Here is a 137,583-nt window from a genome sequence, read left to right as displayed (position 1 = left end):
GGTGATACAAGAGTCCTCTGCCTTCTTTGATGCTTCCAGGGCAAATTCCTCCAGAGTCTGAAAAGTTTGGTTCTCTATTTCACATTAGCACTAGTTTGCAGCTGCCCTCTGGCCCCTGGGGTTGAAGGTCAATCCTTTATTTACTTAGTCTCTCACTTAGTTCATCTGCAGCCCTTTCAGTGCTTTGGATAACAGACACAAAGTGGGCTGCTAACCTGCTCCCTGGACAGTAGCCTGCACTCCCCGACTCCTATGCCATGGAGAAGTGTGTTGCCTTCTCTGGGCAATACCAGTACTGCAAAGCAGGCTGGGCAGGCAGCAGCTCTCTCCTACACAGGGGCAAGATCCAATTCAGCATGGAATGAAATGAGGGACATGCACGCTTCCAAATACTGGCACACCCAGGTTAAAAATCATGAATGGCATGGGAAAATTATACCCCTGACATTATTTCTGGCCTGGCAGTTCCTGCTTGCTGGTGCCCCTAGAGCTGGTCACACAAGTCCTTTGCTGCCCTGTAGAACAGCGTTGTCCCTGGACATTTCAGTATACTGGTGCCATTGCCCTCTCAGAGCGACTCAGGTCCTGTCCTGAGCCCATCCGATGCTGCTGCACCTGCGAGAGCTTCGACAGTCAAAGCCAGAGCCCCGTGCTGAGCTGGGGAATGTGCCAGCTCCAGGCTCCATGCCCAGCGCAAACAGGCAGCTTCCCCATGCAAGTGCCCTCTCTGCTATTAGAACATGCCCGGGATAAGAGAGCCTGGTAGATCCCAGCCGAGCCCTGGACCCCCTCGAGTGGCTAATGAGTGGACTCAGAGACAGAAAATTTCCCCAAAGCAGAGAGGTACAACTCTGTAGGTCAGCCACAGCTCCCTAGATGCAGCTGGCCACAAAACTAGCAAGTTTCAAACCTTGTCCATTGGTATGAGTCCAGAGAGTGGCATTTTCCCCATCCTGTCCCACCTGGGGACAGCCATCACCAAGTATCTCTCTCCTCATTCAGAGTGCTGCAGCTCACTGTCGGGCAGCTGAGCCTTCCCTCAGCTCCCTGTTGTCTGCAAGTAACATCAAACCAAACCAATCAATAGTAGCAAACAAGCTGTATGAATAACTAAATAGTTATCAATTCATTTCTATTGAATATTATTTGTATTAAAAGGGTAAATTAAAGTGCTTCTCAAGCACACATGTGTTGAGTTTAGGCTCTGAAGAAGCAGATGAAGGATCTTGACTCAGAGGAGACCATGCACCAGATGTCTGCACAGGAGCTGGAGTACAGTCCTGTCCCATCCTCTCCAAGAGCAAGGGACTGGTGGTGGGGCTGCAGGCACTGCTGACTGCAAGGAGTGGAGTTAGTTTCCAAGGGTCAGCCAAAAGCAGACACAAAAGGGATTTCCTTGAAGGCTCCAGGCACTGGGAGGGAAATGTGCCCTTTGCCTGGGTGCCCCAGGCTGGGTGTTTATTCAGGTTCTGCAGAACAATGCTGCAGCCGGAAAAACAAGTCTCCCACCCCAGGCCCAGCGGGAAGGGCTGTGTATGTCCCCCCAAGTTTGTCCCCAGGGTAGATGGGTGGTGCTTTGGCTCACAGCCATGCTGCTCCTGTTTGTCACCACAGGGGCTTTTTTCTTTTTTTAAATCTTTAGGTTTCCGTGCTCTTCCAGTCCTTTAGAGGACGGGAAGTAGCAGCTTCTTTGAGAGGAGGTTGGGGATTTGGGGAGTTTCAGGCTGGGAGGGAGCACAAGCTCATCTGTCCTGACCTCCCACTGCAGCCCTGTCCCACAGCGTCCTCCAGCTGCAGCAGTGCTGGCTGTAACCTGTCACACGCTCCTGGGAGCCCAGCTGCACACAGTGTACCTCTGGACCAGGGAGATCACCCCTGCAGAACACCTAAAACCCCACTCTAGGGACCCCAGCAAGCCCCAAAGTTTGCTGCGGCGAGATGAGGAGAAGGAAATGTGACCGCAGCCTGTGCTGTGGTCTGTGCTTCAGCCCATCTAGACTTCCAGAGGACAGAGGCTTCCCAGGACACCTGCAACCTAGGGATGGTGGGGTTTCAAGGGAGCACTAAGCTAAGCTCTAACATCCCCTGCACAGCCAGCTTTTGCTGGGCAGCTGCAAGGAATCAGCCAAATGGGAGCAGTGCCCCTTCTGAGGGTTATAGAGCCAAGGCTGAGCCATGCCCAGCATTTAGCAGGACTAAACTCTCACAGTGCAGCTGGGGATGTTGCAAGGAAGCGCTCTGAGTGCTCCTTGTGTTCCCTGAGTGAGATGTGTACCCACTTCAATTGCATTACAGGACGTGACAAGCCAATCCCTGCCAGGAAATTAATGAGCCCCAAACACCTTGCCCATCCATCACCATCCCAATCAGCTGCTTAATGCACTACCCACTCTGGCCACACACTCAGCACTGCTGGTCACTGAGATCCTGGAAACTTCACTTTCCAGGGACCTAATGCTGCTGCCAGGCTGGCAAGGGCCCCAGACCACCATTGGGCCAGCATATCCACACTGCAGCAATGGCTGTGAGCTGATACCTCTCTCCAGGCTGCTGTGTCTGACTGGTGCCTGCCTGTTGCCCATAGGAACCCCTGAGGCCATCATGGTCCTGAGACCTGGGCCCTGGGGAAATGCCCTGACTACCAGCAAACCCAAACCTCGTATTCAGTGATGATTGGGACAGGTTAACACAGAGCTAAAAGTGAGCACTGAGAACCTGGAAGGCTAGAGGAGTGTCTCCTCACTGAATCAGATCAGGGATTTCGTGAAAAAATTTGAAGGAAAATGAATGAAAGTGGTTCATCATATGTCCCAGGGCCGCATTTCCAAGACCAAAGGCACAAAAGGGCACTTGCAAAATGCTGGTGAGTGATAAGTTTTCAAATTCCATGATAAAAGGAGCTGGAAAGTCAAATGGATGAAGGCACTTCCAGCTCCTGAGGGCTGGATGTGTTCCCCAGGGTCTGGTTCGGGTGTGCTGCTGTACGAAAACTGGTATTTAACGTGCTCACAGCCTTGCAGAAGATTTATTAGACACCAGTGCACCACAATGCATTTGCTCATGCTTGAAGCTTGTAGGATGGATCCTCTGAAGCTGCTGATGGGTTTTGGGGCAGTGATGCTGAATGCCTGATGCTTAGCAGCACAGCAGTGGTGAGGCGACAGCTCCCTGGGCTTGTGCCAGGTGAGCAGCCATCCTGCTTGGCACTGCAGAATCCCGCTCACATACCCTGCTACCTGCACCTCTGGTGCTGGAGAGGGGCAGAGGGGTGCTGGAAGTGGGGGGAGATGAGGGTATCCACCTCCCCAGGAGGAGATGCCCTGGAGGAGAAGTCTCCACAAAGTGCCTGGATGGGGCCCTGGGGAAGAGGATCAGGCTGGTAGCCATTTCTCTCCTCCAGCAATGGAACTGGGGGAGCAGCACAGCTCTGAGACCCCAAAACCTCCCCAGCAAGGTCTGGTGACAGCAAACACAGGGAATGAAGCAGTTTGCATGGCAGGCAAGACCAAGCAAAGGCGCTGCATGTCTTCAAAGGATAAGGGCATCAACAATGTCCTTTTATACTTCCCCAGCATGTGGAGAGTCCAAGCAGGAGGCAGGGGGTTGGGTCCTGAGGATAGGGATGTCTGCAGATACTTTCTAACGAGCTGCTTCTGTCCCTGAAAAATAGAATTTCATTAAATTAGCTTTCAAGTAGTGCGCAAAATTCCCACGTTGTGCTTGTGCTTCACTTTGTCTCCATTGGATAATTATGAAAAATACAGCTTTCCAAGAGTGTCACTTGCTTTTCTTCAGCTTAAAAATTTCTTTTCTGCCTTGCTCTCCAGGCAGTATTTTTTACTTCATCTCAATTGTGGAAAAAAAAATTAAAATTTCTGGTAAGAAAAGAAAACAGAGATAGGAACTTTCCAACTTCAGACTTCCTCACCAACAAAATAAGGACCAAGTGCAACATTTTTTTCCTGGCTATCTTTGTCCCTCTTGAAAAATTTCAAATGTAAAAAAGCCATCAAAACACAAAAATTCAGTAGTTTCCTCTCTGAGCTGATGGAGATCTCTCTAGAGGAAATGTGTCTGATAAGGCAAAGTGAACCCGCCTCCCCTGCTTTATCTCAAGCAGTGAGTGTCAGATGGGTATTTCTAGCAGGATCTCCTCTGGACACTCAGAGCATCAAATTACTCTCTCATCCTGTACTCCTCCACTGAACTGAACTGAACTCCACTCCTCTGAACTGTTTCAGAGCTCCCAGACTGGCTCTCACTGGAGACACCAGGCAGCGATAATGCAGCAGAATGTAGTCAGTGGCCAAAGGGATGGGCTCTTGCCACTGGCAGACAAATGTGCATCTCCATCCTTCAACCCTCTTCACTGGAGAGAGCTGGGGGTGTCCCAGGAGCTGTTGCCTGTGCCACATGAGGTGGCTACAACTGTGTTGTTTTATCAGAGGGGTTTCAGTCTTAGGAAAGCTGCTTTTGTGCCTCAGTTTCCCTGCTAAGTATTGCAAGCAGCCACCTCACTGCAGCCTTTCCTAAAGCAAGTGTGGACCAGAAGCATCTGTATTTCCTGGGATTAGAGGCATCTCCATTCACCCTTAAATCTAAAGCCAGGAGCCCTTACTTCTGACCCCATACAGGGCCACACAGAGAACTGAATCTCTGAAAATATCCAGGTCCCAAAACACCCCATGGCTCAGACCGGACATGTGCTGCCAGTCTGGCTGGGGCACAGATGGCAGTGGTGAGAGAAGGGCCAGTCACATCCTCACCCCAGCTGGGTCTGTATTCTGCATGCCAGGGTTTGCTGTTAATGTTCCCACTTGCTCCTTGGCTGCCACCACTGGTGGATCAACCCACACCTCCGTCCACCTTGTCTCTCGAGGCTTTGCATCCAGGTGCCGCAATGGGGATGCCCATCCTTGTTGTGGAGAGAGGGTCAAAAGGAGTTCAGCCTGGAAACCCTGACCTAAAATCAGGCCAATTACCCATTAATTGATGCCGCTCACTCCCCAGTGATTAATTGTCAAGAAAAAACACGTCACGTTTTTCAAGCCCAGACTCCAGTGCAGTGACACCACGGGTCCTTTATCAGCCCTGAGGCAGCCGCGGCACCAGCCTGTCTGAGCCAGCCAGGTAACTCCACATCCCAGGGCTTGTTTGTTTTGGTGTAAGCCTGAGTGTAATTGGGGCTGAAGAAAAATACCCACAGCAAAACAAATGCGGCGCCAATGATGGACACAGCCCTGCAGCCAGCACAAAGACAGATGGGAGGAGAGCCTGTCCTGAGAAGCCCAGGTGGAGAAGCCCAAAGAGTTCAGCACACAGCTGTCAACTGTGCAATTAATTTCCAGTGGCCCCTGTGAGAGTGAAGACCCCAACCAAGCACCTCCCCAGCCTGGATGTGCCCAGGACCAGAGGGAGAACCCCACTGAATCCCGCTCTACCCTCCCAGCTGGGCGAGTGGGGCCACCCACACCAGCCATGGGACTTTCTCGTGGCTTTCCTTGCCCCAGTTTCCCCCAGCATCATCCTGAATAATTCGTGTAAGAGACAGAGAAAAGGATAAATCACAAGCAGTGATTAACACGAGTAATTTTACATGCTGGGAAGATCTATCGGCCTGGCTCCATCAGGTTGCAGTGATTAACGCAGCACTGCTCCTGTGGACAGAAGCCCTCACATTCGATTACAGATGTTGGGGGGCTCCTGGGCAGCAAGAAATCAGAGACAAGACTGACTGGGGAGACCCCAAGCCACTGTAAGACATTTTAAGTGGATCCAACCCATATTAGCCTTTATCAGGTTTAATGGGGTTCAGACAGGTTAAGAAACCAAACACGCACAAAAATCAGGCATCATCTGACACCCTCATGCATTTATGTTTTAGTGCAAAGCCATCAAAGCTGGTTCTTAGGTCATGTCCATCACACAAGTCTGCAGGTTTGTCAGACCAGCCCTCTGATGCCCTGGGAGCAGACTAGCTTGGGCTGCAGAAGCCATTTTAAAAATAAATTAAAAAAAGGTGCAACATCTGTCTTGATTACCATTAGATAACTAACAATTCATTAACATTAGTTAACAAGTTGAATGTTATTTTACTTCCTTGATAACACCTGACTCTGAATGCCCTTTCTTCACCCTGTCCAGGATCGCTGCTTGTGACACATTTACTTCCAGGCTGGCCTGGGAGCTTTGCCCTTTTGGGGCAGGCTTCCCCCTGTGCTCTGTGAGTACCGCCTGGTTTTTTTCCAACAACCAATAGCCTAACATTTTCTGGAGGGTCCAAAGAGCAGGGGTTTGTAGCCAAGCCCTTACCAAGCTCACAGGTGTCAGATGTGATGTGGTTTGAATCCAGCTCCTGGGCTGACTCTGCACAGAGGCTATTTTTCGCTGTTTGATCTTCCTGCTGTAGTCATACTGGACTCCTTCCTCTTGTGTTCTCTTGTGTTATGGACCTCAATAACAAAATGCCTGTTTTTTCAGTTCTAGATCTTACTAATCAATGCAACAACAAAGTTAGGACCAGGAAAACCACCACTAAGCCGTATCCACATGGCTGTAACTACATATTTTAGAGCCTTGATCACATCAGACTCGCAGCACCCATTGAAAAGAAGGGGACAGTCCGTGGTCACAGACTGCTTAGCAGCAAAAACCCTGCCCTGCTCACTGATGTCCAACTCCAGTTCTCTCTGCAGCCTGGCCAGGCCCTTGTTTCCTACAACACAGCACACTGATCTTCCAGGGAGGAGTTATGTTAGCCCAAGCCATTAACACAGAAAGTTATTAGTAGGCTCTTGGGCAGAGTCTATTTCCATATTCATTTGGCTAATTAAATGTAAATCACTGCTCGAGATTACCCTCACAAAGGATCCCAAGCCCCATTAGTTAGCCTGTATTCACAAGGGAGAAAAGGTGTCACCCCTGTGCAGAGGTGATTCGCAGTTGCACAGGACATGCCCAGTCTGCCATGGCAAGGGGTGGCTCTGTCACCCATGGTGACACAGGGGGCTGATTTGAGTTATTTAGGCTCCAAGGAACAGGTACCACTTCTCCCTACACACGGGGGTGTTTAAAACAGTGACATCTGGCCATGGCTCTCCCCAATGGCAGGACTTGAAAGATGTTCTGTGAATATCCTGGCCATGATCAATATTTGGAGCCTGCTGGCCCTGGCTGCCCTCCCCAGGGCTTGGTAGAGCATATGGGTGTTTCAAAGCCACCGGCTAGTGTTGCAGCAGCTTTTAAGATGTCATTGATCTCCTCATGGGGACTCTCTGCCAGTCACGTAGGCTGAAGTGGCAGGGGCATCCAGGAACCTCTGCAGGGTCACATGACCAGCCTGGACCTCATGCCTGTGTTGGTATCCAGCACATCACATGGCAGTGCTACGAAATTGCAAAAAAAAGGATTTTCTGCTCCAGACTGAAGGGCTGCAGGTGGGGGTAGGAGGGACAGAGATGGACACCCTGAGAAGTGGCTTGGAGATGTTTCCCTGTGGCCAAGGCACTCACAGAAGGGACATGGTCTCTCCATGAGCACTGGAATCCCGCCTCTGTTTACCATGTCCTCTGTGTTTGGGTCATGGCATCACCACAAACAGCAGCATGGCTGGATCTGGTTTCACTCCTTTTCTCAAAGCAAACAAACACAGAGTCACCTGCTATGTCAGCCTGGGGAGCACCAGGGCAGGCAGGCAGGCTTCATCCTCCCATGGACGCTGCATGCAGCCAGTCCCGAGCTGGGTTGGGTGCACCCGCCATGTCCCCATACTTAGCCTGGGCACCAGCTCCTCCTTGCACCTCACTGGCAGGAGAACCCAGCCCATTTCTTCCTGTGACCAGGGGTCTCAGGGCTGCCATGCTGCTCACATGAGGATGAAGCCACCCTTTATGTAGTACAGGCAGGACAGAAGTCAGTGTCATGCATGGGTTTGGCAGGGCTGCCCAGAGACCCACATGTACGGCACTGCATCCACAGAGTGATCAAGGGATGGGCAGAGAGGGACAGAGCCGAGATGAAAAGCCAAGAGCAGGGGCATGTGTAGGCATCTGGGCTGGGGGTCAGTGCTGGGGAGAGCTGCCATGCAGTGGTGGGAGGGGAGCCAGTCCAGCCCCACAACCTGGTATCTGCTTTTCAGCACCTGCAGCAAAATCCACCTGCCACTCAAAATAACTGCACACCCGCCTGCCCTGCAGGCCTACTCCGGCTGCATGTTCCAGCTGGTTGCAGATGGATGGACTGGGAGCAGGCCAGGAGCGGACTGAGTTGCTGGGTGCTGGGGGGACTTTGTCCTTCTTTGGGGCAGCTCGCAGGCAGAGCAAACCTGGGGTACTGATGTACTGCTGCGGGACAGGGCCACGAAGAAAGGCAGGTCCTTACTTGCTGCCTCCAGCCCCATCTCACATCTGGCAGCAGCTGGGGCCAGCACGGCCGAGGGTCCCTGGATATTCTCACTGCCCAGCACCTGGCGATAGCTGTTTGCTGTAGACAGAGCTGCAGCATCACATTCATCCTCTGAATTCCTTGTTTATTTGGCACATGCTGCCCAGCTCCCTGGAATCCAGCTAAGTGCTGGTAGCTGGCAGCATCAACCAAGCCAAGCACACACTTAAAGGGAGCCCTGCAAGGTGGGGAAAGCAGGGGATAGTGTCTCCAGGAGTTCAGGGAGGGCATGCCATGGGCAGCCTGTGCCACACTGCCCGCAGTCGCATGAGCAGGGAAGGAACAGGAGGTTTACTCTCCGTTGCCTCCAGGTACCCTACAGCCCCCTACCCCACAGCCAGACTGATCCTGCCTCTGCCAACTCACAGCCCCACCTGTCCCTGCTGCCTCCTCTTATCAGCCACTGAAATCCCACCTGTTTTCCCTGCCATTTGTAGCAGCAGCCCTGTCTGTATTAACCCCTGACCCCACTGAGCTGCTCTTTTCTTCTTTCAGCAATTGTGTTTACGAAGGGCTTGGAGGTTGTCTTTTTTTCTCTATACCAGAGCTCAGCCATCCTGTCTCCAGCCCAGGATGCCTCATAGCCTTTCCCAGCTTGGAGAGTCCGTAGTGGCCATAGCCTGGCACAGGGATGCTGTTCCTGCCAAACCAGCCTCTGAGCCAGGGCAGTCCTGGCATCCCTGAAAAGTATGGCAAAAACTGGTGCTCACATTCTTCTGGGAGATCTTTGGAAGAAGCTTCCCCTCTTTCTGTGGTCACCGTCCCCACCAAGTTCGTATTGGACCACCACCTTATTTGGTACTGACAGGGAAGGTCCCAACCTCACACCTCCCAGGCCTGAGTGACTTGTGCTCTCAGCCGTCCTATTTCCAGCTAGAGAAGTCAGACCTGCCTGGGACCTTGGGAGCAGGGACAGAAGAGTGGTTGGGGGTGAAGGCCAAGGGCAAAAAGGTGTGGAGTGGAGGAGCTTCAGTAAATCCTCACCAAGCGAGCCCACCCCAGACTTGGTGGATTTCCCTTCACCCTCCTCCCCTCACTCACCCTTCCTTAATTATTCTTAATGGGCAAGCTCATAAGAGCTTCTATTAACTTTATTACCAGATCAATTAGTGCTTTGTTTCCCCCCCCTCCTCCTTTCCCTGTGTTAATAATACCATCAAATATGAAGACAGCATCCGCACTGGTACCCACCAACCTGGAGAAGGTGCTGAGAAACACAGTCTAATCTGAGCTCCAGATGCTTTGTTGGGCACTTCTTAGATCGATGGATCCTCCCCAAGATGTGGCCCAGTGAGGAGAGGAGGGAGCCAGGGAGGAAGAAGATTAATTGGAGAAGACGTTGGCACTGAACAGCTCCAAAATCTGCTGGCATGAGCTGAGCAGGAGCGGTTTGGCACCAGGACGAAGCCCTCTTGCCTGCAGCCCTGTGAGCTGGCAGGGTCGGCACAGCCGGCAGAGGATACAGGTGTTTGCTGGTGGATCTGGTGGAGGGAGCCATGACATCAATCAGGGTGCCACAGGATGGCAGGAATGGGGCCATGGGGACAAGAAATGGGGGAATGGCTGCAACTACTTACTCTGAGCAGGGGGAAGAGGACACCTGCCCAGCACAGAGAGAGGAGCAGTACCAGCACCTCTGTTCTGCTTTATGGGGGACATGAAGGAGGATGTGGACACCCCTGGGGCACACAGCATCCATCCCCACATCTCCTTCAGAGAGGGAGAGACACAGAGGAAAGAGTGCTGGTGCTGAGCACATCACCCAGCAATCCTTCCCCAAACTCTGTCCCCTTTTCGGGACTTACCCCAAGCACCTTGGAGCTGAGTGCCCCCATCAGCCCTTGACACAGCCCTTGCACAAACACATGTGCTGGATGCAGAGATGAAGGAGCTGGCTGCAAGCTGCAGCCATGCTGGGTGCCCTGTCTCCCAGCGGGGCTGTCGCAGCCTGACTGACAGCCCCTGAAGGGAATATGCAGGAAAACTGTGGGAGTGAAAGGATTTTGAAATGTTTGACCGGGGGACCTTGCATGGAAAGCAACTCCTCTTGCAGAGACACCAGCTCCCACCACAGAGCATTTCTCAGAGACCCCTCAGCTGCCCACGCAATTTGTTCCAGCCTGAAAGGACCCACTTGAACATCTCGGAAAGGCCACAGCGTTCCCAGCAGCCCGGGCCATGTGTCCTGCTTGTGTCACGCTGACAGCTTGCAGCTTTGGCCCTTGGAAAGTACTGTAGGACCACTGCAAAATTCCAACCTGCCTGGACATGGGGCAGTATGGCTCTGAGCCAAAGGGCTACCAACTTGGGGGCTCAGCAAGGGCTCTCTCATCCCTCAGCCAGATGGGACGACCAGAAGGGCTGCAGTATAGGGATGGCTCCTACCTGAGCCCTTTCAGTAAACAAGCACTCACACTCGGCTGGGGTCCGCACAGCCACCAGCCACGAGGAGTAGGGCTCTGCAGAGCCAGCTCCCAGTCCCCATGCATTTGGGTTATGCTCAGCATTCAGCACCAATGCAAACTAGTTCACCTGTCCGGGTCCCCTTCCAGCTCCTGGAGGATGCCACATGGGGCACTGTGTGCTTGGCCTGGCAAAAAAATACCAACAGCTTTTGGTAGCTGCCAGCAATGACTTCTGTGTGGAGACATTGCTCATTGACTACATCCCCTGAGAAGATGTCCCCAGCCTGAGAGGAGTTAGCAGGGGATGGCATCCTGCTCTCCTCATATAAGGAGCTCCGTCCCACTGCCTCCTAATGTCGTGGTGGTTTGCTATGAACTGCCAGCAACTGGGTGCCTATAATGATCCCCATGGGGCGGGCACTGGTAGTCTCCCAGACACACTGCAGTGCTGTCTGCTGGCTGAGTGCCCCAAATTCTTGCTTCTTCTGTCATCCTTCCAATTGTCCCAAGTTTAGCTCCCTCTGGGAACAACCCATTCCTGCTTCCCTGGCTATTCTTGTCCCTGCTCTCACCTGCAAGGCTCCTTCTCTCTGTGAAGCTGATTTAATGCTCTTTAGACTCCCACCTCTGAGCCTGTAGGATCTGCCCAGTCCACCTGTGAGTCTGGACCAGATGAGGTCTCTCCCAGCACCTGGCCAGCACAGGGGTCTCCAACTCATACAGGTAGAACTCTCCTCCATTGCCAGTGGGGTTGTCGCTCCCAAGACTCAGAGCAAGCAGGGAGCTGCCCAGCTTCCACCTCTGCTAATCTGCTTGCAACCCATTCCCAAGGAAGACCTCCAAAGAGAGCTCTTGGCATTCATCTGCTATGGGCTCTGTAGACTCAGCTCCAAAAAGCTCCAGTCTGCAGCTGATCCAGGGTGGAACAGTGGCTCTATGAAACTACAGGGACACATGGGGGCTGTGCATGCCTGGGGCTGAGAATCACAAGCCTAGGGGCCATCCCAGCCAGGCAGCTGGTGGGGAAGAATAACACCACCACCACTGGAAAGTGGAGGAAACCCAGCCTGAGTCTTCTCAGTATCCAGGAGGAAACCCAGTTGAAAAACTGGCGCTAAAGCCTTCTAACTTCATGTCCAAGGGCTTCCCCTTTGCATGTCAAGGTGGCCGGTGCACGAGGGGGAAAACGATGCTCCACTTGAATGGGGCTATTGCTGCAGGTGATGGAGGAGGAGAGAGCAAAGAGCCGCTACCCCCCACTGCCCCCCCTCAGCCCTTCCAAAATAAACAGGCCTGGGAAATAACAGTCAATGTGATAGGAATTAAGAAGGCTTCTGCGTGTGTGTGTGTGTGTATGTGTGTGCGAGTCCTGCCAGGTTAATACTGCTGCCTATTCGCCTGACAGCTCCAAGATTGATTACCCGCCTCAGCACTCTTTATAACTTGATCAGTCGAATTAATCTCTGGCTGCGGGCCCATCTGATGCCAGGCATCACAAATTTAATTTGGAGGTGTACGGGATCTTTTATTCCTCCCTCCCTCCCTCCTTCCCCCACCCTAATCCCTGTCCCTGTCCCTTTTTTCTCGGCTCATCAACACACATGATACTTCTGCTGCTGTGAGGATGACCTGGGCAGTCAAAGCTTCCTCGGGGCTGCAGGGAATAACATCAGCAGGTAAACCCATGTTACCCACAGGAAAAAAAATTTTAAAAAACCCTAAAAACAAAACCTAAAAACCCAAATCCAACCATCAGACCAGAGGCCAAAGCCGACACTAAGTAAGACATATTAATGTACTAAAGACTTAATGAAGTTGAGGGGGGGGTGTGGAGGGGAAAGTGCTTACTTTATTAGTTTATGGCCGATTAATGGGAACGGTCATTACAATGATGGAGATGGATTGCTCCCATCAAACACAACCACCAGCCCCTTTCAGAAGGTAGAGGGGTGCTGGTGTTAGTGCCTTGCTGCTCATCTGGGGTTTGGGAAGTGGGGTGCTGCAGAAGGAGGGGAGATGGGCTTAGGTAGGGCAGGGGCCTGCAGGGATGACGGGGAGGTTTTGGAAGAAGCCATGAGCTGGAAACTAAATGAATGAGGTGTTCAGGTTTCCTCCTCTTTGGAGGAAAAATCCTTCAGAGGAAAGGAAAGGGCTGAGTGAAGAGGCAAGGAGATCTCGTGCCACCAAGCAGCCTGTAGGTAATTTCAGGGCCCCAGACATATGTTGCCTTCTATGCTGAGGGGGACACAGCATCTCAGATGCATTAATACCCAGCACCCAGCAAAGGAGGGCACAGGACAGACAGACGGGCCAGAAGCTTGGGAGCTCAGCTCCGTGTGTGGTAAGCAGCTCTCACCTCCTGCCCCTCCTGGGCTCTGTGCAGAGACCCCCATGTGGGCTCTGCAGGACCAGAATCTGTCCAGGATGTAAGAACCAGTTTGGTTCACTCCAGAACACAGTTAAATAGTTGCTCAGAGCCCAGGTGCCCTGTGGCGATGACCTGGAGGTCCCCAGACACTTCATGATAATCAGAATTATCCAATATCTCTGCAGCCGCTAATTGGTAGTTACCCTTTAGCTCCGTGGGGCAGGGCAGTAATTCTCATCCCTGTGAGCCGTGCTACAAGGGCCATTTACTAGCACCAGGGAATAAATGCAGCAGGAAAACACTCACAACTTGCATCCATTTGACAGCCTTTGATTCTTCCTGTACAGTGTTTACAGACCCTTTCATTCACATCACACCAACCATGGAGGGTAATTTACTTTTTTACCTTTAGTGGCCAGAATATTCAGAGGGATTACAGGAACTGGGAATCAGGAGAGAACATCTTAGACATTTGTGCAGACTTTGCTATTTGTCTGGAAAGCAAAGGTCTGTTGAGCTTCACATATTGGGGGAAAGGAACAGAGAGAAGCATCTCTTGTCTTTTCCTTGGATGCCAGGGTCCCAGAGCACAGCCATGACATGATCTGGCAGCCTCCTGACCTGTCTGCCCAGACACCATGTGACAGAGGTTGAAATGCATCTGCCAAAACCTTGGAAGAAGCAAACACGCACGCAAGGCAACTGCCTTCCCCGTGCAGCCTCAGCAGTGGCTGTTCTAGCTGATGTTATACCTGAGCTCTGACCAGCCTGGAGGGATGTCTATTCCTTCATCCACTCCCCATAGCTCTGCTCTCACAGGATGAGGCTTTTCTCTGTAGGGTTGGGACCAGCTTGATGAACACACTGTTTTGTGGGCTCACCAAGATCTCAGAGATGGGCTTTGCCCTGCAAGCTTACTGTTCAATCAACCACCAGGAGCAATGCAAGCGTCTGGTGGAGCACAGCAGGACTACAGGTTTCCATTGCTTCAGATCCTCTTCTAACCCAGCAGCTCCTTGTCTGCATGGGTTACCTGGTGCTTCAGCCAGTTTCCCATATGATTGCTGGACAAAATCTAAGATGGCTTGATCCCCAGAGCTTGGTGCAGCAAGTCTGGCCTGCAATTTGATGTTGTGAAGGGACTGGGCTCATCCAGCAGCTCACTTGCCATCCCCACTGGCAGTCGGGCATAGCAGCAAGGGAAGAGTCGCACGCCGGCATTGAGCAGTGCTGCAACTCTCCAGCATCCACGTGGACTCTCAGCCTTTCATCATTCCCAAGTGATGAATAACCACTCTAATGAATGGAGGGAAATTGGATTAGTGCTGAACACCCATGTGCTTAAACTGTGCCTGATTAAACCCCCATCTGTGCAGGCAAAGGCCGAGTCTTCCTGCTTCTCAAAAGGCAGGGAGCTGGCAGCACTTGTGCGTGGCCTCATCTGCAGTCTGTTTGGACATTTCAGGTGCTCAGGAGCATTTTCCCCCTTTACCCCTGGCAAACTACCCCCTGAAGGCTGAGATGGAAAGTTTGGGGCTGGTTTTCTTCAATGTGTTGACCTGTTCCCAATGGATGCTTTTACAGCTAGAAAGGGGAATATTTATGAGACTTCTGAGTTATCTCTGGGCTTGCTAGCAGGTTCCTGCCTCAGCTGGGAAAAATCAGTCTCATCCTCCTTGCCTCAGTTTCCACATTTCCAACTGATATGAACAACATTTTCTTACATCCAAAGACTGTGTTTTCTTTTAAGCAGAGACTGTCTTCCACTAGGAATGCATCCCAAATGGCAGAAGCTACCTCTGTCTTTCTTGATGGCTTTTCATAGACCTCTTAGAAACAGCCTGGGGACACCTATGGGGCTGACAGTTCTTAAAGCATGTGTGCCAGTACTTGGAGTAAGAAATCTGCCAGGACCAAGGCTGCAAATAGAGAACTCTGGGCTAGGAGAGATGCCAGGATCCTCTGCAGTTGCCTCAGAAATTTCTCAGACCAGATCATAGCAACCTGCCTACAAACACTGACAGTTCTAACTTGTCTTCGTTTAAAGAATCCCTGTGACAAAAGCACATGGAAAAGGATGCCAGTTTGCTCTGCAGACCCCAAGAGCAGGCTAAACCACCTCTGATCTTGGTGGATGGGCTTATTTAAGCCCCTCTCACTGCTAAAAAACCTGAAAAACAGAATGGATCTTAATTTTACATGTTTTTATCTTAGTTTGAACTTGGATACAGATTTATGTTTTCCCTTACTCAGTTTCATGATCCAGTCCTTCAGCACTTGGTGATTCCCCCTCACAAAGGGACCGGGGCTCTCACGTTCATTTTGATAAATTCAATCCACCAGACCCTACAAGGCTCAGAATCCTGTGGTAGCTCTTCCCTGTTCCAGCTCCAGTGGCACCTCCATCCTCCCATCTAGGAGATGGCACTGACTCATTGACCCTCCAGTCCAGGAGGCTCACAGCCCTTGGATGGCTGCCCCTTGCTGCAAACCAGGGGGGCATCAGTGGGACCTGATGCCATGTTCCCACCTGCTCACAGTCCTGGTTGCTTAAGACTGTTTTTGGGGAGGAACAGCTGCTGCAATTCATCTCATGGGCAAACAGGACATGCCAATGCTATCCCAAAGACACATCCCAAGGAGTCCTTTCTGCTCATCTCCCATCACAGAGGACCTTTCATGTCCAGAACACTGCAAGACACTGTACAACAGCACATCCCATACCAGGATCTGGACCTACACCTGGTCTCCAGCTCTGACTAGTGCTGCCCCATCCTTTCCCAGCCTCTGCACGCCCACATGGAGGACCAGGAGTTTGATACATCACCAGCCTGACCATGTGCCACTTTGGATCAGGGTTTGACTGCCAAGTGCTTTTGGTACTGATTTTCTCTAGCTCTCCTATGAGGTGAGGTTGCAACATCTGCTGAACAGGAATCAGCATGTAATGAAACGTGGTCACTGCTCTGATTGACAGCCCAGCAATCCTGCAGAAGAACCAAGACAGACACCAACTCCTAGCTGGCTTTTCCTGATTTCCATGCAGGGTCAGACTGTGTTTGTCCCTGGGCTCCACTGGGTTTACAAGAATAACTGTTGTCTTTGCATCTCATGCTTCTTGGCCACTGATGCTGCTTTAATTGCTGGGCTCCTTTGCTACCAGGCCCTAATCAGGCAGGTGCATAGCTGACATTTGTCAGCTGTGCAGTGTCACTGCTGTCCCAGCATTGCTGAGAGGTGGCTGTGGAGCCACCCAACCCCAAGAGTGCCAGCACAGGGACCCACAGGTACCCAGGGCAGGAAGCTGCAGGGATCCAGGGGGATGTTCAGTATTGTCCCTTGCCAAGATGGCATTAAAGCCCAGTACAGCACCACAAGGGAGCCCAAAAGACCCCAGCCCTTATCCTCACTTCATATCCCCATCAAGGAAACTTTCCAGTCCAGGACAAGGTTGCCATCAAGGATCTGTCACAGGTAGTGGAAGCTCAGGCTCTGTAACACCTGGGATCCTGCCCTAGATCTCAGGTACATCATGGCAGCTCCTCCTGGGACTGGGACTACCTATCCTGGATGACACACTAGCTCTTCTTCTGCACCCACATGAAAAACTTGTGTATTCCACCCACACGAAAAACAACTTCAACCCCTAAATCCAACTCACACCTTGCACCCACCACCCACCCCAAGGACTGCATCATGAAAACCCCAGCTCAGTCTGCCTGCCAACACCCCAAAATGAGTTTTCCCCTCAGCTTCACCAGCGAGGGTGGTGGGGAGACCCCACTAATGCACCCAGTGGAGAAAGGCTGCGGGTGCCAGCAGCTCTTCAACTGTAATGAAAGTCTCTGGTATCCCAGCCCGGCCAAATCACCTCCTACAGACACAGCACGGCGCTGGAGTAGCAATAAAAGTGTCAGGGATGTCTCCTAGTGCATCAGCAGACCGCAGCATTTCGGGAGCGGCCTGCACAGAGGTTAATTATTGCTTCCCTCTCTTCCCCTCTCGCTCCCAGTTTAAGATAGATCTGACTGTCAGGAGGGGTGACAGATGAAGACAAAGCACAGGTACGGCTCCCATGAACTCTGCGCCTGCCTGTATCATCCTAGAGCAGCTGGGAGCACGTGGAGTGGAGCTAGGGGGAGGCAGAGGAGGGAGCGAGGAGGAGGGAGAGTTAAGAAAGCAGCAACCATACCAGTGCTGGAATGGATCTGCTGCAGGGGACGTGGGGTTGCTGGACTGGGAGAAGAGAAATTACAGCTTCTTTCACCCCAGTCTTATGGAAGAAGGATTTTATTTTTCCTTCCTTGCCTCTTCATACAGCTTCAAAACTCCATTTGAGATTGGCAGAGACCTTTCCCTAAATGTCATGGGAAGCATGAGAAAGAGCACATGGTCAGCTCCCATCACTGCAAGCACAAACACGTATTTGAGCATCTCCCCCTTGAGATTTAATGTAAGAAAGTCTGGGATCAGGGTCCCAGCTCTGCCACCATCACAGATCTCTGAAGTCCCATTCCTTAAAGCAGCCTCTGGCTGGAACAACACTCAGGTCTTTTGAGTGGAAGAAGATTTGCAGACAGGGTTATGAGCAGTCCCCAGCAGACAGACATCTCTGAGAATCCCTTTTCCACATGCAGCAAGTGGTGACTTGTCCTTCACTTTCCTTCCAGGCCAGTGGCTTTAGTGCTAACAGTGACTTTAGTGCTAACAGTCATTGCCATTAAAATCTTGTTTAGGCCACTGGAGGTTAAAGAGATGACCATGACCTTTCTGTTTCCCAGGACATGTCCTTCTCCCTCTCTCCAGAGCAGCTGGCCTACTTTGACCACCTTTGTCCTCCCAGTGACCAGAGCCACTGCCCAGGAAGTACCCAGCCTTGCTGCCCCCAGCAGGGACAGGACACAGCTGCCTTCAAAGTATCTCTCTCCATTTTCAAGCCAGATGGGGAAAATCAGTTTCTATGCAGCAGATAGGAGAACATCAGACTCTCCCAGGAAAAGCCAGCTGCTTTGCCTCCCAGGCAGTTTTTTCAATAGTTCAGGGATGCTGTAACAGGGCAGCACATGCCCCACTGTTGCTGGTTTTCCCCACTGCCCCCCAATACAAATTCCCTAGGCACTGGGAGCAGTGGCCATCCTCTTCTGCTCCAAGAAGATTTGAAGGGATTCATCAGGATGACGGATTCATGACCCTTCCCCTGATGCCCCCTGCAATCTGGTTTAGCTCTCACCCATGTGCTGGGGTGAGATGCCAAGACATCTTCAGGGAGGCTGCAGGCTGGAAACCACAAGCCTGGGAGATGCACAGAGCACCACTGAGGTCTCCATCTCCTGCCTTCCCCTTGCTCCTGAGTGCAGACCCTGCAGCCAGTTCAGAGAGGTAGAGCAATCCCCAGCACCCAGGGGTGAGAAAAGGCACCCAGGATGAGAAATTACCCTGTTCCCATTCACAAAAAGGGTTTGGATTTTATCCATGCCATTAGCTGATGGATGAGAAACACAAGCACTGGAAATTTTCATTGCTATGGAAAGGTCTTCAAGCCTGACCCTAAGGGGAAGGTCTGCCTTGAGCCATTCCCGAACAGTGCCTTTCCTTTCCAGGCTTTCCGGCTGTTTTAGCCTTGCTTGATACCATTTAGCTGCAGTTACTGAAGGAAACATCACTTCAAATTAAACCAACGGGGAGCACTTCAGCTGGACAGCTTTGAAGTAGGAGGTTTTGATAAAAATCTGTATTTCCTCCCCGTCTTGATCTTTTTTTCTTCCTCCTCTCCTCTCCGAATGGTGAGCTTTGGTGTGGCTGCTCCCGCACAGCCACTGGAAAGGCTGCAACTTCCCTTCCAGGGACTCGTCCCCTCACTCGACCAAACAGCCTCTCCCACAGGATGATGGGCTCGGGTACCAGCAGCTGAACCCAAGTTCAGTCTCTCCATGCCACCCAGTGGATTTAAAGCAAAACCACCCAGAGGTCCTTTCTCCCTCCAAGTGCACTCTGAACAGGCCAGCTCCCTGCTGCTGGGATAGTGCAGAGCCCAGAAGATATTTTCAAACACTTCAGTTCCTAGAGGAAAGAAGCAGCACAACTATACCAACCCACTGCCAGCCCGACCTGTGGTTTATACACTAAGGTTGTCACATTGAAACCAGAGTAGGACAGCCTCTTCAGAGACAGAAGTCTTCTGCCTCATTTATACCATGGGAATAAATGAGAAGATACTTTTAAGGTGCCATTTAACTACCCTGTGCCTTCCAGACAGCTCCCATCTCCCTAGGATGCTCCCATCTCCCCGGTTGCTTTCCCAAGCCCTTTTGAGCCCCGGTGCTCAGCTCTGAGCAGGTTGGACCATCAGTGCACCAAGCAAGCCCACAGTGCTGACCTTGGATGAAGTCTCATCTCCCACCTACTCCTTGGCAGCCCTCCTGCAGGGCAGCAGGAGCACCCAGGATGCAGGCAGCATGTGTGCCTGCTGGGGAGGATGTACAGTGAAGGCTGAAGAGCTCAGAGCATATCCCTCCCCATGTGACAGCTAAACGAGCCGAGACAATTAAATGTGCCATTTGATGGCTGCCTGGCGGAGCCAGAGTCTCTCTCTCTTTTAATAAAAGGTCTCTTTTCCAAGTCGCTCAGGCTGCAGCGAGGACTGCAGCTTGTGAAGTGTGAGAGCCCTTCACATTTAATTAAACAGCCCATCCACGCCTGCCTCTTGTTGGCAGAGCTCACGCGCTGCCAGAGATGCCCTGGCACCTTGCTCCCACTGCAGCCCTCACTGGGTGAAGCACCTCTGCCCCCTTCCATCTTCACTCCCAGCATGGACAGAGCTGTGTCCCGGCTTGCCTGGCCTGCATGATTCCACCCTAAACTGGGCTAAAATATCAGTGCCCAGAAGTACTTAGCCCTTGTAGAGCTGATAACCTCCTTGATGTGAGCCGGGCTCTCCAGAGGGGCTGAGACTCAGCATCTCACTGCATGCTTACTACAGAAATGAGGTGCCACTGGAGTACTCGGGTGTGAGACAACCAGGGATAGGGAAGCCCTCGGTGGATCCAGCCCCATGGTGGACCATACCACTGCTCCACATCTCTGACCTGCAGCTACAGAGGCCACCCCGCAGCTGGGATGCCACGGCCACGGCCTCCCTGAGCCCCGCGCGCAGTTAGCGCAGGCTTCCGCCTGTCACCAGCTCTGGTCCTCATCAGCAGAGGAGGGGAAATGCCCTGCCCTTGCCCAGGGCAGATAAGAGAGATGGATAACGGTGGGGGTAGAGGGGAGGCCAGCATTTGGGTAGCTTGGCTGACTTTTCAGTCTCAGTCTTGCTGAGACCTGTAGTTTAACCCTTCCTTCCCCAAGGCCAGAGCATGCTGGCAGTGAGAGAGAGCTGGAGCCTGGGACAACTCCTGAGGACACCATCCTAATGTGCTCAGTGCTTTTGGATCTCTCCTCATGTTTAAAGTGAACCCTGTTGAGCTGGAATCACTCGTCTCTAGCTCCTCCATCCTTGGGCAGGGAAGGCAGCATCCTCCCTCCCAAAATGCTTGCAGAGGAATTGCCACTCCCATCCTAGAACCACAGCATCCTGGTGGCTGATGGTTTGTTATCTGCAGACATGAAGGACTTCAGTCCACTGGCTGCAGCTGTACTTGCAGGACATGCCAGACCAGGGTTCCCTGGGCCTTCCTGATCCCACTGACACCACCCAGGGTGCAAAACCAGACTTTTTTTCTGTTTTATCCTCCCTACCTGAGCTCTTCTCCAGCAAATGTCCTGGAGAGATGCAGAACAGCCACTCCAGCCCTTCACCACATACAGCAACATATGGCTGCAAAGTGGGAAAGGTGGATGGGAATAGATGTGAGTTGCTGCTTCTCCCTCTCCTCCCAGCCATAGCTGGGAGAGGGAGGTAATTAAAGAGGAGGGTTCAGGCTATGCTTTTGGACGTTCAACCAGGTGAGTATTTGGGGTTCTCACTAGTAGCCCAAAGTTGTTCTCCCATGCTCCCCTCCCACATTCTCAAGCTGGCTGAGCTCAGGCAGCTGGGGAAGCTGCAGATGGGTATGAGCACTCCCCAACCCTCCAGGGCTCAGGGGCTGCTCTGCAGAGACCCCATCACTCACACATTCAGGCCTGCCAAGCCAAAGGCACAGTAATTACAAGCCAGATACCCCCACACTTCCGAAGCAGTGCGCTCCGGCAGGGACCAGGCACAGGGGCTCCCATTTCCGCCTGCCTCTGGCTGTTACAGAGCAGAGAAGTGACAGAGAGCAGCCCCGGGGCAGAAAGGGCTGCGAGGAGAGACAGCAACCAGCGCTCTGATAAGGCAAGTCCCTGCTGAGCACCTCCTTGCCTCTGAGATAACGTGCCCCAGGCGCTCTCTGAAGGATACCTGTGCTCTCTGCAGGTTGTGCCCTCACACAGTCTATTGCCTGCTCCAGCTCATCCCACTGTCCCTCCAGTGGGGAGCAGTGGGGAACTCCAGCCTCATGCAGAGGGGAAAGCCCAGCCCAAGGGGAGCAGGCTCAGGACATTAGATGAGCATACAAGGAGAGAGATAACTAGGACCATCTCCACACCATCCCCACACACCACCAAGGGTGGGTCTTTCCCCCAGCTGACCATAGGCGAAGGTCAAAAAGTAACCTGCAACACAAGGAGACTCCATTGTGAGGGCCCTCCAGCCCTCCTTGAGCTGGTGCTGCTCCTGGTGGATCTGCACAGGGATCATCACCTCAAGGGGACAGGAAAGACACCGTGTCCCTCCACTGGATCCAGGTTCCCACTCACAGTCTCAGACCTTCATCTCTTACAAGGGACAACCAAAAAAAAAAAATCATGATTTCTGATGCTTTTAATGGAAACAAAGTTATGCAAGACTGATACTGTTCACACTGATAGCAGTGGTCATGGATAGAGTCATGTCAGCAACTCTTGGGCTTTTAAAGCCAGAAGCAATGGAGCTTTCAGCAAACATAGCTGAGAAAAACAAAACAGTCTCAAGTTAAAGTCTTTTACAGGCTCCAGCAGGCACCAGGGCTGGCAGAACTGGAGGGTGTTACCCTGCATCAATCCCACCGTAAACCCTCTGCTGTCAACACCAGCTAAAGAGCCCACAAAAGCTGCCCCACGCATAGCCCTGCCAGCACTTCAGCCAAACTGGAGGACACAGGCTGCCTGCATGGCCTTATCTGGCTGGAAAGCCCTCCTTAAGATAGGAGACTGCTTGCTCTGCTGCAAGAAGCTGCAGGTGCCCTGGAGCCCCTGGCTGTCATTTAATTGGAATGGGATAAAGGTCCCCATCTCCCACAGCCTTGGCAGAGAAGGGACTGTCGTCTAATATAACACAAGCAGAGCTTTCATCCAGGAAACTGCTCCTCCTTGAGGCCATTCCTCCAAACCAGAGCATGGGGCAATCATACAAACCCCATTTTCATGCAGAAACAGTACGGGCAGTCCCTGCACCACTTCTCACATCTCTTCCAGCTGCTGTGCTGATCTCTGCAGGAATGGGTACTGGAGTTTGCCAGGATCCTTCCCAAACAGACAGGGCACTGCCAGGATGCAAGACTAAGGAGAGGAGGCAAAAAACCCCACATCCCTAGGGGAAGTGTCAACATTCAAGTGTCCAGGGAAGCCTACAGCAGGCACAGTGAGAAAGCAGCATCCTGCTCCTGCTAGGTGATGAATATGGATGCTGCAACCTCCTTCACCCCTCACCCGTACACAGAGGTGCCTCCAGATGTAGCTGGACCACTTTCATCCCTCAGCAAAGCCACCTCCCTCATGAGTTCCCGCTTTCCACCAGCCCCTTGAGCAAATCCATGGCTTGAAAGGCCAGCCATGCAGCCCAGTAGGCAGCACACACGCTGCAGGGCCAGCTACCATCTGCTCCCCATGCCTTGCAGCACCTCACCTTACACAGCCTCACTATCCCCAGGAGTCAGCTGTCCCCTCTACCTGCCTTTAAAGGCAGCCCAGGGGTGGTAAGGGCAGAGCAGGATGGGGCTGCCCAGGTGGAGCTGAGTTAGGAAGGGTTGTGGGCGAGAAAGTTTTGAGGAGAGGGACTAAACCTGAGGCTTTAATCTGCCATTGCAAACACGCTGCGATGCCAGGGCAGAGCTCTTCCCTGGATGGCTGGGAAGCTGTATGGGATGCAGCATTTCACACCTTACCCTTGTCCATGTAATGATCCCCATTTCCCCCCAGTCTGGCTCACATCTCCATGCGCTGCCTGGGGTTCCTGCAGTCCCAGTTTGAGGGGCGTGTGGAAAAGCAAACACGGCTCTGCATGCCCCTGCAGCAAGCTTGGCCAACCTCCCCCCACACTAGCACCCCGCCACTTACTGTGACTGATACAGGGAACCTGGTGCTTTTATTAAACTCTTTCCTTCCCGTTTTAAGCTTAATAATAAATTGCATGTCACATTATGGCTGTGTTTATTAAAACCCATTGGCGTGGGCTCTGCTCTGCTCTGCAACAGCATTTGAATTATTGAAAGCAACCCCCCATGGAGACCTATTTGCTGCAAATGCAGGAGGATTTATTTCCATTTTGTTTATCAGGTGGCATAAGTGCTGGGTGGAGGCAGGGAAGCTGTCTTGCTGTTTTTGTTTTCTCCCTGAGCCACTATAGCAGGGTGAAGAGGTGCTGTGCAGAGAGCACAAGGGAAAATACCGCCCTCCCACAGGGATGGGGACAGGCTGGGGACAGGTTGGGGACAGAAGTCCTGTGGGTAGCTGCTGCTCTGCCCTGAAGGTCTCTGGCTCTGGTTGAGCTCCTCGCACTTGGTTGCTCCTTTGCAAAGCAAGATTGCAGTCTACCCCTTTGCAGAGCAAGATTGCAGTGCTGCCAGCTTCCATCCAGGCATGACCAGCGATCAGCTCAGGCTGGACAAGCCTCTGCCAGAAGCCACTGATCTCCCATGGGAGATGCCCATGGCACAGAGGGACTGTCAGGGTGGCCACAAGGGGTATTGACCCTTTTGCAAGCCTAGTTCAAAGCAGACACCCAAGGACTGCAGCTGAACATCTCCAGGCTCTGCCCCATCCCAGCTGTGCCTGCTGAAGCTACCCAAAGCCGGTGTCAAGAGGATGCTCTGGCTCTGGTGATCATCCCAAGAGAAAGTTTCATACTGCAGTGGCATCACCCCTCCCAGCAATGCAGAGATGCTGCTGGGGCAGGGCAGGGCATGGATCAGGCAGGGCTGGATTTGGGTGGTTGGGGTGCTCCAGGGATGCCCAAGGCCCCACATACCTTTGCTGGCTGCCCAGCACGGTGACAGGGCTCGGCATGGCCGGTGGCTTTGCCAGGAGATGGCACTGTTTAACGGCTAATCACAGTGGTGGCCCAAATCTGGACTCTGGGATGGAGGCTTGGATGCACCACAGGAAGTGTGACCAGCAGGTTCAGGGAGGTGATTCTACCCCTCTATTCTGCTCTTACGAGATCCCAGTTGGAGTCCTGTGTCCAGCTCTGCAGCTCTCAACATAAGAAGGACGTGGACCTTTTGGAGTGAGTCCAGAGGAGGGCCATGAAGATCCTCAGAGAACTGGAAACATGCTGAGAGAGTTGGGCCTGTCCAGCCTGGAGAAGTCTCCAGGGAGACCTTGGAGCACTTTCCAGTACCTAAAGGGGCTACAAGAAATCTGGAGAGGGACTTTTTGACACAGGCATGTAGTGACAGGACAAGGGGGAATGGTTTTAGCTGAAAGAGAGTAGGTTTAGATTAGGTATTGAGAAGAATCATAGAATCACACAATATTCTGAGTTGTAAGGTACCCACAAGGAACATCAAGTCCAAGTTTGGCCCTGCACAGCACACGCCCAAGAATCACACCATGTGCCTGGAAATTCTTTCCTGTGAGGGTTGTGAGGCACTAGCAACAGGTTGCCCGGAGAATCTGTGGACTCCCCATTCCTGGAAGTGTTCAAGACCAATCTGGATGGGGCCCTGAGCAACCTGGTCTAGTGTAAGGTGTCCCTGCCCATGGCAGGAGGGTTGGAACTAGGTGGGTCCCTTACCACCCAAACCATTCTATTATTCTGTGTGCCCCCTGCCCTGGCCCAGACAGGGGCAGGTCTTAGCACCCCCAAGGAAAGGGGAAGGACAAGACAGCCTGTGTTTGCTACTGGAGTATATTTACCTGCCAAACTTGGTGGAGTTTCCCTGCAGACCACAAAACCCTGTGGCTTGGTGACTGCTCAGAGTTCCTTCTTCCAGGTGAGTGCTGGGCAGCACTGAGGGGGTGTAAAGATGAGGAAGGCACCAGGTGTGTCAGGTCATCCATCTCTGGGTCAGCCACCAACCATCTTCTGGCCCATGGTGGTTTCTGGAGTGATCTGGGATCCTGGATGGCACCCCTGCACTGAAGGCTGGAGTGGTGGGAAGTGCTGAAGCCCCACCAGCCTGGAGCAGGGGCTGGGTGCAACCCAACTGCAGCTTTGGGGCAGAAAGCAGCTGTTTGGGAGGCTGGGGGGGCTGTTTTACCTGAATTTCCCCCAAGCACCCAGAGCTGTGAGTCCACAATGGGGGTGGCCAAAATGCTTGACGGTGGCAGGGCAGTTTTTAACCACACGGTTTTGGCTCCATTAATGTGTGTCTTCAGGGTGTTTCAGGTGCTGGCAGGATAAGCCCTCCTTTCTTTGTACACAGGCTCACAGTGACCTGTGGTGCCCTGGGAGGTACCCGCAACCTGCTTATCCCAGGAGGTGCCTGTGCGGCTGTGTGCCCCGATCCTGTGGCCATGGTAGCACTTCCCAGTCCACCTGACCTTGTCCCTGGGCTGAGTGCAGGCACCGGGCTGGCAGGAGCCACTCAGCCCTCTCTGTCCCCAGAAAGCAACCACCCCAAAAATCAGCCTGCAAAGGAATTTGGTGCTGCATCCTGTCCCCACATGGACACTAGGTTTGGTCAGGTCCACAGGACCCTCCACATTCCTGGAGCTGAGGACAGCATCTGCAGAGCCTGGGCAGACACCCTCGCTGGGGCAGGGGCTGCAGGAAACATTGGAGCAGACAGCAGCAGAGGTGACCAAATGTTCTAGAGCCAACAAATAACCTCAATTAAGCTCTGTGGCAGTGACCGATTCCAGCCGTGCAGCAATATTGGCTCCTTTAATTTTTAAGTGGTTGGAAATGGCAAGACTGGGAGCTGGGATGAGGGGACATCAGCCCCCTCTCTGCCCCTGGAGCCACTTTGCTGCCCCTCATCCTGGAGGGAGCAGAGCCCAGATACTGGCTGAGCTCCAGCCTGCCAGTCAGACAGCCCTTTCCCAGACTGGGATCTGAGGAAACAGGGAGACACAGCCCCTGTTTTGGTTAATTTTGGCCAAGGGCTCTTGCTCAAGTTTCCCCCTCTCTCAGTCACCACATCCCTGTTGCCCTTCCTGCAGGAGCCAAGAGCATTCCCTGCCAGGGTACCACAGGGACAAGGTGTGAAGCTGAGAATGGCAAGGACTGAGAATGAAATGCAGATGCCCATGCATGGCATCATCCTGCAGAGCATATGGAGAGCTGGGATGGGGGCACGGCCCATGTGACACTCCCCAGCCAGCCCACTGCTGCATCCACACCCTGCACGACCTGGATTTGTGCCGACACGGACAGGGTGAGCCTGGCCCTGAGGAGGGTTGGCATGGCAGCCTTGGCCAGGGGCCAGCCCCAGGCACCGGCGGGGAGCCCAGTGAGCAGCTCCTGCCTGCTGAAGCTCTGGGATACTCTCAGATTTCCCCATGGCAGCCTCAGCCTGAGCATGGCCCACTTCCACCAGCTGATTTGTGTGCGAAACAGGGAGGAGATCAGGATGGGTAACACTGGCCCAGCTTCTCCAAAAGCAGATTTTACACCCAAAAAAAGCAAAATAAAAATCAATGGCACATTAGTGTCCCCAGTCCTTCCTGAACACTCTCCAGCTCTGACATAGCAGCCCCAGGAGGATGCTGTTACGCTGTTAGAGGGAAGGCGAAACTGAGACATGGGCAGCTTTTGCACTTCCCCAGCTGAAAAAGGATTTGCTACCACAGAGGGCAGGCACTCCAGCAGGCAGGGCAGCAATGCTGATGGCTGTGCCCTGTCAAGTTGTGGTGCAGGGGCCAGGGCTGGCCCAGCCTCACTATCTGCAGGAATTTTTGCTCTGCTGCCAACTCCAGACAAATCCCTTTTATTTGCTTGTTCAGGTTTCAGTGCTGTAATTGAGTCGTCTGAGCCAGCTTTCAAGAGAAAGAGGAAGAAAAGAAAAGAAAAAACAAGTGAAGGAGAGTAGTGCGGTGCCCTAGCCACCAGCCTCATTGCATCCTGCCTGCTCCTGCCTGGGGACTGGCCAACTCCTTCCTCATGGGATCTGGCTTCCTGCCTCAGCCCACAGCTCTGGACCTCCCTGGAGCGGGGACTGAGTAACTGGGAGTGGTTTGGTCCATATGGACGTTTTGAGCCCCAGAAGTCCTGTATATGCTGCTGGTTTGGGGGGAAAACCATCCCTTGAGTGTGAGCTCAGCCCCAGAATGCCCATGGAAGGGGTCCTGACAGCCCTTTCTGGGCACAGAGCAGCACAGTGCAGCTCTGAGCTTCCTTTCCATGCTTCCCACAAATGAAAATTTCCTCTAAATCACCAGCTCTGAGAGGTAGGTGGGATATTTTTTTTAAAGATAGCTTTTTCCAGTAGAAACTGGTGCCTCCCTGTTCTTCCCCACCTAGGCACAGAGCTGCTCCATACTGACAGGGCTGTGGTCACCTTGATGGAGGCCCCAGTGTCACAGAACCTAGGACCCCAAGATGAAAGCAGTGGAATAGGATCCAAACTGATGTGGGTACAATTACATGGCTTGATGCATCCCCACTGCACAGGAGATGGTACCCCCATCCCCATGTAAGGTGAGAAGGGCAGGACCCACACCAGGACCAGCTGTGAGCACCAGAATGGGCAGGAGGGCTCCTCGCCTCAAGCACCCCTGCAATGGACAAGGTAGCATCCACAGTGTTTGCACCTTCCCTCACCCCCATAATCATCCCTGTGGATGTAGGACAGCCAACTGGCCTCTTGGCTTTGACCTACGTGTATATTTTAAATAACATTAACTGAAATGGCAAAGAAAAGAGCTTCATGGAAGGGAAAGCATGAAGTCAGTCAAAAAAAGCCAAAGTGTTTCTGACCACAAGGGTAGTTGGGCTGGAGAAAAGACAGCACTGAAAGCCACAAGTGTCTGGTTTCCTCAAATCACTACTTTTCTGGTTAAAAACAAAACAGAAGAGAAGGATGTTTTGGCAGCAGGTTCCTTAAACCCTGGGGAGAAGCTGGGCTGTCTCTGTGCTCAAGGAATACAGAACAGACATGGGGGTGACACACTGGATACCACAGCCAGGTCCTAACCCTCTGCTCTAGCTTCCCCAAAAATGCTTTTTACAGGGCAGTGATGCCCCTGCCTTGCCCTCACTCTCCCAAAGGGAGCTGTCTCCACCCCCGGCACCAAGTCCTCATCACACACGGCACAGCTGTCCCCGCAGTGTCCCAACTGCCACCGTGTCTCCACTCAGTGCCAGAGGACAGACCCACCCTGCTCCAGGCAGAGCTGCCCCTGGTCCCAGCCCTGTGCTACCAACCAGCCAGTATCCCCTCCCCAAGCACCCTGAAACGATGTGTCACCCTATCCCCCACCCTAAAAAACAGGCTGGTGTGCCAGGATTGTTTGAGAAGAAGTTTTGGGCTAGAGGGTGCTTGCTCCAGAGATGTCCCCAACACACAGGAACCGTGATTGTGGGCAAGGTGATCCCTGCAGTCAGACATCCTGTCTCTGGGCTAGTAGTAGTCCTCCTCACTGTCCCCGTAGTCCTCGGGTGTCACATGGGCCTTCGGCAGGGAAAAGCTTGTCAGGTTGAGTTGGTCTGAAACAGCAGCATGGGGACAATGTGACATTGCCGCCCTACAGCACCTGTCCCCTCCCCCACAAGGACCAGAGCCAAACCATGCATAGCAGCTTGTTGGGGCATCCCCAGCACAGCCCTGTGCTCCAACAGCTCCTGCTGTACTGTTGCACTCGGCCCAGACATCCCTTCCCTCGTCCCCATAAGAGCATGGGGACAAGGACACGGTGCTCACCCGGTGTGAAGACAGTCAGGCTGGCAACTGCCACCACCTCCCCGACGCTGTTCCTGGCGAAGCAGCGGTATGTGCCCTCGTCCGTCACCCGCACACCCTGAATCTGGAGCCAGCCTGTCACTTCATATTTCTGAGGGCCACCTCTGAACTGCAAGAAGGAGGGATTTCGGTGAGCTCTTGTGGCAGAAACAAGGGGGCATCTGTGCCACGGAGTCCTGAGTCCCCTGTTTTGGCAGGCAGTGAGGTCCCAGGATTGCTCTGGCAGCAACCTTGCTATTTTCTGTTTATCCACAGGAATAAATAGGCTTTTCCTGACCCAGCTGTGCTGCAGCTGTGTTTGCAGGCTGCTATTATGGTGCAGTGGCCAGGGGTGGAGGATAGTAGAGTCTCCTCCAACCAGACAGGGTAGCCCTGCTGGGGTGGAGATCCTTGGTCAGACCCTGCAACAGGCTGTGGGGAGGCTTAAAGGGCAGAAAGATGGAAGGGGACCAGCACGTCACACCACAATGGTGCCAGGTTCCACCAGCTCTCCTGGCTTCCCACATCCATCCCACCATAGTTTCCTCCCCATTGGTGCCTGGCTGAGGTGGACAGCCCCTATGCCTCTGCCCACACCCTCTAATAGCTAGGTGTGCCCAGCTGGGCACTATATTTGGGGCTGGCCACAGGCAGGATGCTGACCCCTGGCCTGTCAGCTCTAGGAGGGGAGTCCTGCTGGTGTGAAAAAAAGGGCAGGGACTGCCTGGATATGCTTGTAGGACTAGAGGATAACCCAGGCTGGAAGGCACTCAGGAGGGCCTCTCCTCTAGCCCTTCCAGTAGGGTTGCAAATGAAGCCAACAAGCAGAGCAAACTAAAGGCAGGGAGGTGAGAAACTACCTGCTGCAGGACTCTGCAGGTCCTAAAAAATATGAACAAGTTCAAAAACTACTAGAGGAAATTGCAGAAGAGAGCTATGCTGATGGCTCCTATCACCAAGACACCAGCCCTGGCTCAGCCAGTCCTCATTGTATGCAGCCTCCAGTCACCCCTTCCCATTCCCAGGCAGCCAGGCTTGGCCATCCCCTGAGTATGACCAACCACTGTCAGGTCCGGTTGTCCATGAGCTCTGAGAAGCACTGGGTCACCCCTGGCCCGTGTTCAATGCCCTAGGCACACCACTCACCTGGACAGAGATGTGGGGGTCATCTCCAGGCAGCAGCATGTCTGTGCCATCCTTCCTCCACTCGATGGATGCCATGGGGTAGGCGAAGACCTCGCAGCCAAAGATGACGTCCTGCCCAGTGATGTTCCATGTGTCATAGGGAGGAGAGGTGATCTGGGGCTCTGGGGAGGGGGGTACAGGAGACCAGGGTGGGCTCAGAAGAGGTTCCATCCTTGGCAGGTTCCATGGGCTCTCCTGGGCTGGTCTCTTGGGCAGCAGCATTTGGTTCACATAGAAATGCTGGGACCCTTCCCATGCCCCTCCTCTCCCACCCGTGGCAGACTCTCACCGTTCCCCAGAACATGGTCGCTCCTCACAGCTGGGACTGGGGACTCCCTCCCCAGCCCATTGGGGTGCTCATCCAGCCCAAGGCAGCTGGGGATGGATGAGGTAGATGAGCTTCCAGCCAAATAAGGCCTCTGCTCTGACACAGGGCTAATGCCAGCAATGAAGGGAGTCAGCAGGTCCCCAGCTGCTGGATAAAGCCAACATCTCTAGGTTCCACATCCCTTCCCTGGAGAGACAGAGTGAGGACTACCCTTCCAACCCACATCTGTTCCACAATCTGGCCCATAGCATGAGCCAGAGGTCAAGGGAAGTCTTCCCCTCCAAATACACCTGGGAAAAAACTCAAGAATATGATGATCTACAGAAAATAAAGTCAACCTTGACACCCCTCAGGCTGTGGTGACAGCACTGGGTGACTTGTGCCAGACTGGGCAGGCTGGGACACAGCCCCCCTACCAATCTGTCCCTCTCATCCCCCAGCTAAGTCTTAAATGGGAGATGGAAATCACACAGCCAAGTCAAACAGACCCAGGTTTCCATTTGCAGGAGGCAGGAGCATTTCTCGGGAGCAATGGGCCAGTGTGAACCCAGCACTGCCGCCAAGAATTCGCTAACAATTCCCTGGAACTTCCCCATCTGCTCCAGCAGGATTCATTGCTTCCCATAAACCCCACTCCCTCTTGGCAAAGCTGCTCCCAGACCTCTCCAAGAGCTTGATCCACAAGGGCTGCCCTGGAGCAGCAGGATGGGAGGACTAGGGGAGCCCTGACACTGTATGGAGCAGCCCCCAGTGCTGCCTTATCCCTGTGGACACTGTGGGTTTGCTGTCAGGAAAAACAGTCAAGCCAGACCCCCTTGCTCGTCTATTCCCTAGAGGTACAAGCCTCCATCCATCCTGCAGCTCCAAGGGCACTACCTGACTCGCAGGGACCCTCGTGGGCCACGGTGAGGTTGGCATCAGGGTGGGCATGGGCAACCTCCAGGAACCTGCAGATCTGGGCATAGGTTTTTCCGTCGGAGCCGCAGAGGGCCAGGTGGGAGAGGCAGGCACATTGGGGCTCAGGCACCTCTCCATGATGCAAGTCCCCAGCATCCAGCCGGCACTCCATGTGCTCCCCACACTTGCCGTAGAAGTGGTTGGTGTTGTCCAGGTCGCAGATCTGTCCCTCCAGGTTGGCACATTCCCAGCAGCAGTCACAGGCATCCCGCACCGTGCCAGCCAGGCACCCACGCGGTGTCGGGCATTCCTCTGGCCGGCACTCGGCGCAGCCCTCCCCTTCCTCCAGCAGCCGCTGCCAGCCCCGCTGGAGGTAGTCAGAGGTGCTGGGGAAAGCCTGGCCCAGCTGGAGCAAAGCCCAGTGCAAGGAGAGCAAGGAAAGCACGAGGCAAGAGGAGCTGAGGGGCTTGGCTTCAGACATCCTCATGATAGCTCCGCTATCCCAGTCCCACTGTCACTTGGATGGGTATCTCTGGCACTTTTCTGGCCTCCCTGTCTAGATCTGAGGAGCCATTCTGGCCTGTGAGGAGGGAGGAGGTGTGTTACTGGTGCAGGAAGAGTCTCCCCCCCTTTGGCTCTTGGCTGTCTTGCCCTGAGTGGCAGTGATGCTTGATGTGCAGGGGAGGGTTGGTCCCACCTCTCTCACCCCCAGCACCGCAGCCACATCCTTCACACCCTGGAGCTCCCCAACCAGCTCCTGCCCTGAGATGCTGTACAACTTCTGATTGGATGAGGTTGCTGACCCCAGCCCCACCAGGTTTCATTCTTCTTCCCTGGCAGACCAGCATGCAAAGTCCAGCCTGTTCTGCCCCCAGCATGGCCTGAGGAGCCACAGGGCTGGCAGGGCACTGAACAGGCTGTTCTACATCATTATGGCTCAGCTGGTTTGTATCCTGCTCCTCACCTGCTCACTGCTCTCAGGAAGCTGCTCTCATACCCCTTTTCTTTACCCATCAGTTTTCAAGAGTCACAAGCCCTTTTTCTGTCCCTTGCCATCCATACAAGCACAACGGAGTGGCTGATCCTGCAGACAAGGTGCTCTTTCTGTGCTGGATGCAGCCAAGCCAGGAGTATGCTCCCAGTCATGCTTGGCTTTTGTTCTCCTTCCCTCCCTGCACTGTAACCCCTCTTTATAGGCATCACCCACTTGAGCAGGGGAAAAAAACATCCCCCTAGGAAGGCTTTGTGACCCTGTCAGTCATCACACAGGCAACTGAGGCTGAGCATGGAGGAGCTCAGTGCACAGATGGGCAGCCAGTGGACTGACAGCAGACCCAGTGCCCAGTGTGGTCAGCCTGTCCTAGCACAGCGGGGTCCCTGTCCCCAAACCCCAAGCCTGCATTACCCACCCAGGGTAAGCAGGGGCTGATCTGCCCCAGGCTTCTTATCTCTGCTGGGGGGGACATGTGGAGTCTCAGAGCCTGTCCCCAGAGAGGGTGACAATGAACCAAACCCCTTTGTGAACATCCTCCCCCTGCTCTCAGTTACACCCTGGCTGCCTTCCCTGAGACGAGGTGAAATTATAGTCCCCTGCCCCAGGGTGACCCACCATAAGCGAGCGGGGCTGAGGAGGGGACCCAGGTGGACGGGCTAGCCCCTCCCCTCCTGCTGGGAACAGCACCGAGGACCAGGCTGCAGCCCTCCCAGCTGCACCACCCCCCACTAACGCAGCCCAGAGCTGGGGTGGGGTGAGGAGGGTGGCCCGGACAGTGGCTTGCGTACATGCACCCCCCGGATAACAAACCGTGAAGATCTGACCCGTTTACCTGAGACCACCGAGCCCCCCAGGGGTGGAAAGGGGCAGGGAGTCCCTGTGCTGGAGGCCCCTCCGTCCCACTCTACCCCAGTCTGTACGAAGCAAGGCTGCATCCCCCGGTGGATGTGGGGGGCCAGAGAAAGGGTGGTGAGTAACTGCAGAGTTGGACTCTGGATCCCCACGTTGGAGTGCAGACACTGGCGGTCCTGGATAAGTACTGGGAAGGGGCACGGCGTCCCCTGGGGTCCCCCGGGAGCCACCCCGCCATCAGCCGCCACTTACCGGAGGCGCCGGTGCCTGTGGCCGCGGGTGCGCAGTGGCCGTGGCGGCGGGGCTGCTGGCCCCCGGGGCTGCTGGCCCCCGGCCGCTCCAGCACCGCCGTGATGTCAGCGAAACGTGAATCCCCCCGCCCCTCTCCGGGCCCGCAGCCCGTCCCTGGACCGGGACACGGGCTGGCCGGCACCCCTTCCCTGCCGGGGTCCCGACACGCACCGCACCCTGACCCCGGGGCTCTGCCGCTTCAGCCCCCCGGCACCTCCCCGCGGACCCCCACGCAGGAGTCACCCCTGGCCGTGTGCGGGAGCTGGGCTAATGCTCAGCTCCATCCAAGGGGCAGTAGGGGACTGGGATGGGGGGCAGAAACCAACTTTGCAGGGGTCCTTGGGGACAAGTGAATGGGAGGGGTGAGCATGGCTAAGGAAGTGGTCAAAAGCATCTCTCAACCTGTAATTTGGTTGGGAAAGACAGGCTGAGCAGCTGCTGTAAGTAAATGGGGGAATAATTCCTGGGGGTATCTGCACTTGCCCCGTTTCAGGAACCAGGTATGAAGAGGCTATAGGGGAGCAAACAATGGCATTACCTTGGCTGGAGCAGAGCTATTGGGAGCAACGGTGGGGATGTTGCACACCACAGCAGTGCAAAACCCTCATGCACAGGGCTGGGGCTCCAGACCTCCCTGGCAAGCTGCTTTGCTGCTCCCTGCCTCAGTTTCCCTGGCTCTGAGGAATGGGGGAGCCAGCATGTGACTTTACAGCACAAACAAGCTGTACATTTGCATATTGCTCCACATGTGCTGGGGGATCACACAGCCAGCTCTTCTCCTCCAGGCAAGGAATTTGTAGGATTTACTTCCCCGGTGAAGCTCAAGCAAAGAAGGACCCCTCTAAGGATCTGGTTTCCTTCACCACGCTGCAAAAATCTGCTTTTGCTTTCCAACACCCTCCTGCAAATTCATTCCGAGTTCCAGGGCTTTCACTCAGTCATGTTGTGAATCCAGCCGTGTCTAACGATGGAAAATGCGCCAGGCTTCAGCCCCCCTAAATCCGCCTTTGCCAGCCAACCCCCCCCCTCCAGGCCCATACTGCAGAGGGGGGTTTCCTGGCAGCTCTGCCTTCAGTCTCACATCCCACTCCCCCTCTGTGGCCCCCAGCCCCTTGGCTCAGGGCTGCCTCCCTCTCTGGCTCCCCTTGCCCAGCCTATGGAGTTCGGTCCCCACATGCCACAAGTTTTCAGGTCCGGCATCCATGAGTTGCTGAGCAGCTGGGGCTGCAGCTGTTTTGGGAACAGGAAAAAAAGTCAGAAAGAGCTGAGGTTTTCCTACATGCACCCCCAGAGCTGGGTCAGAGCCTGAGCAGAGAGGAGACAGACTGGAGGTGACCCAGACAGGGGTGCTGAGCCTCCAGGGCTATCCCTACCATGCCACCTTTCCCACCCTGGGGTGAAGCACTGCCTGCACATTCAGGCATCCCTGCACCAAACACACCCTCACCGGTCCCTGCTCCATCCAGGGGGCAAAGCAGTGGGGCAAGCCTGGCCCCACCTTCTGCCCACAAAGCTCCTGGTTGGCACAGAAATAGAGCCAGTGCTTAAATCCCAGGCACCACTGAAAAGAAGGCCATCAATGGTCCCTGGTTATTTGTGTCTCTTGCCCTTGGCAGGAGGGCAAGGGAAGCAGGCCCTGATGCTGTCCTTCTCCACACATGTGGGGAAGAACCTTCTGCCATGTGCCATGGCTCGAGCACCTGGTATGTCCCTGTCTTCATGGGGTCACCATGAAGACCTCTGGGTGGCTGAGCACCACTGCAACATCAGCTGCTCACAAGGTGGGGAGAGGCCAAGTCTCCAGATGTAGATTCCCTGGCCAGAGGTGAAATCCAAACTCAGATCTGAGCAGGAACATCTCCAGCCATGGAGCAACACAACCCACAGCCTGAAAGCCATGGGCAGCTCAGCTCACCTCACCTCAACAAGATGAAGCTCAAACCTGGCAGGTAATTAAACCTGCTGCTTGATGACACTATTGAATGTGCTAATGAACAGTAGCAGGTATGAATGAGGGGTGGAAGATCTAAACCTGTGCTGAACAAGGAGTTCTGCTCAATCACACCTTGAGTCAATCAACGTGGCCCCTGGCTGCAAATGGGGTTTGGGGCTTGTGTTGCTTGGCACAGCTTTCTGGGGAAAAGTGTGGTCACAGCCCTGTATGGCCAGGCACCAGGATAAATTGCATTCCTGGCTCCCCACCTGTGCTAGCTATCTCTTTCTCCTTTCTCCTCCCTTTTCCTGAGCCCAGTGAAGCTCCTGAAACTGGACTTTGAAGATTAAGCCTCAAGCACCAAAGCCTCCTCCTTCTCCCTGCTGGGTTACTCCATACCACTGTTTTCCCATCTTGTGATGGTTCCATTGAAGCCAGGAGTCTGTGGATGCTCCTGGCAGACCCACATCCATGGCATCCCTCCAGACCTCTGTCATCAGATTGACACACTGATGACGGAGCCATCACGGCCAATCAGGGGTACCACACTGCTCATGGCTCTCCCCCAGCTTTGGGCTGATCTCCCAGACCACCCCACAGGGATCTGGGGCTTACAGCAGACGAAGCCAAGGAAAAAAATCCACTGTGGAAAAAAAGCTCTGGGCCAAGTGACTCAATGCACGTCATGTCAGGCAGGGCTTGGTGAGCAGCATCAGAGCTGGGCTGGTGGGGATGAGAATGTGGCCTGTGTCACGCCAGAAGCAAATGTCACCGGGGATGCTGGGACAGAATGCTGCCAGCACGCTGCCTGGGGCCAAGGGGGTCTCCTTCTGATAATACACCAAATCTCTCTCATTTTGCGTCAAACGCTGCTGCTCCTCTCTGTTTCCTGCCATCTGGAGCAGCCTGACACAGCCGGGTTCTGGCCAGTCCACACCAAGGCTGCACAGCTCTCGAGGGGTCCCAAGCCACATTCTGGGGCTCCACTGCAGGGACAAGGGATGGGCAGCAGGCAGGTCCCCCCCATCTGCATGCCAGGCCAGATCCGCGCTGGGAAGCAGCCAGGCTCAGGTTTCTCTAGGCTTTTCCAGAGCGAATTCCTCTGAAGAACTAATCCGTCAGCAAATTCTTGGGGAAGCAGTTGCAGCTGTGTGCAGGGGCCGGGGGCTCTCCGGCGGCCCCGAGGCGCGATGGCGAAGTGGTAAGGGACACTCCGGTCCCCAGTCTGCCCAGCGTCCCCTGCCAGCTCTATCAGCTCTATCCCCGGAAGAATCTCGCCGCTTTCGTGGGGCTTTCCCATAAGCCCCATCTAAGAGCAGGTCATATAACTCGGGGTCTGGAACCGAAGAGGCGGCAGGGGCTGCATTCCCGGGGGATATCCCCGTGCTGGCACGGTGCCACGTAAGAGCGGATCCCACCGCCCCGTGACCCGCCTGGCTCCCCCCCGCAGCACTCCCCGCAGTCCCTGCCTCCCCCCGGTCGTGCCCGCGGCGCTACCCCGCACAGGGGTGCGGGCAGGCGGTGCGGGCAAGAGGCTGCGGGGTCTCTGCTGCCACCTCCAGGGCACTGCTGGCCTCGGCCTCGTTCCCTTGCGGTGACACTGACCCTGTAGCTGGAGGCTGCAGATCCTGGGGCAATGCACGGACACCTCAGCTCCACCACCCCATTCCCCTGAAAGCTAAAAGCCCCACCAGGAGCAGAGCCTGGAAGCCCCCACCGCAATGTAGTGTCCTGAGGAGTTTGGGTACCTTCCTGGGATGTGGGGATCCTCTGTTCAGGCTGCCCTGTGTGCTCAGGGCTCTATGGACTCCCCAGATAGGTTGCTCCAGAGGGTGCTGCCAGCTCAGTGGCACCGTGCCCTCTGTTCTCTTTGCCACCCTCCCTTTCCCCAGCCTCCAGCAGTGCCAGCAGGGCTGGGATGCAGCCAGGGAAGGTGACCCACCACCAGTGCCCCAGCACCCCCTGCCACTGGGGATGGGCACTGGGGAGGGGGAGCCTGCCCGCTCTCCCCCTACAAGAGGCTGCCCGTTTCCAGGCGTCATTAAAGAGCAATTAGCTGGAAATTAAGCTGAGAACAAGTATTGATTAGCTCATTAAGGCTGGGGGAGCCGGCTGAGGCGGTAGGAATTGCTGCTGCTCGCCCTCATTATGGGCAAGGTTAAAGCTTGTGGTCGGGCAGCTCATTAAAGATGCCAGGGACCAATCGATGTCCCTAGCCCAGCGCCACCCAACACCCCCAGCACCCCTGGTGACGTCCAGCTGCTGCCTTTCTGGGACTGGCCCTTGACCTCTGTGATGAGCCATCTTGGGAAAGGACTGAGCATCCTTGCTCCCCTGCATCCACTGCTGCATCCTGGGCTCCCCTGCAGAGGCAGCGCTGTCACCTTTGGGCTTGTCAGCCCCCCAGAACTCACTGGCCAAGTGAGTTTTCTCTGCCCCCAACCAGGACACCCATGGAAACAGGTCCCTCCTGGCACAGTGAAGTGACTGAGTCTGTGGGCGCTCACTGCAGTGCTGCCAGTTCCAGGAGAAGACAGACACCACGGCTGGTTTGCAGGGCAGCATGCCAGACCTGCAGCCCACCAGACGTAAATTTGTCATGTCTCAGCCTAGCAACGCCAGCTTATGCAGGTGGGGTACAGACCAAGGGGATCTCAGGGATGGGGTAAAAGCAGCTGGGAGTATGGGGACTGGTGAAAGACATGCAGTGGCTCTGTGTGGCCAAGTACTGCCATGCCACCCTGCCATGTATCCCATCCCCACAGCTCTGGGGGCTCTTGGGCTGAGCCCAGCCCCTGCCTGGCCATTCACTCAGACCCAGCCGCCCCAAGCCCCTCTGCCTCTGGTACCATGTCCCTCCCATTCCCATCTCTGCCTCTTGTGGCCACAAGCAGCTCAGGGCCAACTCTCAGCCAGTGCACACATGGAGAGTGTCCCCACACAGCCTAGCGGTGTGTGTGGGACGAGGCAGGTGTCATCATTATTTTTGTTTTCTTTGCACTGCTCTGGAAATATATTGTGTTCTCAGATAATCCCGTTCAATTACACCACAATAAAACACATAATAAAAACGTAATTCATTTTTCCTGTGCGCTCCATCTCCCTGTGTCTTGGCAAGCTATTAAAAATTTGTCTTCATTTTTCTGGCAAGAGCCTTGTACCTTTTCATTTTTAATTTATGAGAGCAGAATAGCTACTGACAAGCCCTTATTGCACGGCGAGGGGCTGCATTATTTATAAGCCGCCAATGGCTGGCTCAGGGGAGATATTTGCAATATTCTGGAGCTGGGAGAAGGAGGGGGACAGACCCCTGACGTGCCTTTCCCAATCCACTCCCCCACCTTGGGTGGGTGCTTTGTGCAGATATTCTCCTGGCTGCTCCTTGAGGGGAGCACCCACAGCCTGGCCTCTCCCAGTCCCTGCCCGCTGGGAAAGCTGTGGCACAGGGTGGCTCTGGGCTGCCTGGCCCTTATCTCGCCACTGCTGCATCTGCCCATCTTGGGCTTAGCAGTGGCTCTCACTCCTCCATCCTTCAGCACAGGGCACTGCAGAGCATGGTTGCCTCCATCCCTCCTCTCCCTGCATGGACATCCATCACTCCTTCTGACTGCCCAGGTCAGACAGAAAGCTGAGGGGGGAGGCAGCTGCTGCCCGCAGCCTTGCCAGGGTCCTGCGACAGCAGCGATGTGCTCTCCAATGTGCTCTCTGATAGCCGTGCATAGAAAGTGGGATAAAAATAGCCCCACAGGAGAGGCAAGCACAGGACCAGGACCAGCATTGAAGGAGAGCGCTCTATGAGCGGGCTGGAAGAGGGGGTGTGAGTGTGGGCAGAGCCAGGGTGACGCTCTGGCCTCTTCAAACCAGCGACATCCAGGGCAGCAGCTTAGCAAAGCTCTCTGCACAGCAGCGAAGTCCAAAGCCGACTGTACTAAAAAAAGCCCTCCTGACAGCTGGATAAGCTTAAACACATGCCGGGCCAGCCAGAGCCACTGCAAAGGCAGTGGACTAGAAAACAGGGAGCAGAGTCCAGCCCTGGGGGGCACAGGGGCACCCAATAAGCCAACCTACCCCTCCCTCCTGCTCCCATCCTCACCCCAGTGGCAGAGCCTTTCCACCACATAGAAACTGGCAGCAACATGCTTCTCTTTGCTGTTGGTGTTTTGTATAAACAATCTGCCTTTATTGTTTGGTGTATATATAGGTACATTATATGTATATCAAAAAACCTAGAGGAAACCACAGTGCATTTAAAGCTATTTGAGAAGGTCCACCTGAAAGCAAGCAGTCCAGGAGAGGGTAGACTAACCCCTTGGGGGGAGCCCAGCCCTGAACAGAGATGGCATTAAAATGAGAATAAAAATGGAGACTCTGCTGGGATTAAAATGTGTCATTTGCTCCAGGGATGGAAGGAGCAGAAAGCCAGATTAAATCCCCAGAGCAGCCTGGAGGAGAGCAGAAGGTGAGCTGGGAGCACCCGCCTGGGCTGGGAGAGCCGCCCCCGCCCCAAATTCAAGCCACTATGTGCACTTCATCACTCACCCACAGCTATTTTGGGTATGGGGAGTTTTCCTCTCTGAAAGCTGCTCTGCCATGCCCAAGCACCACTGGGGACCACAGGGTGCTTATACAGGGGTTCTACCTTCAATTGCTGTGATTGTCTACTGCATCCTAAAGCTGGGGAGCACCATTTTCTTCCTTACTCCACAATTTTTCCTCTACCACAGCTCACGAGGTCCCTGGTGCTGCTGCCCACGTTCCCCTGTGCACTGCACACAGCTACAGGCACACAGAGGGTAAGCACAGGAGGAATGCACCGGGGTGCCAGCCAGGAGGTCCCCAGAGCAGGGCTGACCCAGGCATGGGGACAGGGTTTGGTGTGGTGCTGCATGGCTGCCGGCACCCTGGGAAGCAGGGCTGAGCACCTGGAACCTACGGAAACGCAACAGCCAAGGGAAAGCGGCGGCAACCCCAAAGGGATCCGAAGGGCGAAGCTCGGCAATTCGCTGGCCCGGCAGCTCCGTGGTACACATCTCGGCCGCCCCAGGACCCCCATTCAGAGCCCTTTGTTGAAGTAGACCGTCTCCAACCATGGGTCTTTCTTCCGTATCTGATCTTGGACATCAGGCTCCAAGCTGCTCACGGCCATGGAGCTGCCAAGGGGACACAGATACAGAGGATGGAGGGGATACTGGTGGCCTCAGCTTGGAAAACCACCTGCTGTACCTCTTGGGGATGCTGTTCCCATGGCACAGTGCAGACCCTTGGGTCTGCACTGCTGTGTGTGCGCAGAGACGTGTGCACGGGTTCAAGCCTCTGACCACTCACAGAAGCAAAACAATCTCTTGGGACTCAGAAAGCACAAGGAGCCCACGCACCCCTGCCTACACCCCAGCCCTGCCCCATGGGAGCCACACGTGTAGGCGAGGTGTTTGTCTGTACCTTTTCTGCGGGAAGAGTGCGCAGCACAGCGGGGTGGCGAACACCAAACTGGAAGGGAAAGACAATGAAAGGAGAAGCTGGGCTGCATAAATCTCCCACACCCACCCATGTCCTGGTCCCACAGCAGCAGGAAGGCAGCCCAGAACTGTGCCAGATGCTCAGCCAGGAAATGGATACAGAGATGCCCTCTCCAAGCTCCAGACCCTGCATTTGGCTCCCGAAGTGGGACAAGTCTGTCCCATCAGTGTGGGAGAACAGCAATGCTGAGCCTGAGCCCATGGCAAGCTTGAGAGACATTAAGATGGAGCAAAACAGCTCCCGGCCCCAGGACCTCATATCCCATCCTATCTGCTGGGGAGCTACCAGCCTGACTGAGCTCTGGCATTCCCCCAAGAAACTCCGGGGCAGTTCTCACCCTGCCTGCCAAGCAGAGACCCCAGTAGCACTGTCCCCTATACCTGGGCTCAGTCTGTGCCCAGGGCAGTGCCACCCATGGGTGGAGAGTGACTTACCATAATCCCACCAGGCCGACCTGCAGGGGAGCGTTCAGGTACGGGTACCGCTGCCAGGGAGAGGCTTTGTGTCAGTGCGGTGAACAGGGTGGAAAGGTGCCTATTTTCTGATGGTGTGCCAGCTCCAAGGGGTACCAGCGATGTGACAAGCTCAAGGGGTGCTCCTATGCTCACCCTCCCATCCCAGGACCCCTAGTACCTTCAGGAAAGCTCTCTTCTCCAGCATGTTCATGATCACTGGTGGGATGGCTGAGGCAAAGGGGAAATAGATGAGCCCTCAGTGCTCACAGGCCCCCAGCAGCAGTGGGACCCCATCCCATGCTGCCAGGGACCAGCTGTAGTCCCCCAGCACAGATGGAGGAGAGAACACTCACCCATGGCTGGGGCTGCCATGCCAATGCGGGACACCACCACCTGGAAAATGGCCTTCTGGGCTGCAGCTGTGGATTCTCCTAGGCGGTTCCCATTCTCATCTGTGACTGGGATCCCCAGCTTGAGCTCTCTGCAGGGAGAGAGGCAGTGAAGGGGCCCCAGGGCACAAGGGTGGGGGGATCAGGAGACAAGGCAGGTGCATGTCTCCAAGGGAAGCTGGCATCCTCCTGTATCTCCATCCAATGCCTGCATAATAAACTGCGGGGGATCTCAGCTGGACTCACATTCACACTTGGGAGTGGTCCTCAAGAGGGCTGTATGGGGATGCAACCAGGTGTTTGTACCCTCAAGCCAACCCCCCAGGCTAAGGGATGAGAGCAGGGCCAGCAAGGGAAGTCCCTGAGTTCCCTGCCAGTACCTGGTGACCCCTGACATGACCCCAAGCACCCCAGCCCAGCCCAGGGGCTCACCTCTGCCTCATTAGTGGGATGTTGATGCAGTTGGCAGCTGCCACAGCCGCAAAAGGCACGTACCGGCCGATGATGGCTGGCAAGTGCTGGGGGGAAAAGCAGGAGGATGTAATGCAGAGGGTCTGGGGGCAGAGCTGGCTGTTCCCAGGTCTGCAACCATCCTCCTGGAAGACCCTGTGGTGTCCCAGCCCCACCGGAGAAAAACATTCCCTCCTCCCCTGGAACTCCCAGCCAGTAAAAGCTGCACAGCCCAAAGGGTGTGGGGGGGTCCCGCATCCCACCCCAGGCCTGGACAGAGGCTGACTGGTGAAAGAAGCCTGGAGAGATGCAACTGGAGCAAGGCTGGAGGGACAGGCCATCTCCACAGCCTTCACTCAGGAGAGCAGTTGTCTTGCGTGGGTGACCCCATCAAGGCCCTTTTCTCCATCTTCTTCCCCACCCCAGGTGATGGGGTGAATCTGCTGATCAGCTCAGAGCTCAGGGAGATCCCATGGGAAGGGTCCAGGTGCCCCACCCATGATGGCCAAGGGTCACCTTACCTTGGTGAGAGATTTGAGCCCCAGTGCTGTGACAACTGCCCCCGTGGTCGCACTCACATAGGCTGTCCCCAGCTGGCTGCAAGAGCAGGAAGTGACACCCATAAGCCAGGATCCCCTCATCCCAGTTCCCCCTCCAAAGGGGACAGCATGCCCTTCAAGAGCACCAGGAAACCTGAGTTCCTTTCCCAGCTCTACCACTAACTCTGACAGCCCCACTGGTGTCCAACTCTGGCTGTGCCAGGTCCCCATCATCCTCTCTCAGAGCTCCCTGCTATTCAAGGAACTGTTCAAGGCACATCCCTGGCATTTTGGGGTATCCCAAGAACCTGGTCAGAGGGATGCTTACCTGGGGGTAATGGGTGCATCCCCACTGCGGTTGGTGTAGTTGACAACGGCATTGAAGGACTGGTTGACCCACTGCCAGAACAGCACAGCCGGTGTGGTCCTGCCAGAGAGAGAAGGGTGTTGGTGGCACTGGGGGATGCCACCTGTGCTCCTACAGCACTAGTGCACCGTGGGGTGTGGGACATGTGTCCCCTCCTCACCCCAGGGCCTGGGAGGGGCATCCTCCTGGCCCTGGGGTGAGGAAGGGACGGGTACCTGTAGAAGGTCAACATGCAACCGGTGATGGTCATGTTCATGGGGACCTGAGCAGACATGCGTCCCACAAGGAGCATCTTCTCACCCGTGTCAGGGTGGAAAGCTGAATCGTAGATGTACTTTGCCCGCCAAAGCTGATCCTCTGTCAGCCCTGGGGGTACTGTGCCCGCCCTGCCAGGTAAGGGTAGTACCTGTTGAAAGACCCTCTGCCAGCATACGTGCCCTACTTGGTCCCCCACAACCTTAGGGAGCAGCCAGGCAGTTTGGGGGGCTGGCTTTGGCTGGGGGGACGGTCATTATAGCTTTCATTCCCACCTCTGGGGATGGCCCCAAGGTTGTATCCTGCCCAGGAGCAGTGCCGAGGGTACACCCACCCTCTCCCCGGGTACCTGTAGTCCTCCACCACCCGTCGGGCTTCCTCCAGTGTGGCCCCCGAGAGCAGCAGGTTTCGGGGGTCTGTCACCATGAAAAAGTGCTTGGCCCGGCCCTGAAAGGTGCTCTGGTCCCATCGGGGCTCACGGATGTTGATGGTGGCAGGCAAGGATGGTGGCATCTTCTGGCAGGGTGGGACTGAAAGGATTATGTGGGATGTGGTGCCTGTGAATCCCCCGACAGCCCTGTTGGGGCAGCGTTGGAGCTCTCCCAGCCTGGGGGGACAAAGGGGTGAACAGGGAGCCTCTTTGTAATGGAGCTCAGCAGGGACCCCCGAGGGCACCCACCAGATGGGGCAGCTCGTGGGTGGTGCGACCCCACCACTGCACACTGCGATCTGTCAGTGGGAACCCCCCGAACGGCCACCAGAAGTCACGGACACCCCCCCACCCAGGTAGGGCACCCCGGTCACCGGTGGGGGACGGGGACCCACCACTTCGGGGCTAGAGCTGCTGCCAGCAGCGGGAGAGCACGGAAGGGCACGGGACGGAGGAATATCCCCCGGGGAATGCACCGCCACACCCCGCACGGCGCTATTTCCGCGGCCGCCCCTCCCCGCGAGAAGCGGCGCTCAGCAACCTCCCACCCCGCGCCGAGCATCCCTCCCGCCACGCGTGACATCCCGCGCGTAAGGACCCGGGGCACCCCCCGCACTCACGGCTCCCGGGGCAGCGCCCGCCGTGCCCGCGCTGCCGCCACCGCCCTGCTCCCGCCCGGCGCGCGGTGACGTTCGGTCTCGTCACGGGGGGGCGGCCCCGCGGCGGGCGAGGCGGGGCGGGCGCGGGGGGCGGCGGGGACCACGCGTGACCGGGGCCGGCGGCGGGGGGAGCGGTACGTGCCGAGCCGCACGCGGCGCCCACGCGCGGGAGCGCTCGCGCGTGGGCGTGTCCGTGGGCGCTCACGTGCATGCCCGTGGCCGCGCGCGCGTGTGCGCGCTCACGTCGGCGCCTCCGCGCTCGCTCGGGTGCTCGCGTGTGCGCGTCTTCGCACGTGGGTGTTCACGTGCGGTCTCCGCGCGTCCTCGTTTCAGCAGCCGCGCGCGCGCGTGTCCGCGGGCTCGCGCGGGTTTCGATGCCCGCGCCCCGCGCGTGCCCGTAGCGCCGCGCTCGCACCCGCCGCGTTGGCGTCCACGCGTGGCGCGGCGGCTGCGCGGAAGCGCGCGCGGGGCCGCGCCTCCGCAGGAGTGGGCGCCGGCCCGAGCGCTGGGCGGTGCGTGCGGGCACACGCGTGTGTGTGAGCGGGGCCGTGTCCACGCGCGGGCGGCGCTCCGCGGGGTCTGTGAGTGCGGGGCAGGGCACGAACACGCATGCCGTGGAGGTGCGAGTGCATGGGGTGCGTGTGCCTGTGGGTGCGTGTCCCCACGCCGGCCGTGCCCCCCCAGCCCCTCACCCCGGCGTTGTCGGGGGGCGCTGCCCCGGGGCGGCCCCCCCGCGCCGGCCCCCGCCCCCGCCGCCCCCCCGCCGCCCTCCCGCAGCCCCCCCGGCCGCCGCGTATCACCTGAAACCGCCGCGGTGTCGGGTTCGCGCTGGAGGGGCCGGGCCCCTCCGGGAGGTCCGGGGGGTCATGGCCGATCGGGGGTGGAAGCATTCCCCCCTGGGGAGGGGGACGCGGGGGGACACCGGCTCGCATCACCGGAGTTAGTGGAGCGGGGGGACACTACATCTCTCCTCCCCTGGCCGTGCCTCAGTTTCCCCCGTGTGGCTCTGGCATGCTCCGCGCAAAGGGAGGAGGTGAGGGGGAACACCACATTCCTTACCCCACGCAGCCTCGTGGGGGGACGCGCCCCCGGGGCACCCCCACGCCCTGCCCGTGGCGGGGGATACGCACGGGGCTGCCCCACCCCGCCAGCTGCAAGGCCAGCCCCGGCCGCTCTCGATTGACAGCTCCCGCACCCGATGGCCGCGCCGGTCCCGCTGGGAAAGCCAATCCCCGCGGGCGGGGGGGCCGGAGGCGGTGCTGCTCCCCGGCCTCGCCATCCCCCCCGCGCTGCTGCCAGGTGTCTCTTTCGCAGGTGGCACCATGGGGACAGGTGAGGAGGGCACGGGACGAGGGGGAGGGAGCGACGGCGGTAGGGGGGTCCCCTGCACCCCTTCGAGGAGGGGGGACCGGCGGCTGATGCTCGAGAGGGGCAGCGGGTGGGTGCCGTGGGGGGCTGGCAGCAGTGGGGACACCAGAGTGTCCCCTGAGCCGGGGCCATCACTTATTTATTGAGGTCAGGCTGGGGCGAGCGGGGGACGAAGCGGGGGGGTGCACCGTGATGGCGTTTCACCCACGCCTGGAAAATCCCCGCAGGAACTGCCGTAGGGAGCAGCGCACCCATCTCCTGCCCTACGTCACTGGGAATCTAGAGGAGCCCTAGGGAGGGTGGGGAGTGGCCGGAGGGGTCAGGTCCCGCTTTCTGGTGTAAAGCTGATGTCCCTGTGTCCCCTCTCCAGAGCCTTTCTGGATTTATACTGCCAAGTAAAGCCCCTTTGCACCCCCTATTCCGGATTTGCATTGCTAGGTAGAGCCCCTTTGCACCCCAGCATCCTCTCTCCAGGGCAGGGCAGCCTGTTCCCACACCCCCATGGTGTTACCCAGGAGTCATGCAACAGTTCGACCCCGAGGACACTATAGGACGGGAGGGGATTGGGCTGGAGAGGAGGTCACGAAGCTCCTTCTCCTTCCAGGCTGTGCTGCTGGACCTGGGACCTGTCCTGCCAGCACCATTCACCCACGCCAGCTGTCCCCAGCATCACGCTGCTAAAAGAGAGTGGTGCCCAAGCCTGGGCATGTGCTGCTGGACTATGCCATGTCCCCCGCTGGCTGACGGGCAGCCCTGGCCCCGTGAGGACACAGCCAGCCCTGAGCCAGACGCCGGGACGCCGGAGTGCCCAGCACCACCATGGCCCAGGACTGGGAGGCGGTGCTGTCGGGGATGACGGCGGGCAGCCGGTCGCAGAGCTCCAGCAGCGAGGCCAGCCTGGCTCCCCGCTTTCTCCTCAGCAAGCAGAGCCGCCTGCTCAATGGGACCACCCGGAGCACTCGCGCCACCTCCCCCATGGGCCGTGTCATCCTCATCAATGCCCCCATCGAAGGTGCGTGGCGTGTCCCAGCCCTCCACCCACCCCTATGGCCAGGAGGGCTGGGACAGCAGGGTTCCATGGGTCTGGGGGCAGGGAGGGCTGTCCAGGGACTGGGGATATCCCCAGTAAGAAAGAGCCATTGCTCACACTGAGCCTGGGTGACTCATCCATTCCCCTGTCCCCACAGCCAGCAGCAACGAGAGTGACATCATCAATGCCATCACGGTGGAGAAGAGTGCGGATGGCAAACTGGGCTTCAGTGTCCGTGGTGGCTCTGAGCATGGGTTGGGCATCTTTGTCAGCAAAGTGGAGGAGGGCAGTGCTGCCGGTAAGAGGGACAGGGCAAGAGACACCAGTGGGGATAGGTATGTGCCAGCAAGACCCTCTCGAGAAGGTCACATTGACATGGTGCCACAGCGACAATGCCACCCTTCACGGTGGAAAGCCACCATCTGCTCCCTACTGCCTTTTGGCCATGGGGTTTTCAGGCTGCCCCCTGAGAAGAGCAGGAAACAGGAGTAGGCAGCTGTGTGCCAATTGCTCTGAGCTCCATCCCCAAGCCACAGCGAGGTGGCAAGCCACCCATGCCTGCCATTGTCTCAGTATGATTGTCAGGCATCCCCACCTCTGTTCCCATGGGGTTCAAATGAGGTCGAGGACACATTTAGGGAGGGGTTGCCAAACAAGGACATCAGTGCCAGTCAGGTACCCACCTGAGCTGTGTGCCCCTCGCAGAGCAGGCTGGGCTGTGTGTTGGTGACAAGATCACAGAGGTGAACAGCGTGAGCCTGGAGAACATCACCATGAGCAGTGCTGTCAAGGTCCTCACCGGCAACAACCGCCTCCGCATGGTGGTCCGGCGGATGGGCCGTGTGCCAGGAATCAAGTTCTCCAAGGAGAAGACAGCATGGTGAGCGGGGCCAGCACCCCAAAACCCAACCCCTTGGAGGGCATGGCAGAGAGGTCTGGTGGGGAATGCTGGATGACAGAAGGATCCAGAGCTGGGGGAACCCCAGGGTGGGGGGCATCAGAACTCTCTAGCAAAGGTTGGGAGAGACCAGGGTGAGGTGCAGAATGAGATAGGAAGGTCTGGAGCAGGCAGGGTGGGTGCAAGCCCCATCGTAAACATCCCCCATCCCCATCACTCTCTTCCACTGGGTAACACCAATGGCCCCATCCTGCTAGAAGATGAGAGCCAGATCCCCAAGCCCCCCTACACTGTGCCCATTCTCCAGGGTGGATGTGGTGAACAGACGCCTGGTGGTGGAGAAAAGCGGCTCAACGCCATCGGAGAGCGGCTCCGAGGATGGGCTGCGGCGCATCGTCCACCTCTACACCACCTCTGATGACTACTGCCTGGGCTTCAACATCCGTGGTGGCAGGGAGTTTGGCCTCGGCATCTATGTCTCCAAGTACGGCTGACCCAGGGGGCATGAGGGGGACACAGCGCCCCAATCTGTGCTGTGCCCACACTGGGGCTCAGCACCGCCTCCCTGGCTGAGCTCCCCACCCTCAAAAGACTGTGGGCACCACCACCAAGGGTGCTGGGGCATGGGGCCTCTCACGTGGAGGTGCGGGGCAGGAGCAGAACTCTGACAAGGGTTGATCCCATGCTGTTCCCTCTGTGCCTAGGGTGGACCCTGGGGGGCTGGCAGAGCAGAATGGCATTCGGGTGGGAGACCAAGTCCTTGCAGCCAATGGAGTCAAGTTTGAAGACATAAGCCATAGCAAGGCAGTGGAGGTGCTCAAGGGGCAGACCCACATCATGCTCACCATCAAGGTACCTGCACCCAGGCCTATGGGATGCTCGGGTGAGGCAAGGGTTGGTGTGTCCCCATACTGGCGCTGCCCCAGCTCGGCTCGGTGCCCGTGGGGCTGGTGCAGCTGCCGGCTGGTTGGGTTTCAGGTGGGTGGGAAGGGGCGATGCATTATTCATGGCTGGCACCGGATCGGGTTCGCTGGGACAGCCGGCATTCACTGACCCCCTTGTCCTCTTCCCCTGTGTGTAGGAGACAGGCCGGTTCCCTGCCTACAAGGAGTTGGTGGCCGAGTACTGCTGGCTCAGTCGCTGTAAGGGCAGTGCCTTGCGGGTACTGGCAGGGACGCGGGGCTGGGGCGCAGGGCTGTGGTTGGGACCCCCATGCAACTGGTGTCTTGCCACTCTGGGGAGGGAGAATATCCACATGCCATGGGATCCCATGGCCTTGGAGAGGGCATAAGGCCCCCTATGCCACAGCCAGCAGCCCTGTGATCTCGCAGGATCCTACATGTCCCCATCTTTGGAGAGGACATGATGATCTCTATGCAGTGGCCAGCAGCCCACTGGTCCCCATTACTCTGTGGGACTCCACATGTCCCTTGTCAAGAACGCAGAACTCTCCATGTGCCTGCCAGCAGCCCTGCAATCCCCACGGCCCTATGAGTCCCCACACGTCCCCTGTTTTGGGGGGGATGTGGAACCCTTGGTGGCCCACAGTGTGTCACACTGTGTTCACGCTATGCCTTTGCAGTGACCAACGGGCAGCTGCAGCAGTTGTCTCAAACCTCAGAAACCAGCTCCTCCATCTCCTCCTACTCCTCGGGGCCAGCACCAGGGACAGTAAACGGGCTGGGGATGGCTGCCCCAGGGCCCCCAGCCCGCACCGTGGATGTGGCCATCTCCACGGAGGATGGGCCGCGGCGGAGCTGGGTGCGGGAGCGCGCCGAGCGGGCCATGCAGACTGAGCCAGCCGCTGAGGGGCTGCCGGAGATGCGGCGCACGGTGCGGCCCCCTGAGCTGCTGCGGGACACGGCCATCCGGGGCCAGGGCACCCGCGAGACCCCCAGCACTCACCCACGCCGGACCTTCACCCACTCACCCAAGACAGCACTGCTGCTGGCGCTGAGCCGGCCACGGCAGCCCATTACACGCTCCCAGAGTGACCTCACCGTTGCTGGTAGGCACTGGGGCATAGCCCCACACAATGGGAGTCACCCCTGGCTGGTGTCCCCCTTCAACCCTTCACCCCCAGCCCTGGGAGTCTCACAGCTCAACCCCTGCCCCACTTGGAGTGAGTCTCCTGCTCAAGCATCCCGTAGTCCCTGACCCACATGGATACCTGGACCCTACTCCTGGACTTCCTACAGTCAAACTCTCTGGTCCTTACTCTAGAACCCTATAGCCCATATGGACCCCTGACTACTAACCCTGGGTATCCTATAGCCCCACATAGCTGCAACCCTGTCCATGGGGCTTACCAGGCACCCCAAAGCCCAGCCCCAAGTCCCCTGGAGCCCTACTGCACCCCACAGCAGGACTCTTTCCCAGTCAATGTCTCCCAGTAGCCCCTCCAATCCCCCAAAGTTCCCTGCCTCCAAACAAGGTTTGGGGTGGCATCCCCTGGCCTCTCCAAAGACCCCCTCTCTCTGTCCACAGAGGAGAAGCGGAAGAAGGAGAAGCCAGATGGACAAGGGGCACGGGGAGCTCCCCCAGGGCTGCACCGGTCCAAGACCCTTGTCAACCTCTTTTTCAAGGGGGGCCGTGCCACCAGCCAGAGCTGGGCCCTCCCAAGCCAGGAGGCTCCTACCTCTGACCGCCGGGCACGCACTAAGTCCCCAGGGCGCTCCGATGGGGACAGAGGTACTGGACTGGGTGACAGGGCAGAGAGGGACTCAACCTGGGACTGGTCCCCCCTTGTATGGGCCTGTTGTGGCATCCCTGGCATGGAGGGGGCACAGGGAGCGGTTCCTCAGGCATCCAGTTTTGACAGTGGGCAGCGATGTTGCTGACTCCCCTGGGTGTTCACCGCTCTCCATCTCCCTTGCAGTAGGTGCTGTGCAGAAGTTTGTCATCCGGAGCCTGAAGCGGGGTAACGGGGGTGCCCGTGTGCCCAGGGGGGTGTGGGGCAGGCTCTGCATGTGCCTGGCCCTGTGCTGTGTGTGTCTGTCCCACTCTGGTGTGGAGTGAGCTGTTGGGGTGGGGGGCATGGGGAGTTTTCTGGGCTGCCTGGGGCAGTCCTTGCCCCGCTGGCCACCCCTCCTTGATGTGCCTCCCCAGAGAAAAGCCAGCGTGCCAGCATCCTGGGCCCCACGGGCATCACCAACCTGCAGCCCAATGGCAGCGATCCTGAGGCCCGGCTCCCGCACATCCAGGAAACCGCCACACGCCTCCTCAGCCCCGACGAGGTGACAGCCGTGCTCCGCCACTGCTCCCGGGTACGCACCAAAGGCAGAGCACAGGCAGGGAAGTGCTGCCACCCTGGGCTCATCCCTGGGAAGCTCCTGCATCCCAGGGGCATGGCGAGCACTATGTGCCCACATTGAGCTCTGGGAGGTAAACTGAGGTGGGAGGGCAGGGCATCCATCCACTGACACCCCTCCTGTGTCTGCAGTACCTGCACGAGGGCAGTGTGGAGGATTTGGTGCGGCCACTGCTGGCTATCCTGGACCGGCCTGAGAAGGTCCTGCTGCTGCGGGATGTGAGGTGAGTGCTGCTGGGAAGTATCTTAGTGTACCCCAATACTGCCCAGCATGATGTGTGATCAACCTAGACTCTCAGACACACTCCTCAGCCCTGATCATGCTCCATCCCAGAGGCTGCCACAACCTGTCCTCCCTCTTTGCCTTGGCAGGAGTGTGGTGGCCCCCACAGACCTGGGCCGGTTTGACAGCATGGTGATGCCCTTGGAGTTGGAAGCCTTTGATGCCCTAAAGAGCCGCTCAGGTGGAGCCCAGCCCCCCCAGGGACCTTGAGTGGGGGGAGGTAGTGGGCAGAGGTGAGTGGGGCTTGGGGGTTGACTGGGAGCTCTTCCTGACCGCAGTGCGCTCACCTGCCCTCCGACCAGCCCACCATGATGTCCCCCCCAAGAGACACCTCATCACACCAGTGCCTGGTGAGTGCCACCCATGGACAGCCAGGACACCAGGCTGCCTGTGGAGCCCCTTACTGGATGGAAAGGATATAGGGGCAGTTTAAGAGAGGAGAAAGGGAGCTGGGATGCCTGGGTGCAGGGAGTCCCAGGGAAGAGGGCACCTGGTGTCCCTGGGTGTTGGGAAGACCTGGAGCAGCATTATCTGTAGATTCTAGGTGCCAAGGAGTCTTGAGGAGGAGGATTTGGAGTACCTGGAGAGAGCTGGGGTCTGGGGGTCCCTGGATGTCAGATGCCCTAGGGAGGGGAGCTGGGGAGTCTGACTATCTGAGGAAGATTTGGGGTACCCAGGGGATGCCTGTGTGGCAGGGGTCATGGGGAGTGGGGCTGCAGGGGTCCAGGGGGAACCTTGGGTGACAGGGGTCCCAGGGAGCAAGGCTGGGGGGTCCTGGAGAGATCCCTGAGCCCCTCTCGTTTCAGACTATCGGGGCGGATTCCTGCTGAAGCCGGCAGGAACCCCAGAGCTAGAGGAAGCTGGGGAGCAGCAGGCAAGCCCAGCCCGTCCAAGAGCATCCCCCAGCCCCCGCCGGCTTCACCCCCGCACCTACACCCCGCTCCCCGACGTGCCAGTGGATGCCTATGCCTGCACTAGCCGCCCCCTGCCCACCCTTGGCCCCGGGCCCCCCAACTGGCTGCTGGCTGAGCCCCCCCCAGGCAAGAGGCACGGGCGCTCACGCAGCCCCCGGGCCACCTGGCGCAAGGAGTCCTCTGGGACGGCACCTGACAGAGGGGCCGAGGTGCTGGGGAAGCCCCGGCGGGCACGGGCTTCTCTTTCCCCTCTCTTTGGGAGGACAGGGGGTGAGGCGGAGGCTGGAGCAGCCATCAATGGCCCCGAGGATGCCAGCAGGGAAGAAGAGGAGGAGGAGTATCGTCTGCTCACTGTCACCCTCTCCAAGCTGAAGCACTCGCTGGGTGGGTGGCACACCAGGGGACCCCAGGGGTGGGACAAGGACCCTTTTTCTGGCACCAGCATCACTGGTATGGGTGGCACCCTCTTGACAAGGGTCAAAACCCAGAGCACTCCTCCAAAACTAGAAGGGGGGGAAAAGCTGCTCCAGCCCCTCATCCATGTAGGACCTACCAAAACAGGGTAGGATGGAGGTGCAGCTGCCCAGGGGAAGGCAGTGCCATGCCTGTGAGCGGGCGGGGGTCCCAGCCTACCCGGGTGCGAGGATCTTGCGGCTCCTTTGCAGGGATCAGCATCTCCGGTGGCATCGAGTCAAGGGCACAGCCAGTGGTGAAGATTGAGAAGATCTTCCCTGGTGGAGCCGCCTTCCTCAGTGGCATCCTCAAGGTACAGGGGAACCTTGGGGGAGCCAGCACATGCCATGGGGTGGAAAGACATCCAGACACCCCCATCCCTTGGTACCGCTGGGTTGGTGGCAGTCCCCAGGCACTCCGAAAGGAGCTGCACTTCACCCTGCTGTCTTCCCTTGCGGGAGCCAGGCCGGACAGGAGCTGGTGTCGGTGGACGGGGAGAGCCTGCAGAACGTCACGCACCAGAAGGCTGTGGACATCATCCGCCAGGCCTACCGCAACAAAGCCAAGGAGCCCATGGAGCTGGTGGTGCGGGTGCCTGGAGCATCCTCAGACTGATGCTGTACCTTCCCTTCAAGGAGCCATCCCATGTTCCAGAAGAGCCAGATGGCTTATTTCTACACTGAGCTGTGGCTGGTCTCAGCATAGCCAGAGGGTGGGAGAGCCAGACCCGCCTCAAGGGCACAGAGCAGCTGCCCACTGCAGGACCCAAAAGAGAGCACCACTGGCAACACAGGAGATGGACAGATGGCCCCTGACCCCTCTCTGGACACACAGACACAGTCCTGAAAAAAACACAGCCAGGGGCTTGTTTTTTAATTGCCGTTTCTGGGTGGTACATGGGCGAGCCAGGCTCTGGGAACGAGACACGACTAGAATAAAGTACAAAAATCCCCCCCTGGAGCCAGGGGTGACCAAGCCACAGCGGGGCACAGACAGACTTTTCCTTTGGTTTGATCCCTGCTCGGTGCCCAGCTGGGCTCCCCCCCTCTGCCCACCCCGGGGGTGTCCCCAGAGTGTCCCCAGCTGGCACACGCAACATTGCACCTCTCTCCCCTGGCAGGCTGGGCATCACAGGGGCATGGGCTCTTTTGGGGGGGCAGGAAACAGAGGGCTTCTGGGGGCAAGGGCATGGGAAAGGCACTGAGGGCAAACTGCCCCGTGGCAGGGGTGAGGGGGCACAGACTGGTGGAGTGTGAGCTGGGAGAGGGTGATATGTTTTGGTAGGTCCTATAAAAATAGAGTTATTTAAAATGGCACAGAAACGAATTCCCTGACAAACACACAGAGGGGCATGAAGGAGGCTGGCATGGGCAGAGACAGGGCACATGCCAAGTGACTGGGTGACAGTGCCAGCAGGGACGAGAGGGAGGGGACAAGCCAGCCCTCCCCCTACCCAAGGTGACCCTGGCTGAAGCCAGCACCACTAATCCCCAGGCACTAAGAGGATCAGCAGGAACCAGTTCCGGGCGGCCCCAAGGCCGGGACTCAGCACCCACCTGACCTCACATCTCACGGGCACCCCTCACTGCAGTAAGCACTGATGCACCCTCACCCCAAAAGCTCCATGCTGGGGAGGGGACAGCACCTGCAGTCCCCTCTGCCTCTTCACAGTGCCAGCAGTCTACAGAGCTGAGGGGAGAGCAGGGGCCCTCCACAGCCCAACAGCTCCCAAAATCACAGGGGCTGGAGGCCCCTCTAGCCCTCCAAACATGGGGTGAAGGCAGGCAGCATCTCAGATCTCGGTGGCCGTGATCTCCTCAAAGGGTGGGTCAGGGGGATCACAGGGTTCGGGCAGAGGGTCCTCGCCCTGAAGCCGGAGATGCTGGAGCCGCTGCTCCAGCCGCCGGTTGCGCCGGTACATCTGGATGTAGCTGTATTGCAGCTGCTTCTGGTAGCGGATGACCCGCTCTTTCTCACCCTGCCACGTGCCACGTTCCTGCTCGAAGGCATCCCGCTGCTCCTGTCCACGCCGCCGCTCCAGGGCCACCTCCGCACGCAGCCGCTCCAGCTGCCGCCGCAGCCCCGCGCTGCCCCGCGGCTCCTCGCCGGGTGGGGGGCATCCCTCGCCAGGTGGGGGGCACCCTTCGCTGGGTGGGGGGCATCGCCCACGGGCGGCTTCCCGCAGCCCCACCACCTCCTGCTCCAGCCGGCCGGCTTTGGCACGGAAGAGGTCGGCCTCGCTCTTGCGGCGTTGCAGTTCGTTGGCGCAGACCTCCAGCTCCAGCGCCTTGAGGCGGGCGGCCTCCTGCAGCCCCTGTGCCCGCCGCTCGCCTGCCTGCAGCTGCGCCCGTGCCTCCCGCAGCTGAGCCCGCAGCCCCAGCAGCTCCGCGCCCCGCTGTGCCAGCTCCGCCTGCGCCTCCTTCAGCTGCTGCTTCAGCAGAGAGATCTCCCCTGACTTCTGGCACACCTGTGGGGACAATGGGGCTCAGACACTGGCCAGGAACCCCTGACCACAGCCTGCACCCCCTGACATGCCTGGTGCTGCCAGATGACTCACCTCCCACTTGGTCTCCTCCAGCCGGGGTGCCAGCTCAGTGCGCTCCCGCTGGAAGGAGGCGCAGCGCCGCTCCAGCAGCTCCCGCTCCTGCAGAAGCTGGGCCAAGTCCTCCTGCAGCTGCTTCTTCTCCTGCTGCAGCTGCAGCACCTGGAGCTGCAGGACCTGTTGCCCCCGCTGCGCCGCGTGGGCTGCCTGCCGCGCCTGGGCCACACAGCGCTGCCGCAGCCCTTCCAGCTCCTGCTCACACCGACGCTGCTTCTCCTCATACACCTGGGCCATAGGATGCACAGGTGCTGGAGAGGCAGCACAGCATGCCCCCACTTCTGTTGTCCTCTCCAAGATCGGCATCACACAGAGGGGGCAGTGCATCTCCCCCAGATAGAGGAAGGGTCCAGGAAGTGTGGTACACACCTCCTTGTGCCCCTCTATCCCTCTGCATGATGGGCCCCCCATGTCAGCACTCCCAGAGCCTACAGGGCTCCCTCAGCCCCATCACCAGCAGGGAGAAGCCACAAGTCTCAGGCTCATTCAAAAAAGGGTACCCCAAGATAAAGTACTCCAGTCTATACAACTAGCCCCATGGGCCATACAAGACCCTCCCAGGGACTATATAGGACCATTCAGCTGGTGAGAAAAACCCACATACCCAGATCCACAGGAAAAAGCACCCCCTACAAGAGTCTGTAAAGGGTCCCTATTCCCAGCCAAGGGAATTCCCATGCCCCAGGGAGGGAGACAAGAACAGGACAGGGGGACATCAGGGACATACCTGGCAAATGGCCACCTCGTTCTCGTCCAGGCTGTCACGCAGGAGCCGCAGCTCGGCCTCCCTCTCCCGTAGCTTTTCCTCCAGCTCCCGCACCAGCATGGCCTCCTCACCAGGCAGAGGTGAGCGCCCGCAGGAGCCACTCTCTGAGGAGGGCCGGCCTCGGCCGCTCAGCGAGCCTGTGCTCTTGCTGGAGGACGAGCGCCCGCTGTCCGAGTTGGAGGGGCGGCAGCCCACCGGTGGATCAAGGGGGCCATGGGGGGTGGTCGGCAGAGCACCCACCTCTGGGTGCTGGCTGCAGCCCGTGCTGTAGGTGGGCAGGCTGGAGAGGGAGTTGCGTCCAGAGTCTGAGAGGGTGCTGGCACGGCAGCTCAGAGAGCCAGGCTTTTCAACACCCAGCAAGTGGGTGAGGCTCACCTGGCTCTCCGAGAGCCCCAGGCGTGTGCCTGGCTGGGCACTCCGAAGCTTGGATACCACTGGCTTGAAGGCCATGGGGCGGATCAGGGTTTTCTCCACATTCTGTCAGGAAAACAGGGGAGAGTGAGGGGTTGAGGAGGACCCACCACCCTCAAGAAAGGCTGCCTTGGATTGTGATGAGGGGTGCTCCCAGCCCAGATGCCTTCACATCCCAAAGAAGACAAAGGCCAGTCACCACTCACTCCACCCCTTTTCCATGGGGTGCCCAAGTGGGTTCCCCAAACCCCCTGGCACAGAGAGGACATTAAGAGCATGGGGACCACCACTTCCCAAAGGACACCATAAGTGTGGTCATGTGACCCCAGTTCATACATCTGAGCCAACAGTCCCAGCATGGCATGGGGAGTAAAGTCAAGACCCCAGCACCCACCCACCCTGCTGCTGCCCCCCCCACCTCTTCCAGCTTGCCAGAGACGGGGATGAGCTTGGGGGGCGGCCCTCGAAGGTGATCACTTGGTGCTTGGTCATCACGGAGCTCATCTGAGTCACTGCAGGGGCTAGCAGGAGAGGAGGCATCAAGCCAGTCACCACAGAAGCCACCGTTGGCATAGGAGTGGGTGACGATGGGCACAGACACGCGGGGTTCCTCAGGAGTGGCCTGGAGCAGCCCCTCCTGCTTGCAGAAGGTGGTGGAGGGATCCCCATCACAGGGCTGGCTGGTGTGGTCATGGCGAGGCCGGACGGGCAGGAGGCTGCCCACACTGCCCATGGTGGCAGGGGGCGAGCAGGCAGCGGCACGGAGCTGTGTGGCTCCCTCAGCAGCAGCCTCAAGGGGCACTGGCAGAGTCTGCACGATGGCCATGACGGGGGGGCCCCCGGCAGGCAGGGGCACACGGGCAGCCTGCAGGCAAGGGAGACAAGGTATTAGAGCTGTGGGTACCACCGGCCGTGCCCCACCGGATGTCAGCATCCCCAGCTGGGCACAAGGGCACTCCCAGGTTCCCAGCCACCATCCCCTAACTTGTGGGCATGGGCTGGCCCAAGGGGAAGCAGTCAGAAGGAGATGCCAAATGAGCCAGAACAAAATCGGGATTAGTTGGAGGAGCAGTACCAGCACCCCCCAAGTTGTGCTCAGCACCCCAGTGGAGAAGCGTGGGGCTGCCAGGGGCTGTGGGGTGCTGGTAGCACTGTAGGGCAGCAGTGATGCGGTCCTGCCTCCTGCCATGCCCTGGCGTGACCCTGCCATGGGAAGCGTGCCAAGACTGGAGGCGAATCCCGAGAGGCCTGCAGAGAGCAGGCTCATGTGCAGCCTGCCGCCTGCCTGCCCCATGGCACCCACCAGTGCAGCCCTGCAGAGAGTGAGGGACAGACTCACACTCCAGTGTCAGCCACCTCCTCGGCCCCACAACCCTCACCTCTCTGCAGTGACCCCACAGAGGGTGCCCCCCACCCCCAACCATCCACAGTGGGGCACAAGGTCCCCTGGAGAGGGCAACCAAGGGGGAAGTTGTCTGGTGGGCACCAGGCTCTTTCCCAGCCTTAACACATGGGGGCTTGTTCCCATCCCCTCCAGTTGGGGGGCTCTGCTAGTGCTCTGCTGTGACCTCCGTGCCCCCCCTGCTCCAACCCATGCCATACGCCTGCGTGACGGGAGCCGGCCGACAGGCCAGATCCATCCCCCGCTGCCTCATTGCATCTCGCACAGGGCTGCGGCTGGCACAGGGCACGGGCGGGGGGGCCGCTGCCCGCACGGTCTCTCCCGCCGAGCTGTCACCTGAAATCAATCTGCCTGCCAGCGCGAGCAGCGGAGAGATGCCGGCGAGCCAGCCCCCCCCGCCACCGTCACCCCCACCGGCACGTGCCATCTCCAGGCACCGTGACCTCACACCATGCTCCTGAAACCCTTGGGTGGGAAGATGGGTGACCCCCACCACTGGCTCCGCTCACCTCGCCAGCCGCTGCCCATCCGTCCGGTCCACTCAGGCCTCCACACCATAAACACGGCTCCGCCGGCCCCTGGAGCAGGAAGGAGGAAGAGGAGGGGGTCAGGGCACAGAACGGCAGCAAGGGTTCCTGTGTCCCCGCTGCCTCCCCGTCCAAGCCCCCCCGGCTGGCGGGGCCAGGGCAGATGGTGCCAGCGTGTCACTGAGGGTGGCAGGGGAGCCCGGCGTCGGGTGCGCTGTTCCAGGGTGGAACCCTGGGTGGGCTGCGGTTACCCCGGGAGGGGGGTGGGGACAACAGCCCGCCATGGGGACCTGCTGCTGCCGGAAGAGCAGGAATAAGGGATCAGGACCCCCAGAGGGACATCTCATGGCCCGCCAGCGGCAGGCAGCCAAGGCGCAGTACCCCACCCCAGCGAAACGCCCCTGGGACGTGCGGGTCAGGGGGACGGACGCCCCCGGGGACAGTGGGGCCCCACACAGCCCGGAGGGGGCACTGCCTCTGACGGGGCCCTGCCAAGCAGGTGGTGGGAACAGATTCCATCTTCTCCCTCCCGCCAGCCCTCGGGTCCGCCGAGAGGGTCCCACCACTGTCCGGGGAGGGAGGGGCTGCCCAGCCGCCCAGGAAAACCAGTCAGCAACTGGGGTGGCGTCACCACCAGCCACTCCGGCTGGACCACAGCGTTGCCGGATCCCACCGTTCCAACCCCGAAATGTCAAGGGAAGGCTCGGCCCCTGCTCAGCCAGATCCCCACTCTGAGCAGCTGGGGGTTCTGGGCCCCCAGGGATCCCCATGACTCGACGGCACCAAAGGACCACTCCAGAGCAGGGGGAATCAGCCCCTCGTCCCTCCCCACACACCTGGCACATGTGGGATGGACACCCTCCATGCCCAGCTGTGCCCCTCTCTGGTTCCCCCAGCATCCTGAGGTTCCTTCGATGGTGTTGCTCCCCTTGTCCGCTCGGAGCCACTCCGCCCCACTGAGCCCCACAGCACCCAGCCTGCCCCACGGTGCTTCCACCCACCCCAACCCCACAGCATCCTGAACCGCCCCAAGGCGCCCGTGAGCCTCGCTGCCCCACAGCTCCCCCACAGTGCCCTAAACCGTCCCCAAAGTTTTGCGACACCCCCAAAATGCTCCACGGCACTCCCGGGCCTCTGCTGCCCCACACCTCCCCGAAGTGCTCCTAAACCACCCCCAAAGTGCTGCAAAAGACCCCCAAAGTGCTCCACAGCGCGCCTGGGCCTTCACTGCCCCACAGCTCGCCCTTAAAGCACCCCCAAAGTGCCCCGAGAATCCCTCAACTGCCCCAAAAACCCTCTGGGCCTCTGCACTCTCAGGGCCTCCCCACGTGCTCCTGAAACACCCCCAAAGCACCTCACGGCGCCCCAGGGCCGCCGCCGCCCCCGCAGCCCCCCAGAGCGCCCCGGACCCCTCCAAATCGGCCCTGGGGGCCCGGCCCTACAAGACCCCAAGTCCCGGCAGCTCCCCCCGAAGCGCCCTCCAACCCAACTCCCCGAAGCGCCGCCGCGGCCGCCGCGCCCCCCTGGCCCCGCGGGACCCCCGGGCGGCCCCGGCCCGGCCCCCGCACTCACCGCGGCCCCGCCGCCGCCTCCCGCGCCGCGCCGCGCCCCGGCCCCGCCCCGCCGCGGCCCCGCCCCTCCTGCGAGGCCCCGCCCCGCCGCGAGGCCCCGCCCCCCGCGGGAAGGGGCCGAGGGGACCGTGGGGTACGTGGGGCACCCCCCGCGCGGGCCACCCTCGCCCGGTACATTCCCAGTCACCTCCGTTCCGGGGTATTCCCAGAGCTCATCTGCTTCTTTGCCCCAGCCAAGCCCCCCAGGTCGGGGCTCTTCACCTCCAAAGCACCCCCAGGCCTTTGGGATGAAGGTCGCTCTCGAGCTTATGCCCCTCTCACTCTTCCCCAATTATTCGGTGAGCTCAGCACTCTGCTAAGGGGGCTGGGGGGCTCTGCTCCACTTGACATTGCACCCCCCCTCTCCATGAGATGTTAAAGGTAATGCCACCCCCCAAACTTTCGGAGACCCAAACTGGGAGAAATAAAATAAACCCTCACCAACTCACCCACCCCAGGGAGTCATGGGTGCCCACCCGTCCTCCAAAGCCCGGGGTCACCCAGGGTCCCCCCACAGGCTCAGCTCCTCCATCCCCTCCCAGCCCCAAGGAGAGATGGGTGGGAGATGGGGGTCCTGGGCCCACTGCTTCACTTCCACGCCAGAGCCCCACGACAACATCTGACCTGAGTAAGACTGGAGAAAGGGGACCAGTGAGCTGGAGGGGGCCCTTGGGTTGAGGAGGTACACCCACACACACCCCGCACTCCACACTGCCATGCAAATCCTGACTCAGCTCTGCTCTCCCATCTTACCTCCGCTTCCCCAGGACCATCCTCAACCATTGCCCCCAGCCTGCCCCGTAGGTGCTCACATCTGCACTGACAGCACTCAGGGGTGCTCTCTGGGAGAGCAGGTGCACCCCGGAAACCCAGGGCTGGGTGTGTACCGCCTGCCTGCTCCGGCCCCTCATTATGGCTCAGGTTAAAACTATGCCCAGCACGGAGGCTGCTAATAACCCGTGTGCCAGGGCCGGGGCAAGATGCTGGGTGCAGCATGGATGTCCTCGGGGGGGCACCCCCTGGCCAGGGTACCCCCCCAGCCCCAGGGTCCTCCAGCCAGAGAGACAGAAAAGGCACTCACATTTATTCTTTAATAAAAATAGGAAGGGAAAAAACATTGAAGGGATTAGACCAAGATCCAGCTGTGGACTCATCCTACCAAGGCAAGGACTGGCCAGGTCACAGTATTTGCTGCCTGCAGGCCAGAAGGCAGGGGGGTGGCAGCTACCCCAACACAGCAGAGCAAGGCAGGGCTGCTCCCTGTGAGGTTTTATTGCTGGTGATGCCCGGAGAATGGGGCTTGGGAGACCCTGAGCAAAGGGAGCCAGGTCAGGTGCCAGCCGAGGGGGCAGAGCTGGAGACTGCCACATCGCACCCACTCCCACCATGTCCCACCAAGAGCACACAATTCCAGGGCATGAGCCATCCACATCTCTTACACTTCATCATCTTTCCCTCACTGACTCCATCCCAGCCAGGACTGAGCCCTCAGACCCCATCATGATGGGGGTTTTTCCAGTATGTGTCCCTCTACACAGCTGCCCCCCTCAGTCCCTCCCACTTAGCAACAACTCATGATTTCGGCTCCATTTTATCCACAATGTAACGACCTGTCAGAGGTTCAGAGATACCCAAGTCCCTGGGCCAGAGGTGATCCCCACCATCATCCAGCCTAGGCTGACTCCATTCCCACCGTGCTCCCAGCACTTAGCACCAGTATGGAGCAGCCAGTGTTTGTCAAAGCACCTTCCCCAGGTCACTCTTTTCTAGGATTAGCCCACTCCTCCTCTCACAGTGGTACTCAGAGACACTGTGCTGGTGGCCAAGAGGTTGGTTCAGGCAGGAAGAGGGGCCACAGTGGCACGTGGCTGCTGCTCCCAGGGAGAGGAGCTGGCATACTCCAGCCCTGTGCTGCCAGCACTAGTCCCCATCCCTCCAGACGAACAGAGGAAGAGACCTGATGGGCTCATGGCTTCTTGGAGGCTCCTACACCTCCCTCCAGAGCTTTCTTGGCTAAAAGCTCCTTCTCCTCCTTCACCTTCTTCAGCCTGGACTTGCTTTTGGAGGACGAGAAAGTGAGCGAGGTCTTGCTGAACTCCAGAGGGAAGATGCCCACGTCCCCATCAAAGCGATTCTTGGACACCTGCAGGAAGCGCTTCCCGGGCCCTGACGTCAGCTTACGCTCCTGCAGGATGAGGACGTTGTCGGCCTCCTGGCTGGCCTGGGGAGAAGAAAACATCTCCAGGAGAGTGCCAGGGATACAGCCAGAATCACAGGGCTCAGAGTTGCTCACAGACAGCCTGCCCAGCTCTTTCGAGCCCTGTTATGGGGCACCCCAGGCCATAGCAACTCCAGCACTTCCCCAAAACCAACCCCTTGTGTTCCTCCGGGACATCCCAGTGACCCACGAGGCAGACAGGCTTGAGCTGAAGCCACAGGACATCTTGGGGAAATGGGAACACACGAGGGCCGTGCACAGACAGCACCTCCTGCCCACCACTGCAGGTTGTTCAGCATCACGGAAGAGACCAGAGTACTCAGAGAGCCCATCCCTGCACCCTCCCTGCCTCGTTCTTTAATTATCTTCTAGTACATCCCACTCACAGTCAATGACTATTAATTAACTCCACCTAAAGCCCCAACAGAGCTTTAGCTGGCAATGGGTTTGCTCCCTGCCTGCATGAGGACTCCTGGGGACATCCCATCCCTTTCAGCTCTTTTCAAGTCCCCAGTGATGACTCAGGGTGCTGATGGAAGCCGGGAACAACTGCCCAAAGTGTCCCAGCCCCTCCTGGGAACACACTGGCCCAGCTCACCTTGGCAGAGCCAAAGATGGAGGCTGTCTGCAGCTCCTTCTCATCATCCTCCTTGCGGGGATGGATGACCAGGGTGATGTGGCAGTTGTTGTCCGTGGCAAACTTGCGGAAGGCACCAACAACGTAGTCCTGGGCAATGAGCCTGCCACAGCAGCAAGAACAGGGTTAGGGGCTGGCACTGCTTGGTGGCGGGGTGCAGCAAGGTCCTCATCCCCACAGCAGGAAGCACCCAGGAATGTGGGATTACTCTCTGTGAGACAGCCGAGCCCACATAGGCAAAGGGATGTGGCACAGCAGGGATGGCTAGTAACCTGCTCACCCTTTCCCATCTCTTCCTCCCTAGGGCAGTGATCACCCTTTAAAGAAACAGGGTGGCCAGACAGTAGTAAAGGAAACACCCTGAGTGGGTCCCCAGCCCCTATCATGACACCTGACAGGGACAGCTCCAGAGGTGAGGGTGGCAGAGGAATGAGAGGTCAGACTGGAGAAGGGCTACCTGTCCACAGAGAGGTGGTCCTGTCCCATCATGAACTGGAGGTTGTCGATGATCACGTGGGTGATGTCGTACATGTAGACAGCATGCTGCATGGTGCCAATCACCGTCCTGGACAGAGGAGACCAGGATCAGCCCCAGGGATCAGCAGAGGTGGGGATGCTGAACCAGGCACAGAGACACAGAGAAACAGAGCTGGGAGGTACCAGGCTGGGTCCTGATGAGCGCTGAGCCCATCCCACCTCTGCATCTTCCCCATTGCAGGACAGGCAAAGCCCCATCCACACAAGTAAAGTTAGGATCAGGAGCCGCTGCCCACACAGTCCCTGCCCACTGCCCTGCAATCCCCCCAGCCCACAGAGACCCTAAGAGCACACGAGGATGTGTGAAGGTGCCGCAGCACCTGATGAATAGAAGGAGCTGGAGGTGCCTGTCCTACCTCTTCAGCAAAGGACAGTGCTACCAGGTGAGCAGGGTGTGGAGGGTCATGTCCTAGCACAGGGACACATATCCTCCTTTCACCCCCACCCCAGAGGGAGGCTGTGACAGTTTCCACAATAGGAGGAATGCAGCTGATTGAGCCATGAGGTCCCCACAAGCCAACTCCAGGACTTGAACAGTCCCAACATGCCTCCTGCCAGCCCCAAATCTGTGACTCACTGAAGGGGAAGAGCCCCAGTTCCCAAAGGCCCTGCAGCACATGCCGTGAGGGGTAAATGCCACTGGGGATGGAGGTGCAGGACCATACTTGATGTTCTGCTGGCCATGGAAGGTCATGAAGTAGAGTGGGAGGTCCTCAAAGCGATCGGCCCACTCATCATACAGCTCCAGCTGGTCCTCCAGGCGCCGACCCGCAAACTGTGTCAGCATGATCTTGGCCAGGCGGACGTTGTTGATCTCAAAGCTGCCCCACAGCGTGCACACTCCCTGCATGCACAGGTCCAGCGCGTACTCACTGATAAAGGTGGTCTTCCCGCTGCCCGTCGGGCCTGGTGCAAGAACAGAAACAGAAGGAATTAGCTGGGGAGACGATCCTACCCATCCTGAACGTGCTTGCAGGCTGTTGAGAGGTGGAAGCGCCAGGGAGTGGGATAAGAGAGGCCCATCCACAGTACTCACATCATAAATAAACAACGTCTCATGCCACACTGCACGCCTGGGTGCATGGACATTGCCTCCCACAGCCTGTGGGTCCCTGGGAAGGGCTGGACAGCCGGTGGGGTGGGCACAGGGAGGGCTCAGACAGGAGGTGGCAGGCGGGAGCAGGCGTAAGGGACAGTCCAGGACTTCCTGTGCTGCCCCAGGCAGGGAGCCCATCACCACATTGGCATGACCAGTCCCACCGCACTGAGGAATGCACCCCAGCCTCTCACGCTCCTGCGAGACAGGAGTCTCATGGAAGACGCATGAGGCATCAACCCCAGAAGGGTGAAGCCACCAAAGAGCCTTCTGCTCCCCTTGTCCACCAGCCACTGTGCCCCTTACCTGTGAAGACGGTAAGCTCCCCTCTGCGGTGCCCTTTGAGGAGCTTGTTGAGCTCGGGGAAACGCACCCACTTGATGCCAGCCACCTGCTCGGTGTTGGCTAGCTCCCCAAACACTTCCTCACGCAGCTGCCGGAAGGAGATGATGGATTTGTGGCTGGCGGGCAGGGCAGCACGCAGGATCTTGGTGAAGTTCAGGCCCTGGTTCAGAGCTTCCAAGGGCCGGGGCTGCAGGTTCCCAGGGCGCACCAGGGAGCAGCGCTTGAGGCTCAGCTTGCGGGCAAAGAGCTTGGCAGCTTCCCAGGAGCGCAGGTCCTCACCGAGCCACAGGGTGATGCGCTTGAACTGCTCCAGGTAGGGGAGGAGGGCGGGAGGCAGGCAGGTGGTCCCCCGCGGCAGGGCCAGGCTGGCCACCCCTGCTTGGTGCAAGGCCAGGGCATCCAGCTCCCACCCAGTTAAGACCAGCTCTGTGTCTCGGCAGCCGATCAGGGGCAGCCCAAAAAGATTGTGATAGGAATCGATGCGGGGTAAAGTCTCTTCCAAGTAAGCTCTTGTGTTCCCCTTTTTCTCCACCCTCACAAGCTTCAGGCCTTTCAGGGTTGCATTGCGGGGACTGAACCAGGGGAAGACCAGGGACTTGGCAGTCCTCAGATAACGCACCCCAAAGCGTTTCAGGGTAGCATTTGACACCAGGGAGATACCGAACATGGCCTTGGTCTTGTTGGTCTCCTCCTCATCCAACAGCTCCCAGAGCGGCAGAGCCCGGTCCCAGATGCAGCGGGCATCTTCGCTAGCCTGTCGCATGTCCTCCTCCATCTCCTCCGAGCTGGCGGGGGGAATACCACGGTGCTGCAGCTCCACGTTGGCCTGGAAGTCCTGCCAGGTGCCCTCGGCCAGAGTGGCCGTGCACAGGAAGCTGCCCGTGGTCTTGTCAATGAAAAGCGTGTACGGGGCACTGCCGGCTGCCTGCGGCGGCTGGTCCGCGTGGCCGGCGGTGAAGAGGCTGGGGGTGTGCAGGCAGCTGTACCCGTCGTGGAAGGGGATGTCGTGGGCCCGCAGGTACTGCCGGATCTCGGTGATGGAGACGGAGGGCGCGGGCCCCTCGGGGGAGGGCAGCACGTCCTTCTTGTAGCGCCGCTGGCCGAGGCGGCCCGGCACCCCAGGGCTCAGCGAGGCTCCCTTGCTCCTGGTCCCCCCGCAGAACACCGGCAGGAGGCGGCCGGCGGCTCTGCCGGGCCGCAGGGGCACCAGCGCCATCCTGACCGCCCCTGCGCCCTCCCGCGCCGCTGCCGCTCCGCATGGGCGGCTACCCCGCGGCCCCCGGCCCCGCAGAGCCGCTCAGGCCGCCGCCCCCACGTGGGGCCACACGGACACCGCCATTACCTGGTCCCGCTCCCCGAGCGTCACTTCCCGGCGGGGCGGGGGCGGCTGTTCCCTGTCCCGCCCCTCCGGCGGTTCCGGCTCCGGGTGAGCGCGGAACCATGACGGGCCGCGGGTCGCCCAGCCGGTTCCTCACCGCCGTCCTGCACAACGGCGTGGGTCGGTACGTGCGGCAGCTCCAGCGCCTGCAGTTCCTCTTCAGCCCCACCGCAGCCGACGCCCGCGGCGCCAGGTACCGCCGGAGGCGCCCGTCCGCCTTCCTGGGTTGGGAGTGGGGAGCCGGGCAGCCCCTTAACTGGGAGAGGGGGGTCTTCCCCCTACCCTGTCAGCGTGGGGAGGGGACGGGGCTGCAGCCCCATGGCCACAGTGGAGCGGCGGAGTGGGACGCCGAACCTTCTGCCAGACGGGACTGGGGCTGGAAGGCGGCACCGGTGACCCCTGAGCTCCGCCCTGGCACAGGGGGCATCACCCCAACCTCTGCATTGTGACCCCTCCCGTGGGCAGGGCATGGGAGGGGTGGCCCCACCTGTGACCTTCGCCCTGGGGTGGGGGCTACAACCCTCCCGCATCTCTGGCCTGGCTGGGGTTCACGGTCCCCCTGTTCCCTAGGCAATTCGTAGAGGAGGCAGCACAGGACTTTGCTCGGCAGCACCCCGATGTTGTTCTCTACGTGAGCCCCGGCTCGGGCACGGCCCCGCTGGTGCGGGCTGAGTACTGTGAGTGCTTGGGGACACGGGGAGAGAATGGGGATGGGGCTGTCCCTGCCGTGCCCTGGCTCTGCGCAACCTCTGCCTGGCGCAGGCGGTGCTGAGGCAGCTGCTGTGGGATGGGGGATCAGCAGCTGCCCCCCGGAGGCCTGTGGAGTGGGGGGATCCTGGCCTGACCCCCTCGCTCTGCTGCAGTGAACGGGACAGTGCGGGAGGAGCTTATCGCCAGCAAGACAAGTGAGGAGATCGTGCAGCTGGTCACGAAGCTGGCCAACCAGTCTGGCCTGGACATCATCCGCATCCGCAAGCCCTTCCACACCGACAATCCCAGTGTCCAGGGCCAGTGGCACCCCCTCACCAACAAACCCTCCATCCTCACTGTCCAGGGCCCACGCCTGCAGCCCCAATAAAGCCTCTTCTACCTGCAACCCCATGCGTCTGCATCCATCTCTCTTGCCTGCAGAGAGACACCGTCACACCATGTCCAGACAGAGCCATGTTTATTGCCAAGGGGACGTGGAGCTGTGCACGAGGGGTGTCAGACACAGGGTGATACCCCTCCTTGGAAGGTGGGGGTGGTCCTTGCTGGTGGCTCATGTCCCCTTCTTGCAGCAAAAACAGTGAGGGCAGGATGGGAGAAGCCAGGTGTACAATTCTTGCCTTTTCCCACTAAGCATCGCTCTCCTGAAATAGGAGGCCTAGGCTGTAGCCCATGAGGGACCCCAGGGGCTGCCACCCCCCTCTTGTCTCCCCTGTAGGGCTGAGCTGGCAATGTCCTGATCATAGAGGTGCCAGCAAGGAACACACGGGAGGACACACACCCCAGCAAGTCTGTCCTTCCACAGCTTCTCCTGTGTCACCATATGAAATGTTTTTGTCACCAGTCTCTCAGGTTCCCCCAGGAGGTGGCAGGAGCAGAAATAGCTGGGGGAATTTAGGGACCATGGCTGCTCCTGGAAAGTGCCATGAAGAGGAGGATGCTCCAGAGGGAGGCAGACCGGCAGACCCTTGTCCAGGGCTCTTCTTCCTCACTGTATGAGGACATTTCCCCACCCAGGGATTGTCTCACAGGTGACAGGGCTGTGCTTGAACACCAGTTCTCCAACGGCACCACACAGGAGGGCAGAAACACGTGCTTGGGGCCACAGGGGCACTGCGGACATCAAGGGGATGTGGATGCTGCGCTGGTCCCTTGTCATGCTGTAGGGTGCTGTGGTGGCTGCCAGTCCTGCTGCTAGTGCATCTTGCTGCCTGCAGCTGCATCTGGCGCCCTGGGGAGAGGGGGCAGAGCCCTGTCAGGATCAGAGGGCCTGGGGATGCCACCTCCCCAGGTCATCCAGCCAGATATTTCACCTGTGGCCTCTTTGCAGGGGGCACACACCCCTTCACCAGCTGCTCCAATGCATTCGGGTAGTGAGCTCCTCGACATGTTTCTGTTCCTTGCCAAACCATCCTCTCCCAGAGAGGAAACCCTGGGGGGCAGACGTGGGAGAGCGGGCAGAGGCTGGCACCCACCGAGGCCAGCCCCCACAATGTGAGATGTGTCCACTGCCCCTCTCCTGCCTGAGAGCGAGCAGCAGGAGAAACCCGCCAGCTCCATGCCGGAAAGGGATCCTGCACCCTGCAAGAGGCACAGGCACAGTGCGTCAGCCCCCAGCCCCCCTCCCTGTTCCTCACCCACCTCTCAGCAGCTGTCCAGCTCCCATGTGCCGAGGGACACCCAGCAGGGCCAGCCAAGTCCACACGTCCATGACAGTGTCTCTGTCACGCCTGGATGAAGAGACAGAAACTCGCCCTCCCTCCCGGTGTCCACTTTCAGCCAGGTGCCAGCTCCTATCTCCAGTTTGTGGCCACCATCAGTGGGTTTTTATACATAAATAGAGCTTCTAAATTTAAATAGATGCTTCTTTCTTTTTTTTTTTTTCTGTACAGCAAGTCTCAAAAGTGAGTAAAAGCCAAAGGAACGGCTGAGCCCGGGCCCGGCCCGGCTCTGCCATCCAGGAGGTAGTTTCGCCTGAGTCTTGTAACACTGCTGGCAAAGGGGTGGGAGAAGGGGCTGAAGGGGAGGAGGGTCCCGCTGGCAGAACCCCCCTCCCCAGCCCCTACACGGAGCTCTCGTCCAGCTTCTCCACCAGCTGTGTGTGTTTCCGCTTCTCCAGAATCTTGCTGAGCTCCTCAGTGAAAGATGCGCTGTAGAGCGGGGAGACCAGAGGCTCCTCCTGCTGCTGTAGCAGCATGTAGCTGTTGCCGTTCATCTTGCGGAGGACGTTGGGCAGAGCCCCCATGCCGTTGGTGAGCTCAGCCGGCAGCGGGGGCGGCAGTGGGGGCACAGCAGCCGGCAGCTCCTTGACGGGGGAAGTGGCAGCCGTGGGCGCCTCACCAGGGATGATCCGCAGGCAGCCATCAGGGTAGGTGAGCTCTTCCTCCTCCTCCTCCTCCTCCCGGTGGCCCTTGCGCAGGCAGTTGGCTGAGACGGTCTGCAGCTCCACGCTGGATGGCCGTGGCTCCCCCAGCACGTACTTGCCCTTGCGCTTCTCCAGGCAGGACATGTAGAGGAGGACGGTGCTGAGCACGGCGCAGAGCACCACCAAGGTGACAATGGCGGAGATGTAAGCCACCTTCATGTCGTTGGCTGCCTGGCTGGCAGCGTGGGGTGGGGTGGCAGCTGTAGGGCTGCGGGGTATCTCGGGCAGCACAGTGAGGCTGTAGGCAGCCAGCAGCGTCTGAAGACCCCGCTCCTCCCCGTAGCAGCGGTACTCGCCACTGTGCTGGGGCAGCGTGTCTGTCACCAGCAGCCCATCCACCCCCACACGCAGCCGGTCCTGCCCCATGCCCAGCACCTCACTGCCATTCAGCAGCCACACGGCTCGGGCCAGGTTGGAGCGCTGGTCGCAGGGCAGCAGCACATCGTCTCCCTGCAGCACTGTCCGGTTCTTCCATGGCAGGGAGCCTGTGGGGACACACACCGCCTCACACCTGTCCTGGCCACCCTAAGGGACACTGGACACCAGCATCCCCATGGTCCCAAGGGGTGGCAGACTCACCTCGCCCGGAGATGCTCCGGCATCCCTTGTTGCCGCTCTGAATGTCCTGCACCAGCCCTGTGCTGCAAGGCAGGGGGAGCTTCAGCCATACAGCCTCGGTGCATACAGCCCACCCTTTACAAGGTCATGGCCACCAGAAGACCTACCACCAGACACCGGCCAGACCTTTGGGGGTGGCTCTGGGGTGACTGTGCCATGGGGTGATGCACAGCAGCATAGGATGGGGCAGGTGGAAGGCTTGTGGGGACCCAGCTGGGGACAGGCACCCATCCCTACCTGTCCGTGGTGGCGGTGGCACGGCAGGCCCTGCCATCCCAGGCACAGTAGGGGTCCCGGGCGAGGATGCAGTCATAGCAGGAGGTGTACCTGGCACAGGTGGCCAGGGGCACCTGCACGATCCCACTGGCTGCCCCCACATACAGGCTTCTCTGATGGGGAAAAGACTGGCTCAGCATTGATCTGGCTATGGGGTGCCCCATGGTGCCCAGAGATGCCCCCAGCAGAGCTCTCCCTTGATGGGGATGCACGAGAGGCCCCCCAGGTCACAGTCAGTGCCAATGGGTGCAGCTGGCAAGGAGGCCAGGCTGCCCTGCTGCACTCCAGCATATATCCCAAGCTGGGCTGACCCAGGAGTCACATCCCCCCACTCCCGCAAAGAGCCCAATGGCAGCTTCACAGCACAAGCACACCCCATGTGTGATGGCCCCCTACTTCTTCTCCCTCACCTGGGCGTGAGAGATCACCAGGCTCTCCACGGGCTGCAGGTCCCTAAACACCTGCACCTCCTCCACGATGTGGATGCCAGAGCCCACCACCACAGCCTTGTGAAGCCAGCCGTCTCCTGGAGAGCAGAGTGGGGGGTTCAGAAGGGAATGTGTGGTGTGCCCCCTGTCCAGCACAGACCTGGCAAACTTACCCCACACTCACCTGTCCCCATGAAGAGCACATCGTAGGAGCGGCCATCCAGGGCCTGCACTCTGTCCACGGCCAGCCGGCTGTACGCCACGCTCTTCTTCACCAGGAGTGGCTCCCCGCCAGCCGGCTTCACCTCCTCAAACATGAGCGGGTGCAGCTTGACAAAGTCCAGGACGCTGTTGGGTAAGTCCTGCGAGGAGTTGTAGCCCTTCCTGCGGGAGTGGTCCGTGATGCACTGCTCAGGGGAGAGGGGGGTCAGAGGGGAATGTGGCTGCCCCGTGCCCCCCCTGCTCTGCACCCCCTGGCACTCACAGAGCCGGGCCGGGGCTCGGGCACTGCACCATCGTAGCGGGCCCACTTGCGAGTCGAGTCCTGGTACTCCATGTAGGGGCCCTCAAAGGCACGCTGCACTGCCGAGATGCTGTAGCGGCACACAGCCGAGGCCTCCATGGTCCTCCTGAGGGGCAGAACCTCACCTGAGTCTGGACAGACACATGACTGCTCCCAATTAATGCACCCACAGGTGTGCAGCACATGCCTGTGTGTGCCCTCAAGCATCTCTGGTTCCCTCCCCCCCGTGCTGTAGATTTGTAGCCCCAGTTGTTTCGGCTGCTGCCCCACTCACCACTGTGCTGAGAGCGTGAAGGCAGCATAGAAGACAGTGCTGGCCCAGCCACCTCCATCCAGGCTGCAGACGCTGCGCAGCACCTCGTAGTAGGGGATGTAGCAGACCAGGCGCGCCTTCATGAAGGACGTCCACTTGCGCTGAAGGATCTTCTTCCCCCCCACATCACTCTGGGAGGGTGCGGGGAGCATTTTTGCACAGGCTGGTGGGGGGGTGCATTCCCCTCTACCCATGCCTCAGTTTCCCCCCAAATGGAGGCATGCTGCCCCTGCACCAAGAGGAGCAGTGCTTGGCTCCCTCTGGCTGGGAACATGCCTACCTTGCAGACACGGGCAACTCGAGCCACTCGGGCCACATGACTCTTGTCAAAGAAGGATGTGGTCTCCTCTCCCGCCCTCTCCGTGAAGAAGTAGTAGATTTTGTCATCATCACCTACAGGGCTGTCCCTGCTCTCCCGGACCAGCACAGATGCCACGAACTCGGCATCTGGGGACATGGAACAAGAAGTGGAGATTGGGGACCAACCACAGGACGGGGAATCCCTCCCTGCCTCGATTTCCTCTCATTGCAAACCACACAGGACTCCAGGACCACTCCCCACCCCTGCTCCACACGCTCCAAAGCATCCCACAGCCCATGCTGCTGGTCACAGGACTGGGGGGGACATGGACATCTCACCATTTAGCCAGTGCAGTGGGGACTCCTCTGTCTTCAGCGGTCGCTGGTGCAGGTTCCTCCGAATGTCAGGAAGGCTCCGAAACTCGTAGCGCGTGGCCGTGTACAAGCCGCCGTCTGAGCAGGGCAGGTACCCATCAGCATGGCCCTGCACCCTGGGGACAGCCCCACAGGCCACCAGCATCCCCATGCCCCAGGCAGATGAGGCAGAGGAGGAGCAAGTCCTGGCTTGGTGAGGCCGCTGCACGCAGGGCCTACCTGGCTGGCACCACCTGCAGGGGTGCCAGGATTTGTTGGCATCCCACATGCCCCGCCAGCCCTGGAAAGGTGCCACTTACCCACAATGAGGCCGGTGTAGCCACGGGCAGGGTCATATGGGCACTTCTCCTTGCCTTCCTCAAAGTGAGACGGCAACATGAACCTGTTGGCATCCTTGGGGGGGAAAGGGAACCTGGTTAAACAGGAGGGGACAGACGCGCCTTACCTGCCAGCCTCATGCTCTTTGCAGAGGCTGCTAGCAGGGACAAAGCAATGCCCACCAGCTGTGCCCTTGTCCAGGCAAGACAAATGCCCCCCACATCCTCCAGCTGGTCAGAAACCACATGAACAGCCAGAGCCTCCAGCCAACAGCAGGGAGAGGGCTCTGCAGGGGAGGGGAGACCTGGCACCCCACTTAGGCATCACGTGGGCACTGGGCACGAGCCAGTCAGCGCAGCCAATGTTCCCAGGCTATGCCTGGCTGGCAGACGCTGCTCAGACAGGCTGGGCTCCCCCAGGTGCTGTCCCTGTCATGGCAGGAGTTATTTTCTTTGGGGTTTGCAGTTCAAAGCATGTCAAATAATGATGGGGCCCTTCCAGCTTGGCAGCTCCTCCACCTGATTTCCAGTATGCGCAATGGCCAAACCAGACCAGCAGCACAGCCATGGGAACAAGCATGGCCTCTCCAGGGCTCCCTGAACACGCTGGGGACATGGCCCCAGGACCCTTTCTCCCCAACCCAGGGAGGGAGATGAACAAAGGGCAATTAAGTCTCCACTGACTCAAGGAGCTACTGAAAGGGGGTCAAAGTCCCATTGCCAGTGAACAAGGCTGCTCTTGGACACTCTGCCCTGAGTCACAGCCATGTGGGAATTCCCAGCTTGGCCCAGAAAATCCCTGGGGAGGGGCTTCTGAGTCAGCCCCACCACTGTCACCCTTCCTAGGCACGCTTATGACTGGCTATCGGCCATTCTGCAGCCCCTGCTTTGAGGAGAGACCCTGCAATAGCAGGTGCTGGGGACCAGCCAGCTCCAGGGCTGGCACAGCCCATCCTGCTGAGCCCACATGCGTCCTCCATGGCACCAATCCACCCCCAGCTCTCTCATTATGGGGTCAGAGTCCAATCTCAGTGCCAAGGTGGGGACTTTGGGCATCTGCATTGTGGTGGCCGCGTCCTCAAACCTACTCAGGCTAGCCTGGGGATCACTTGCCTCCCCCACGAGCCAGAGAGGGGCTGGGACAGGGGCAGAAAGGGAGTGGGGCTGCAGGATGAGACAGTAGGAGAGGACAGGGGGCTGCACCTCCCCAGGGTGACACCGTGGCAGGGGACAGGTGACAGCTGTGGGGCTGAGCAGTACTCACGATGGCAGCACAGAGCGGGTGGAAGGCGTAGGTCCCACAGGCGTAGAGGTGGGTGCTGTTCAGACGCTGCAGAAACCGCACGTGGTTGAAGCACTCGGTCTGTGAATGGGGAGCACAGGCATTACAAGCCAGGGAAAGCAACAGCAGCCCCTCCCAGCACCCACCAACTGGCTCTACCTTGTTGTTTTTGCCCTTCTGCTGGCAGTCCATCTGCTTCTCCGGGGAGGCTTCCCAGTGGATCTACAAGGGGAAGAGAGTTTGCTATTGTGTGATCCCCATTGCTGTGTGGTGCCCTGTCTCTGCAGGCTCCAGCCTCTATCAGAGCCATCAGAAATGATAAAATCCTTTATTTAGAGAGGGTACAGTTCCTCAGAGCACAAGATGACACTCTGCACACATCCAACCAGCCCAGGTTGAGAGTGGTCCCACCCCCCACTGGGCAGACACTCCAGAGCATCTGTAGGAGCCTGGAGGATTTTGGGGTGTCCCTCCCTGGGGGAGCAAAGGGGTGCAGTTTTCCCCCTGCCTCTTGTTCTGCTGGGGTATCCCTGAAGCAGGCAGTTCTGAGCTTGGGGATGTCCCCCACCGCTGTTCTCACACTGCCTGGCTGGGGAGAAGCACCAGGAGTCCACAGGAGATCTGGGGACAGACCTGGAGACATCCCCTTCAGGCAAGACCTGAGATGGAGAGCGGGAGGATGAGCAGGGATAGAGTGGCCATGATTCAGACAGGGATCGGGTAGCGTGGGACAGGAGAGGACAACCAGCCAGCAGCAGGCAGAGGCCGGGCTCACCGTGCGGTGGGAGCCGTCGGCCACGTCACTGGAGTTGAGGGCGAAGATGGCTCCCCTGGCGCCCACATAGAGGATGCCCCGGTCGTCCTCCAGCAGCAGGGTGCTGTAGTTGAGGGTGTGTGCGTTGAAGCGCCGGACGCCCGACAGCTCTGCAAAGGGAACAGGGGTCTGAGGGGGGACCCCGGGGCAGGCACGGCGCAAGCCACTGGGAAAAGACAAGAGGACGGAGCTGGAAGGCACCCGCTGAAGTTATCAGGTAGACAGTGCTTGGTGCCAGCAGTTACAGCAGGAGGAAAGGAAGAGAGGAGGCTTGGTAGGAGGCAAAAGGCACTAATTGGGCTCAGGCTTACTGCAGAAATTTCTCCCCACTAATTAAAGCACAGCTCAGAGGTGGGAGCTGTGATATCCATGCCCAGCATGAACCTGCCATGGTGTTCAGGGAATTGCTGAAGGAAGCAAAAACATCCCGGCAGTGCCCCCGGCTCTGAACTGAGCCCAGCCAGCCCAAAGGGAAAGAGAAAAAAACCCGAACCAAAACTGCCATGCAAGAGGAGGGCTTCTGCAGTGAGGCTGGACACTCCTGCCCACCAAACCAAAGAAACCACCCAATTTGAGGTGCTGAGAATTGTGAGGTGGGACTCAGCCCTGGCCACAGGGACCCCAAATAATACTTGGACCCTCCCACAGCAGGAAGAGAAAATCCCATGAGACTTGGGACTCTGGAGGCAGCTGCAAAGGTAATTACTACCCCCCACCAAAAAAGAAGACATTGCCTGGAGAGAAAAGGGCACCCCAACTGCTAATGAAACTCTCTCCCACCACTGATTGTTGAGTTGAGCTTCACTAACGAGGTCAATGAAGTTGTGTGGATGCCCAAGGGACAATGACACTTCTGAGCTCACTGGCAACACACAGGCTGGATGTCAAAAGCCCAATGGCAATTAGAGAAAATCAGGAAGAAAGCTCCAACTATTTGGGCCATAAGAGCCCAGCCCAGGTGTGATGCCCAGCTAAGGACATCCTCCAAGGGCTGCTGGGCAGGGCCAGGGGCTGGCCAAGGCTGGCTCCCTGCATGTCCTTGTCCCCTTCTGGCTTTTGAGGAAATGACTTGAGGCACCAAGTGCTAGACAGCCATGTGGTCTCTGATTTCCGGAGCACAGGGGATCAGAGGACCCCTTGTAGCCACCACTCCATGCTGAGCCCCCCACTCCAGCAGGGTGGCAAAGATTAGATGCAGTCATGGTGCACCAAAGCCAGTGCTAGCAAGATCCCAAACCTCACTGCTGCCACCAGGACCCACACCCCCTTACCATCAAAGGTGACTGTTGTCCTGGGAGTGGCATCCAGGTCGGTGGCAGACCGCCGTGATGGGTATCCCATCGCTGCCACCACCGCCATGACAAGAGTCGTCATGACATGTGCCGTATCTCCATTCATCTTCCTGCTCTTGTGGCAAGGGCAGCTGCCCCAGCCACTGCCAGCAGGTTGGCACAGCTGATCCTCGGGACAGGCTCTCCAGCTCCCTGGGACAGGGCTGGCCACCAAACCCTCCTGAAACACAGAACACCACGTCAGACACTCTTGCTGTCCCAGCACCTCACAAGCAAGCTGGCTTGAGAAGCAGCCAGCTGCATAGACGCATGGATGCTTGACCAGGCACGGCCTCATACCAGGGACGGCTTCGGGGAAAAACAAACCCTCATTAGCCAAAGGGGAAACAAAGGCATGGCACAAGGCATCAAGCCTGCAGCCAGCACAGGCCATGGAAGGGACCTCCTGCAGCATCCCCCTGAGGATGACCTCCCTCCCCTCTGTCACAGTGGGGGCAGTCGCTTACTGACTGCTTGGGTCAGCTGCTCAGAGACTCATTTTCCTCCAGGCTACTCCCTCCTTTGCTCCCAAACTTCTGCTCTTACAGCTCCCCCTGACAGAAGGATATGCTTTGGCACAGCCAGCTGATCCCCCATAGCATTTCACACCCAAACAGCAGGCACATTTGCCCTCCAAAAGCAAAGAATGGAGCTCAGGGCCAAGCCCCTCTGTGGGTCATTGGTACACTTGGGTACCCCAAGTCCCGCTCCCCAGAGTGACTGCAGCAGGATGGGCAGCAGTGGGGGTCCTGGGAAGCCCAAGGTCTCCATTCCTTCCCAAAAGCCCAGCTGGCCATCTCCTGCCATGCAAGATACTTGTCCCCAGTTTTGCCCCTCCTGAAATGATGAGACTCCCGAGGACAGAAGCATGGGAAGGACGCTTCAGGCATGCAGAGACGCAAGGTGAAGAAAAAACCATACAGGAACTATTTGGCATCTCCATCAAGCCTTTTCAAGCGGAAACAGTTTTTCCCCCCAGTGTTTTTCAATGAGATTTCAGTTTCTCTTTCATCCCAAGCTCAGCATCTACTTTGGCTCTCACTTTCATGCATTTTTGATTCGTCACAAATAAGCCCCCACCTCTCCCAGCTGCACTGAGCAAAGCCACCAGTTCATCTCGCAGGCATTAAAAGACAACTGTGTATCTCTGAGACAGAGCTCCCCAGAAGCAACAAGCACCTCTGTGTTTGCTTAGGGCTTATAAATATATATATATATATATATATATACACATTTATATATTTATAAAAGCCAAATACCTGGCCCTGTAGAGAAGCTGCTCAAACATGCTCAGTGCAGACGATTTCCCTGAAGCAAATACTTTGCTGTGTCTCGGGTAAAGGGGAGGTAAAACTAATGTGAAACCAAAGTGAAAAGAGCTTTGGGGCCAAAAAGGAGAAGCAAAGGGCTGCATGTGGATTCAGTCATAGTTCTGCAGCTTGCATCAAAGTGGGTTCAGACCCAGACCTCACACCTGCACTGGCCACTGCTCCAGAGCATTTCAGGAATGGGGCAGACAGGAAATGTGTCCCCCTGCTCCCTGCTACCTCCCTGCCCCCCAGGAACCAGACAAGCACAGAGTACCCAAAGAGCACCCCACCCTGGGTGCAGGCAGGGTGCTGCCTGTGGGACTGAGCTCCATGGAGAGCAGATCCCAGAGCATCCTCCCTCTAAGTAACTCCTGTTTCTGGGACAAGCCCTGTCCAGACCGAGGGTCTGCCCATGAACAATGGGCCTGGACAATGGCAAGGACAATGCAAGGCAGGTGAGTGCAGATGGAGGTCAACGAGAAAGCAGTTGCTTTGGTGATATCATGTCTAGCATGAGCCAAACCCACCAGGCTTTGTGGGCAAAACAAGTGGTGGGGTCACACCTGAAGCACTAAAGCCACTGGCCAGCCCTATGCTGACACCTCTCCATTCCACCAGAGGACCACTCTGGCAGCTGCAGGGACCCTTCCTCAGGACTCCACACAGGGACAGGAGCCTGGAATCACGCATAAGCCACAACAGCTGCTGGACCTGGGATGGGAAGGTAGAGGGGAGTATGAAACTTTTTATGACATGGCAAACAATGATCTCTAATAAACAAGTAACAACCCTACATGCTGCCAGGCGTCCTCACCCTATCTGCCCTGGACAAACAATCCCTGAACTTTGCCTGCTGCTTGGCTCCTGATGCGGTGGGGATTGGAGCTGGGAGCAGGGCTGGGCAGGGAGGCAGGGATGGTGCTTATCGCAGGGCAAGCACTGTGCTGTGAGCCAGCCCCGGCTAACATTTAACCATTGAGAGCACCAAGCCAGCACAGGGGGAGGAAAACAAAAATAATAAATTAAGCTGGGGGTCTGTGCAGGATTCCTAGCCAGGCAGGGGGCAGCAGCCTCCCATGCTGCCAGGGCTGGATCCTCTGCTTTTTCAGAGAAGCAGCTACACCCATTTCCAAAGACTCCTTTGCCCGAGATCAGATGTAACTTTGTCCTAAAGAACATTTAATCAGTTACGTTGTAAGAGCTAGTTAATATTTTACTCAAAGGGAAGGGCTGTTCCAAGCTTCCCTATTTTTTTTATTTTCAAGTTTTTATTTTTCATACCTAGAGTGGGGGAGAAAGAGGAAGAAGGAACTGAAACCATCCTTGGCTCCCCTCAGGTCATCACCCCGGGCTGCACCCACACCAAACACCCCCAAACGCATCATTTCCCTCTTGTCAGGATGCAAGTTCTAAGCTCAGGATGAAGCCAAGGGCCCAGGCAGGAAGCAAAGGAGGTCATGGTCCATGGGACACACTGGTAGGGCTGGGGGCAGCTGAGTTGCTCAAGTACAGCACTTCAATGGGAAATCAAGAAAAGCTGGAAATGGAAAAGCCACAGAGTTTTTTCTAGTGGAGAGAAACAAAAAGCAGAGAGGGAGAGGCTGAAAAGCAGCAGCAGCTCAAACGAAACCAGGGGTTTCAGAGAAAAACTGCCCAGAAAAGCCCAGCCCCCCCACCCAGGAGTGAGCTCCCAAGCCCCTTGGTTCCTCACCTACTTCCCAGAACAGCGGGGGCCGACATAGGACCTCAAATCCGACCTCAGCTCTCACCCTGGCTGGCGACACTGAAGGAGGATGGTGGAAGCAGGACACAGCCTGGAGAGGGCTGAAGCCTGGAACCAGCCACTCTAGTCGCAGCGTGTAACATCCACGGAGGCAAAAGCTCACCCTCCTACAGCTGGCTATCGGTACTTCTACAGGATTCAGCCGCAGCTCCCAGCATGGAGCCAGACCCAGGCACCATCTCTCACCAGTGGGGTGGGTTTGCTGGTCCCTTGGGAACACCAGGAAAGCAGCGGGGCGGCGGAGGCGTGCCGGCGTGGGCGAGCGCGCAGGGGAGCGAGCGAGCCCCGGTCAGGTCTGACTGGGTTTACTGGGTCACGACGGAAGCTGTGCGAGCATGACTGTGCCGGCATCAGCCTCCCACCGGCAGCCAGCCGGCACAGCACACCCAAACGGGCTGGCCCAGCCGGCACCTCCTTAAAAACCCCATGACCAGTGTCTCCGGAGGAGTAAAAAGCTTTTGATGAGTGAAGTTCACGGTGGCAGGTCTCGCCAGCCTGGATCTGACCAAAGAAACTGGCCAAGGAAACCAGCCAAAGCTGCCACACGCCTCGACAGCAACTGCTTCAGGAGCTTTCTGCAGCACATGGTGGCCCCTTCCCACTGCCCCGTGGCCCCCAAAGTCAAAAGGCAGCAAAACCTAGGAGCAAAAGCAGTCTGCAAGCTGCAGTGCAGGGAAGCTGCACTGTCTGTGGGGCTGGCAAACATGGAGAAACCTCAGACGGGGTCTTATAGACCCCCATGGCTGTTTCCTTGGCAGAACAGTTAAAAATTATGTCAGCTTTTTAATTTCAAAGGAAGTCAGGAGAAAGAGTGGAAATGTTGGGTGGGAGCAGCATTTCTCTGGCTTACCCTCAGCATCCATTCTGGATGGCAGGACACAGATTTGCAGAGTGAGATCGGTCTTTCCCATCCCACCGCTCCCTAAACAGCTCGTGGTTGCTCCACAAAGATCCAGTAAAGCCCAAGTAAGCTCCCAGAATGGCTGCTGAACATTTCTCCCCTCTCATGAGCTGCTCCTCTTAGCATCACAGACCACCACAAGCAAGTACTGCTGGCTTCCCAGTGGGAGCCAGACATTTCCAGTAGGTCTCCTACAGGTTATGGGGTTGCAAACCAGCCTTAACAAAATACCCATCAGGGACTGCACCAGAAGATACCACTTACACTTGGATTTTTCATGGCAGCCCAGCCCAGTCACTCCAAACCCCATGTAGCTGACTCAACTTTACTCACTGGGGCCAACCATGGCACGTGCCCCCGCAGCCCCCTCGGCTCCCCCACCACTCACTCCCCCTGCCACATTCCCACTGGCCCTGCACTGTTTTACCTCCCCCCAGGGACCTGCACGAATTGCCCTCAGGTTCAGCCAAAACAGCCCAACTCGTTGCGGGTGCGGGTGGGGGGAAAGGCACCAGCCCCAGGGGATGAGATGGGGAGAGCTCCCAGGCGTGGGAACAGCCATTGAGCTATGGGAAAGGAGCCATCGGGGATGGGAGACAAGCCTGGCACCGGCCTGGCTGCAAGCGCAATGCGTTTTGGGCCCCTCTTTCCCGGAGGCGGCAGACCTTGGGTGGGAAATCCTGTGAGATGCAGGAAGAGGAGACGGGATGGAGGTTGCCAGGCAACTTTAATTCAGCCCTTGACGAACTTCCAGCACTTTGCTTCTGCTGCAGAGCCCAACCAGTAAATGATAAAACATCAGATCCACCTCGAGCCAGTGGTGTCCATCTGTCCATCCATCTATTCAAGGCTCATGGCCTCGTGCCTGGGTTGCCCTGCAAGGACATTGGTCCCCCCGGCAGCATTCCCGAAGCCTGAGATGAACCACTGTTCCCGGCACAGATTTGCAGGGGCAGGATTTGACCCGTGGGACTGGACTGGCGCTGCTGCACAGATATTTCTCAACCAGCCAGGATTTTTGTCAACAACAGCGAGAAAAAAATGTGAACTTACTGAAAGCCCTCCAGGAAGAGGGAATCCATGCTGGGTCGGGGAGGGAAGGAGCACAGTGACCTCCTGGGAGCCCCTCACTGGGTTTATTTTAGTTGCTTTCTTTAAACAAAACCATGCTTGACCCTGAGGTGCTTCAGCAGACACACACTAGAGCTTCCGCTATTTAGGAAGCATATATATCTCTCCTTTACCCAAATTTGGGATTTGGGCACAGAGGAAGGGAAGAAGAGCTGCAACATCAGCTCTTCTCACGGAGCATCCTGCCGTGCTCCCTGCGCGAAGCCCCCACGCACAGCACAGCCATCATGGAGCCAGGGAGGCGGGTGGTGCGCTCCAGGCCATGGGAACGGGCTCTGAATTTCCACAGCACAGCCCCCATCTGCCATCAGCAGAGCCCAGCACATCCGGCAGAGGAGAGCACCCAGCTCTGATCCCAGCAACGTCACTGTAGGGAGGAGACACATGAAGGAGAAAAGTGATGGATGGGAGAGTGAGCAGGGACAGTCAGGGATGTGGGCCAGCTTAAGGGGCACCAGTGCCGGTGGGAGCCAGACATCTAAACAACCCTGAAAAGACAAACTGATCCCTCTGCAATAAAAACAACAACAGCCCAATTTCCGACAAATTCACCCTCCTGGCCCCTAGCACCACATCCCCCTGCAGCATTCCTCTGGGGAATGCTGCCCACCCAACGAGGCGCAGGGACCAGTGATTGTGTCTCCTCTGCATGGCTGCAGGGATCAGGGTGTGTTAGCTTCTCCCAGGCTCCCTGTTTTCTCTAATCTCACAAGAACTTGTTCCTCTCCTCCATCAGGTCGAGTCTGATGTGGAGCAGGAGGTTCAAAGAGGCTGCCAGGCAGCAACAGAGCTCACAGCCAAGTCTCCATGACAGTTCTCCAGCCATTCCCATCCAAACCCATCCCAAAAAATCCAACTGAGAAAATAAAGAAAGCTGCTCCAGCCTGTGCCATGGGCAGGCATCACCTGCCTAAAGCTGTCCCTGCCAGGCACGGGGACGGCTTCACTTCAGCTGCTCCTGACATGCCACAAGCAGATGGCAAGAGCACAGTGCCCAGGATGGCAGAACAGAGCACTCCTCCACTGCCCACCCTAATGGAAAACCCACCAACACCAGCTGTTAGTTGAAACAGTTCCTTGACTAGCTCCAGAACCATTGCTCAGAGCTGGCCTCGGAGGGAAGGGTAGGAGAGGAGGCTGAAGGCCAAACCCTTGCAGCTCAGCGGTGGGACCAAGAGTACTAAAGGATGCCACAGCCAGATTAGATACAGAACCCCCCGACAGAGCAGCAAATCTCCCCTCACTCGAGCAATTCCCCATATGCTGGAGGTCATTTGGTTCTTGCAAGACAGCAAGGAGGACACAGTCCCCACAGCTTTTCCCTCCTTTAAAGCCCATATCCCCCCTGTGGAAACCCCACAGCAGAGCCCTGGGGTGACCCCTGGGAACACCTGAGAGCCCAGTAGGGAGTCGTGCAGGAAAGGGGAAGTGTAACCAGATGCTGCCGAGGCTCAGTGGCCTGGCTCTGACTTCATCTACCACCAGCACACCTCCACACCAGGCCATGGGGGAGGCAGAATGTAGCTAGCAAGCCCTGGTATGTGGGGTGCACATCCCTGGGGGTCCCACCTCCTCCACTGTGAGGAAGAGGCAGGCTCAATGCTAACAACATCACCCCAAATCCCAACATCTTCTATCCTTTCCTGCCTGATTTGCAGCATGACCGCTTGCCAGCAGCCTGGACAGACAGACAGACAGCCCTCCACATCACAGCAAATTCTCCCAGCGAGGGGGCGTCTGCATCCAAGTGGCTCAGTGCTGTATGCAATCTGCAATTCAGCCTTCAAAGGCTTTGTGGCTGAAGCACATTGTCTCCTCGGCAGAAGCAGCAAAATAATTGTAGAATTAAATTCCCAGGAACAATTAGAAAGAAAATGAGAGAAAAATCCCAACCTTAAATGTAAAAGGACAACTCAAAGCCAGCAGATTTCAGGGCTTTTTGAGGCATCTGAATCCATTTGCTCGTCCCTATGGCTGCACTGTGTTTCATTTCACTGGGCTCGTACAATGCAAGACACGGAATTAACTCGGGTGTTTGTTTAGAGCCGGTTTGTCTTCCAGGTTTTTTTTCCAAAGCCAGGTTTGAGTTTCAAAGACACTTCTTGGCAATGCCTGGGGTTCCCACCGCTGGTGTGGTGCGGGGCTTTCCCAAGGGGAAACAGAGGCTCAGAAATCATACACAACCTAGGTTCCCCTTGGAAGCGGGGGCAAGAGGTGGAGCACAACCCAGCTTGTCTGGCGTGAAAGTGGGGCTTTCTGCTGCAAGTTTGTCCCTCTGCCTTTTATTTATTCCAAAGATAAACTGTTTTCTTTTCCAACATCCAGCAAAACCAGATGATGGGAGCAGTTTTAGGGCTTCCAGCTTCATCAACCTCTTCTTGTTTCTTTCACTTTTCCTCCAACAAAGCTTCAATATGGGGTCAAACCCAATTTTGATATTCAAGTTTGCATTCAAAACTGCACAGCACAAAGCAGTAGTATCTGGCCTTTCCCACAGTCGTTTGCATACCACCAGCTTTGCTGCCCCAAATCCAAATCCCCACATTATTTACATGGGCTGGGCTTTGCAACAGGCAAAAAAGAGCCTTCCATCAGGTAACGGAGGAGGGATTGTACCTTGAGGGAGCTTTTAAGCAACAAGAAAAGCAGAACCCAGAGCACACCCTGAATCGACAAGCTGCATCTCAGCCCCCGCACCAGTCGGTAACATGGTACCTGAAATCCTCATCCTCCTTCATCTCCAAACAGCAGAGCTCAGGCCCCGGGAAGAAGGAGGGGTGGATTTGGCGATGACCTTGTTATTGCAAAGCCCTCATGCTTGTAAATCACCAGGAGCTGGTGGCACAGCCAGGCAGGGAGGGATGACGGCAGCAGCATTTCCTCCTGAAGCACCAACCCAGCAGGGAGCTCTCACCTTTGAACAGGAACAGGCGCCGCACCACCGCCGGGGGCGGGGGGGGGGAGGGAAGGGGGCTTTCGCAGCAGGGATACATAAAAAGCTCTGAGGGCATCATCCCCACCCCTCCAAGAGGCAGCAGGTCCCCCGGGACAGGCTCCCCCCGCCACAAAACCGCCCATCACATGAGCCGCTTCCCAACAGGTCTCGTCAAGATGCCAAGCAGAGCTGGCGGGCAAGCACAGGGAGGGAAATTCCCCACATGCGGTCAGGCGAGGCTGGCACCACGTCTCCAATGCACCCACTGCTGCCCTCCTGCACAGGTTGCTGGAGGAGCCCCCCTTGCCAGCCCTGCTGAGCACACCTGGATGCTTTTTTCCAGCACATGACCTGCCAGATTTGCTGAATAAACCTCCCAGCTCCGGCAAACCCTCTGCATTCCTGGTGGGTAAAGTGGTGAAAGGTTCAAATGGATGTTGGAAAAGGCAGGGGGGGAGAACAAAACTACAACACAAAGCCTCATCTGCAGGAACCGAAAGGGTGTTGGGGTTTGGGGTTTTTTGTTCCCCTCAGGTTGCAACACAAAAACAAAGACATGATAGGGATCTTTCCTGCTGGGGGCAGCTCCCTGCCCCTCATCCCTCTGGGCAGAACAAGCCTGGCCAAACCGAGGTGAGGGAGAGACCTGTCCTGCGGGGCAGCACCCCTGCAGCCGTGATGGTCATCCTGCCCCAGGTTTGGGGCTCAGGTTGGGGGGGCCCAGCCTGTGCCCGCTGCAGGGGGAGGCAAAGCAGCCAGAGCCCACAGTGGCAGGACAACTAGCACCAAAACCACCACTGTTGTTATTAATAATTTCCCTCCATCTGAGTGAATCTGCACTCCTCATCCATTTTGGGAAGCCTCTTTGTCTTTGGAGACCATTTTTCTTGGCACCTGAAGAGCCTTATCATGGTTCCCCCTCCCACTTCATGCTCTCGATTTTAAAGGCCAGGGGCAAGTCACCGGCCCACGTGGGTACGGATGGAAAGGGAAACAAGAGCCCCAAATCCCAGAGCTGCCTGGCTGCACAGCGGGTACCTTCTACCCTCGGACTGGCACAGAGATGCAGCTCAACCCCAATGCAGAGAAGCCCCCAGCATAAGCTGGTCTGCTTCACCCAGGGGCATCTGCAGCCCCCACAGCAGTGCAACCCAAGGAGATGAATCCCAAAGAGTCAAGGCTCAGACAAGCCACATTCTATGATCACCCCCTGATTCCCAAAAGGAAGCAGAGGGGGACAGGGATTGCACTGCACCACCTGCACCGGTTTTGTATCTTGTCCCAGCCATCTGAAACTCCAGCTGCCCCCAAGTAACACTCAGCCTCCCCAGCAGTCCCCTTCCCTGCAGACCCGTGATCCCCCTAGCTGGCTGGGGAAGGGAAGGGCTGTATCCAGCCCTCTCCTCCTGGAGCTGGTGCCCTGTCTGTCTGCAATTCTCATCATTGTGTTCCCTCACACCCTCAGCATGTCCCCCTGTCACTCCCACTCAGGTCCCCCAGCCCCATCTCACCCCACACCCCAAACTGTCCTCAGAGAAAACTCCCCACACTGCCACCAGATCCAGCATATCCCACCTCCCCTCCCGCTCATAACCCCCAAATCCTCACTCTGCATCAGACCTATCCTGAACCCCTCTCCATCCTGTCTCCAAGGCTCTGCTCTCTTGTTTTCCCCAAGGCATAAACTTCAACCTCTGCAGGTCAGAACCCTGCTCCTCCTTCTCCAGACCCTACCTGTGCATGCAGCACTCACACCCAGCACCCTACACCCTGCCTGTGGACTCAGCATCCGGATCCACTACCCCAGATTCTGCCTGTGGACTCAGAACCCAGACCCAGCACCCAAGCATGCAGACCCAGCACCCCCAATCCTGCCTGTGGAACCAGACCAAGACCCAGCACCCCAAACCCACCACCCTGAACTGAGACCTTGCCTGCAGACTCAGAACCCAGATACAGCACTGCAAACCCTGCCTGCAGACCCAGACACAGCACCTCAGGTCCTACTAAGGGACCCTGACCCAGCACCCCAAATCCAGCACCCCAGATCCTGCCTGTGGACTCAGCACCCCGACCCAGCACCCCAAATCCAGCACCCCAGATTCTGCCTGTGGACTCAGCACCCCAACCCAGCACCCGAGCACGCAGACCCAGCACCTCCAATCCTGCCTGTGGACCCGGACTGAGACCCAGCACTCCAAGTCCAACACCCCCAACCCTGCCTGTGGATTCAGCACCTGGACCCAGCACCCCTAATGCTCCTGTGGACCTGAACCAAGACTCAGCGCCCATGATCCTGCTTGTGTGCACAGCACCCGTACCCAGCACCCCAGATCCTGCCTGCAGACTCAGCACTCGGATCTAGCACCCCAAACCCTGCCTGCAGACCCAGACCAGCATCCCTGGCCTTACTAAGGGACTCAACACCCGCACCCAACACTCCAGATCTCGCCTGTGGACTCAGCAACAAGCCCCAGCCCCCTTCCCTGTGCACGCAGCACCCGCACCCAGCAGCACGATCCAGCTTTCCGGATCCTGCCGGCGGACGCGGCGCCCAAACCCAGCACTGCCGGCCTGCGGACCCGCACCCCGCACCCGCACCAGCCGGGCTGGCCCCGCTCGCGTCTCCCCGGCACTTGCCTGGTGCGGTGCGGTGGCGCAGCAGGTGCGGGCGGTGCGGGTGGTGCGGGCGGCAGGGTGCGATGCGGCCCGGTACGGCTCGGTACGGCGGCACGACACGGCACGACAGGGCTCGGCAGGGCTCGGCTCGGCAGCGCAGCCCGGCTGTGCGCGACCCCGCCGAGCCGGACCGAGCCGCGCCGGGGCCCCCGCACCGCCCTCTGCCGGCCGTGCCCGGCCCGCAGCCGCCGACGCGGGGCCGCGCCGAGGAGGAGGAGGAGGAAAAGAAGGGAAGCGGGACAGGGCTGCCCCTGCCTGCGCTGGGTGGAACCAGGTGGCAGCATGTCCCTCGGCAGACAGGGAGGGGATGCTGCCGTGCAGCCTCTGGTCAGCACCTAACACGTGGGGTGGGCTGAGGACTCACTCAGCACGGGTGGTTTGGGTGATGCAGCCCCAAAAAGGTCTGTGTGCAAGCCCTTTGCGAGACCAGGGAGGTAGAGGGCCGGTATTGTGGGCTGATGACTATGAAAAAGCGTGACCAAACAAGGATAAGCATCATCCTGCTCTGGCAACACAGCACATGCCACCAGTTCCATCACACTGCGACCCCCAGTCAGTGCCACCAGTGTCAGCACAGTGCAGCCCTCAGCTGGTGCCACGGTGCTTGCCAAGGTTCCTTGCTCCCCAAAGCCACCCTGGCATCCTGCACCACATGCCTGACTCAGGCACCATGCCCCATCTTCTCTCTGTTCTCAGTATGCGTCTCCCCATTTACCCATGGTGGAAGCTTGTTTGGAAACACAGGCAGGTAATGGTTTCTCTGGGGGCCTGTGTGGAGCCTTTTTATCCTGGGTGGCTTCTGTAGCTCCTCCCCGCAAGCAGGAGCTGCCAGGTTCAGGCCTGTGTTTGCTTACCTTTCGCAAGCTTCCAGCACCTGGCCAACCCTCCCTCCTCACCCCTCACAGCTTCAGCAGGCCTCCTGAAAGCTGTGTGTAATCAGCAGGTTGGATCTAGGGCAGTTGGAAATCAGCTGGAGCGGGAGGTGGGGAGATGCTGTACCTGTGCACGCTGGTGGCGTGGCGTGGTGCTGCCAGCCCATGGTTACAAAGCCATGTGGTGCCCAGTCCCAGCACCATCCTGGCTCAACCCCTCCACTCCACACCAACCCCTCCAAGGGGTGAGGTCTCCAGGAAGGGCCACCCTGACCCCACACCCTGCAGACCTGGAACCAGACCTACAACAGGGCTTAGAGTTGAGTAGGCTGTGCTGAAGTTGCTGAGCACTGGGAGTCTGGGAATAAGGGTCAGTCCCAGTTGTGTTCCCACCACTCCTGGACCCTTTAGCATCACTAAGGGTGGAAGGGCCAGGGTGTTCCCAGGGGGAATCTGACTCATATGCTGTTTTCAAAGCCTCTAACTGTCAGGATCCTGCCTCGTACAAATACTGTAGGTGGGAAGTAGGGTAGCAGAGGTTTGAATCCCCCCAGTCCTCAGCTGAGGAGGGACCCATCTGGGTGCTCCTGCTGACCGGTGGCTCTGTCACCCTTGCACACACTCACCAAGCAGCCACTATTCCCTCGCCCAGCACGATATGCCAAGACCTATTCGCACTCCCAGGGACCCTAGAAGAACAAAGCAGAGACACTACCAAACTCCTCAGGTACTCTCTGCCTTCCCGCCCTCACCTTCTGTATGCTCCAGAGAATAATAACCATTTCCTCCTGTCCTTGGGCAAAACTCCAGCATCTCCTCCACGCCTCACCTCGCCTCGCCTCTCTGCCCACCCTGCGGAAGTGCGATGCCCACACACTGAGAGCCAGGCAGGGATGGTGAGGCAGGGATGTTCTTGGCTAGCCTGTCTTACCCAGGGATTGGGGGGTTCAGGTGCTGCAAGGCAGCCAGTCCCTCACACCCTCTCTGAACCCCATTCCCTACCTTAGCAGAGGTGCAGCTGAAGGCTGCGGGGCCAATTATGGGGAGAACTGGTCCGTGAGTGCTGGAGAAAGGGGTGCCAGGGCTGAGACGGGGCTCCCTAAGGCTCCCCCCTTTTCCAGGGTGCTGTGTCTGTTCTGTCCTGTCCTGCAACAGCACTCCCTGCCTCCCACGTGGCTGGAAGCCGAACCCAGCACAAATTGAAGCTTCGTTAGCTGCTGGCCTGGCAGCGGGATAATTAGTGCATGAGCGCAGAGCAAGCTGAGCCTGGCGCGACCAGCAGTGTGCTTTTACAGGCCCAAGCTTGCGAAGCTTTAATTAATTAACACGAGTCATCAGCAGCTGGAAACAGATCTATTTTCAGAGCTTTGCCTGCTCTGCTGCCCCCATGAGATTAACTGAAGGAATTTAGGGCTCCTCGAGGCTGAAGGCCAGGGCCTTCCTCTTATTTGTACAGCTTTCCCAAGAGTCAGAGTGGGTTCCAGGCAGCAGAGTGGGTTCCAGACCCAGCCATCTCTCGCACCTGCATCCCTCTGCCCCACGGAGGCGATCATGCTGTCGATTGTGGAGGTCTGGCTTCTGCTTCAACCTCACCCCAGAGCCAGCAGGGGGCTGGAAGAGAAATATCCTATTGGAGCAGCCTAGAATCATAGAATCATTAAGGCTGGAAAAGACCTTCAAGATCATTGAGTCCAAACTTTGACCAAACAACACCCGGTCAACTAAAACCGTAGCACTAAGTGCCACGTCCTTTCTTGAACACTTACAGGGATGGTTCCACCACTTCCCTGGGCAGCCAGTTCCAATATTTAACCACCCTTACAAAGAATAAATTGTTCCCGATGTCCAGTCTGAACCTCCCCTGGTGCAGCTTGAGGCCATTTCCTCTTGTCCTCACTGGTTGCCTGGGAGAAGAGCCTGACCCTCACCTTGCTACAACCTCCTTTCAGGTAGTTGTAAAAAGCAATAGGGTCTCCTTGGAACCTCCTTTTCTCCAGATTAAACAACACCAGGTCCCTCAGCCACTCTTCATATGACTTACAGCCCTATAACCCCTGTCCTAGCCCAGACAACAGCCCAGAGCAGGGGACTCCATGGGTCATGACATGGCATCTTGGGAAACCACCCTCCCCAAAACCACACAAGATTTTATCTGTAATGCTCTCTCCCTGTTACTCCAAACAGCCTTAAGGAAAAGGAAATGTTTTTGTGCTCTGATCACCAGCCCAGAGACTGGTTACTGTTTAATTTCTTCTTAAACACCCTGTTCCACAGAGAGAGGGTCAGGCAGAGCAGGCTCTTCCCATGTCACAGCCTCATCCATGTCAGGGCCAGCTGCCCGTCAGAGCAGAGCCCCATCACTCCAACACATGGCAAAACCAGGCGGATGCCCACGCTCAGCTGGCACGTTTGGGTTCACTTGTCTCTACCACAAAACTCACAGCAGCAGGTAGAAATGACCACAGACAGCCCCTTTCACCCCTCTGATGCCCAGGGAGCCAGGGCAAAGCAATGGCAGCTCTCATGTTTCACTTGGCACCGCACCCACGTCCCAGCCAGCATCCCAAATGATGCGAGGAATTATAACAGGGCCACAACACCGTGAAATATTGATGGGATTAGCACGGATCAGCTCTCCCAGCGCACATGCTGCACTTCCCTCGAGCCTGGGAGACAGCAACCTGTGTGCACTCAGGTTGCAGCTCAGTGCCTGGGGCTGCAGCGCTGCCAGGTGCTCCCTGCCAGAGACACTTCCCAGCCACTGCCAGCATGCAGCCTTCCTGGAGGGACATGGGGACCCAGTCAGAGCACACAACAGGATTTTAGGTGCTTAATGCACAACACCACTGTGCCTCAGGCTCTGCTGGGGATGAAGCATTGTCTGGTTTGGTTGTAACTCAGCGCCCATTGTCACCCTAGACTCAAAGGGACCCCCACGCTGCCTGCAGCCCCAAAACATGCCAGCTCCCAGGCTCCAGCCCCCCTGCCCCCTCTCAAGTTTATGCTGCACAGTCAAGACCTTAGGGGATATCCCATACACAGGGGTGTCCTGGGTGACTGGCAGGAGACCCCTGCCCTCCCCATTGCTGTATGTCCCCTTCCCCACTACTGGGAACCAGGCTTGGTCAGACAGAGGATTTCATTATGGATCACAGAGGTGTAAATACAAACAACTTAGCAGGATCAAATAGCAGCCAGAATTAAATTAGAAATACACTGGCAGGGGTGCACAACACAAGAACAGTATGTCACAAAGGGCCCAGTTTGGGGGTTGCAGCACCAATGAGATGTCAGCACCTATCAAACCCATGAGGTTGACCAGGATCTCCAGCCTTTGGTAGGAAACTGCTTCCCAAGGCAGGCCTGGCTTCTGCTCAGCAGTGCCTGTAGCCTGCCTTTCCGTTGCACCAAGCCAGAAAAGTGAGATAAAGCCCCAGATCTGGGATTTGGTTTGCTGGCCTCTGTGGTCCAAGAGGCAGCAGGCATCTGACCGTTTCAAGCTGCTCTCCAGACTGGTCTAAAAGTCAGTTGGGAGTTACAATCATAGCACTCCAGCAGCTGGGGATTTATGAAACCCACAAAAGAGTTGTGAAACTCATGCTAAAGCCGTGCCAGCTTGCACCATGATGAGAGGCGTGTTATAAAGTCAAAACCACCAGCGGAAAAACGGGTACTTTTCCCTTTTGACATGAGAAAGCAACAAGCAAACCTGCCTTTCTCCAGGCTCCTCCATCCATCAACTATGCTGTGAGACCTACATCACTGCTTTACCTGCCTCCATGGAAAAAAAGCCCAGCAGGGAGCACACCAGCCCCACACCATGGGGTCAATCTCACTGCTCCAGCACTCGCTATCTCGTCAGTCCCCTCTGCCTGCCCCAGGATCAGCCTGCATGGACTCTAGGCCAGCAGTGTTGTGTGGAGTGGAGGAGCAGAAAAGATCTGATGGTGGTGACTGGAGTCTAACAGCACTTGGGGCTTTGCAGCAGCTGAGTACACGCTCATCAAGCTTGGCTTTGTTCCTTGAGAGCGTCATGGACTCGTCAAGCCAAGCGTGATGCTCCACAGATTAGCCCTGGAGAAAAAAATATTCCAGTGGGCACAGAGCATGAAAGGCTCGGGAGCCTCTTCCCTTCAAGTCATTGAGCAAACTTTCCAAACCACTGTTTCTTCAGGCTGAGAGCCAGCAGGGAAAATTACAATTGCAGAAGAATTTGTCTGAGAAAGTTATAAGGAGATGGAAAAAGACAGGGGCAGACCAGAACAGCCAGACCATGCTACAGCCCATCCACCCCAGGGCTCAGCTTCAGGTAGGGATGGGACTTTTCCCCCCAGCTCAGTACAGCAACAGAGTTGCTGCCTCGACTTCCTGCAAGATCAGATGCTGCATTTCCCCTCAGTAAATGTTTGGCAGTGGAAACTGGGATGTTTTGCCCAAGGCCATTTGTTGATGAAGGCTGCCAGGTGTCGGCAGCCCCAGCCGCAGAGCCAAGCACGGTGCCAGGGCAGATTTTCTCAAGGGAGAAGCAGTTGAGTCACAGCAGCCTCCGATCCGTTCCCACAAGCCCGGCTGCAAGAGATGCACGGGAGTTCACAGGGGACAGGCGCTCACACAGGGAGCTGGCAGGATTTGGTTTGCTTGTCTGCAAAACTCTCTGAGCCAGGGGAAAGCATCTTCCTGGCTCAGGATCTGTCGGCAGCATGCCCGAAGGGAAGGGCTGGTGAGACTGTGGTAGGGAAGGGTCCTGACCTGCCTTTCAACTGGCAGAGCTGCTTTGGGATGCTCCTGGAAGAATGGGGGTCAAATGCCAGCAGGCACTGGAAATCCTATAGGAGAGTGGAGTTTTGGGGCTCAACATGGGGTCTTGTCCCAGCTCTGGGGCAGGAGCAGGACTAAGGTGGCTGCAGGGAGGGAGGAGGCACAGACACAGCTCCAGCTCCAGGTCCAGGAGAAGTGACTGGCTCAGATAGACATCGGCAAACCCCCTGCCCATCATCCCAGCTGCTCCCAGTAAAAGTAGACGGGCTCCAGCCTGGTCAGGGAGCACAGGGGTGTCTCTCTGTTTCAGCACAGTGCCCTATGTTTTCCCCTGCACGGCAGGTCAGGTCCCTGCCACAAACTGCCTAGAATAGCAACACACATCCCTGGGATTGCATGAGGGCTGGGATAAGATTTGTGGCTTTTAAAAGCTGCTCTTTTGGGTGAGCTAACCTGCACCACCCAGAGCTAAAGCCAGTAAGGTGTTATGGCCCCCAGCATCCACCCTCTGGACCAAGCCACCAGCCAGGATCCATGTCCCCAGGGACCTTTTGGTCCTCTGTGTCCCTGTGCCCAAGTGACTTCTCCCCAGCCCCGCCTGCTCCAGCACAAAGCCCAGCCAGACCTATGGGCATCCTGCCTCTCCTTCCCAGGCACCAAACCCCAATGCTGCCATCACTGCCACCAGAGAAGAAACAACCCAGCAGTGCAGTAAATAACCCCCTCACACACAGGCAGAGCACTGGCAAGCAGTGCCGGGCGCATCCATCATTCTCACAGTTTTTCTTCAGCTCTGACACTTTGATAGGGGTGAGGGGGTGGGAGAAGGAGAGGAGCTTCCAAAATTTATGAGCTTGGATTTAAAAATACATCTCCTAGAAGCAATGCAAAACCCAGAGATGGCGAAGGCGAGTGGCTTAAAAGTTGCCTTCAGGAATGAATGCAAAAGCTATGCCTGCTTCTGAAAGAGGGATCTGGGAGACCTGCATGGTTGATGTCGCAAACTGTGTTCCCGTTGGGATCATTTTGCAGCTCTCCGTGACGTGCATTACAAGTGAAATGAAAGGTAGGAGTAACAAATGACGGGTAAAAATCCCTCCAGCCCAAAGGTAATGTCACCCTCAGTGCAAACAGGATTTGGACTGTCACCTTCAATCTCCCAGAGTTTCTCCTCTACATTTGTGACCTTGCACTGCTACATGCATATCCAGTGTCCCAACCCTTTTGGAAACAGATCCCCTTTGTGCAAATAAAAGAGCTTGTAGCTGTAAATTTAGCTAAAAACATCCCTGCCACAGGGAATCACGTATCAAATAATAAACCCAAACAAATGTCAGGAAGAACAACCGCAATATTGGAGTCCTTGGTCTTTATAGATGGACTGTCCCCCAGCAGGGTGCTGCAGAATGAACAGCTGAAAAACGTTACCCAGTCATTAAAAACATCTAAAAGTAATTTAGCCTGAGTGACAATGATGTTCAAAGCAAGCTGTTTGTCTGCTGAGGTAAAATGAGCTATTTCAAGCTTGCCTTTTGTTGTAGTTTTCTTTTAAAGTCAGAAAGGACTGAAAAACGCTGAGCTGACAGCCTCACCAGCATAGCCCTAGTGCTGCAGCAGTACTGTGGGGAGCATCACCATGAGCTGTCCTGTTCCCCCCCCCCCGTCATTGCACTCCCATATTCCCTTGAAGGATGCTCAGAATGGACGGGGAAGATGGTCCCTGGGGCCACCACAGCATCTCTGATGAGTTACAGTGCCATTTAGGATGATGGTTTTGCCATGGAAACATATCCCTCCTAACAACAGATCTATCAGCACATGTCCCAAAAGCAGCCCAGCATTCATTGCATGGTAATTTTTGCTTCCCTGTGATGGAGGCCAGAAACTTATCCTTCCCATGCTTTTCCTTAAAAAAAACCCAACAAAACCAAACAACCCAAATCTAGGTTAATCCATTGACAGCATGGCATGGGCCCAAGGTTCCTCTAAAAGCTCACTGTAAGCATATTTTTGGTGGGCTCTTTAGATACACAAAGCATTTCAAATGTCCAATGTTAAATATTTCAGGTGAAACATAACTCTTCTAAGTGCAGCCAGCCTCTCTCTAAAGCTCCGAGTCAGTGAAATTTCCCAGCAGCCCTTGGGAATTGATTTGCTTCTTGCTGGTACCTTCTCCCTGTACTGTTCAACTAAGTTAATGTATTCCAAAATCTGATTTTTTTCCCCCCTCCCCCTACATAATCAGATTTTGGGAAGCTGCAGTGAGATGCCTTACAAGCGGTTTTCGTCCTTAGGTGTTTTCTGAGCAGGCTGCGTCCATCACGTCCCTGGTGCTTTAGCCCATCTCTGTACAAACAGTATGCTCAAGAGTCAGCTGAATTCCTTTGATTCATGTACCTGCATATCCATATAGCTAATTTACCTTTATTAAATATTAAGAAAAAAAAAAAAAGGAAAGAAGAGGAGCTATTAAGAAGGACAGTGTCAAGGCCAGCAGAGCGAGTGCCAGAGGGCTGGGTTAATGAGTTGCGTGGTTGCTGCTGTCCAAGCACCCAGGCTGGCTGGAGCCAGGAACTGCTGTCCCAGCAGGACTGACTCACTCCTTCACCGGGCAGAAACACGCTGCAGTGTCCTGCACCCCTCTTTCATGTAGTCCCTGTGCTCTGGGGTCCATGGTTAACCCCTCTTGCTCCAGCCTCATCCACTGGTATTTTCCACCAGGAGGGGTCCTGTGTGTTGGACTTGGGCCAATCCCTGTGCCCAGCCCCAGCTGAATCCCTGTGCTTTGGAGAGAAGGTGAAACACGAGTGTGGATAAATCGATCTGTCCTCACGTCTCATGCAAAGGCCTCCCCGTTCGCTCCCACAGCCGGACAAAAGCACTGCCTCCTCTGCTGCCTGCGCCGGCAAGGTCACTGAGCTGCGCCCTGGCAAGGACACTTCCAAGGCAGGAGAGCAGGAAATTGCAAGACACTCATCACAATCGTTTATTCTTGTCATTTCTGACCCTCAGGGTAGGAGGAACATCAGAGCACTGCAGGCACGAAACAACAGGCTTTGTAGGTCATATCAGCGTGTAAAGTACCATTAGGAACCACAACACGGAGCATGAATAATACTTCCTTTATTCCATCATATACCTCAACGCCCCTTAAATAAATGCAAATGGTTATGTGTGGACGAGGTTTGTACAAGATGCCTGCTCAGGAACACAGGGCTGAAGCAGAGCTGGAGCAGTAAGTTTGCTCTCTTCCCTATCACAGGTCAGAACATCCGCAGCACTAACAGGCTTAGTGACAGTTCAAGCGATCCCAGGCGAAAGAGCCAGGAGAACGCTGTAAATCTTCCTCACGCAGATTTATGCTCTATCCATTAAACCAGAACCACAAAACACACGTCCTTCCATGCTATCCTCCTCTCTCCGAAGGACACCAGGGCAGGAAAAAACTTCGAAGGACTCCAAGCCTGGAAAGGGACCTTCAAGAACCAATCGCATCATTTCTGAAAAGCCATGAACAATCAACCTCGATGCCTTAAATCCTGAAATCCTTTCAGCAAATAATGACCTCGACTGCTAAAAATGATCAGATAATGCAATGGCAGCGAGAGATGTGCAGTGAGTCATCGCCCCCCAAGCACTTAACTCCCTTTGGTCTCAGCTGGAGTAGGGTGAGGTTGCCCCCAAGAGGCAAATCTGACACAGCAAGTAGAGAGGCAAAATGCTGAATTCTGCTCTAAAGGTACCAACTACATAGGAAGGATTTTTTTAAAAAAGTCACCTCATCTGCTCTTATTTGTACTTCTCTCCAGCTGCAAACAGCTATAGATGGGATGGGAGGGGAGAGGAAGGAGGTCAGCTTTGGCATGTGGTTGGCTCTGTTCTGCTGGAGCTCCTGAACCACACAGCTCATCTTCCTAGTCTTGCTCACAGGGTCATTAGAAAGATAAAAAAATATTGCTGAGTTTTCTTCAGCCACGAGACATTTGATCCCATACACCTCACTAGGCTCCTTCAGAGCAAGGGCTGGCACCACCACCTTCAACACCAACTTCTGTCTCGGGAGTGGAAGGAGAGACACAACCATGGACACGACAGAGAATTTGGAAACTATGAGATGACTTGACATGAAATCCCTCAGCTGTTCACACAAAGCATACAGGCAGCACACCACGCTGGACCAAAGTCCTAGCACCTTGCAGGGGATGCAGGAACAGGATGGACATCTAGGATATCTCCCCAGCACACACTCCACCCTCCAGGGATCAGCAGCCTGAAGCCTTCTCAGCCAGGGAGAGCTGCTTTCATTTCATAGACCCCTGCTGCATTTTTCTGCCACAAAATGCTCTTTGAACCTCTAAGCTTTTAGCATCCACAACATCCTGAGGCAAGCAGATCCCCAGTTCCTGTCTCCTTTTGTTTGCTTTGAGCTTTCTTGCTAATAAAAGAACTACAGAGTCTGAAGCCATATTACAGAGTGCCATTGAATAGCTTCTCCTTATTTGCCCTTTTTCAGGCCATTTGATTGTTGAGCTCTCCATCTTACTTTCCAACATGACAACTACTTCCAAGAGATGCAGCCAACTTAGGGCCACTGCAATTTATTCCTGTCCTTTACACACACATACAGACACCCTCACAAAGGGATAAACCCGTGATATAACCTGGGATTTAACCATTCCCAAAGCTGCTTTTCAAGAGGACAGTTTAAATACCCCAGCTGAGATGTACACAAGGTACTCACTGCTCCTGCACCGGGCTCCTCGTGGGTCCCCCTGTCCCGCTGCCCTGCTCAGCCGGAGAACATTCCTGCATCCCCAGCACAAGCCCCTGCCGCAGCACCTCAGCTTAGTGTCAGCTCCAAACTGGAAGCGTCATCTCCAAAATTACTGTTGCGCTGGCTCCTGCCAGACTCTTAATTAGAGGAAGGCTGACACAGTTTTTCAGCAAACGGCGTTCACATACTGCAGGGAAAAACAGAATGAGGGCAAGAGGAAAAATGGGCTAATAAGAGAAAATCAACTGGAGAGAAAAACATGTTGTGCTGTGCAAAGCTTACCATAACAATGCTGGAGCCTAAAATACAGGGGGAAAAAAATGGGTTAGTACACATGGGAGGCAGGCAATGCTCCACAAATGCGGAGGAGAGCTGATATGCAGTGCAGCATCTCGGCATCCTCACCTGGCAGGCCTGTCCCTGCAGCCTGGCTTAGGGCAAATGGGACAGGCTTAGTTTCCAGCAAGCAGATCCATATGTCTGAGAGCCTGAATGATGCTGTCTGAGGAGCCCATGGCTGCCCTGCATGATTTACACTGCCTTTATAAAAGCCAGCAGTGTCAATAAAGCATGAAACAACGCCTAGCCACCCTCTCCCCACCGCTGTGCCTGGCAGCTTTAAACTATTGTTTTTATTCCAGCTGCAGCCTGTTGGTCAGTCTGGAGAGGAAAGGGACCCTCTGCTCCTGCCTCTTCTTCAAGCAGGCTTCGAGAGAAGAGTGCCTGAGACCCAGAGGCGCAGCCACTGAGCCTGCAGCTCACTCACTGCTCAGGTGGAAGACTCGCCCCGTAGCACAAAAGCAGCATAAATCCATTTACCCTTTCTGCTTCTCTCTGCAAGAGAGAAGGAGCATCACTCACCCGGCTTCAGAACAGCTGCAGCCGCAAATGCAAACCCAAATGGAAGCACTGGGAGGAGGGTTTGTGAAAATGGCCCCTTTATCCACCCTAACACACCATACGGGCTAAACCTGCCTTGAAAAGCTTTAGGTTTTCCTCCAGGCTGGTGGCAATGTTGCCTTGATGACAAGGAAGGGAGCAATTCCAGTGGAGTTTCCATCCCCTCCCCTATGAGCTCCCTACAAGGAACTGGGAGGCGTCAGGAAAGCTGAAGGAGGTGAAACATTAGCAGCAGCTCACCTCAGGAAGACATGGGAGGCATTGAAAAAAGTACAACATAACCGAATGCCACTTAAAAGCAGCCTGAAAGTATTGGGACTGGTTTTCACCATCCAGACCAAAATATCACGATGGGAAAATGCAAATGTTTTTCTTCTCTTACCACCCAGCCCTGCTTTTGATACCAGATAGAACACTCCCTTTCAAATTCCTGACTGCAAAGGCGAGGAAGCACTGGCTGAAAAAAGCATCAGTTAGGCAAAACTAAAAGCATCTCTACAAGGAGAAGCCCTTCGAGGAATTTACTTCCTCTAGGATCCTCCCCATCAGCAGCCCACGCCATTCTCCAGCACTGAAAGCCCTTTTCAACATGAGATAAGAAGAGGCCCCAGCAGTAAAGCTGGCAAAACATCCACAAGGCAAAACATGAAGGTATTTCACAGCCTGGGGGGAAGATGGGAAAACAGTAATTTGAACATCAGGGCACTCTGATAAGTTAAACCACAAGGAATGAGCTAAATCCACTAATGATTGTCTGACCTCCCTGGGCAGATCCTTTGGAATTCCAAGGGATCCCTCAGCAGCTGCCTAGGCTCCTAAAAGCTCATCAAGCCTCTTCTCTGTCCCATGTCAGCCAGTCTCAAGAGTCCCTTTTTCTCTCTTTCAGGATGCAGAAACAAGCACTAGTATGTCAGTAACAATAGCTGCCTCTCTGGCAGAGTGCAATGTTTCCCATGGGGGAACCTTGGGCAAGAAGTTTTCCAAGAGCTCATAAACCCAAGGAATCAGACCCCAGAAAAATTAGGGGAGTCATCCCCAGCAGCACCATATCTGATATGCCCTTTCTAGTGAAACAAAAAGTCACACAAACATTAGAAGCCAGTGGAAGGCAAACAAACAAAAAATCAAAATACAAACCCAAAGCCAGGGATACTACCCTATACATGCATTTCTCCTGGGAAAGAAAACAAACATACAAGACTAGTGTTAGTACTGTAGCTGTAGTATTCCTGCTAAGGTCAAGGTCAGCAGAAAAACTCAACTACTTGGAAGTAGTTGCTTGAATCTCTGAGACAGCAAAGCCTCTCTCACAGCCCACATGCTGGACTGTCGGCCCACGGGCACCCAGAACTGACTGCTGGACAGTGCTGAGCACAGGCACCTTTAATGGAGACAGACCTGGCTTGTCTGTGCTCAGAAAATTAACACTGCAGTATCCATCCCTCAGTATTAAAAAATGGTCTTTTTTCCCCATGGAAATGCTACCTCTAAAATGCCCTCACTGCAATCTAATCCGATGCTCCACCAAGAATAACACCCCACTTCAGGTGTTTGTACCAGTCACCTGCTTTTCCCAAAGACACCCTCAACTAAATCATCAGCTTTAGAGACTTCAGAGAGTTCCTGCAGCCACTGCATCAATGAAGTGTCCCACTGACCTTCAGCCAGACCTACCTGCAAGTCATTAATCACTTCTGAAATCCCCATCCATTACCAAGTTCCACAACGGGAAAAGTGAGAATATTAGATGCACAAATAATTTCACTGGCAGGTTTCTTCTACTTTAAAACCAGAAGTGTTTGGGTTATTTTAAGCCACAGAGAAGCTTGTTAGAAAATAAAAAAATAAAAAAATAAAAAGGCAAAGAACTACAAATGTTTATTTTATAATCAGCCTTTAATGTTTTCTGTGGTTACTGATAAAGTGCACCTACTTCCACATGAAATGAGATAACATGGCTCTTAGTACAGCCAACATAGTATCAAAAGATAGATCTCAGTGCAAAATGCTTATCTGTAAGACAAACAAAGCAGTTAAGACCTTTATTGTGCTAACAGCCTTTTCCAATGCATGTAACTTCTGGCCGGGGGCTGACAAATGAGTTGGCAAACCTGCTGCCGTTGTGTTTTGCCATTTCGTTGCCATTTCATTGCCAGGAGTCCCTTGTAAAGACTCACTAGTGATGCTTTGGGACCATCTCTGTAAGGATTCTCATGTGTCCTAATTCAACCCATGTCTAGTCTTCAGAGAATTACTTCTCAGCTACAAAACAGATGGAAGAGAAGTCCAGACAAAGTAGGAGGGGGAGAGAGAGGGAAAATGCTAGAATGTATAAGTGTATCCATGGGCATTAAGCACAGAAACACAGGATTGGTTGAGCTGAAAATGATTTCAAAACTGTCTCCATTTATAGTAAGCTAATCAGCTGTAAACCCTAGAATTGTAACATGTGCCCTAAGACCAAAATAGGACCTGCAGCCATCTTTTTGTGAAACAGAGCTGAGGAATGCTCATTTTGTCCAGGGACATTTAATTAGAAAGGCGTTGCTGGTTTTATTTTTTCATTGTTCTGGTAAATAAAAGTAAATATCAAAGTTGTTATTTTATGTGGAAAAAAACCTCAGCAGTTTCAATGTGCTTTGAACTGCAGTACAAAAGCTGTTCATCTAAACCCCTCCCCTTTCCTTCTCCGAAATATACAGGACAGCAACATCAAATTTACATGGTAAGAAAATATATACACATTAAACACAGTAAACATTCTGTATTTTTTAAACTTTATACAACATTAGTGAGAAAAAATATAAATGTTAATAAAATTACATACAATATATTCATACGATATATTCAACGAGTAAGTAACTGCTACGAGAGGGAAGGCAGATAAGCTGTCAAAGGTAGAGCAAGAGATGGCACTGACACAACTATGTAACACTTGAAATGAAAGACAAAACATGTGTTATATTTGCAAATTCACACTAAATTTCCTATAAGACATGCCCATTCCTTTATATAAAATATACATAAATAAATTTGAAGGTTTTGTGGTTGGCAGGGTTTTTTAGCCTTATTTTATATTTTTACCATAGGGGATTCATCATATAAGACAGGGTAATCTCCAAGAATTAAAAGGAAACAGTATTATAAAATGCACATGGTGATGTTATTAAAAATCTCACTAAGGGAATCTGAGTTAGTGCTGCTACTCAATACCTTAACTTTCTCTTCTTATATACACCCATCCTACAAACAAACCACAGTGTAAGATTCAAATGATAGCATTTGCACACAGAGCACAGAAGGAAATCATATCTTCCTTTAATTATTTCACAAAGAGCTTCAATTATTTTATAAAAGCTCCTGAAGCTTTGAGCACATATTGTGTGTGCAGCAGGACTTCACACCAAGGAATTCAGACATCATATGGCTTTCACAGTTTTTACACAGGTGAGCCAAATGCTCATCTCAAATCTCCACTGAGCTGATATTTAGGATTAGTATTTTCTCCATTAATAGGAAGCAAAGTCAGATACACTAGTGGTGTAATAAGATCTCATTTATATCCCGGTCTTATAGAAACACTTCTGTGTGGTCACATTCACTGCATAAATTCACGCCTGAAGATGAGGAGGGTAAGTTAAAAATGAATACTTCACTACAGCAAATGTCATTTGTTCTTTGATAAAACACAACCAGAGGAAAGAAGCTTCCACTTGAACTGTTTGGACACAACCACTCTTAAGTTCTGCTTCCGTCCTCAAGTGAACACAAGAGCAGTCACTTGGTTCATGTGCAACTGCTGTATTTTGTGTTTTTAAGAGACATTGGATGTTCATACCATTTCTGCTTTGCAGACTAACACGACTCAGCCCAGTTCTTCCTCGCCTCAGGGGAGGTCTAACAGTCTTTCTGAACTCACATTCCATATCACAGGGCAGTTCTTTCCCAGCCAACCTAAAACAGTGCTTGCAGGTATATGATGGCAAGAAAATGAATACATACTGTTTTCAAATATGTCTTGTGTGAAAACAAGAAAACTTCCCTCAGCTTTCAATATGGTAAAATATTTCTAGCCAATTTTGAGAAGGCTATAGAAATGGATTTTTTTCTCAGTTTACCCACATTAATTTTTCAGAAGTAGAGCATCTGTATTAAAAGCCAACGTTAACCAAATTAGATCCTCATGTTTCTATTATTTGTCTGCATCAAGCTCAAATTCTAACTCAGGTGACTGATTTCTTCTGTTCCAAACAAGGTGAAGCTTCATTCATTCTACATCTTCCTTGGTTTCAGAGTTTTTCTGTTATTTTCCCTGAACTAGGAAAGATTTCATGAATCTGGCTCCCAGAAGTCATGCAGTTTTCCCTAAAGAGTAAAAACAAATCAGTACACAAGTCAGAAAACCAATGTCAGAAAAAATGAGTAGAGTAGGCAGGTGCTTAGCTTGGGAGCACCACACTGTGTTGCAAGTCCCTAGAATTTTATTCTGACACACTTGCCAGTTTCCCATATGCGAATCAACCCCAAATATCTCTGAAAAACCAACTCCGAAAGAGCTGCATCACTATCAACTTTCATCAATTGCTAAGCAGATTCTACAGCCATGAGTTACACTATAATTCCCTCCTCCTCTATAATAAGAAATATCACACACTACACACAACATATTTTTTGCACATTTTTGAGACTCTTTACAGTCAAATGGTTGATTACACAGTTTTTAACTGCAATCAATACCAAGCATATAAGCACAATTTAAATTTTATGTAAATTATACCCTCATTACTGGAAAGCTAAGCTTTTCCAAGACAGGTAGCTTTATGTTTCAAGACAGGACTCAAACAGTTGGCCTGATCACATTACCACAGAAACCTTACAAGCCAAGGCTGGAGGAAATGGCTCTGAACTCTAGGTATCACTAGAAATTATTCATCTATTTCACCAAGTCCAGCTAGATGTCAGAAAGGCAAATATTTTGGAGAGACTTATCATGGCATTATACTACTGCACACTTTTACAAAGCATAAAAGGCTTTGCCTAATCATTGCATGAAATTTTTTACACATTCAAAGGGGGAGGAGTTATCAAAAGCCCTTAAATATATGTGGATAGAACCCTGGACTCAAGTAGTCTTGAAGTCACGTGCTGCCAGACCACAGCAGGAAGTGCATCACTGCATTCCTGCCCCAATGTCCTTTTTGAAGCATCTGCTAATAACTGTAATCAGAGACAGGCCCTATGACTTGACTCAGTACTAGCATTTCACTGTAACTACACACACATTTACAAAAGTATCACTTTTAAGGATGATGACATGTCCATTTTACTGAAGTCAGCAAAGTAAGAATTTTAATTAAAATCTATTCTAATACATGTAAGTGTATTCCACAGCCATGCCACTTATGAAGAAAAGAAAAATCTCTTCAAAAGAATATGCTATTTTCAAGTGCTAAAAAATGAGTTGAATGCACCCCACAATGTGGGAAGAAAGAGAGAAAAAGGTTTCATTACAGTACCTGAGTAAGCCGAGTGGTTTGTATCACATCCTGCCATTTGGTATGTATCCTAGCAGCTAAGTCTTTTACCTGCAAATTCAGATTGATTAGCTTAGCCATTTATGTTAAAAAAAGCCCAAATCATACCCTGTGTTCCCCCACCAGCCTCAAACTCATAAAACCCCAGATAACCCAACATCCAAGGTTTACTGGCACAAAGTATCACTAAGTCAACTTCAGGTCCCTGTAATTTGGGACTCTGAATTCCAAGTCATGTACTCCACACAGACACATTACAGGCACATGACTCCCCATGTTAAATGTCTGGAATCAGCATGCAAACCTCTGGCCTCCAAACACTATCTCATCTTTGGGTAAGTGAGGTTTGTTCCACAAGTCTGACTGTACCTAGAACTGCAATCACAAAAGCCAACAACGCTTCGGTTGTTTCCGAAATAAATTCTTTATACGTAAACTGTGCTTTTTCATAACCAATCACAAGCAAGTGTTTAATCCAGGCCATTCACACTGAGATATGCTTCATATGCGGTGTTAAAACCCAGCACAGTGGTGTCCTCTGGAAGTTACTCTCCTATTACATAAATGAAGCAATGGAGAAAACCTGAGTAAGATTTTTCCCTCCCAGTGCAAGGGCACATAGAAACAAAAGTGAAAGTGATCAGTCACAACAATCAAGGTGAAAGTAATTAACTTGTTAAAGGGATCCATGCTCCACCAATCTGGCTGAATAAGAAAAGAAGAATCTTCTTGAGAGGTAAGAAAGCACACAACTGCACAGGCCTGATTTAAAGCCGAAGAAGCCAAGGGTTTTCAAAGTTGAGGCTGAACACTTTATCACTGAGCTGATTTATTTGGTTTGCTGGGACAGCAGGCAAAGCATGAAGGTCACAAAATTAGGACTACCACTAGTAAGCCCCGTGCCACAAAGCAAACAAAAGGCAATTGTCCAAGCTTGATGCTGCATCACACACAATGCTGGCTTAAAGCCACAACATTTTTAATTAACTCATTCATTTGAAAGATAAAATGGAGACTCATGCAAGATAGGCTACTTTTTCAGTCCTCTGTATCCTGCCCTGCATGTAGGCTCTGCTCTTACAATTATAATGAGCTATCAATGACTGCCACAAAAAGAAACAGAGCAACTCTGTGGGCCTAGAAGTTGAGAGGCATGGTTAAAAGAAAGACAAGCTCACATTTTACAGCTGTTAAAGAGTCCTGTTGCTCGCAAAAGGAATGTTTGCAGTGAATTAAAATGAGCATATATTTAGCTACATGCAGATAGAAAAAACAGAAAAAAACCCCCAAACCTATGAGGAACTCCTGGAATTTCCAGGGCTGGGATGAGGGAACAACAAGCATCACAAACACTAAAAAACATACAAACCCAAAACAAAACAAAACATATCAACTTTTGTGTCTTACCTTAGATCGATAAAACAGCCTTGCATCTTCCCTGATATCACCTTTTACGTACCTATCTAAGGCACGACAGAGCTTCAGTATGTGTTGCTAAATAAAGATAAAAGTGTACAGCTATTAAATCCTCGATATCAGTACTAGAAGTTTTATTCAAATATTATATGAATTTAAAAATTATATGCTTTGGTTTGATTTTTTTCTCAGAAATACACAGGAAGGAAAGGGAAAGGAAAGAAAACAAGATCACAAGATCCTCTGTCAGTTGCTCGTGTGCACCTGGTAAACCAGGTCTAATTGCTTTTAAAAATAGTTTCAAAGTATAGCAGAGCTATACATCACAAATTTTAAAGTTTTTTAGCTAATTTGCAAATCCTTTCTGTCCCCAAAGTAGCAAACACAGTGCGGTGCCATTCACATCTTTTATCAGCAAAAAAAGTTCTGAAGCTACAATAGCTAAAAATAACCTTTCAGTAATGATGACTCAGGTAATTTCTTTTGTAGGAATTGGCTGAGCAGGTAAAATATATCCAAGGCTTATGTGCTGAACTGTTATTTGTCTCTAAATTTTTGATTACTTTAATAAAGCAGTTTTGCCACTTCATAATCTCCTGATAATGACTCCCAAGGTCTTCCACATTCTGTTAATTTCTTCATAAAGTTCCTGGTTTCAAACTCTCACCGAACAGCTGCAAAGAGGCTCCACTATGCAGAACAGGTGAGACATGCTGAAATTCTACTTATAAACATGTGCTGGTGTCTCAAGGCCACAATTTACCCCACCTAACTGGAGGAGGACCAGAATTGAAATAGTTAGATTGATTTTACGCAAGTCTAGTCTGCACAAAGTCCAGCCACACCCCTCTGGCCACTTGATGGCTAACAGGTCAGTGACTCTTCCTTCATTAAGAAATTGAGACATTAAAAAAAAATATTGAAAAGATCAAGTTCTCCACAAATCTAAGTAGTTAACTGAGACACTTAAGCCTCCAAATGTAACCAAACATTACTGCTTTACTTCTCTCAAACAGTTCACACGACAGATTTCTCAAATGCCAAGAGTGATTCCACAGGACAGAAGGTTTACACAAACACCTTGCAACTCCCAGCAAGTGATCACAGAAATCTGAACAGGATTACTGAAAGGCTAAGCAGAAGGCATTACTTAACAGATGTTACTTAACACAGCACAAAGGAACTATGGCTACAGAGAAGAGCTACAGTCCTAGCTTTCACTTGCTGCATGGCTGCACTCCAGCACAGAAAACTGTAATGTGTTTGAACACATTTTACCAGCTATTTTTAAAGTGGCTTTTTTCTACACTGAAAAATTTCAATCCTACTTTAGGATCATTTGACTTCTTAGAATTTCTGTGCTGAGTTAATCTCCGGATACTTTCTGAAAACGATTAACACAATAAATGCCTGCTCATCCACAGCCTTATGTTTTGAGGTAACTCTATTCACAGAAATGCAGAAGAGGTTTCTTTCTCTGCAGTAAGCCCAGGCAAGCTCTTCTGCATTTACCTTGTCAGAACAAAAGCTTCCCCCAGCGCTATTATCCATGGTGATCACGATTGCTCTTACCAAAACAGACCAAGTGTGCATGAAAAACAGTCTTTTAAAATCTAAAGGTCTAGCCACTGAAGTTACTTACCCTTTGATTAGAATTTACAACATCAAAGAAACTGGCTTCACTGACTAGGTGAAGGAGGACGTAGATTAAGTAGTATGCCTGGAGAGAAATCAAAACAGCTTTAGCAGTCAAAGCACCATTACAGCTCTTCACATCTAGAAACAGCACCATCTTTGCTTTCTGGAATGATTGCTCCAACAGCCAGGCCAATGGATAAGTAGGTCTACACATCTGCCTAAATAACTAATTTGAAACAGTATATCCATGTATTAGAAACATTTTAAAATGGTATTACAGTGTTATACACAGCCTAAGTAACCGGTAAAAATTTCTGCGGTTTTAATAACTGGAAATTAAATTCAGCAGTTGGCTTTATTTTCCCATCGTCTACATCCAGATCAAAATACTTGCTAAGAGATTCCATGATAACATTCAAATAACCAAACCAATATTCAATTTTTATATGGATAGAATACTAAATCTTTGTAACACCTGTTTATGAGAAAAGATTAATAAAAGATCCATAAATATCTTTCTGAAGCCTGCAGGTGAAGGTCTGGCTCAGCGCCAAACAGTTTCCACTGATTACATCAGAAGGGAGGGAGGAGACAGCCCTCTGATTACAGAAGTCAGGATTCAAGAAATCCATGTGACTCAGAAAATCTGACCATTTCCCTGTTTGTAAAACAGCCCAGTACAGGCTCCTCCATCACATGCTACTTCTTTCCCTCCTCCATGACTATAATCAAAATTGAATATGAATAATATTTTAAAGATGTAGAGCAACAAAGTAGTGTACGTGCAGTTCCACATACAGAACTATCAGCAGTTAACAAAAATTAAAAGAAACATTCTCAAAAGTGTAGAAGATGCATAAAAAGACAAATGCAAAAAAGCACTATTGGCTATATACCTCCTGTTCTAGTTCTACATTAAGGTGGTCTTCATAGGCATTCTGCTCCTCCAGTCCTTCTCTCATCTTTCTCATCTTCTTCAGTAGCACAGAAGGTTTCATACACACCACAAACTGATGTAGAAGAGACATCTACACATACAAACATTAACAAAATGGACTGGTTTACTGGCAACAGAAAATTGGAAACAGAGTGACACTACATTATTTGTCCATTAAGACAAGAACAGAAAAGGGATTCTTAATTAAAAGGAAGTTTTCATGCTTTGAGTAATTTTTGACTATTTACAGACTAAAGTGTTTGTACATCACCTCAATAAAAAAAACAAAAAACAAACCTATGAAACAAAGAGTGTCGCCACATGAATATAAAAGGAAGACTCAAAGAAGTGTGGACCTCTTTCCAATGTCTAAAACTGATGTTTAGGCACAAACAATACTGCACTTACAAGCTGTAGAACATGCAGATTACACACACGTGCAAATATACTTTTAATACTAATCTAAACAGAAAATTATTAATTGGTAATTTTGCAAGTTTCTTGAGAAGAGGCTTACAATATTGAAACATAAAACACAAAACACAAACATACAAGTTTTCTAAACTTCCAAGTTATATAAACACAACACATATGTGCAGTACCTGCTCATCACTGTCATCAGGTATTTCTATATGCTTTTTATGAAGAAGCTTTGAAATTATCACTAGGCTAAGACGTCGTCTTAGTTCCCTGAAAAACAATTTAAAAAATTATTTCCCATAGAATTTCTCAAATCCACACTGTTTCAACAAAGTATATGAGGCTATGCATGGCTTCCCTAGATATAAACTTGCCTACAACTATTAAATTGGATTTTCTGAATATAGATGCTATTAAACTAGTAAAGAGGCCAGTAAACCAGAAGTATCTTAGCTTCTGCACAAGTACACACTGCTAGATACTTGTCTGTAAGCCTGAAACTGATGACCCAATTAATTCTCCTTGCTCAGATACACTCTAATTTATTAATTTCAAAGATACAGAACTCAGAGTGATGCTTAGAAGTAGACATGAATCACTCAAAGAAAATTTAATTTTTGGTAATTCAGACAAGAATTAGAGTAGGTGATGGATGCCAGAATAGGAAGTTAAGTCTGTCTTTACTACAGGGTACCAGGAATGCACAGCCCAGAAACTACACATAAAATTTAACAACCCTTTTTCACAGCAGAGGTGATCAGGAAGCTATACATGCACACCAAGAACTGCATATACATCTGTATCACAAGAGAAAACACAAATACTTTTTTTGAAGTGCCACGTAATACCTATTGCATTTATCAGACTTTGAGCTTATACAGATAAATCAGCTGTTAATGATCTGAGGTTACAGTGTCATTACCGTCCACGCACTGTCCAGCTTGGCACGAGCTGAACCAGCCACAGGAGATTATGGTGATGGTCAGAAAGTTCACTCACTGCCACACAGACCCCTGGCATCTTTAAAAAGAACAACAAAACATCGTGATACTGAAGAATGGTTGTTTGCTTTATTTGCCAAGGAATACATCTACTCCCTAGAAACATACCATAAAGGATAAAAGGAACTGATCTAACATATGATGTCCATAAAGAGATTTCTGCATTGCACCTGTAGTTAAGTCTGCTAAATACTATTTTAAGTAGGGTAGTTGAGATCAGATTGCTTTTAATAACATGTTAGCAGCTCAGTGCAATAATTTCAGAGCCATCTTAAACAGATAGCTATTTTAGTAAACAATCTCAAGATAAATATAACAGTCCTCTTGCAGAAGTGGACAGGCAAGCATGTCATGCAACAAAACCCCTGTCAGTATACCCACCCATTTCACAAATCTCACACAATCCCAAAGCTTCAAATTTTTGCTATTATACATATTATTATCAAAATTTTTGTATTACATTTTCAAGCAGTATTTTTCTGATACGTCAAGAAAAAAAAAATGAAAACTTCAAAACAGAAGTTGTGGTTTCACAAATCCAGTACAATTAATTTATGAAGTTACCTTTGTATCCCAGTCTTTTATACTCATCAGAAGCTTTACAAAAAGGCACTGAAGATCTACCAAAGGAACTCGCTTCAGCTGTTTCTCCAAGCTTATTTTAAATAGCAACAGAAGCAGCAGCCATATTTCTTCATCAGTATATCCATCTTGAATTACTGTTGTACAGAAACCTAGAAACTTTAAAAGAAATATGAAGTATTAACATCTGAAATTGGTTTAGCTTATTTTAAAGCATGATGAGAACTCAAGCTTTCCACCCTCACATTAAAAGTACCTCAAACAATGTATTGTTTTTGCAACACTTGTGTACCAACATCTCCCCATCTCCTAGTAACAGCACTCAAAGTTTTTTTTTATACCTGCTGGAGGCTCATTTTTTGAACAATGGCAATATTTCCCAGACAGTAATCCTTCTCTACCGCACAGATTTTCTAAATGCACCAGTAATACTGAAAACATAAATCAAGAGATTTTTCCCCACCCAGGTGTTATCACATATACTTACAATACAGGATGCATGCGTAAAGGAGAACACAAATTGATCAAGAGATACATATTCTGTCTCTGGTGGAAATGCTCCAAGTGCCTCTTTTTGAACTATGGGATTTTATAGTTAAAAAATCTCTAAACAAATAATGTCAGGCGGATTCAGATATTTCCATAAGGAACACTGAAATCAGTTATAAAGTCAGCATTTTCACCATACAACTTTAATCACAGGGAACTAGCCTGTGAAGTGTGACCAGCACTCATCCAGCCTACAGGACACACTGCATGGATCTAACAGCTCACTTCCACAGGAAAGTCAGCCACAGTTCCACCTGTCCTCCATGAGGTCCCACCTCATTTCTCTTGCACTGCACAGGGACCAACCACATAACCCTGAGAGCTGCATTAACACATTGAGGCAACATAAAAAATATGAGCCAGCATCAACTCCTCTCTTCCCATTTCCACTGGAACACAGAAATTAATAGTTTCTTCTATATGAGGGAGCCAAGATGTTTGATAAAGTGCCACAGCTGGAAAAGAGAGGCAGCAAAACTGTGCAGCTGTGAGTGAAGCCAATGGAAGTCAGGAAACTGAAGTTTCCAACAAGCCTGCAATAAACTCTGCTGAACATGAAGCTGAAACCTCAGGACAGCATCTACTCACAAAACATGCTCAGGACTAGATTGCAAACCCCATCCTCCCTCCCAAAAGAAAACACACACACACAAAAAAGAAACCAAACTCACAAAAACCTGGGTTTTTTTACCTTAATCACATTAATTAAATTGTTTTCAAGTAGACTGGAGAAGGCTGGACTGGCAGACGCTAGGTCTTCTCTCGGCTGTTGTTGACTCACTGCTTCTTGCACCTGACTTCTAATAAAAGAGACACAATCTGAGCAATAAATGAACAATTTAAGAGCTCATAAAGGCCTATTTACATCAAACTGAAGAAAAAAAACCCTGCATGGTTCAAAATGCCTTCAAATCAAAACAATGGTCAGTTACAGAGCACACATGTCTAACTCGATTTGTAGCCAATTACTTACAATGCTGCTCAGCTACTTAAGCAACATTCCTGTAAACCTCCACTAGGAAGATGCAGGACAAAGGACTCTGCTCTGGTTTGCTGAACCCTTACTTAGGTTTGAAGTTCTGGGTTATTTACTTCTACTAAGACCTGAGTTGAGAACTTAAAGAAAAGTATGTCTGGATGGAAGGGAGGGGAAATAAAGAAGAACCTTCTAAGGTTCTTCTACATTCTAAGCACAAGATTTGCTTTCAAAGGATATAAGCAATAAATATCAAAAGGAAAACACTTACAAAATATCATGCTTGTTAAAGTTGGGCTGCAGATGTTGCAATGGAAAGAGAGATCTAAACTCAACGCCCATATTGACAAAAACAACTGATATATCTGCTATTGAAGGAATCCACAGTTTAGAGTGTTCATCACTGATGGAAGCTACAAATAAAAGACAGGGAATGGATTAGTTTTAAATTTAGTTCTGAGCACTAGTTCCTTTCAAGGGAAACAAATAAGTTCATCAATCTGCATGAGTTCTACCAGCTCTCATCTCAGAAGAGTCGGTATGTTGAACAATACGCCTGTGTTCAGAACGAGGAGAGGGTAAAAAAGTCTAACACAGTTATTTTACACTAGAGAAACACCTTGACTACATAACAGTTCAATTACTTTCAAGTTCCACCAATCTTCCATCGCAGCTCTCTTTCATCATGAACAGCAGAACAAGCAAGGTGGCAATATTTATTTCTATGAGAATACATAAATTACTGTTTTGTATAAGCAAAGGTAAGAGGGAGTTATCATAGTGGGACTGGAAGGAAGCTAAGTAAGATTTGAAAATAGGCAAGGTTTCTGGAACAAAGTGCTAAACAAGGATCTCTCCCAGTCTTAATTCTTTGAATGCTCATTCATCATCTTGAACTGTTCATTCAGAATCAAGCCTAATGCCAGCAAGGCACAAAATAAAGGAGGCTACATTCCCTCTCATACCAGCTCACAGTCTCATTTTAAACAAGAATTAAAATATGGGGTCCAGTTTGGAGAGGCCTGAGCAAATACTTCAAGAGAACCACGTCACTTTAACAACGTTAACTGGTAGCCTTAAATGAATGTGACTTTTGATGGATCTGAGTGAAGATATAGGGGATGTACAAAGGAACTTGTAGTGGAGAAGTATTTAAGAGTACACATGAAGGCAGGCAAATACACATGACACCAGCAGCAGTATGAGCTGAAGGAGATCCTTCTAAGTGTTTTTGTGCAGGTGTATGATTCTCTTCACTTTTGCCATTTATCTGGAAAGTAAACCATGCAGTGCTACACACTGGGTATGACGATGTGAAAAACATCTTGTAGTCCTTAAGCTGTGAGTGTCTGCATCTTCCAAAGTAAAAGAAGGAAAGGAGCGCAAACTTTTGAGCAGACTTGGGCTTCTCTTCAGGTCAGTTCTATTTGTGAAATACCAGACATGAATTTAAAAGACTCTGTACTGGATGCACTGTTTTGCAGGTACGTGCCAGGACCACACACTGCGGTTCAGCTTGCACACACTCAGTCGAGACCAACCCCCAGTATTTGTGCTTTACATAAGTAAGAGAAGAGCCTACATTCATGCCAGAATCACAGAATAGAACTAGAACCTTTTACTTCCTCATCAATACTTTTCTAAACTTGAGTGGAGAAATGCCTTCATTTAGGTGGCCACTTTTCCACCCTTCAAGTACTTACAGCTTTTTAGTGTTAGCTCCATCAATCTGTCTAAAATCTGAGTGGAAACACAATGGTCAGGATGAATAGACATCATCTGTGGAGAGAAAAAAAAACAACACATGAAAAACGAAGCTGCATGATGGCATTAGTTTTAATTTTAAAAAATCCCCAAAACCAAAAACAACCTACAACTCCTTGGTAGAAAAAATTAGAAACAGTAACAGATTAAAAAAATACCCAACCCCCAAAAATCAACCGCAAACCCTCTAAAGCAAGATATACCAAGGAGAACAGAATACTCTTAATACTGATTATTTGAAGCAGAGCAAAGATGCTATGAATACTTTACAATTAATTATTTACCATATCGGAATGCTGTAACCCCATGTTAGTTCATGAGAAAGTTCTGAGGGTTAAAAGAATGGAAAGTATCACAGATTCTTCTGAAACCCATTTGCATCTGTGATCAAACTGAACTTCCTGATCAGGAGTGGAGGCAATGGACTTAACTACACCCTTTTCCAGTCGCAGGCAAGTCGAACATATGGAATACTAAACTGAAACAATGAATTCGTAGTTTTTCACAGAACTCTTAACAACAAAAACATGACTATGAAGTACAGTTCAGGTTTCCTGGAGCACTTCACTAGTCCAGCAAAACTTCTTTTTCTCCCCCAAGTGCTGGACAGTTTCCTCCTCTGTAAGTGATCTGAATTGGCTCACACTTCCTCCCCATTAGAGGAACAACAGGGCTCACAGAACGGGGGCAAGGCAATTTTTTACTGGCTGGAGGAAAGGACATGGAACAGCAAAATGCTTCCCTTTTGGCAAATGTAGAAAGCCAGTCAACAGAGCCAGGCTGCAATTTTAAAGGTGGTCCAGCTTTCTTTTTCTGTTTCAGGTACAGTTCGACCGTGGTAAGGAATAGAATGGAGATTGGAGAGAAGCATTTTTGTGAGTAACAGCACTTTGTAAATTCCTGGGGATTCAGATACAGACATCTAGATAGGAGACAGCTACCACATTTCCTTTGAGAATGACTCCAGGCTTTTTCCTGAGCCATAAGGTACCTTTTCCAAGGGAAGATTATCTGACAATGCAGGTATCACTGATGATTTAGAAGGTGATATGCAGAAATGGTACTTTTGCATATTGCAGCATGTATTTTTTTCAAAGAGTGGAAGGAAATACAATTAACATTAGCTTGTGATTTGGTCCACACTATTAATATCATGAAGTCTCTCCTCACCTAGCATGTACTGTGTCCTTTTCAAATGCAGTAGCATATATGAACATGGACAGGGACATGCAGCTTTGCATTCACTCAAAGTGTGGAGAAAAAGCTATCTCTACTATTTTACCCCCAGCGACAATCAAAGTATTTGAGACCAGAGAACAAATCAGAACCCAGGAAAAAAAAAAAGAAAAGAAAAAAAAAAGGAAAGAAAAAGACTTCTTTATTTAGAAGTTGTTAACCTAATGGAACAGATTCACAAACTTCTCTGATTATTCCTGCTACAACTGGTTTCCAGGAAATATATTATACATGCACAGGGTATAACTGCATGAATAGCATAGACTTACCTGGAAAAGCCATTTCAGAATTGGTATGGGACACAATATACAACTGTAAGAAGAACTTAAAAAACCACCAACAGCTAAATAAAGCTGCTGCTTTATACCAGAACTGTAAGAGAAGGATGGGGGTGAGGAAAGAGGATAAAAATCAATTAGTGGTTGAATCATTACTTTCACAAAAGCATAAGAACTTCCCCACCCCTCAGATCATCATCAACAGCAAAGAAAGATCTGAATATCCAAACCAGATGTTCTTCACATGCTATTACCTATATAAAATGCTATAGTAATCAAACCTTGATTTGTAATAGCAATCAAATTTAAAAATGTCATTTAGAACAACTATCTTTTTCTCCAGAATGCCATAACATGCAGTTTGGAAACATTTATATAATTAGAGAACAAAAGTTTCAAATAATCATTGATTTACACTACTGTACTGTGAACCACTATGCCTGACTGCACAGACAGGCTGTTATGCTCACTGAGGCCAGTGAATAAGACTTTTAACTGTCCAATGACCTCTACCAACACTTTCAGAAGAAAAGAGAAAAAACATTGTTTTTAAAATACTCTTAAATAAAGAGTCTGAAGGCAATTAAAATCAAACAGCCTAATCTTACTGGGCAAATTTGTGAGGTGCAAAAAAAAGCTGTTAGAAGAACAGAAAGTATGTCATTGCTATCACTGAATTATTTTAGTTTTAGTCTTCCTTAGGGAGCTAGGTATGTAAAAAGCAGTTGAATTAATGATATCCAGTTTCCCACACACCCTTCTTTAGTTTCCTCTATTCTCTGTATCTACTAAATCAGGTAACTCTGTTGAGAGATCTGTGTCCTAACTCCTACATACACCCTCTACCTGTCTGACTGGGAAGACCTCCATGTGCCAACTGGGCAGCCAGTACGTGCCAGCTGTGCCAACTGGACAGAATGCATAAGCAATTAAATCATATTTGCCTTCTGCAAGGGATGATTAGTTTAATTTTCATTCCTCCAGTCACTGATTTACAAGATACTTTTGAAGCTTATATCCTTGTGATCTCCAAAACATATTAATAGAAAGGCCTGAAGCCAAAGGAGTGTATCACAAACATCACTTCCTCAAGAGATGAGAAGTCACTCTCCTCCTCTTCACACCCACAACTGCACATACACATGTATATAAAATCCTTTAACAGTAAGAGAATTCTCTCAGTTCCACTGATACATGTTTGCAATCAAATACCAACTGAAATAACCAGAATTTTTCAGGATTTACACTTGTGGCATTAGGCAAGAATTTGTCCAGCTATTTATAGTCTGACAGCCTTGTAAATATAGAACAGAAATGCCTATGAGTTCCATAGCACTTGTTTATATACACACAGACACACTGATTGCCTGTGAGTGACTGAGTCTAGCAGGTGTCAGAGATCATGACTCTCTGCAATCCTCATTAGGTGAAGCCTCAAGTCCCAGGCCCTTCCAGGACAGAAGCACCAAAAGTCTTTCAGCAGACACAGTGTGACACTAGAAGGTCACAAATCAGTTCACCACAAAGGTCCTCTTTCTATCTGGGGATAGTTAAGCTTGTGTTCATTTAAACATTTCACTTCTGCATTTATCTTCCACAAGCTGGTCAGGTTATCAACGATAGCCCAATGCAGTAGAAATATGGAAGAGGCCAGAACAGCTCTTTGTTTCTTTATGTCTCACATAAGAGGTTTTCTCAAAAATTGCAGAGGAGGAAGGAAGCTTCAAGTTACAATTTACTGTTCTGTAAAGCTAACCGAGCAAGGAAAATTCCAGGGAAAGGAAGTTAGTCTTGCCTACTTAGTAAGACAGAGCACGTTTATATGCAAAGATACTATTTTATCTTAAAACTGCTAACACTGAAGAAAATTGTATGAGTAAACACAACAAAGTAAAGAGGATATCCTTACTTAAGAAGCAGCTTTTCTACAGGATTTTGAGGGATGAGGTAAAAATTCCTCAAGTCAAGGTTATGTTGATTGAAGATTTGCCCAGAAGCTGATAAATCAAATATATCTTCTCCAGGGTGGTAGTCAGGTATGGCATTGACTACTACTGAAAATCTCTTCGTAAACGCCCTGTAAAATTGAAAACTGCTTTTGTTAATTCAAATACTGAGAAGCTATTTGCTGCTTGAGACAATTATTTGCAGATGTTGAACACATCAGTCTTACGTGAAAGCTGAATTGTTAAAAATACAGTAATACCCAGGGAAACCCACTCAACCCCAAAAGATATAAAAATGGTTCACATTAAACATATTAACAACAACTATTGCAAATGAAGAGAGGTTTGGAAAAAATAAGCTAGAAGAGCAAAGAACTAGATTTAATTGGTTTTGGAGTTGGAAGGACCTGTGTTCTTCTGAGAGATCTTCATCTCCACTGGCATTCTCCTCATTTTCTCCATCGGACACACTGTCGTCTCTTTCTATGTCCTCCTGTAACCGCTTTTCTAGTTCATCTACCCTGAAATGACAGCAGCAGCAGAGCACATCGTCACCATTTTGTATTTGCAACAGAAGAGAACAAAATCCAAGCTCTGAATGTGAACCCAGGAGTCAGTAGCCAGTTACACATGACAAAAGCACTTGAGACACTGCATCTGTGTAAAAACCAAGCATCTCGCTATTCCAAGGCACAAAGCGAATGTTTCCCAAAACCTAATGAATTTCCAACAGTGCAACCAACCACTAGTTCGTCAGAGACAAATACACTCAACCAACTTCTGATAAATTTTTTTTAATTGCACAAAATTTTCAATCTCGTGGTTGAATTTTTAATTTTTTTTTAAAAAAATACCAAACAAATATTTTATTTGTTAAACAGTATTAGTTATAGGAGTATCCATTACTCCATAGTCAGTCAGCCCACAGTTACAAGGGTCAGATTCTTTAATCAGAACAGCTAATCACACATACATACCTATCACCACCACTTGCCATTGGTACATAAACCATATTTCACTTCCTACCCAAAAGATCTCTTGCAAGAACACTCATTAGTTCTGTTCACTGACCTGTGTAGCCTACTCAGACACCAGTAGTCTACACAACTTTGGGAACCAAAACTGAGCTACAAATACCTTTGAAGAAACTAGTACAGTCAGTCTACATAAATATTCCTGTTTCATGCCTGACCAGCAGCTGCTAGCTGGCTCAGTGACCTACAGCGAAGACATCAGTAAATTTAGTCTGGCTCTTCAAGGGTAGGCAGACGCATCACAAATCACTCCTTATTGCTTGGAAGGAGCCTGTCATTCAGCTTTTAGAGTTAAGCCACACTTGTAGGTCCTGTCAGATGTATGTTGGTACCATCAGCAGGCAGAGCTTAGCTTGTTGCTAATCGAACTCCATCAGTTTGGGGGAGATGAGGTAAATCTAAGCTTCTACAACACCATCCCAAATTTTTCAAACCAGCTTTAAGAAACAAACCTCCTAGATTCTTCTTTTTCCTTCAAGAGGTTTTCTAAGCTGTTCACATACGACACCTTGGTCACAGGAGGAGTCTTAGAAAGCTGTAAATGAAATAGTAAGAAATTAAAAAAATACCACAAGCTATCAATTCATTCATAATATTGTATTAGACAATAAACACAATGAAAATAGAAACCTCTTCCAATTTCAATGATATTTTACATGCAGATAAAAACCCAAAGGAGACCCTGCAAAGGAGACCCTGCAAAGGAGACCCTGCAAAACAGGATGATTAACAGGTTAGGTTTCTCAGTCCCCTGACAATTTCACATAATAGTCAAATCTCTCTCAGTGACTAATTTAGAAATGACTACTCTTCACAATAGATCTGAACAGCGAAGCAAAAATCTGCATCTCTGGGGCTGACCTCCAGCTAACCGTCACAAAGAGCATTAGCATCAGAAGCCTTTGACCCCACAACTTTATTACTGTCAGCCACTGAGACCCTGGGAATCTCCATTCTTGTGCACAAGACAAGAAACTCCAAAAATAATTCAGGACCCTTTTCTTAGTTTCAGAGTCCCTGGAGGGCAAAGTACCAGTGTTTGTTAAACTACCTCTAAAACCATCAGACAGACCAAAACTTCCAATTAAAACCCTAATACAAACTGAAATTAAGAAGCTAATAAGTAGAATTAAAAAAAAAACAAAAACAAAACCCCACAAACCAAACAACATGCAAAGTCTTAACTAATTTTGCTAGTGGTTTTTTTTTCAGCGGCCAGTCTTTTATTCAGCTTGTAGCAGAAACAGATTTTAAATCTTTTACGGCCATGATTATGCTCTTTGGACAAGCACAGCCCCTCTGACACCACCTTGCTCTTCAGAGATACCTTTCAAATGTAACAAGCAGCATGACTTAGTGTGGGAAATATTAAGGTAAGAAGTCTTCAGCTTTCCCACATTTTATATCTGGTTAAAATGTCTAAAATGACTGTTGAATAACTGAGGAATCAAAACTTTATTCCAATGTGGACATATGCCCCTTCACACAACACAAGAGAAGAATGTTAGTACATGCAAAAACCACGGTCACGAAAATGTTGGGACAATTTCTAACTGCTTTGCCTTACTTGGAAATCAATTATGTAGGCCAGGCCAAATGTTGTGGTCACATACATATGCCACAAACATTTGATCTAGGCTGCATCTGTTTATCAGGTTTAACCATTAATTACGTAGACACGTTGGCTAAGGTTGTGGAATATGTATGTAACCACACAAGTCTGATCTATAACACTCTTGCATAATGAATCAGAAGGACAGATAAAATAATTATGGCTCTTCAACATCTGCCCATGGAGACAGTAACTCAGTCAACAAATAAACCATTCCAGAGACTGAAAAACATGAGGAGAAGGGGAGAGGGAAGAGAATATTTTTACAGGTATTCTGCTGTTCATTTTCCACTGCAGGAACTAGTGGTGGGCTGACCCCAGCCAGCAGCTAAGCACCACACAGCTTCTTCATTTCCCCATCCACTCGTGCTGGGCAGTGAATAAGAAGAACAAAGGCAAGAGAACACATCGGTCAAGGTAACAACAGTTTAATAAGGAATAAGGGGGAAAAGAAAAAGTGATTCAAAGGCAGTCACTCAGTACCTCTCACAAGCAGAAGGATGCCCAGCTAGGCTGAGTAATGGCTACATGCCAGACCAACACCCCCTGCTTGGTTTTGATTGCTGAGCATGACACTACCTGGCATGGAAAATACCCTTTGGTCATCTGGGTCTGCTTCCCAGGCCCTGTTCCCTCCCAGTTTTTTGTCTACTCTATGGGGACAGTGTGGGAGGAAGAGAAAGCCTTGATGCTGTGCAAGTAGTGCTCCACAACAGGTAGAAGACTGGTCTCTTACCAACACCAGTTTTGTCTGAAACACACAGCACCATACAGCTGTGACAAAGAAAATTAACTCCAACCGAGCCAGGCTCAGTACAAAATCCCTTTGTTTAAATGCAGCCATTTCCAACCTGTACCAGCTATCAGGAATGTCACACACTAAGACCTACTGCAGGACCTTCCTTATTAAAACATTATTTTACAATAAAACTTCAAAATCACTACTTATTTGACAAGCTTTGATTGAACAAATGACCTAATTTTTAAAAACACATATCAATTCATCACTGTAATATCCTGTACACAGGGATTGAAAAACACTTCATTTATCCCTTATGAGCAGAAGTCATTCAGCTTTTTGAAATCCTTTCTGAATTACTTCCAATTTCCATGAAATACAACCTGAAAGAAAACATTACACTTACTTGTACACAAATCTGACTGTGTCAAGGATATATGACTGGAGCCTAGCACACAGATTTCTCAATGTCTACATCTGGATGCACAATCCTTCAGACATTCCAAGGACAAGCACAGTAACAAGCACATCCCTGCTCCGACTACATTGTAACTGTACAGTATAGGACCCTTAAGCCAAGCAACCAGTTTTACAAGCAAATAATTCTGAATTTTCATGCATTATGAGTAAGGGGGAAAACCATATAAAAAGGTAACAAAACAAAGCTGATTATCTGTTATCTCATTCCACTTTGCTGTAGTTTTAATGAGCATAATGACAATCAGCAAGAGGTATAGAATAGATTTTTGATTAAAATTCACGTAAAATAACTGTTATCAATCAGTCATACACATTCTGATTGTTATTACCAAGGGGTTCTACTGACACCACTTAAGACAAAAACTTGACTATTTGATTCTACAACAATATGTCTCTGTCTGTTACAAAAATTGAGTAAATAGTCATGGTTTGTGGATGGTAGTGGAATAGGTACTAGAAGAGAACTGGACATAGATGTTGGAGCAAATTGTTATGTGTTTATAAAACTGAGTTGAATAGCAGAAATTAGTTCTCTAGAACAGCTGAACAAGTTGCTGTCTGTCTATATCAGCTGGAACAAGTGAGGTTGCAGATGACTGATTTTTGAGTATGAGATTTCATTCAAAAGGGCCTCTGTCTGTGTTTTGGTGGATACATACTATGTAGAATTTCATTCTCTTAAACTTTGAAACACAAGGTAACAATTTAGCACTCACTGGGCCTTGCACTGTGCTAAAATCTATATTACTTTTCTTGCAAATACCACCCATAAAAGAATACTTAAAAGAACATGCTTTTTTGGGTTATAGACACTTACATGAAGCTTCAGGAATGGAGTCACAGTGTCCTGAGAAAAACTGTCACAAGATTCTTCTGGGGTCCCTATCTGTGGCTTGAGACTTGAGCAGAGAACTTTTTGCAGTGGCATGAATGCTTCATCATCATCATCATCATCATCATCATCATCATCATCATCATCATCATCATCATCATCGTCCTCATAATCTAGAACGGATTCCAAAAACTCATCTTCACTATCAAAGCCTCTTTGTGATTTTCCATTCAGCTTAGACTTGTCTGTAGAGGTGTTTTCAACTTTTAACTCTCCTGAGGATTGTGAAGAGGTATGGCTGCTGTCCTTGCAACATTCTCTCAAAGGCAATGAAAGGGGAACATTGTTACCAGTCTCCTCTGAGGGTGCAAGTTCCCCAGACACTTCCATTGTATAAGAATCAGAAGCACTTCCTGAAGTCCTGTGTTTTGTTCTTGAAAAACTGTTGCTGTATTGAATACTGCTTATGTGTGCTTTATTGTGTTCATGTCTTTCTGGTTTTTTCCCATCCTGCTCTTTCTTAGAAGCATCCAGTACCTGAGATAAGCCAGCAGTCTTGAGAGATTTCACACTCTTTGTTTGTGTTAAGCAGTGGAGAGAAGGCAACACAGTACTTTTTTCCTGAGAAAAAGGAAGGGACTTTTCCAAGAGAAAACAGGAGTTAGCCAGCTGCAATTGATTCTCTTTGGTATCCACAACAGAAATATGGTTATTTTTATCAGGTCTGTGTGCAGAATATGAAGATGGCAAACCTAAAGTAGAGCAATTATTTTTCTCCTTTTCCTCGCTCGAGTTAAGGTGTTCCTTTGAAAGAGCAGAATCATGCCTAGACAGGGCAGCAACATCCCTCAGTTGTATAACACCATCATGAGTAGACTTTAAAAGGATATTTTTTACGAAGTCAGTCCTCCTATTCTTGCATTTTGAAGATGATCTACTAAAAGCAGGGTCATTCAAATTCGATACATCAGATTGATCTGAACCGTCTTCATCCACACTCATGGCAGTTTGTTTTCTTTTCCCAGGAGAGTCTCTTTGTTTGGATGTCCCAGAAGACACCTTAGCTGGAAGGCAGTGTGAAGGAACAGCTGGGCTTTTGGGCAAACCAGAGGTCATGTCAGATGATGTTCTAAATGCATGTGGAGAAGATGCCTCATGGTTTTTTAAAACCTGCTTTAGCTTTGGTTGAGATGGGTCATCTATGAAGTGTTTGAGAAAAAAGTAAAACACAGTTGTCATGTTTAAAAATAAAAATAATAATAATAATAATAAAATCAAATGTATAACAGCTTACCCTTTAAAGAACTAACTTCAGTTTTTAAGTCAACTAGGACTGAAATTTTTATCAGAAACTACAAAACTTCCATTCTGATTGAATACAATGGACCACAATTAAGACTTAGCTGATACTGTAATGCTACTACTGTAACTAATTTGGAAATTAATTTAAATCTGTTTATTATAAAGTAGCTCAGTAGCCACCATAGAAACACTGGAATCAATCAGTCTTTGGAAAGAGACAACAGCCCAGTTAAAATATGGGACTGGAATAAAGTTTCATATTATAGATATAAATAACAAGCAGCATGAAAAGTATTTTGGAAATACTTCAATAATTTTAACCGTGGGCATAAAAAAAAAAAGCATTCAGAATACAAAGAAATCTGGTTTTAGACTATGGTTCTGTGGAATCAGAGCCCACCTTCCTCATCATGCTTTCCTGCTTCCTGTCTCAAGCTGGCACCAGCACCTGGACACATCACAGAGAGCTACTTCATGAAGCTGATGTGGCTGAGAACTTCCCAACTCAATTTTGGCACTGCTGGCCAAGTGCTTCTGCAAGTGGAAAGCGATGCAGAGCAGCAAAGAGTCTGGTGGGTTTCCACAGCTATAGGCTCTTCTTTTTTTTTTTTTTAATTTTATCCTACTGACCTACCTCAAGCTTCTATTCATGTGAGCTTTTTAGATTCAGATCTATCTCCTGAACAAAATGATGTGGTTAAAAGGGACAAAAAGCAACAAGAATACCAGCTAAACTTTAGTGATTTGTTCAACAAGAATGTTCTTTTTGGATTAAGCTGAAAGGCAAAATTTATTAACCACCACAGTAAATGTGGATTATCCAAAATGCAAGAGAAACCATAAAAATAATCTGAGATTAGGGTTTTAAGACAATGAAATATCATGACTTCTAATTAAGTTACAAATTATCTGTTTTACACTAAAATCACAAATTACTTTTAAATCACTTCAAACTTGCCATACTAGAAATAACACTGACCATACAGCAGTAATTATTTTTTTTAGTGAGATAAAACAGAAAACATAACTTCAAGAAAAAAAAGCCATTAAAAAGAGACACTAAGTGATGAATCTGATTGTTTAATTAATTCCATATTAACAGCACTGCTCATACCTGAGGCAGTCTCCCTTGAACTAAAACATGGTATTTTTCCTAAAGGACACCCATTTCCCTAAAAATAAAGACAGAGGAAGGAAAAAAAGTTAATTGCATGCTTTTTAAAACTAGGATGCTGACATCTCGAGTCAGGTGTTGAATCCAGCACAGACACAGTTCCACACATCCCCAGAAATACATTAATAGACCTCATTTCAAGACAAATTTAAAACAAAGCTGCAAAAATCTCAAATAAAGAACTCAACCCAAATTGTATGTATTTTCTTCAGATTAAAAGAGTGAACATAACTCAACCTGTAATGAAATACTACATTCTTAATAGGATCGTTCCCATCTCTTTCTAAATACTGTGGCTTAAATGCATAAATCTGAACTGCTATTAACTGCAACTTCTGAATAGCAGAAATTTGCCAGTCTGTTCCCTAAGCTACACTGTAAGGAAAAACAAGGTTATAAGGCATTTAAGATAAAGGCGTTTTTTTCTACAAAATACAATTTCAAGTTACAATTTCTATTGCATTTCCATGTTTACATCTAGCCCAGAATAGCTTCCCTGCTTTTAAACTAGGATTTTTCTTTTATGGTAAAATGACTAAGAACTGGCTTACCCAAGCATGACCTAAAACTTAAAACAGCATAGCAAAAGAACATGAACTTTTGTTACATCTGAAAAAGGCAGCACCAAGAATCTGCTCCTACACTGCAAAGTTAAAAAAAAAAAATTAAAAAAAATTTAAAACTTCACATGCACAATGGGCCACTGATTTCAACCTTTAATGACCCTTTTAAACACACCTGATGCAATACACTTGTTCCTGAGAATGCTTTTACAGGATGTGGCTTAGAGTGTTTCAGCTCCTGTTTCTTCTGTTCCCTTTCTCTGCGGGGAGCTTCCAATGACAACCTAAATGCAGAATCAGTAGGAGAGCAGGGCAATTTCAAGGGGAAACCTGGGCTTTGGCACAGAGATGTGGTGCTCACAGTGCCAGTATTTCTAGCGCAGGCTTTTCGAGCATCAGCTTCTGGTGGTGAGACACATTTGTCAGAGTCTGAGCTAGTGTCTGCTAGATCCACACAGTCATTTTTCTCTTCCCAGCTATTTCCATAAGACAATGGTGCTCTTCCTACACCCAGAAAACTCTCATTTCTCTCCTGTTCTGGCTTGACAGTCTTATCCTCTTTGGCCAAGAAATTGCTCAGAGACCCTGCGGCAACAAAGAGCTTCTTAATCTCAACTTTTGGGTACAATGAACCTGATGCCTTCCATACTCTGCCATTCTCTAAAATATTTACACTGTCCTTTTCCTCAATTCTTTTTCGAAAGGCATCTACCACAGGACTTGTTTGGTGTTTGGTCTGGCATCTTTTTCTTCTGACCTTCTTTGGAGAAGATATTTTCCTTTCAAAACCTTCAGCACGTAGAACTGACAGTCCCATTCCTGCATCTTTTACATTTCCTCTGTCTGGTGAACACAGCACTATTCTGTCTTTACGGCCAAGGTCTAAGAGAGAAAAGAAAAGACAAATTATTCACAAATACAATATTGGAAGAAAAAAAACACACAAAACAACAAACCTTCTTATACTATATTACTTGATATTTTATCTCTCTCTCACACATAATCCAAAGTAAATTTACTTAATCATTCAGTTTTAGTATTGCCATGTGACTTATTTCATATCAAAGAATCACGTGATCTACAACATAGCTTCAATTGTTATAAACAATCTAGCTTAAGCAAGACAATAACTTGAAATAATAATTACATCACTATTTAAAGAAATTAATTTTAATAGGAAATTGACATTTTCAGTTACATTATTAGGAAAAAAATTAAAATGTGCACATTTTGACCTGTTTGGTAGGCTATACTCACTATGTTGCTGCACCAATCTGGAATGAAATTGGACTATAATTCTACACACTTATATAATTAAAATTCATATAAATTTATTCCATATAAAAACTACATATTTACCTTGACTTAAAACTGGTTTGAAGAACTCTGTAATGGTCTGGTTTCTGAAAAGAAAATATAATTTTATCTTTTTAAAAAAACAATATCTAAATGCCCATACAGCAAATATTAATAAAATTAAAATACTGTAATTTATTTCTACAGATTTTTCAATGCCAATAGCTCTTAGTGCTGATAAATCAGAAAAAGCATCATCATCCCCTTCACCTTCTAGCCTTCACCCTGCTTGACTAATGAAGTCAACCTGTCAGTTTCCTCACTCAAACTGTTTTCTTTATCATTCTAACAAGTCTAAACTACTCTTCCAGCTTAAACTAAGTTTTCCTGACCAGGACCGACCTCACCTGCATCCAGCATTCTAGGCAAGACCTCGCCAGCACCTTTTGTGATGGCATTTAACAACCTCCCCATCTCCACTATCACTTTGAACTGATAACTACCACTAGTTTTTGTTTGGTTTTTTTTTGAGGTTTACAGTGGTATAAAGCCGGGCTCATCATTCCCCTCCGTGACCAAACCCTCTTCGATGCATTATTGGTTTCAGTCAGGTCTAACCACAGTGTCCTACCTGCAAGTTGTAAAGCTCAAATAACCCTGTAACCCTCTTCTTGTGCCACAAAGTCCTACCTGCAAGTTGTAAAGCTCACATAATCACGTAACCTTCTTCTTGTGGTCTAAAAGCCTTTGTGCACCACTGCTTGTTGCCTTTCTCATACATCTGGTGCCAGGCTGGGATGCAAATTCCTGTATGCACTATTACCCGACTGCTCAGCAGGATTTGTACCAGCACTGTCCCTTAACAATGCACACATGTCAGTGGTCTCCCTCACAGCACCCAGCACCAGCATTTTCTGGCTTCCAGCAGAAACAGCAGTCTACAACCACCTACAAGACAATTAATAGCTTTAATTCAGAGGTATGTTCTCTGGCAAGAACAAGTGGAACATGAGAACTCCAAGGTGTTTCTCCACTAGAGAATATTGTTTCTAAAAATGGGCAGATTGTCTGAGCACTGTGCAACTTGAACACTAAAATACATCAGGATCTATGAACTTGCTATCTTCATCTTCTCCCACACAGTTTACTAATGACTTCAAGGTTATACTTACGCCTGTCTTGGAAGTGCCTCTTCAAACAAAATATTGGTATGAGAAAGCAAGAACACAGATTGGTTTAAGACCTTCTTCCCTATTTGGTTACCTTTCTGTACCTTCCAACAGTACAACAGTGACAACCAAGGAAACACTTACTTATTCCAGATTCTAAACTAACATATTCAAGCATCCATACATGCCTGTGTTCCCACAGAGTCAGTAACCATTTTTGAAGTTTAGGCCAGAAGAACCCACTGCTCGCTCATACAAACTGAATTTGGATTTAATTTTTAATCTTCCTTTAAGCTTGTAACTTTCACTTTTGCATTTTCTCACATGGCTTTTGCATTTTTAGCACCTATAGAAATACAAAAAGCTGTTTATAATGCACTGATACTTCTTAGATCAGGCTACTGGCAAGCAGTGATGTTTAAAAATACTGTAATTTAATGAAAAGCCACCTGTAATCAGAATGTGTGAGTGCATAAAACTGGGGTTTTTTTGGCTTACCAAAGAGACCAGAAAAACTACTTGTCAAAGACTAGCTGCCTCCAATCTGTCTCAGCTCAATTTGACATAGGGCAAAATATGCATGCTCTTCCCACATGCTACAACAGTGTTAAAGAAATTTTTGACACCAGGTTCTCAACTCCATTAGATAGGTTTACTGGCACAAATCTGGTAGCCCAAGCTGGTGCCTCAAAAGATGGGCCACAAAAAAAGGAAATCCCTGGGCAACCACACCCTTACGATCTAAACTCCCCATCCCTCATGGGAGTCCAGACCAATAGTGATTTAAGGGTCTGGGGTCTTCTCACTCTTCTTTGGTTCACTGTTTCATTACTCAGTGGTTGCTGTGTGATCATCTTCACATCCTCTTCAGTCTTTTTTGGACAATTCTGTGGTAATTCCATGTTGTAATACAGTTGTTACTGCTCATATACGACAATTTATGGGCTGTCCACTCCAGCTATTAATTTTTAAGTAATATTTAAGCTGCTAACTTCGTCTATTCTAACTCTCACTAATGTTCAGGGTGTCAGCACCAGGTTTTGCTATAATACATCTTTCACTCACACAACAGAGCCATGTAGTTCAAGTAGAGTTCAACTTGTGGCCTAACTCTTGCTGCTTATGTCACTCAGCGCTCAGCTACTTTCAAATAATACAAAATTTTCAGCACACAGGATCTCCACATCTCAGTTCAGCAGAAGAATCAAAAGGCTCAAATGCAGGTTTATTCTCTTCTGCCAACCAATTTCTCTTTCTGCCCTAGACCACCCTGACCTCACCTGCTCAAAACACAGCTGTCTCCACCTCACATTCCTCAGACACACCCGATGCTTGCATGGACTGCTCTCAAGCTGCAGAATTATCCAGTGCCCATAGCTTTCCACACTGCATGTCTTTCCAAATCCTTTCTATTTTCCTAACTAAGCAACTGAACTTTCTGCCCAGTTAAAGCCCCATCCACATACGAAGCACCGCTGGCAGGGCAAATCTCATCTTCAGTTACCTTTCAGATTCTTCTTTTCACCTAATCTTGGAAGACAAACCATGAAAGACTGAACAGTTAAAGATTAATTCCTCAAACCATCGACCACTGGCAAAAAAAAAATAAAAATATATGTTTGTGTATATATATATATGTATACATATATATAAACACCAGTCATTCAGTGTCCTTTCACTCTAATCCACCCCAAGGGATCTTGTGTTACTCTTGCCTTCAGAGGTGGGTCACAACAAAACCAAAACCAAGGCCTTCCACCATCTTTGTCCTTGTTTCCACAGCCACTGATTCCGAATGACTGTTTATGTCCTTCACACAGCTGTCTTTCGTTCTAAATGCAAGACCTCTGTAGCAAAACTCTTGTTTATTCCATAATTATACAAAGCCTTGTACAACATAACTGAGGGAATGGAAGCACTTCCCTTTTCCCTGGGATAAGTTTTATTTGAATGAAGAGATGGAGAGTGATTTGCCTTAGACTACTGGTTTGAAAGTACTTATCCACCAATATTTTCTCCTTTGCATTTGTAACTCTGCTTTTTGGAAGTACAAGGGGATAGGAACTGTCCAACCAGGATTCTGTATTGTATCTCAGTCAAGGAAGTGTACTAGAAACTTCAGACAAAACAAAGGGTGAAAAGAGAAAAAAGAAAGCATGCAATGCAATACAGGGAAGAACATGAGAAAGAACTGGGCTTTCCAATTGCTTTTCACATACATGTGAAAGTACAAAGAGAACATGTGATTTTTTTTTTATGTGAATGGGGCCCTGACTCTTCACAAACCATTTACAGGTTGTTTTAGTAAGAAGTTACTGGGTTTCACTCTTTACTACCTAACATGAAAATCACAGTTGTTTAATGTATATTTATCAGCAACTACACAGCTCTGGTTAACACTTTATGGTAAAATATATAAATTCAGCAAAACCTTTTATCCCTCCTCCAGAATTACTCTCCCATTTTTGTGAAATCTCTCATCTTGACTGAGACACCAAGGAGACCACTAAAAACCCCCGAGAAAATGCAAAAGCCATAAATACATGATCTTGCCTGACAAAGAAAAACGCTACACTGCCAGGAGAGGAACCTAACAGACCTTTCGGCCTTTCAAAACTAAGGATACACGAAAGAGGAAAGGAGGAAATTCACTTGTCTAAAAAGACAAATCCCTGACCATTTGGTAGAAGTAACCAACTTTTACAGCCTCATAGTGCTAATCTCTGACTGGATAAAAACTGTCCTTTTAAAAGGAAACACTAGTAATAGCTCAGAGAAAGGAAATCCAGGTAATGTAGGGATAAACTACAAGAAGTTACATCTTTGATGTTACTTTGATGTAGCGTCTTGAAAAGCACTGCAAAAATAGAAAAAAAACCAAACAAACACAACAAAACCATTCAGAATAGAAAGTCACACAGAAAACCTCACAGTGTTTTAGATACCTGCAGCAAAACTGAAACTACATAGTTTCACTTTCTCAGGCAAGAAAGGATGCAAAACGAACCGAACTTTTACCTTCTCCCCTTTCTTTAGACGTAGGTGCTATCAAAAAGAAAGAGGATCAGAACAAAATAAGGCGCTGCTAACGGCATAAGAAAATTTTTACTTGTCTCATTCTGTAGGAAACAAAGGTTATTTAACTCGGTGGCCTCCAAAAAAACCTCACCAACTCTTTATCTGAATTTGGATTTCTAGTTAGCAGACAGGTTCTAAAAACTGTCACTGACTGCCACTGCTTCCACCGCAGACCGTGTCCCGCAGCACCGTTAGCGGCACAGGTCCCGGCCGGAGCGGGTTTGGCAGCGGAACCTACGGCACCCCAAGCTCTCCGTTAGAGCCGACCCGCTGGAGCCGCTCAGCTCCACAGACGGGCTCGCCAGCACCGGGGCGTGAGACGGGAGAGCACACGGGCACACGTGGGACGGCTCCAGCATCCTGAAGGGTGTGCTGGAGACGCCAGCCAGAACTCGGCTGGACACTGCCAGACCCCTTTCCCTTCGGCCAACGAACCACCGGCACCACGTGCAAGTACCGATGAGGCGGCACCGGCCCCTCCGCGGCCGGAGCACCGCGGGGCTCTCACACCCCGCCCGCCGAGCGCCGGGGGGGCTCCCGGGGATGCTCCCAGGGCGGCCCCGGTAACCCCCGCCGGGACGCCCCCTGCCACCCGTCCCGGGCGCGCCGGAAGCCGCGGCGCCGACAGGGGCGGCGACAGCGGCGGCGACGACCCTCCCCTGCGGTACCTGCCGTCCTGGGCCACCTCCCTGCCCGCGGCCGCCAGCGTAACATGGCGTCGGGACATGGCGACAGGCGGGCCCGGCGACGGCAGCCCCTCGCCGAGCGGGCGGGTCATGGCGCGGGCGGCCCGGCGGGCCCCACACGGGCGAGGGGAGCGGCGGGTGCGGCCGCCCCCAGCACCATGGCAGGAGCCGCGGGCCGAACAGTCCCTCCAGGCGGGGGTTACGGGACGGGCTGTGCCCGCTGTTCCTTCAGTGGGAAGGCTCGGCCGCTGATTGGCTGAGCGGCCGCGGGAGCCGCGCCTTCCATTGGCTACTCGCCGCCGGGGGCGGGACAAGGAGCTGGAACGCGGCTGTGATTGGCTATCGGGAAGGCGGAAGGCGGGCTGAGAGGAGGAAGGGTGGTTTGGCGCTTTGGTCTGGTGCCACTCACCCCGCCGCCGCTCTCTGATTGGTGCGCTCGGGGCGGCCCCTCCCATCCTCCGCGAGGCTTCGCGCCCGACGCGCGCCGGCCGTTCGCGGTTCATCGGCGCGAACTGGGGAATTTTGGGAACGCTTTTGGGGGCACTTTGGTGGGGTACACCCACGACCAGAACCGTCCCACGAAGAAAATCGGACATGGGCCGCCAGCGAGCTGCAGGTGGTGGGGCTTGCGCTGCATCCGTGAGAAGATCCAGGCTGCACACCCATCTCCAGAGCCGCGGGACAGTGTTTGGGAGGCTAAAAAGTTGGGATGGGAGTAACTTTTTCAAAATCGCCACCAAACCCTGTGCCTTCCCATCCTAAGCGTGCCGTGCAAGCTTCACTCCGTACCTGGACCTTCCCCTGAAAACGCACCCTCGGTGCGACCCCCCCTGTGTCCTGCACCACCACATGGCAAACATTTTGGACGAAAACTCAGTCCAGGAAACCTGAAGAACCAGGTTTGGAAGCTTAGAGAAGGCCAGTACTGCTATCTGTAATTCACATAACTAGTCTATAAAAATTAGCAATGTCAAAACGTTTCTACACTACCTGCTTTAGCAGTTCCAAGCAGATGCTGCACAGGTACAAGGTAGTTCCTGCCCGTTGTCTGCAGAAAGAAGAGATCACAGGATCACAGATCCGTTTAGGTTGGAAAAGACATTTAAGATGCTCCGAAGGCTTTGTGGGACAGTTTGTGCTGAAATCTGTTTTGTCTGAGGTTTTGTTTAGCACTTAGCCTAAGAGTAGAGATGACCAAGGCCACTGTTTTTCTAATATTTTTCTTGGATCCAGAAACACATGGAGACAACTGACTCAAAATGAAAAGGAGTGACCCATCCCATGTCTCCCCACCCTTCCCAAGGTAGTCTGGCCTAGGGAAAGGCTGCAAAGGAGAAGCAGCAGAACTGAAAGCACAGGACAAAATACAAAACTGCATTTTGAGCACCTGAATGTCTGAGTCTGCTCTGTACTATGCACTCCACTCCCTTTCATCATGCCCATCCCTCAGTCTCTGTTTTTCAAAAGCTTTCATCATCTGATCTCTTAAACCCATCCTCAAAAGTGTAAAACACGGGCTGCCATCACAACATACGCTTTGCTTCTTACTTTCTTGAACCCATCTTACACGTCCTGCCTTCAGCTGCATGCTCTTTGCCCCCGGGGACCATCTATGAGTATTATGTTTGTAAAGAATCTTCCAGGAGTGGATCCCACTGTTTGACAACACACTTCCCGACCCACTCACTACGCACAACAGTACAATAAATCCATGTTTATGCTTGGTCTAACTTCCTTGAGCAACAAATTAAGAACAGTTTGACTTGCTTTCTTGAAAAGACAGTAGTGTGCATTTGAATTACTGTTAATAAAGTGGTAAAGTTTCATGCCCAGTGTTAGCCAGGAATTCCAAAAATATTTTTACGCCACGTTGAAGGAGCAGATGAAATTGAAGTCCTATAAACATTTACTTTACCTGTCAGTTTAATCCTTTAACCCTGGAAAATTGCAATAGACCTAGAGGCATTTCTACAGTTAAGTGACCTGGAGTCGTAAAGATTTGCAAAAGACAATAAAAGAGTTGAATACAGAGCAGCTTCAACAGAAAGTCCTATTCCATCATTGGTGATGACAAGGTGAAGCTGTTTATCGTAAGAAGTAAGGATACAAACCCCAATGATTACACAAATAATGACTTGGCTTACAATACCCTGCCTATGGCAAGTGTCTGAATTACAGTTACTGCAGAAAGTGGAGTATTGTGGCATTGAGAACCGTGGGGGAAGTTAAAAAAAAGGTGAAACAGCTGTAATGGTATCAGCTTGTTTCAGTTTGGGGTATTTTTTCCCCTCAAGTGGGAGAGTTGTGTACACACATACGCTGTTTAAACTTATACATGCCCTACAGCAGGCCTTAATTTCAAATAAATAGGCTACAGCACTCATTGGGCACACAAGTATAGCTATCAGTAAGTAATCATAATACTTATTTTAATTACAATAACACTAATCACTATAGATGCCAATTTTTCCCAAGAGAGCAGGAATCTTACTTTGCCTGACAATTTGAGAGCATTTCAGTGCTTACAATTCATTTTCTTGAAATTAAGCAAAAGTTAGAAAATACCTCATGCTCCGCTTCAAAAGAGTTGAAAAATCATTTGCCTCCTGCCAGTCCTGTGCTATTGATTTTCATTTCTATTAGTCCTTCCCGTCATGCAGTCTGAACACCCACAAATAACCAGAAACTCTGAAAAAGTATAAAGCTGTGAGACTTTGTAAGGATTTACAAGTAGTTCCAGAAGTATACTTGGGGTATTATGAGAGTCATTCTTTCCTATTTATTTCATCTGTTCCTTAATTGCCTTCCAGAATGACTCATGATTTTATTTTCAAGCAAAAGCAGGAAGTATCGCAGAGTGCAGAAGTTTTAAGCAGTATCCACAGGGAAATGCATTGCCCACAGTGCAGCTACATCATAATGAACTACTGTGATTTGGCCACATCCATTAACACCTGAAATTTGTCAGTCACAACCATGTGATCTTCACCATTTTAATATAAATATTCTAAACAGAGTTAAAAGCCCTGAATCGGAATTGCACCCACATGCTTTTGTCAAAGAAATGAAGGAAGCAAAATGAAAGCACCATTTCTAACCTGTGAAGAAATTGCCTTTAGGCTTTTGAAAGCATAGCTGGACTTCAGGATTTTCCAATTTTCACTAAAATACGCCAGTACTTTCAGCCTTTCTTCTTGAACACTGCCCATAACTGCAGAATCCACCTGCTTTAACACTAGAAACTAAGTATTTCTGAAGTTTTCAAATGGTAGCTGAAACCATACTGTCAAAACCCCACATTTCCTGAACGGTTTTTGTTTGTTTTCGATTTCAGAAGCCACAGGGATAGTTAACAACTCAAAATTATTTGTAGAAAAGGAAGAAGGTTGTTCCTTCCCCCAGTGGATCTCTCACCCAAGGGGTTCTGTGGAGACACCCACTCCTCTGGCAGAAGAAAACTTCTTAGACACACACTCCAGCTTCCATCGCTCCCAACAGCTGCAACTACCACCTGTGTTAGGTTCTTCTGCATTCTTGCAAAGGAGCAACCAGAGTGGCCATGCAGGGCTGAGACACAGTGAACCAGGCCACTCCTGGGGAAGGGTGTTTAGGGGTGTGGGTCATCAGTCACTGCAATGGGGCCACCCTCAGCAATCAGGGGGGTCTAAAACCTGTGTTCAACCATTAGCTCAAACTTCCTCTTCTCACAATTTGTGAGATGAATACCATTTTCCAGGGGGTGATTTGCAGCCCTGACCTAAAGAAAAAAGGAGGTGCTGCAGGTTGTAAAGTCACATAGTGGGGCACTGCATGTGCATGGCCATCTTAAGCCATGGACCTGCATCCACCTTGTAACATGACTATTCCAAAGCTCCATATGAAATACTTACCCTAACCACGTTTCTTTGAAATTCCACGGATCTCCTACCTCATTAATGTGTTGGTTTGTTTCCCCCTTGTTTTGATATGCCTGACCTTACCAAAAGCACAGCAAAGTCTAGTTATTCAAAAATCACTGACCTTGTGCTGCCTCAAGGGAATCAGGGTGAAAAGGCAAGATAGATTGCTGAAGTGACAAAGGACTGTGAAACGCTGCTAGAACATTAAGAACAAGAACTGAAGCAAACATGAGCAGTGAAGCTGCAAAAGGAAGATTTCTCTAAGAAACCACAGGGAATGACAGGTAAGGGCAAAGACAGGTATCATCATTAAGTCTTATCCCCTTGGAGATTAAATGTTGTAAATTGCTTTTTCCCTAATGCAGGATCAAGTTTGTGTAGAAACAGATCAACCAATATTTATTAGCATACCTTTTATTAAGTTGGCATACTAGACTTATTAATAGTAGCTCATTATCCAGACAGTAAATTCAGTTATTCTTTCATGATTCACACACATGCTGTCACTGACTGAATACCCAGTAGGGAAGGGGTAGCTGACCACAGTGGTTTTCTCAGATACATACTGATGTGTCACTGGCCTCAGGGTCAATGCTCAGAAGGTACATCTGTTTCTGCAGGTGCTCATGTAATCCCTGTAATCTTTGTCAGCATATAGCCACCCCTCCCTTCTTGGATGTAGCACAATTCATATGCCATTGCTGATGGCATGTGTGCTGGTGTCCTGGGATCATCCATTGCTGTGGATTCAGCAAGACCTCTATGCTCTCGAGTTTATCTGCTCCCAGCACACTCTTGCACACTGCCTCTCAGTGTGCATCCTTCTTCTCTTCAGCTCCCTGTTTTCTGATAACTATTAACTATTTCCCCATCCACGTGCATCTAGATGTACCTGTGGAGTCTGTTTAAATTCAGAGGGGGTTTTTGAGACCAAAGTACTCCATCTACGCCATAGGCTGTCCCTCCCAGGTGCAGCATAGGCAGCTCTCTCCCCAACCACTATGAACACATTGGTCACAATTTGCAGCAGAGATTCCCAAATCCATCTCCAAACCTGGCTATTCCAGAACATTGTTCACCCACAAAGCTCAGCGTGCCACCACTCTGGTCATACACTGCCTTTTTTCAGCAGCACAAATCACTACACTGTCTGTTGACAATATAATGATGTGCTTTGGGAAGAACTCAACTCTTCACCACCCAAACCCAAAGATTTTCATCCACCACTCTCCTTTATGGGCATGTAAATAATTTCTTATTAATGGCATGATGCATTTTCCTGCTTGTGATTATCTTCTACCACACAGTTTTCCATCAGCTATTTTAATTACACAGGCATAAATCGTGCTTTCAAGCTATATTTAATGCCTAGCTGCTAGCAGTCCATGCTGTATCTCCCAGTGCTATCTTCAGACACTCATATATGACTACAGGTGTTCTCTGACAGTATTATGTGTGATGGCTGCAGATACCTGCATGTTAGTCTGTTACCTAGGTGCTTATTAGTCATGCTTTCATGCTTCCCCTTATTTCAGCTAAACAGCCATAATAATGAGGTTTCCTATCTGTCACAGCATTGCTTTGATTTGCCCATACAATAGCAGAGAGAGGGAGGTACAGGAAGGAAAGATCAGCTGTCTCAGCATCCATTTATACACCATTTTATGTCACATATATGAGAAAAGATAGGAAGAAATAGAAAGCAGGAGACAAATTTGAATGCATATATGGCAAGGAATGGATATAGAGAGGAAATTTTTAGATTTTCATTGTTTTCCTGGGGAGAACACAGATACTGAAAAAAGTTGTGGAACTGGTGGAAGGGATAAAGTCCACGCTCATGTGGAATTGTTCTGATGTAGGCAGCCACTACTCTTTGCACTACAAATGTAAAGGGGACTGCTGAGTGCTATGCCAGCTGGGGTTTGTTTTAAGTAGAAAAACATCTATTCATGAAAGCAGAATAAGAATGTTTTCTTTAGGCTTAGGCTGGCTTCCTCTGATTGAAACATATACCTGAGCACACAGCCAGAAGCATAGCTGCAGCTCACATGAACATGTCTGAGCCAAGCCTGTGTAAATCCATCAAGTTGATGTACTTTTCCAGGCACTTCCAGACTCAGCTTCCTAGCTGGGCCTGCCTCAGCTGCTCTTTGTTCCCTTTACCACCAATTTGCTGTGAGGTTTTAGCACTGTCACAAATTACAGCACAGTTCGGACATAGACATTCCTTGGCATTCCCAGTTTCTTTTTCTTCCATATTTCTGGAGAACCTCTCCCCTTCTCACTAATTCCCAGCTGTTATCAGATCAAATGCTCCCTGCTGATTATTCCAGGAACCAATTACACCTCCTTTACCAAGCATACACTGGTACTTTGACATGCAGCCCACCGAGCAGAGGATTGACCTTTCCTTTAGGTGAACATCTGGAGAGATGTTCATATTTACAGTACCAGTTTCAACTCCAATAACAATTTCATCAGTGGGGAGGGTTTGTATCTCAAGATTGTGAAGCATTTGTGCTTTTCAGAGGCTGCTTCATCCAGGGAATCAGCATCTCCAACCAGGAACTCAACTAGCACATTAGTTCCTTTTTTTGACTGGACAAAAAGCTGGCAGCGCTGCACTGATGCATCAAGAGGACATGGTGTGTAGAAAATATGTCATGGCTTTGTGCACATATTAATTCTACTACACTAATATACATTTACTAAGCACTACATAGTTTGTTCACACCTTTAACACACACTAATGATTCTCCTGACATTCCCACAATTATTTTCATGGAAAACTTCAAGTCAGTCTAGGTCAGTTAAATTTCATCTGTTCTACTTCTATTCCCTACCTTTTATTTACTCAAGCATTTCAAAATTGTGAATACCAGGACTTTCAATACTTAAAGCTTCATAGGCAAGAGCCATATAACTACATACACAAAATTCCTTTGTCATGACTAATAGGAACAGCCTGGTTTACAGGTTAAGCGAATTAAAAATGAAAATGGCCTTCACCTGTGGCTTCTTCAGCAGACATCTATCATATTAACATTC

General features: G+C 52.3%; 8 protein-coding genes across 22 annotated transcripts; 2 read left to right on the top strand and 6 right to left on the bottom strand.

Moving 5' to 3' along the window:
* Positions 1–28,034: 28,034 nt before the first annotated feature.
* Positions 28,035–33,929, bottom strand: KAZALD1 (Kazal type serine peptidase inhibitor domain 1). The gene is made up of 5 exons (XM_051800011.1): positions 33,824–33,929; positions 31,705–32,305; positions 30,462–30,622; positions 29,298–29,445; positions 28,035–29,083 (listed from the first exon to the last, which is right to left on the bottom strand). Exons 2-5 carry the CDS (start codon positions 32,210–32,212, stop codon positions 28,998–29,000), a joined length of 903 nt encoding a protein of 300 aa, XP_051655971.1. The 5' UTR covers positions 32,213–32,305; positions 33,824–33,929; the 3' UTR covers positions 28,035–28,997.
* A 6,022-nt stretch (positions 33,930–39,951) lies between these two features.
* Positions 39,952–45,788, bottom strand: SFXN3 (sideroflexin 3). Of its 4 annotated transcripts, none has more exons than XM_051800007.1 (11): positions 45,657–45,788; positions 44,117–44,283; positions 43,728–43,898; positions 43,474–43,572; positions 43,128–43,203; positions 42,589–42,674; positions 42,121–42,248; positions 41,946–41,995; positions 41,747–41,796; positions 41,235–41,282; positions 39,952–40,945 (listed from the first exon to the last, which is right to left on the bottom strand). In XM_051800007.1, exons 1-11 carry the CDS (start codon positions 45,786–45,788, stop codon positions 40,849–40,851), a joined length of 1,104 nt encoding a protein of 367 aa, XP_051655967.1. In that variant the 3' UTR covers positions 39,952–40,848. The 4 variants fall into 4 exon arrangements, with proteins under 4 accessions (XP_051655967.1, XP_051655964.1, XP_051655966.1 ...); XM_051800004.1 differs by having other exon boundaries at positions 44,117–44,374; positions 45,657–45,748; XM_051800006.1 differs by lacking the exon at positions 45,657–45,788 and adding an exon at positions 44,818–44,939 and having other exon boundaries at positions 44,117–44,297.
* Positions 45,789–45,861: 73 nt separating this feature from the next.
* PDZD7 (PDZ domain containing 7) lies at positions 45,862–53,979 on the top strand. 3 transcript variants are annotated; one of them, XM_051799957.1, is made up of 17 exons: positions 45,862–46,188; positions 46,829–47,236; positions 47,412–47,552; positions 47,960–48,134; positions 48,460–48,636; positions 48,857–49,004; positions 49,234–49,294; positions 49,735–50,160; positions 50,640–50,843; positions 51,031–51,072; positions 51,261–51,418; positions 51,595–51,686; positions 51,835–51,926; positions 52,024–52,095; positions 52,552–53,043; positions 53,325–53,425; positions 53,578–53,979. In XM_051799957.1, the coding sequence occupies exons 2-17, from the start codon at positions 47,044–47,046 to the stop codon at positions 53,725–53,727; spliced, it is 2,724 nt and encodes a 907-aa protein (XP_051655917.1). In that variant the 5' UTR covers positions 45,862–46,188; positions 46,829–47,043; the 3' UTR covers positions 53,728–53,979. The 3 variants fall into 3 exon arrangements, with proteins under 3 accessions (XP_051655917.1, XP_051655918.1, XP_051655919.1); XM_051799958.1 differs by lacking the exon at positions 51,031–51,072; XM_051799959.1 differs by lacking the exons at positions 45,862–46,188; positions 46,829–47,236 and having other exon boundaries at positions 47,416–47,552; positions 47,965–48,134.
* LZTS2 (leucine zipper tumor suppressor 2) lies at positions 53,958–60,416 on the bottom strand. Of its 2 annotated transcripts, none has more exons than XM_051799997.1 (6): positions 60,390–60,416; positions 58,800–58,868; positions 57,307–57,753; positions 56,439–56,954; positions 55,670–55,939; positions 53,958–55,579 (listed from the first exon to the last, which is right to left on the bottom strand). In XM_051799997.1, exons 3-6 carry the CDS (start codon positions 57,712–57,714, stop codon positions 54,905–54,907), a joined length of 1,869 nt encoding a protein of 622 aa, XP_051655957.1. In that variant the 5' UTR covers positions 57,715–57,753; positions 58,800–58,868; positions 60,390–60,416; the 3' UTR covers positions 53,958–54,904. The 2 variants fall into 2 exon arrangements, with proteins under 2 accessions (XP_051655957.1, XP_051655956.1); XM_051799996.1 differs by lacking the exon at positions 60,390–60,416 and adding an exon at positions 59,381–59,430.
* Positions 60,417–61,490: 1,074 nt separating this feature from the next.
* On the bottom strand, positions 61,491–66,601 carry TWNK (twinkle mtDNA helicase). 2 transcript variants are annotated; one of them, XM_051799980.1, is made up of 5 exons: positions 65,222–66,601; positions 64,485–64,725; positions 63,740–63,847; positions 63,244–63,385; positions 61,491–62,648 (listed from the first exon to the last, which is right to left on the bottom strand). In XM_051799980.1, exons 1-5 carry the CDS (start codon positions 66,474–66,476, stop codon positions 62,394–62,396), a joined length of 2,001 nt encoding a protein of 666 aa, XP_051655940.1. In that variant the 5' UTR covers positions 66,477–66,601; the 3' UTR covers positions 61,491–62,393. The 2 variants fall into 2 exon arrangements, with proteins under 2 accessions (XP_051655940.1, XP_051655941.1); XM_051799981.1 differs by having other exon boundaries at positions 61,491–62,612.
* A 53-nt stretch (positions 66,602–66,654) lies between these two features.
* On the top strand, positions 66,655–67,739 carry MRPL43 (mitochondrial ribosomal protein L43). The gene is made up of 3 exons (XM_051800029.1): positions 66,655–66,831; positions 67,209–67,315; positions 67,502–67,739. Exons 1-3 carry the CDS (start codon positions 66,701–66,703, stop codon positions 67,714–67,716), a joined length of 453 nt encoding a protein of 150 aa, XP_051655989.1. The 5' UTR covers positions 66,655–66,700; the 3' UTR covers positions 67,717–67,739.
* Positions 67,740–67,789: 50 nt separating this feature from the next.
* Positions 67,790–97,593, bottom strand: SEMA4G (semaphorin 4G). 7 transcript variants are annotated; one of them, XM_051799963.1, is made up of 18 exons: positions 87,049–87,253; positions 76,289–76,529; positions 74,979–75,127; positions 74,363–74,425; positions 74,186–74,284; positions 72,904–72,997; positions 72,569–72,682; positions 72,210–72,376; positions 71,891–72,060; positions 71,578–71,722; positions 71,278–71,500; positions 71,076–71,191; positions 70,627–70,778; positions 70,351–70,412; positions 68,988–70,256; positions 68,660–68,778; positions 68,128–68,577; positions 67,790–67,990 (listed from the first exon to the last, which is right to left on the bottom strand). In XM_051799963.1, the coding sequence occupies exons 2-15, from the start codon at positions 76,413–76,415 to the stop codon at positions 69,409–69,411; spliced, it is 2,529 nt and encodes an 842-aa protein (XP_051655923.1). In that variant the 5' UTR covers positions 76,416–76,529; positions 87,049–87,253; the 3' UTR covers positions 67,790–67,990; positions 68,128–68,577; positions 68,660–68,778; positions 68,988–69,408. The 7 variants fall into 7 exon arrangements, with proteins under 7 accessions (XP_051655923.1, XP_051655922.1, XP_051655925.1 ...); XM_051799962.1 differs by lacking the exon at positions 87,049–87,253 and adding an exon at positions 97,459–97,593 and having other exon boundaries at positions 67,790–68,577; XM_051799965.1 differs by having other exon boundaries at positions 67,790–68,577; positions 87,049–87,254.
* Positions 97,594–101,151: 3,558 nt separating this feature from the next.
* On the bottom strand, positions 101,152–131,936 carry SLF2 (SMC5-SMC6 complex localization factor 2). Of its 2 annotated transcripts, none has more exons than XM_051799953.1 (20): positions 131,043–131,936; positions 125,764–125,807; positions 124,580–125,286; positions 123,782–123,839; positions 121,351–122,564; positions 118,155–118,237; positions 117,076–117,189; positions 116,632–116,799; positions 114,714–114,816; positions 113,148–113,223; positions 111,716–111,857; positions 111,160–111,268; positions 109,902–110,078; positions 109,259–109,356; positions 108,519–108,606; positions 107,876–108,007; positions 106,984–107,061; positions 105,333–105,419; positions 103,908–103,976; positions 101,152–102,756 (listed from the first exon to the last, which is right to left on the bottom strand). In XM_051799953.1, exons 1-20 carry the CDS (start codon positions 131,297–131,299, stop codon positions 102,721–102,723), a joined length of 3,840 nt encoding a protein of 1,279 aa, XP_051655913.1. In that variant the 5' UTR covers positions 131,300–131,936; the 3' UTR covers positions 101,152–102,720. The 2 variants fall into 2 exon arrangements, with proteins under 2 accessions (XP_051655913.1, XP_051655914.1); XM_051799954.1 differs by lacking the exon at positions 131,043–131,936 and adding an exon at positions 130,616–130,888.
* Between the last annotated feature and the right edge of the window lie 5,647 nt (positions 131,937–137,583).

The sequence above is a fragment of the Manacus candei genome, unplaced genomic scaffold, assembly GCF_025592945.1.
Source record: "Manacus candei isolate 608988 ecotype Guabito, Panama unplaced genomic scaffold, ASM2559294v1 h1tg000050l, whole genome shotgun sequence".
NCBI lineage: Eukaryota > Metazoa > Chordata > Aves > Passeriformes > Pipridae > Manacus > Manacus candei.
The sequence above is the reverse complement of the archived record's forward strand: the minus strand, read 5'-3'. Positions and strand labels throughout refer to the sequence as shown.

Excerpts from the sequence above, each read along its gene's own strand:
- SLF2 (XM_051799953.1), bottom strand. The coding sequence starts at position 131,299 with ATGGGTGTGCAGCCTGGATCTTCTCACGGATGCAGCGCAAGCCCCACC. Across the intron at positions 109,357-109,901 it reads TAAAAGACTGGGATACAAAG|ATGCCAGGGGTCTGTGTGGC; the intron begins GTAACTTCATAA and ends TTCTTTTTAAAG. Across the intron at positions 108,607-109,258 it reads AGCTGGACAGTGCGTGGACG|GGAACTAAGACGACGTCTTA; the intron begins GTAATGACACTG and ends ATTGTTTTTCAG.
- SFXN3 (XM_051800004.1), bottom strand. The coding sequence starts at position 45,724 with ATGACCCCCCGGACCTCCCGGAGGGGCCCGGCCCCTCCAGCGCGAACC. Across the intron at positions 41,996-42,120 it reads CATGGCAGCCCCAGCCATGG|CCATCCCACCAGTGATCATG; the intron begins GTGAGTGTTCTC and ends CCTTTGCCTCAG. Across the intron at positions 41,797-41,945 it reads AGAAGAGAGCTTTCCTGAAG|CGGTACCCGTACCTGAACGC; the intron begins GTACTAGGGGTC and ends TCTCCCTGGCAG.
- SEMA4G (XM_051799962.1), bottom strand. The coding sequence starts at position 76,415 with ATGAATGGAGATACGGCACATGTCATGACGACTCTTGTCATGGCGGTG. Across the intron at positions 72,998-74,185 it reads ACCCGCTCTGTGCTGCCATC|GATGCCAACAGGTTCATGTT; the intron begins GTGAGTACTGCT and ends TTCCCCCCCAAG. Across the intron at positions 72,683-72,903 it reads CTACACCGGCCTCATTGTGG|ACGGCGGCTTGTACACGGCC; the intron begins GTAAGTGGCACC and ends TGCCCTGCTCAG.
- TWNK (XM_051799980.1), bottom strand. The coding sequence starts at position 66,476 with ATGGCGCTGGTGCCCCTGCGGCCCGGCAGAGCCGCCGGCCGCCTCCTG. Across the intron at positions 64,726-65,221 it reads GGAGCTTACCGTCTTCACAG|GCCCGACGGGCAGCGGGAAG; the intron begins GTAAGGGGCACA and ends TTCTTGCACCAG. Across the intron at positions 63,848-64,484 it reads CATGGCCAGCAGAACATCAA|GACGGTGATTGGCACCATGC; the intron begins GTATGGTCCTGC and ends TCCTCTGTCCAG.
- KAZALD1 (XM_051800011.1), bottom strand. The coding sequence starts at position 32,212 with ATGAGGATGTCTGAAGCCAAGCCCCTCAGCTCCTCTTGCCTCGTGCTT. Across the intron at positions 30,623-31,704 it reads CGAGGGTCCCTGCGAGTCAG|AGCCCCAGATCACCTCTCCT; the intron begins GTAGTGCCCTTG and ends CCCCCTCCCCAG. Across the intron at positions 29,446-30,461 it reads ACCCCCACATCTCTGTCCAG|TTCAGAGGTGGCCCTCAGAA; the intron begins GTGAGTGGTGTG and ends TCCTTCTTGCAG.
- PDZD7 (XM_051799957.1), top strand. The coding sequence starts at position 47,044 with ATGGCCCAGGACTGGGAGGCGGTGCTGTCGGGGATGACGGCGGGCAGC. Across the intron at positions 51,687-51,834 it reads CTGCTGCTGCGGGATGTGAG|GAGTGTGGTGGCCCCCACAG; the intron begins GTGAGTGCTGCT and ends TTGCCTTGGCAG. Across the intron at positions 53,044-53,324 it reads CAAGCTGAAGCACTCGCTGG|GGATCAGCATCTCCGGTGGC; the intron begins GTGGGTGGCACA and ends GCTCCTTTGCAG.
- MRPL43 (XM_051800029.1), top strand. The coding sequence starts at position 66,701 with ATGACGGGCCGCGGGTCGCCCAGCCGGTTCCTCACCGCCGTCCTGCAC. Across the intron at positions 66,832-67,208 it reads GCCGACGCCCGCGGCGCCAG|GCAATTCGTAGAGGAGGCAG; the intron begins GTACCGCCGGAG and ends CCTGTTCCCTAG. Across the intron at positions 67,316-67,501 it reads GCTGGTGCGGGCTGAGTACT|TGAACGGGACAGTGCGGGAG; the intron begins GTGAGTGCTTGG and ends GCTCTGCTGCAG.
- LZTS2 (XM_051799997.1), bottom strand. The coding sequence starts at position 57,714 with ATGGCCATCGTGCAGACTCTGCCAGTGCCCCTTGAGGCTGCTGCTGAG. Across the intron at positions 56,955-57,306 it reads TCTCTGGCAAGCTGGAAGAG|AATGTGGAGAAAACCCTGAT; the intron begins GTGGGGGGGGCA and ends TTTTCCTGACAG. Across the intron at positions 55,940-56,438 it reads ACGAGGTGGCCATTTGCCAG|GTGTATGAGGAGAAGCAGCG; the intron begins GTATGTCCCTGA and ends CCTATGGCCCAG.